Raw genomic sequence first — 113,986 nt, 5'->3', positions numbered from 1 at the left:
TTTTAACAGTTCAAATAAAACAAGTTTTACCAGAAGAATTAATGTAAGAGCTTTTATAAGATCATAAGCATCATATTTCTGCCTTTTTAAAGGTACACTCAGTCATTTTTTCCCCATTAAAAATGTTTTACTCCTAAAGAAATAAATTGTAATTTTGAAACATATGTATAAAATCATAACTATTCATATAATATGAAGACTCTGGTAATATCAGGAACCTTATAAAAGCTGTTTTATTCTACATGTGGTAGGGGCACACTCATGGGGGCTGCCGTTTTAGAATCACATGACCAGCTGAATACTACTCGCTTAATCTCAGTAAGCGTCTTGTTATTGGACACTTTCTTTCTTGGATTAAATTAATCATGGCTGATTGTGAATAGTGAATTTCTACAATGGCATCTGTAACTGAAAACTATTGATTTTGAATGAGGCTGCATCCACACCACTAGGTGGCACTGTAAGTTAAAGATGACATGAGCAAGATGACATAAAAAATTGGCCCCATTCACTTCCAGTGTAAGCGCCTCACTGTAACCTCGATTTGTGCTTTTTTTTTTTTTAAAGAAAAGTAGGGATGAGTCGAAAATTTTTGTTGTAATCAACATTATGCCACAAATGCTGTCGATTGAGCATTACTTGTATTGAACCAGGAATATTCCTTTTAATGTTCATTTGTGGTGAACTAACCCTTTAAGGTGATCCCTGTACCTCTCTCAGGTGTTGGAAAAGGTGGACGTTGAACAGAAGATGAGCATTCGCTTCCTGCATTGAAGACCAAACGAGGTCTGAACTCTGATTGGAGACCATCCGTGTCAGTATAAGCTAGACATCCCCCTGATTCTTCTCTCTTGTGTTTATCTCTTGCTCTCAGCCTTGAGTTGCTGCGACCATTAAAAGGGAGTATCCGGGTGCCTTGGTTTTATTTGTTTGTGTTTTTTTTTTTCTCAAAGTCACCGCAGTTTTTCTCTCATATGTTAAAATTGTATTTATTCCAGTTGTAAATGCAACTGCTTATGACTTTCCAGAGGGGGAAGCTATGGTTAATATTGATGGACACTTTTCCATCAATACAATTTTTCTCTTTTCACCATAATCACCATCTTAAAGGCCAAATATGATGCTTCTGTAATAAAGGAAGTGTGTCCCTGAGTATTCCCAAGAGGAATCTGTGAAACATTTTTCAAACTTACCCAATGAAGATGATTTGTATCTAAGCGGTTGTTTAAATTGCAGTCAGACATACCTCAACACTCACTGATTTGTTCCAGAAAGGCTGGAGCCTGTGCACCATTTTCTTTCTCATAATGAATATTGATTGCATGTCAAATGGTGCGAAAATGCTGAATGCCTCTTAACTCAAAGTAGTCGATTTTCAGATTTAATGTCAACAAATGGAAGAGAAAACAGGTCAGTTGAGTATTTAAGACAGTGAGCAAATATCTCAAGCCTATCTATGAAAAGTAATTTTTAAAGGAGTTCTGATTTATGTCGCTAGTAGCACAGAAACTACACTCTTCATTTTTAAGATATACCTGCATTTGGTCCAAACAATTGCTCTGTGTCGTGCGCAATCTGTTCTTTTAGTCTTTGCTCTATTTGCACAAAATCAAATCGTTGTGTGTCCATGTCCTCTGTTACTACGGATTTAAACACTGTTGATGATTTGATCATGTGATGCTATGATCTAAGTTTGATGCTAAATCCATGGTCTAAATTCACAGGTACTTGAAATATAGTTCTGCAGCGCTTGCGAATTTTTGCTTTTGTGTACAGATTTCTAAAGTTTGAAACGTGTGAGATTTTCAGCATCCTGGGCTGACGATTGAGAGAAAAATAATATAACTTCTCGACGTGATTTAATAATCATATCGTACACTTGAGATGTGAACTCTATGATGTGTATGGTTTTGATTAAAATAAAAACAAGTGCTATCATTTCTTGGACTTTTGTAGTGTAACTTTGTTTTCAGAATTAGTCCAGACTTCCTCAAGTGAACAAAATTGGTGCGAGAAAAAAGTCAAAGGACAAAAGTGTTTCTGCAGTTGCCACAAATAAGATGGATCCTGTTTCTGGTGAAATAAGATATAGTAGGACTGACAAATTGAAACGTTGCAGTACATGTTTTGTCAAACTACCTCCACCTCCAGTCCTTGCCACCCAAAAATGAAATATTAAATGAATGTATTTAAATGACATAAATACATACAATAACAATATTTTGACCAGTTAACCTCTGCACAAGCCTGAAAAAAGTTATATATATTCTAAATAAAATGGTTGCAAAGAATCATTTGTACTACAGACATAGCATTACAAACGGTTCATGAACCCTTATGAAATTAGACATTGAGTTTTTGTGCAAGACTGATAAGTAATTAGGGTCAGATGTATAAAATAGTAAGAAAAGCCAGAGTTTATTGTAAAGTGATTAGAAGTGTATCTATATAACATGTTTGCTTGTGTTTTTTTCCAATGAAATAAAGCTTACAACACTGTCTATATCAAAGTCTTGAGACATAATGGAGTGAAAGCTACATGTCTGGCCCTGTTCTAGTTCAAATTTTAGGATGATCATGCCAAAACCGATACTAGAAAGAGTATATAGGGAGATATCGTCACAAACTCCAAAGGGTGATTTTTCTAAGCAATCATTCATCTAATGTCCTATAAGACCTCCAGTCAAGTTGAATGGTCTCCACCCTGTTCACATTCACACTTCTGCCCTGTAAACGATTCAACATTATGCCCCAAATCAAGGTTCTTTTGTCTTCATTCTGCATACTTGTACACCCCCCACCTCACTCCCTACAATCTGCCTCATCAACATTGCTAAGGCTTCATTGAATCTAGATTTACATCTTTGTATCAGATGTCTCACTGTAAACTTCAAAACACCGCGGAGTGTGAAATGACGCATTTTATTGATCTTGTGTATGTTATCTTCATAGAATGAGGTAAAAATAAACTATTGATAGCACATACAGCATTTATCATCGTATAAACATGAGTTTTCGCAGCACTGGTCAGGATGGCTCAATCAGTCGTTTCTAATTACCAAATATATATAGGCCTATATATATTTTTTTTTTATTGTGTCAGATAACATGCTTTTAAACAATCTATTTTTGTCAAGTTAAATGGTTTTTATGTATTTTTTTCCTCCCAATGTGTTCTTTTTTTCCTGAAATATTAATAATATTATTAATATAACAGAATTTAGATTTTAAATTGCAAGGAGCCAGCCTAATACTTTACAACTTCTAAAAACATAAATAAATAAAAACTCTTGCTCACTCTTGAAAGTTCTTTTTAAAACTATTCAATCTTTTTTTCCTAGTTTTTTTTTCTTTTCTCTTTTTATAAGATTCTTTTGACCACTTTCTTATTCAAAGTGGAACACAGGGAGTCAAAAACATTTTAAACAGAACATTTTATATATATATATATATATATATATATATATATATATATATATATATACATACATACAGTACTGTGCAAAAGTTTTAGGCACTTGTGATAGTGAGGATGTCTTCAAAAATAATGACAAATAATTTTCAGTTATCACTTAATGTCATACAAAATCCAGTAAACATAAAAACGCTAAATCAATATTCGGTGTGACCACCTTTGCCTTTAAAACAGCACCAATTCTCCTAGGTACACCTGGACACAGTTTTGCTTGGTTGTTGTGGGGGCCATGACATGTTGCAGGACTCCTTGTTTTTCTATTTTAATCACTTCTATTTGCAAAAGTAACATTTGGGAGTCTAACATTTATATTTCCTATTGACACACTAAAGCTGAAGATATAAATAACATCTTAAGACCAATGCTTTTGTGAAACTTTTGCACAGTGCTGTGTGTGTATATATATATATATTTGAATTTTTAACTCCAAAACCACTATAAGGCATTACAAAAATAAAAATGGGCCCCCATGAAAAAAATACAAAGTAATGAATCAATATCAGGGTCTTGTGCGAATTAAATTATTCAGTTAATGTAACAAATATTCTAACATTTTTAACATATTTTAAGGATGTACAGCAACTCCAAAATATTTTTTAATATTGATAATAAAAGCTTTGTTTTAAGGAACTTATAAATGTATGAAAATAAAATGTCCAATAAAAATTACGTTAAATAAAATCTGAAAGTGACCATCTTCTATTATTATATTTGTAAAATATTTTTTAAAAATGTATTTCTGGTAAATTGAGGTAATGAATTTACTGGCATTTTTAAAGAAAAGTGTTTGGTTTGACCAATGAGTGCTGGCTCCTCCCTCTTGTTCCCGCCATTATCAGACCGGAAACCTCGCTCTCACTCTCATATCCGTCTGCACCATCTGCCATTTTCTTTGTTCCTCGAAACAGAAACGGTGCAACACACGCTTTGTCTGGCACGATTCTCCAACTCTTGTTTTGTTCTGTAAAGCTCCGTAAGCCGTGAACAACATGGATGCGAATCTTAAGAGGAAGAACGGCACCGGCGAAAATAAATATCTGCCAGAGTTACTGGCGGAAAAAGACAGTCTGGATTCCTCATTCACGCACGCCATGAAGCTCCTGACCGCAGGTCAGTATTTTTCCATTCATTTTCCAATATTTAACTTCCAACACCATCTGCACTCCTGACCGCAGGTCAGTTTGTGCTTGTAAATTACAGAACGGATGAACGAGTGTTTGCGCGTTTGTTATAGGCCGTATGGAGTGATTTGGATTGTCTTCTAAATCGTCTATATTCGGCTGTGCTGTATTGTATGTTGTTATTTATATTATTTTGTATTATAATGAGCTTTTAACGTTCGAAAAAATTGCGCAGCACGTTTTTCGTAAGCGTAATCTTTCTAGGTCAACAAAGGATGCCGACCTGCACGGCTTTGCGTTTAGGCCACCTCATGGAATTATTGTGACGATTAATTTAAAGGTAGTCTTAATTTAAATAACTTTATAAAGCAAACATTTTTCTTAACTCTTAAAGTAGATATTTTATCTAGTCCGCTTTTGTACCTGCGACAGTGCTATCATGCTAGTGGGAGACCTAGACGGTGGGGGAGGGGATTTCGATTTTATTTATTTATTTTAGATTTTGATCAACGATATCCAAATCTTATTAAGTGTATTACATTACTCACGTTCTAATTTTAATGAAATAGTTCGTTCTAAAATGAAAGCTCTGTAATCATTTTCTCACCCTCATGCTGACCCAGATGATTGACTTTCTTCTACAGATCACGCATGGAGATCTTTTGAAGAATATTTCAGCCCTGTTGGTCCATACAGTTAATTGTGACCAAACTTTGAAGCTCAAATCACAAAGGCAGCATAAAAGTAATCCATACAACTCCAGTGGTTTAATCCATGTCTTCTGAAGAATCTTATCGATTTTGCCTGAGAACAGGCCTTTTTCACTATAATTCTTTACATCAGCTGTTTAACTGATTTTCAGACCTTTCATGGCACAATTGTTTGTGCCACTTGAGAACCAATTGTTAGGCATCAATAGCTGGGTTTCCATCCATACGTTTTTGTGCATTTTGGAATATTGCATAAAAACAGCTGGATGGAAACACCAAGATGTGAATAAAATCTCAAATGCGCATTAAAAACATATATGCTCGCTTGAGGTGAATAAAGTTATTATTTTTTGATAAAGAAATGCGCATAAACTGTTGGAAACACTTAGCGAATAAACCCTTATTGAATTTATTAGGAATACAACATGCGCATCAAAGTCATGTGATCAAATATTTCGTTCATACCTGGACTTACCAGCACATCTGAAATGTTGCTGTGGTCACCCTGAAATACCAGTGTCTTAAACCCAAAGCCTGTATAGTGTTGGTTGAGAATTAAATCGAATACAAACTTGAACAGTGCCGCAAAGCATATTCATTGACGTTTTTGAAAAATATTAAATAGATCAGCACAGTAAAGTCATAAGGACTGAGAAACACACATTGCGCTCCCCAAACGGTGTGGCGTGCTGTTTCTTACTGACAAAGTTCTTTATAGTGTTTTGTTTGTGCTAGCTATAAACAAAGTATTTAAAAAAAATAAAAATTTCCCCAGATATGACTTGTTCTTTTGAACACGTGCAATGGAAACACGGCTTTATTCGCGCTCTTGTGACTTTCCGATTTTTCATGTAAATTTAAATTCGCAACTTGGATGAAAACAGTTAATGATGTCAGCCTGATGCAATGTGTCTAAAGTGCCAGTATTTAGAGAATTAATTCATGTTGGTGTGCTGAATGTAGTGTGACTGGAATCTTAGAGCAAAATTAATTTTTATTTGTATATTTTAAGGTTCTCACCGTGCTGATTTGTTTCTCTTGCAGAGGTTGAGCGGGTTCAAAAAGGTGAACCAAAGAAAGATGGCGAGACCTATCTGGATCTGTTCACCGCAAAGAATGTCCGGGTGAAAGAGAGAGTGCTCATTCCTGTGAAGCAGTACCCTCGTGTAAGTGTCTCCACATGCTTTGTTTACAGCTACAGTCTTTTGTCTGTTCAAGTATACATTATGCAATTGAATATTTGAAGGAAATAATCCTTCAGGTGATTGGCAAGAATTCAATTTTGCCCATCTATTAATGAATAATTTCTCCCTTTATCTCAGTTTAATTTTGTTGGAAAGATTCTGGGGCCGCAGGGCAGCACCATCAAACGCTTGCAAGAAGACACAGGGGCTAAAATCTCTGTGTTGGGGAAAGGATCAATGAGAGATAAGACCAAGGTAAACAGCCAGTCTATACTGCTAAACAGCCATTAGAATAACTCCATTTGAATTTGTTAAACGGCACTTTCACTGGAGATCAAATTGCACATTAAACCTGCTGTGAATGCACTTTTGCAGGAAGAGGAGCTGAGGAAGGGTGGAGATCTCAAGTATGCACATTTGGGCATGGAGCTTCACGTGTACATTGAGGTTTTTGCTCCCATTCCTGATTGTTACCTGCGTATGGCTCATGCTATGGATGAGGTCAAGAAGTTCCTTATGCCCGTAAGTATTAACACTAGCTTATGGTTTAAAGGGATCGGTCAATGACACTTTCACCATTGCACAATGTCTATATTGTCCTGCATCCTTACTATAAATGTAATGTTAAATATCAGTGTGATTAACACTTTCTCTGGTTTATCAGGTGGATAATATGGATGAGATGCTTCAGGATCCTTACATGGATCCAGGTTATCTGAACGGCTCACAGGATGTTCCTCCCCATGGCAGAGGAGCCCCTCCAGGCAGGGGACGAGGTGGCCCACCTCCACCAATGGGAGCTAGGTAAGACAACGGTCTTACCATAGAAAAATCTAGCCTATTAAAGAGGTTTTTTTTTTTTTTTTACGGCTAGTGAATCAGTATAGTTTTAGCTTAAAGGGGATTTTTATTGTGTTTTTTTTTTTAAGTGTGCAAGACCACATGAAGTCAGTTTGTGGATCTAATATATTGCAATATTGCTGCAATACTTAAATTGGTAAAAACAATAATTTAATTATCCATTAGTACGGTGGCCTGGGTATCTCAATGAGTATTGACGCTGACTACCACCCTTGTAGTCACGAGTTCGAATCCAGGGTGTGCAGAGTGACTCCAGCCAGGTCTCCTAAGCAACCAAATTGGCCCGGTTGCTAGGGAGGGTAGAGTCACATGGGGTAACCTCTTTGTGGTCGCGATTAGTGGTTCTCGCTCTCAATTGGGCACTTGGTAAGTTGTGCATGGATCACGGAGAGTAGCATGAGCCTCCACATGCTGGGAGTCTCCACAGTGTCATGCACAACGAGCCACGTGATAAGATGCGCAGATTTGACGGTCTCAGAAGTGGAGGCAACCGAGCCTTGTCCTCCACCACCCGGATTGAGGTGAGTAACCGCGCCACTGAGGACTCGCTAAGTAGTGGGAATTGGGCATTCCAAATTGGGAGAAAAGGGGATTAAAAAAAAAATCCATTACAGTAAATCTAACCTCATCACTATGCCCTTTCTATCACATTTTAATACAATACAGGAAATAAAATGTTTATGTAATCAAATCTTTATCAAAATAATTAGTTCCCTATATAAGTAAATTCTGCCAAAAATACTTTACAATAGGAAATATTAGTACAGATGAGAAACCTGCAATCATTTAGTGGGGTTTTTGCATATCACTCTAGGAAAATGGGTTGAGAACTATATTTGGAGTATAATGTAATACTTATAGGGTCATGAAACACATTTTGAGAGATGTTAACCGGTATATGTCTTGCACACAAGCAAAGAGAAAGTAATTTGTTTTTCTTTTCAAGAGGAAAAGGGTCAATTTAGGGATTGTTCTAGCTATTTTCGTCTTCAGAGTTTGAAATGAACCTAGTCAACGTCACAGGTCGTGGCGTAGAAGGGTTTAGCTGTCCATTGAATTTCATCGCCTCTACGAGCGAGTGCCGCTGGTTTGTCAATGTCGTTGCCATGCATTTGACCAGCGCTTCAAACTCTCACGTGCCTCAGTTTAGAGTTAATAGTACTGTGACGTAAGCCCCCCCCCCCAGGCTTTTAGTTAAAGGCAACACCTTTAAATGTTCGCACAGAACACATTTATTAACATGAGTGTTTTGAGATGTGTGGTGAGGAGGTCAGTCTCTAACTGGGGCTCATTTGAGACGTGGTTTACATTTACTGCCCCAGAAACAAACGCTATCCATCCTTAATGTGAGTGTGTAAACCGACCGAAGCAGTTATTTGTAAATCATTGTTTTGAAATAAGTCAAGTGTTTTTACACTTTAATAATTCACATTTTCAACACAGTACATTGCATTTATTTGTGTATTAAAGTACAACTATAAAATGACCAGTGTGATACTGTGTAATGTATTTTGAGCTTGTAAAACAGTGTATACTTAATTCCTTGTGACAGAATGCACAAATATTGGCAATCTTTGCTGTTAACTGCATTATTGAAAAAGCTGAGTGACTGGATCAGACAGTTGTTTGGTTCACTCCCCCTTTTCCCCTCCACTCGGCTGCCGATCACACCCACTTTGAGTGCATCATTTAAAAATGTGGTAAGAATTCCACTGTGCTGAAACTGGGGTTGTTTTGACCCTTTAACCATATGCATCGGTGTCCTCTCAGGGGTCGAGGTATGCCCCCTCGTGGTGGACCCCGAGGTGGTGCTCCAAGAGGAGGCCCAGGGCGGGGTGCTTCAGCAAGGGGGGCCCCTGCGGGCCGAGGTGGTCCACCATCCACACCAACCAGAGGAGGAGCTTCCTCTCGCTCAAGACCACCAGCTCCATCTCAGAGGATGGCACCAGCGTCTGCTCTTTCCCACCAACACCAGTCCCTACCGAAACCTGAAGGCTACGATGAATATGTAAGTCAGTATGCTCCATACCAACATCTGCCAGCAAATGTTTTATATATGCGCACACTGGCGGCCAAAAGTTTGGAATAATGTACAGATTTTGGTGTTTTGGAAGGAAATTGATACTTCAGTTCACCAAAGTGGCATTCAGCTGATCACAAAATATAGTCAGGACATTACTGATGAAAAAAAAAAAACAGCATCACTATTTGAAGTCATTTTTGATCAAATCTAGACAGGCCCCATTTCCAACAGCCATCACTCCAACACCGTATCCTTGAGTAATCATGCTGGTACTAGAAAATTACTTGCCGTTATATCAAACACAGTTGATAGCTATTTGGTTTTGAGGGAGCTTTTGTGGGATCAGCTAGACTGTAAGGTGCGTGAGAAGTGCCCGACAAGACAGCCACATCTATGGCAAGTGCTACAGGAAGCGTGGGGTGAAATGTCACCTGAGTATCTGGACAAACTGACAGCTAGAATGCCAAGGATCTGCAAAGCTGTCATTGCTGCATGTGGAGGATTTTTTTGATGAACTCTTTGAAGTAGTTTAAGAAGTTCTGAACATTTTATTCAAATTGTAATAGTAATTTTTCACATTATTAATGTCCTGACTATACATTGTGATCAGTTGAATGCCACTTTGGTGAATAAAAGTTCTAATTTCTTTCCATAAGAGCAAAATCTGTACATTATTCTAAACTTTTGGCTGTATGTATGTGTTATTTATATAAAACACTTGCTGGCAGATGTGTATATACATACACCTATCAGCCACAACATTAAAACCACCTGCCTAATATTGTGTAGGTGCCCCTCGTGCCACCAAAACAGCGCCAACCCGCATCTCAGAATAGCATTCTGAGATGATATTCCTCACCACAATTGTACAGAGCAGTTATCCGAGTTACCATAGACTTTGTCAGTTTGAACCAGTCTGGCCATTCTCTGACCTCACATGGTGTTTCCATCCGCAGAACTGCCCCTCACTGGATGTTCTCTCTTTGGCACCATTCTGATTAAATTCTAGAGACTGTGTGAAATCCCAGGAGATCAGCAGTTACAGAAATACTCAAACCAGCCCGTCTGGCACCAACAAACATCCATGCTATTATCTAATCAGCCAATCATGTGCCAGCAGTGCATATAATCATGCAGATATGGTCAGGAGCTTCAGTTTAAGTTCACAATCAACCACCAGAATGGGGAAAAATGTGATCTCTGTGATTTGGACTGTGGCATGATTGTTGTTGCCAGATGGGCTGGTTTGAATATTTCTGTAACCGCTGATCTCCTGGGATTTTCACACACAACAGTCTCTAGAATTTACTCCGATTGGTGCCAAAAACAAAAAAACATCCAGTGGGTGGCAGTTCTTTGGAGGGCGCCTTGTTGATAGAGGTCAACAGAGAATGGCCAGACTGGTTCGAACAGACAAAGTCTACAGTAACTCGGATAACCGTTCTGTACAATTGTGGTGGGTTGGCTCTGTTTTGGCGGCACAAGGGGGATCTACACAGTATTATGCAGGTGGTTTTTAATGTTGTGGCTGATCCGTGTGTATGTGTAATTTTTGTTGTTGCTGGTTTCTTTGTGAAAAGTGCATCTTAAACTAAAGTCATCTTACACTCAAAGACTGGCTGTTTGTGTGAACTTCTGTAACAGATTCAGCCAAACATTCGTTAGATTTACTGTATTGTCAGCATTGAATTTTAAGTCTCTGCTTTCTCAGGCCTATGAAGAACCGTATGCAGAGGCCTCCTATGAAGCGTATGAAAGCTACTACAGTCAGCCTCCTGCTCAGCCGTAAGTGCTGGTTACCTCTGCCTCAGTTTCTCTTGTTTGGGACCAATTCCTCCCTGTACAGTCAACACTTAAGCAGTGCTTCTGATGAACAGTGTAAAATGATTATATTCACTGAAGCTGGGCTATTTTATGTATAAAATTCAAGACTCCACGAATATTGCAACATTTTAATGCACTTTAATTTGGACAGCTTTCAGAAGAGTTTTTATTGGTTTACAATTCTTGCCTCTTGACGTGAACATTTGGTTAGCATCTGTCTCCGCCCCCCCGCCCCCCCATTACGAAGTTTTAAGATAAAAAAAATAAAAATTCTCTCCTGATTCCTAGTGTTTGCAGAATGGTAATCTGTAGCAGTGCTAGGACAACCTAACGAGTTCATTATAAAATGTAATGACAATCATTAAGTGTCACTTCTAAACAGGAACTCTGTTTTCCCTACAGAGACACAGAGTATTATGATTATGGTCATGGAGAGGCACAGGAGACTTATCCATCTTACAGTAAGTCATATGTTATTTATGTGTTAAGGACTAATGCGTAGCTGCCAAAGCTCAAATTCATGTAAATGCAAACTGGAACAATATTAGTGGTTTATGAAATCCAGGGCTCAACATTAATCATTGCCATGTGCTTGTCCTTAGGACAAGTAAATTGGTCATTCACTTGTCTGATTAAAACAATTCTCTCTCCGGACAAGTCATTTAAATTTTATATATATAATTTCCAACATGACAACAGTTGCCCAACCTAATAGTATTATGAACCCAAGTTATAATTTTACTTGAGTGGGGTGGGTGGAAGGTTTATGATTCTAACATTTCTATAATACCAAAAAATTGGTAGTTTTATTGCATCGCCCGCTTGCAGAGACTCTGTACAACGGCATGCGTGTGTCGAATTAACGTGTTTATCGTTCTGTAACAAGTTCAGTAAATATGAGGGAGTGCGCATCCCCACTGCTCGCACTAAATTCAACAAGCGTTCAATGAGCTGCTGCAGCAGACAGGGGGACCCGGAGCTGGCTGACTTTCACAGATTCTGGAATTACAGTTTGATACAAAGACTATATCATTGATTTGATTTGTTCATCTGTTTGGATTGGTTTACCAATTCTCAGCTAAATATTTATTTGTATAAGTGTGTAGGAGGAACTTGCAGGAATGATTAATCGCACACTACCTGCAATCTCGTGCTGAATTTTAGGATCTGTTAGATTATTTTCAACAGCAGAATATTTTAAGTGACAGGCTTAGGTTATCACACTTTTTTTTTTTTTTGTTCATTATTAACATTTTAATCGGGCTACTTGTCCCATTGGGCAAGTAAATTCTTTCTCTTGCCCCATTAAAAACCAACATGTCCCAGACAAGCGTTAATGTCAAGCCATGAGATCTCTTTTCTTTGTTCTATGATAAATTTTAGTCCCCCACAAAACTTTTTTGTTTTGCTTGGTAGTGTAGGTTGCATTTCAGTTAGGATGCTGTCTTAGAAGGCAGTAGAAAGGTAGCTCTAGTTTTTGGAATGGAGCCTTTCACAGATGTTAAAAAATTGAATTGGCTTTGCTTGAATTCTCTGTTAAGCATCTGATTTTGTTTGTTTCTAGCTGAAGATGACTGGGATGGCGGTGCTTGGGGTAGCAGTGGTGGAAAAGCCCCGCCTGCCCGCCAGAGCAAATCCTATCGGGAGCATCCATACGGCAGATACTGAGAGCTGTCCGTCACTGGTTGCTTGGGCAACCTCCTCCTCTCGTAACTCCTTATAACCACCTAAAGTAATTCTAGTTGTTTTTGTTTTTGTTTTTTTGTTTAAAGCGCTTTTTAGTATACTGAATCTACCCTTAAATGGGATGCTGAACACACGAGTTCGAGACGATGCATATTTTAGATTTGCAATCATTGATGTGCTTACAAGTTCTTTGCGTTGCTGTTTTCTAAGTTTTGTTTTTCTAGTTTTGTTTCATCCATGAAAAATTGATACCTGAAAGCCAGATAAATAGCTAATAATCGGATGTAAATTTGAACTGCTTAAAGGAAAAACTGCCTGGCAATGTTAGCTCACTTAGGTTTGTTCAAAATGCGCTTTTGTAAAGCATAACAAAGTTCTTAAAAGATGAGGGATGCACGGAAAAGTAGTTTCTTTACAAATGCGCTAAATGTTTAAGGACAATTTCCATTGAGGATAATTTTTAATTGAAATTTAGTTTTTGAAAGTCTTGTAAATATGCATTTATTTTCACTTTTACAGAAGTTATGCCACTTACGGATTAGTTTGTGACGTGAAATTAACAAACCTACTTCCCAGAGGTTGTAGTTTCAGTCGAATAAAAGTACAGTCTACTCAAATCATTGTACGTACATATCCCAAATATTAAGTTGTTCTTTTGATGTCTTTAGCTTTTGCAGTTTTCAAAATATTAGCATACTTTTGTGCATTGCTTAACTAGGGAACTAAAACTGTCCAAAACTGTGTCCCTATCACTTTGTCAATAAAGCATAGTTTTCTTTTACAGCTTTCAAAACTTTGTATTTGACTTATTTTAGTGAACCATGAATGACCGTAAGTCAGTCTCATCCCATACAAAACTGACAACTGTTGCTTCAAAATTCTGCTTGCCATTTTTAACTTTCATATTTATATACTTCACAATATTTAGAGAACTCACTTAATGCATAACTGTTCATCATGCAAAATATATTGTGTATAAACCGTTGCTAAATAGTGTGCAATTTGCATTTTACTAGATCATGAAAAATCCTACATAGATCACATGTCTTGTACAATAATAGATGTCAGAATAAAGACATTTGTCAAATGTTTCATTGGTTCGCCATAATAATAGGCTGATTCTTTTATTTTGTATGATTTACTAATATTTTAAAGGGGTCATATCATGACAATCTAATTTTCCTTTAACAGTTCAGTGTATTATGAAAATAAACTTAAGTCAAAACTTTCTGCCCAGTCAAAGACCTAACCATAGGCAACAAACTTTTTGACATCCTTTGATTTCAGCCATCAGAAACCCAAAATAAAATGGATACTTCACCATCAAAATGTTTATGGCACAGGTTTGATGTTCAGAAGAACATTTACACAGGTCTTAAAGGCACAGCTTAGACAAACAGCCTTCTAAGGGTCAGTGAGAGGGTGGAAAATGGTTATTGAAAAATGTAATTGAATTTTTAACCGAAAAACGTGATTAACGGAGTGGATTTCGGGAATAAAATGAAATGATATGACCCCTTTAACAGTTAATAGTCAAGTTAACAATGATTTATGCACAATACAAAGAAAGTGGAGTTTTAATGTGTGTATACCTGTTTTAAAAGCTACCTCACATCAGAGTCACTAAATCCCTCTGACGTTAGAGATTGAACTCTCACGCTCCATGTCTGTCTTCTATTGAAAAGGATGTTGAGGTAAGACCTGCAGAGTCACCTCTAAAAGAACCAATAGATTCCCTTTATAGAAGGTAAAGTATATGGAAATTATTACAAGAAAACAATGTAGCTGTTTGTTCTTCGGATATCTGTTCCTGGGCGTGTGAAACGTAAAAAAAAAAAAAAAGGCAAAAGAAACTGCATGATATACATTGTGCTCAACCAGAGTGTTACTCTACTTTCGCTGGTTTAATAAAGAACAAAAGTGGGGAAGGCGGCGTAAGATGTAACGCAAGCTTCAAAAAGGTAACATCAACCCTAAATTTCTCTCTTTAGCATTACTGTTTCATTCACTCATTGAGTCCAATTTCAAATGTTTCCACATTCAAAAGCCTCCAATATTCCTTAACATGGCTAATACGTATCATATAACATTAACTTTCTAAAACTACGCTTGGTAGACTTCAGTAGAATGTGTTTTTATTAAGTGCAACGCTAAAATTATAGATTTTAGTCCAATATTCTGTTCTTTAAAGACACGTTTTTACTCAATTCTGTTGTACAAAATGAGACAAAAGATCCTCTTCAATCTAACAAGCATGAGATGACGTGTAAAGAGTTGGATTGAGATTTTGGTGTTTTGTATCCTAACTAATTTTTTTGTGTTGCTCAGTGACTGACGCAAAGAAGTGGTGTCCAGACAGGGTTCACAAGGCAGCTGCTACAGGTACATTGCTACAGTTTTTTTTTTTTAATGTAGTTCTAATCATGCATTAGTTTATGGAAACTCAAATTTTGGTTTATTTTCAGCCAAAGTAACACACCAAAACAGTTTTTGTCATGCATTATAAGAGACATTTACCATGGATGGTAAGCCATGTTAAAGTTAATTAAAAATGCCATTTGGTTTGATTAGGATATGGCTATGTGTCACCAGTTTGAGGTTTTCTGGCATTTTTTTGGATTGGTTTTAGAGCTGTTGTTGATCTTGGAAATTAGTGATCAAATAAAAACCATCAGTCAGGGAAAATTTTTAAATTGCATGTTACTGCTAGGTAAAGTAATCAGGAATCACAGGATTAAACTTTGGAACTCAATGTTTCATTAAAGCGGTGTTCACTTAAATGTATTCAAATAATCTTTAGTAGCAGTGCCTGATAGGGATGTTGATTTAATCAAATTGATTTAGTCAGTTTAATCGATCAACGATTAATTTCAGGACAAATGTTCAATAATCATGACAGAAGTTGATGAGGCTGTCTATAGTCATTTCCCACTAGAGGGCACTAGCGTGCTGCATTTTATGTCTTATCCAACTCACAGAAGAGCTGCATAGCCATAGATCAGAGATGAAGCAGGCTCAATGTAAACAATGTTGGAGTGCTTCTCTATAAATTAATGTTTTCTCCACAGATTTCATATTAGCAAACTATAGTTTTGGCAGGTCGTTTAGTACATCTGTGTTGTGCATGACAAGTAATTGTTCCAACAGTTGTTTACAGACAGATTTTTTTTCACATTTAATTGACTCAATTCCAGTGGGTCAGAAGTTTACATAACCCTAAGTTAACTCTGCCTTTTAAGCAGCTTGTAAAATTCCAGAAAATTATGTCAAGCCTTGAGGCATTTTGCCAGTTAGCTTCTGATAGGCTAATTGGAGTCAATTGGAGGTGTACCTGTGGATGTATTTTAAGGCCTACCTTCAAACTCTATGCCTCTTTGCTTGAAATTATGGGAAAATCAAAAGAAAACAGCCAAGACCTCCAAGTCTGGTTCATCCTTTTGGAGCAATTTCCAAACACCTGAAGGTACCACATCCATCTGTACAAACAATAGTATGCAAGTATAAACACCATGGGACCACACAGCCATAAAACCGCTCAGGAAGGAGACTCATTCTGTCTCCTAGAGATGAATGTACACTGAACAAAAATAAACGCAACATGTAAAGTGTTGGTCCCATGTTTCATGAGCTGAAATAAAACATTCCAGAAGTTTTCCATGAGCACAAAACCGTCGTAACTGACTTCAGTGGGCAAATACTCGCCTTCGATGGCCACTGGCATGCTGAAGTGTGCTCTTCACAGATGAATCCCAGTTTCAACCGTACCGGGCAGATGGCAGACAGCATGTATGGTGTCGTGTGGGCAAGCGGTTTGCTGATGTCAGCGTTGTGAACAGTGTGCCCTGTGGTGGCGGTGGGGTTATGGTATGGGCAGGCATAAGCTACGGACAACGAACACAGTTGCATTTTATCGATGGCAATTTGAATGCACAACGATACCATGATGAGATCCTGAGGCCCGTTGTCATGCCATTCATCTGCCGCCATCAAGTTTCAGCATAATGCACAGCCCCATGTCGCAAGGATCTGTACACAATTCCAGGAAGCTGAAAATGTCCCTGTTCTTCCATGGCCTGCATACTCACCGGACATGTCACCCTTTGAGCATGTTTGGGATGCTCTAGATTGACGTGTACGACAGCGTGTTCCAGTTCCTGCCAATATCCAGCAACTTCGCCCAGCCATTGAAGAGGAGTGGGACAACATTCCCACAGGCCCTGATCAACTCTGAGATGATGTCGCGCTGCATGAGGCAAATGGTGGTCACACCAGATACTGACTGGTTTTCTGATGCACACCTCTACCCTTTTTTTTTTAAGGTATCTGTGACCAACAGATGCATATCTGTATTCCCCAGTCATGTGAAATCCATAGATTAGGGCCTAATTTATTTCAATTGACTGATTTCCTTAAATTAACTCAGTAAGATCTTAAATGTTGCATTTTTATATTTTTGTTCAGTCTAGTTTCGTGCGAAAAGTACAACTCAATCCAAGAACAGCAAAGGACCTTGTGAAGATGCTGGAGGTAACGGGTAGACAAGGATCTATATCCACATTAAAATGAGTCCTATATCGGCATAACCTGAGAGGCTGCTCGGCAAGGAAGACAATGCTCCAAAACCGCCATAAAAAATAATTCGGATTACAGTTTGCAAGTGCACATGAGGATAAAGATATTACTTTTTAGAGAAATGTCCTTTGGTCTGATGAAACTGTTTGGCCATAATGACCATCCCCAACCATGAAGCATGGTGGTGGCAGGATCATGTTGTGGGGACGCTTTACTTACAGGAGGGACTGGTGCACTTCACAAAATAGATAATTTTCCTTCATGATGCTATGTGGATATTGAAACATCTTAAGACATCAGCCAGGAAGTTAAAGCTCTGTTGCCATGGGTCTTCCAAATGGACAATGACCCCAAGCATACCTCAAGTTGTGGCAAAATGATTTAAGGACAACAAAGTCAAGGTATTGTAGTGGCCATCACAAAGCCCTGACCTCAATCCCACAAACTTTGTGGGCAGAACTGAAAAAGTATGTGCGAGCAAGGAGGCCTACAATCTTGACTCGGTTCCACCAGTTCTGTCTGGAGGAATGGGCCAAAATTCCAGCAACTTATTGTGAGAAGCTTGTGGAAGGCTACCCAGAATGTTTGACCCAATTTAAACAATTTAAAGGCAATGCTACCAAATACTAACAAAGTATGTGAACTTCTGACCCACTGGGAATGTGATGAAAGAAATAAAAGCTGAAATTATTCTCTACTTTTCTGACACTTCACATTCTTAAAGTAGTGATCCTAACTGACCTAAGACAGGGAGGGTTTTTTTTTTTTTCTACAGACATGTCAGGAATTGTGAAACACCTTAACCAAATACATTTAAACTCAGTTTATGTAAACTTCTGACTTCAACTGTGTGTTGGTGATTGCTGGGAAATCACAGACTCATTCGGCTGACATCTCACCAGCACCAGAGAAGCAGTAGCCTGTGTTATGTACTGTTTATGCAGCATGTTATGATTTGACGTAATTTCTAATTTAAAAAAAAAAGGTTCAAAGGTCTGAAAGCTCCCATAATCCACGAAAGGGTTGCTCCGATAGCTCTCTTTTGCCTTCGGTACGATACCAGCCCTGGTACCTTGGTTTCGATACTAACTCGATACTTGGGCAACAAATAAAAAAAACTCAGATTTATAAAATTACTTGTCTAAAAGAACTACATAAAGTCTTATAAATTGTGCCTTCTGTTTTAATTTTTCTGGATTCCATTTTAAATGTTTTATGATCATTGTTTAATCAAATGAAAAATAATACTTTTCAATAGTTTTTGCTAAGAAAAAACAATGCACAACAGAGCTTTACAGTATTAATGAAAACAATCTGATTACCTGAGGTGAAAGGCTGCCATGGCTGAATCACATCGTGCTGATATTCAGAACCCTTATGTGATTGTGTACAGAATACTAATAACCATTTAAAATTATATTATTGTTACTAGGAGTATTGCAGTTGCTTTATTACTTTCATACAATAGTAATATTTTTCTGTCGTAATGTCTTCAATTTCACGCAATCAGTTGAATAGAGCTCTCATTTCAGCAGGACTTTTATTTTGAAAGATCTTAGTTCCTGTTTGTGAAGAGTTTAACAAGCTTCCCAGGCTCGCGAGCTGAAATCTCCAAGCTGCAATGGTGAATGAGTTCATTATGTAGTTCACAGCCATTTATACACAACACACAAATCTGTGGCTCTGCAGATGGATACTGTTGGACACAATGCATGAAAATCAAGCAGTAGTAGTGTGTTGCATTTGTGTGTGTGGATATGACTGTAGAGAGGTGCTTCCTATTTAATGAAATAGTCACATGACTGACATCCTTCTGCTGTTTAATGATCACACTTGTCCATGTAGAGGCTTTTTATTTTCAAATGGTCTTTGATTTCATCAACTCTCACATTACATTTGCTAATGGCAGCATACTTTAATATGGTACCAAAATTAACGATGATATCGTACCGTTTTACATTTTTTGTACCGCGATATTTCGTTAGTACTGGTATAACAACCCTAATCCGTGACGTTTTGGTGAACTTAGTTTACAAGTGATTTATCTTAAGTTCTTTTTAACTAATTCGTTAACGGTAAACAATTGCCAAATTCGTACTAAGCATGGCCTGAATGCATTTAAATATATTGAACTAAGAATATTGAGGAAAATGCCAATACGTGCATTAAGTGTATTTTATATTTAAACTGTAGACTACATGCACATTTTGTGAATCAGTCGATTTTAATATGTAAAACATAATTATGAATCTAAACATATGAGGGAGAAATTCATACAGACTTTAGGGTAATGACATTTCATTGTCATTTTTATATTGTGTAATATGTAAGTCAGCATAGGATTGCATCATGTCTTGCAGGAAAACAAGTGACTGACAATAATGTAAGCTACACACTTCTAAAATCTAAATAAAACATGGTAAGAATTGAGAAAATTGGCTCCCTGTGAGATTGTTGAAAGCATTGTTTTATAAAAGTGTTATAGATTTACAAATTTCTAATCAAGTTGATTGCATAGGTATATTAAGTTGGGCATCTATCGTAATGTTGGAAAACATTGATAACAAATATTTTTTATTCTGACAAGTGAATGACCAATTTACTTGTCCGAAGGATAAGCACACAAGTGTTCAGTTGTCAAGCCATGAGTAGAAATGGGTAATTCTCTGAGGTGCTGTAATCAACGGCTAGTCTGGTGAAAGGTCCAGCACGTCTTAATTACAGCTTTAACATGTTACTGGTTTTTACAGATTATTTTATATAATGTTTAGCCCAATTTATTTTAATGCACTATAAATTGTTTGTATTCTTTCTTTCCAGGTTTTTGATGCCATTTATTGTACCAAAGAGGAAAGTGATCGAGCAAATTTTGTATGATCTTTTGTATGAATTTTTTTAAACGTGTATTTCAAAATGCTTTTTTTTTTTTTCCCAATAAAATTATGGGAAGTCACATTTTATTGAACAATGTATTTCTTTTAGAAAACAAGTTGGTTGTGAGGGAGTGTGCACAATAAAGCATGTGTTTTAAATTGATGAAGTTCATTTTATGTAATTTTTTCCTCAAGTTTTGAAAGTAGTTAAGTGTAGGCTGACTCTTGTTTACTGAAAACCACTAGTGGCTGGAGTAAAAACTTAAGCAGTAGTTCTTTGTTAGGGTTTTTTTATGGTTCTTTTGTTTTTTCATTACTCACATTGACCTTAACAGATGTTGTCTCCAGTATGGAATTTTCCTTTGTACATTCGGAAAAGCGCTCCTTTTCTTGCAAGTGCCTGACAAATAATGTCTTTTAATGGTCTAAATTGTATAAGATGTTAAAACTAGTGTATTCTATGCCTGAATGTATTTTTAAAATGAACCTAACAATTTTATATATATATATATACCACAACATTAAAACCACCTGCCTAATATTGTGTGGGTCCACCACATGCTGCCAAAACGGCACCAACCCACATCTCAGAATTGCATTCAGAGACGCTATTCTTCTCACCACAATTGTACAGAGTGGATATGAGTTACCGTAGACTCTGGCCAGACAGATTCAAACTGACATTCTCTGTTGACCTCATCAGAGGCATTTCTGTCCACAGAACTGCCGCTCACTGGATTTTTTTGTTGTTTTTGGCACCATTTGGAGTAAATTCTAAAGAATGTTATGTATGAAAATCCCAGGAGATCAGCAGTTACAGGTATACTCAAACCAGCCCATCTGGCACCAACAGTCATCTATGTGTTCATCTAATCAACTAGTCGTGTGGCAGCAGTGCATAAAATTCAGATATGGTTCTGGAGCTTCAGTTAATGTTCACATCAACCATCAGAATGGGGAAAAAATGTGATCTCAGTGATTTGGACCGTGGCATGATTGTTGGTGCGAGATGGGCTGGTTTGAGTATTTATGTAACTGCTGAGCTCCTGGGATTTACTCAATGGTGCCAAAAACAAAAAACATCCAGTGAGCGGCAGTTCTGTGGATGGAAACGCCTTGTTGATTAGAGAGGTCAACAGAGAATGGCCAGACTTGTTCGAAATGACACAGTCTACGGTAACTCGGATAACCACTCTGTACAATTGTGTTGAGAAGAATATCATCTCAGAATGCTATTTTGAGATGTGGGTTGGCGCTGTTTTGGTGGCAAGGGGGGGGACCTACACAATATTATGCAGGTGGTTTAAATGTTGTGGCTGTTTGGTGTATAGGAGAATCAGGCTGTACTGAAAATATATTTAGGTAACTCCTGTTTTATTTTGTAGCAGTTGTCGAATTATACAACTGGCCATTTCTAGCTGTGGTTTGTGTTGGTCTCAAACATCTGTTTCTAAATTTATTGTATCTATCTGCAGTTTTTTCAATTGTTTTCTATGTAAAGCAAACATTAAATGAAAGTCTTTCATCTTTGTGCCGTGTCATGAGCATCAAATTTTTAGATGCCTTGTCATGAAAAAAAGTGTTCACTGTTTCAGCCGTCTTGGTTCTGGAAGTGTTTTTTTTTTCAAACTTTTTTTTTTAATCGGGATGCTATACAATTCTTCAAAAAAAGTATTCTAAACCATTAAACAAACCAACCTGCTCTGAGGTGAATTGCTACATTAAAAACTTTGATTTGAAGTTTTGAAAATTAGACTTGAACTGTTTTCAGACTGTACTTGCCGTCTTTGAGGGGAGTGAACTACAATCCCGTGAAGCTTTGCGAATGATGTAATTGAAATAAGTTGATTGTTTATTGCTACATTTTCTGATATACAGGTGCATCTCAATAAATTAGAATGTCGTGGAAAAGTTCATTTATTTCAGTAATTCAACAAATTGTGAAACTCTTGTATTAAATAAATTCAATGCACACAGACTGAAGTAGTTTAAGTCTTTGGTTCTTTTAATTGTGATGATTTTGGCTCACATTTAACAAAAACCCACCAATTCACTATCTCAAAAAATTAGAATATGGTGACTTGCCAATCAGCTAATCAACTCAAAACACCTGCAAAGGTTTCCTGAGCCTTCAAAATGGTCTCTCAGTTTGGTTCACTAGGCTACACAATCATGGGGAAGACTGCTGATCTGACAGTTGTCCAGAAGACAATCATTGACACTTTTCACAAGCCACAAACATTCATTGCCAAAGAAGCTGGCTGTTCACAGAGTGCTGTATCCAAGCATGTTAACGGAAAGTTGTGTGAAAGGAAAAAGTGTGGAAGAAAAAGATGCACAACCAACTGAGAGAACCGCAGCCTTATGATTGTCAAGCAAAATCGATTCAAGAATTTGGGTGAACTTCACAAGGAATGGACTGAGGCTGGGGTCAAGGCATCAAGAGCCACCACACACAGACGTGTCAAGGAATTTGGCTACAGTTGTCGTATTCCTCTTGTTAAGCCACTTCTGAACCACAGACAACGTCAGAGGCGTCTTACCTGGGCTAAGGAGAAGAAGAACTGGACTGTTGCTCAGTGGTCCAAAGTCCTCTTTTCAGATGAGAGCAAGTTTTGTATTTCATTTGGAAACCAAGGTCCTAGAGTCTGGAGGAAGGGTGGAGAAGCTCATAGCCCAAGTTGCTTGAAGTCCAGTGTTAAGTATCCACAGTCTGTGATGATCTGGGGTGCAATGTCATCTGCTGGTGTTGGTCCATTGTGTTTTTTGAAAACCAAAGTCACTGCACCCGTTTACCAAGAAATTTTGGAGCACTTCATGCTTCCTTCTGCTGACCAGCTTTTTAAAGATGCTGATTTCATTTTCCAGCAGGATTTGGCACCTGCCCACACTGCCAAAAGCATCAAAAGTTGGTTAAATGACCATGGTGTTGGTGTGCTTGACTGGCCAGCAAACTCACCAGACCTGAACCCCATAGAGAATCTATGGGGTATTGTCAAAATGAGAAACAAGAGACCAAAAAATGCAGATGAGCTGAAGGCCACTGTCAAAGAAACCTGGGCTTCCATACCATCTCAGCAGTGCCACAAACTGATCACCTCCATGCCACGCCGAATTGAGGCAGTAATTAAAGCAAAAGGAGCCCCTACCAAGTATTGAGTACATATACAGTAAATGAACATACTTTCTAGAAGGCCAACAATTCACTAAAATGTTTTTTTTTTTTATTGGTCTTATGATGTATTCTAATTTTTTGAGATAGTGAATTGGTGGGTTTTTGTTAAATGTGAGCCAAAATCATCACAATTAAAAGAACCAAAGACTTAAACTACTTCAGTCTGTGTGCACTGAATTTATTTAATACACGAGTTTCACAATTTGAGTTGAATTACTGAAATAAATGAACTTTTCCACGACATTCTAATTTATTGAGATGCACCTGTATACAAAAAGTAGTTTTAAGAGTGTGGTAAGACCAACTTGATTGGGTCACCTGTATTATGGGAGTGGGTGTTTGACACTTTGTTGGCAGTGATTCTCTGATTGGTGGGTCTTTCTCTGCTGGATCATGGTTATAGTTCTTTACCAGGAATTCTGCAATTAAACATGATTTTTTTAATTTTTCTTTTTTTAAATAAACTGAAGGATTCAGCAGAAACCATCGATTAAAAAACTCAGCTCATGGCAGGTCTCTATTTTATTTTTTTTTCCTCCCCAATTTGGAATGCCTGATTCCCAGTGCGTACAAGTCCTCATGGTGGCGTAGTGACTCGCCTCAATCCGGGTGGCGGAGGATGAATCTCAGTTGCCTCTGCGTCTGAGATGTCAATCCACACATCTTATCATGTGTCTTGTGACGTTACCGCGGAGACCTAGCGCATGTGGAGGCTTCACGCTATTCTCCGCGGCATCAACACACAACTCACCACGCGCCCCACCGAGAGCGAGAACCACATTATGGCAACCATGAGGAGGTTACCCCATGTGACTCTATCCACCCTAGCAACCGGGCCAATTGGTTGCTTAGGAAGCCTGACTGGAGTCACTCGGCACACGCTGGATTCGAACTTGCGACTCCAGGTGTGGTAGTCAGCGTCATTACTTGCTACCCAGGACCCCAGGTAGTTCTGTTTTTAAATGTTATGTGTTATCATTAAAAATCAGTACCCCTATGGAGAAAATAAAAATGTTTACTTCCGGAACAAGATGCCTGTTTGTATTTGTTGCACTGCATCAAGCTTTTAGTTTTTTAGTGTAAGAATCAGGGTTCCCACGCATTCTGGAAAACTGGAATTTTGCAATGCAGTTTTCCAGTCATGGAAAAATCATAGAAAATGAGAAAAATAGCAAATTGTCCTGGAAAATAATTATTTGTCCTGGAAAATATTTTAGTATAATAAAATTGTTTGTGTCGCCAACAAAGTTTTTGATACATTGAAAACATTGAAGTTGTAAATTTGAGACAATGACAACTGTCGGACTGCTGATTTTGTTTATAAATGAATTCACACCCCGCTGTGGTAGCATGGTGATATGGCCTTTACACACCTCGGAATGTAAATATATATTTTTTAAATAATCGGAGTCCGCTTATACCACGTTGGTAAAACATGGACGAAATCAATGAATCCAGTCATAAAAATGACGAAAATTAATTTTTGAATGCAAAATTATATAAATAAAAATTGCGATAAGTCCTAGTGTGATTATTAAACCGCAAAAGGCTGCGATTCCATTAAATAAATAATCTGAATGTGCTGCGCCTTCCAAAATGTGTATACACTGAAAACACTACGTCATGATCATCACGCACGCTCTATGTATGTGTAGTAGATAACAGAGACCATAGTGCTCTGAAATGTGCAGCACATATAGTAATGTTTACTGTAATTATTTTGTATAAAAAAACAATGCAATGTTGTTGAAAAATTTAATTAATACACATGATTAATTTGAATAGACACCATTTTTGATAATGAAATGTAATTAAATTGTAGAATACGGAACTCAGAAAAAATAACAATCCAAACACCACAATATACATCATGTAATCTTGTGTGTTTTTACTTAAGTCAAAATCATGTGTAAATATTACACCCGATGGGCTCATAAAATGTCCTGGAACACAGCCTTGAAAAGAGTGAGAACCCTGAAGAATGTGTTTTGCCTGAATGGCCCAAATTTCTATTAATTCTTTCAAACTAAAATAAATTCCATTATCATTTATTTGTAATACCTTATTCAGAGCAGCGCCATCTTTGATTTTTTTTGGCGGGAATGAGGTCTTTTCAATTGGTTGTACAGTTGTTAGAAGTGTTTTTGGATCGTTCCGCAGGCGAAACATTCAGTAGACGAAAAACTCCAGACAACATGAGTTGTGAAAAATTACTTAAATGTGATCTATAGGAGCTTATAAACACTACACAATGAGTGTGTCATCGAAGAGATGGTAAGTATATCCCTTACAGCCTTGTTTTCATTCCAGTCAAAAATTAAAGATGGCGCTACTGTGAAAAATGTCTATAACTATTGGGTAAAAAAGTAAACAATAAACCACACTGTCATACATTATAGACCTTTTTCACACTCCAGGTTAGTGTTGTCAAAAGTATCGGTACTTCGGTACCAAGTCGATGTAACGATACCAGTGTTTCTGCAGTACCAGTACTACACTGCAGTCAGGCCAGCCTCCAATTGGAAAAACATGGTCAAGGTATCCCCACTCTGTTTTGCATCACGTGTATACACTATGCATTACGGTAAGAGCGTGTAAGAACTGATTTAAAAATAAAAGCGACCTTCTGGTGAACATCATTTCACATTCAATCAGTAGGTCAATAATGAATGAATGAAAAAATACATAAATGAATAAAAATACATAACTCACACAATGTCAGGGCAGTCTGCTGTTGAATTTCAAAATGAAAGCCCTATAAAATGGCATATATATGACCTGTTTTCTATAAATTCAGATAGATATTTAAAGGAAACTCCCTGTTTCCAAAGAACAATGTCACTTCAGAATGAAAGTAAACCACCTCAGAGTGACACTCACACATTGTCAGGGCAGTCTGATTTAGAATTTCAAAATTAAAGCCCTCTAAAATGTCATATATAAGATGTTTTCCATCTACATTCAGATAGATATTTAAAGGAAATGATTTCCTTATAATTTTCAGTACATAAATGCAGTCAACCACACAGTATTTCTGGTGGATCCTGTAAAAAGTTCCACAGAGGAAGCTGATTCCAACCTTACAGCAAAAAGATTCAGGCATTCATTCATTTAATCAATCAGTATTACATCCTTTAGAACTGTGGCTATTTGGTGTACCACGTGTGCAGTTGCACAGCACTGAAGAATTTTTTCCTGCCCTCCCAATTAGGAGGGCCCCACCTATGTCCATTTTACTACATGAATGTGCTGGAGTATTTGTTGGTGCTTCTAGTGCTAGTCCAATTAATAAGCCATATGTGGCATCAGGCTGGGATCCATTTGGTGGTGCTATGGACCATTCCACCAGGAGCTTGTCATCTTCTAAGGGCCTCCAGAGAGGGTTGTCAGTGGAGGATATATGCACAGCAGCATCTTGGTCTTCCTCGTTCTCATTCGTCTGCTTTTATCTGTGAGATGCTTCTCAGCCCACGATGTCCCATCTGCTCTTGGGTGCACTTGGAGAGGACTAGAGAGGGCCAGCTGCTGTTACACTGGCCCCTCCATTACTGCGTAGTGGTGTTCACTTTCTGGGAATAGTTGCCATTTTTCATGTGTTGTTTGGTTCTGTTCTGTTGTTGTGGAGCATATTCACACCCACACTGTTCTACTGACATTTACAGTTTGTAACCTTTTAAAAATACACAGTGCTGTAATAGTTTTTAAGTGATGGCCGTTGCCCATTGTGTTGTAATTTAACACTCCTAATAGAGCCAGTGGGACATATGCCTACATCCAGCTTCAGCCTTTATCCCAGTAGCGACAGCCCTAAAGGGTGGAGTCCAACATGAAATATAGTGTGACACAATTTGTGTCTGCTGATTCAATGAGTGTAGGCAGAGCCTGTTAAGGTGGGGGCCCCACCTGCTTTTTGGGGCGTTGAATTTAAGGCTTTGCTTCGGGGAGCAGAACTATTGTTGGTGGGGCCCTCCTCAGGAGGGTGGTAAACAAACGTTTTTAGAGATGAGCTTGCACACGTGGGATACACCCAATATCAACCCAATAGCTACACCTACACTCAAGGAATTGGTATCTCATGTTTTTATTTTTCACATTTCACAACAAATCAACTACCAGTAAGCTTGATTTTTGCCTTTATATATTCACACTTTATGCAGTCAATTAAAATCTTACAAAGAGTGTGTATCGTAGTGAAATACTGCATTTGTTTACATTCAGGGTTGTTCAGTAGTTGAATCTTTGTGATTGTAGTGTGGGGAAAGAGAAGGCAAACAGCTTTCTTTGGCATGGATTCATGAACGAAATTAAGAGTTTGAGAAGATTATTTGGGTGTATTTAAATGATCAAACATAATGTAATATTACTAAGAATATGTATTGGATCCGGTTATAATTTGGATCATATGTAGCAAACTTTCTCTGCTTTGTCCCAAATGTAAATAACTTCCATCATAAATACAGTGAGTATCTAAAAATTAGAAGAACGTGCCATGGGAAAACGGAGTGGGTGGACATTCAATGGAAAGGAGTTCTGACCCATCCAATTCAGCGGGATGGCAGTAGCTGTGGGGTAATTGTCATCATGGTAAGTGAAGTAATGTAATAATGGTATTCTTAAGTAGGTTAGCTCACAGTTGTCTTCTGTAATTTAAGTCCATGTCTTCATTAAACTCCTTTTTACCTGTGCAATTATATTTTGCTATATAATAATCAGATAAAAGTACACTAGTAAATGAGTAAATAAGAGTTATTATGGATAATGTACTTGTGCCTTTAGGACAGCTGTACTATGCAGGAATCAGGCACATATGATGTTTTGAATATTTGTGTTTGTTTCGATTGCAAGGGCAGTGATGAAGGCTTTTCCAGCTGTTCCACTCATCAGGTTTGGGATTTCCAAAAAGGAAAAGAACAGTGACTCTCCGGATACTGATAGCATCAGGTATGTAAAGGAAGTGTTTGTCTGTGGTGTGGAGGAATTGGATTAAACTGGGATAAAGGCTGCATATCATATTAGTTCCATTGTCTTTGAACTCTGAGATAGAAGCATTTGTAGTAGCTTATGCTGGTGTTGTGAAAGCAGAATCTGGAGATGAAAAACAGTAGAAACTGTAAACTGTGAAGCTAAGTACTTAGATACACCAGCATATTGACAGTAAGCCAATTTTATTCATTGTTAATATTCATTAAAATGTATATGAAGACCGGTAATCTAGTTACATAGTGGGCAACATTTGTTCAAAAATCCTGACAGGTATAAATTTGTGAGAGTACCCTGATATTTATACTTTGTCATTTCATAGATCCAGTGTGAGGAGGTTCCATGAACAGTGCCTGGACATGGACACCGAGGACCTGAAACAGGCCAGGGCAGACAGCTGGAATTGCAGCTTGTGCCCTTAAATCCCTTTGTGTTGAAGCATGGATATATATATATATATATTTGTTTTATCACCTACTTTTATTTGTTAACTATTTTTATACCATATTGTCATTGATATTTTTTGAGATGCTCAATTTTAATAGTTATTTATATTTATTATTTTATTTATCTCGTTTTTATTGTGTTGTGAAACTCTTTGTAACATCTCTTTTGAAAAGTGCTATGTAAATAGAAATGGATAATTTATTGTAAATATAATTTCATAAAAATGCACTCAGCACCTAGTTTACTGTGATTCAATAGTGTCTGCTGAAAACACAAAAATCAAAATTACAAGAGTGAAAGACGGCAGTACAAAATAATCACTCTTTATTGCCATTCGGACGTTGCAGGTTTCCTCATTGTTCCTTTTGGGCAAACAGCTGGCAATACAGTATCACTCTATAGATATCACTCCGATATGTGACACATGTAACGCATCATGTTGACATACTCCACCTCCTATCTATGTCCCTGTAATAAAGAATATTGTTAGAGTATAACAAACAACATGGGGCTAGGTATGAAAATAATCTAAATGTAAATGGCAATGCCATTATAAATTTTATAGGGCTTTAATTTTGCCATGATATTGTGTGAGCGTCACTCTGAGGTGGTGTACTATCATTCTGACATGAAATTGTTCTTTGGCAACAGGGAGTTTCATCTAAATATTTATATCTGAATTTATAGAAAACACAGCATGTATGACATTTTAGAGGGCTTTAATTTTGAAATTCAATATCAGACCTGCTTGACATTGTGTGAGCGTCACTCTGAGGTGGTGTACTATCATTCTGAAGTGAAACTGTTCTTTGGAAACAGGGAGTTTCCTTTAAATATCTATCTGAATTCATAGAAAACACAGCATGTATATCACATTTTATAGGGCTTTCATTTTGAAACTGACCGACTGACTGACTGAATGTGAATGATGTTCACCGGAAGGCCGCTTTTATTTTGAAATCAGTTCTTACACACTCTTACCATAATGCATAGTGTATACGCATGATGCAAAACAGCATAGGGGCTAGCCTGACCATGTTTTTCCAAGTGGAGGCTGGCCTGACTGCAGTGGTAGTAGCCTACTGAGCACCGACTCAATCCGGCACGTGCTCATTTTAAGCATGTGCTCTGTTACTCCTCACACTGAAATGGACAATTAATCAAATTAAAATCATTACATGTCCTGGTGTGATTTATTAAACCGCTGAAGGCTGCAATCTTACTGTTTTTTTGAAAATGTAAAAATGCAAAAAGGTTTCTGTGAGGGTTAGGTTTAGGGGTAGGGTTAGGGTTAGGGGATAGAAATTATCATTATATCTGTATAAAATCCAAAAAAATGCATGGAAGTCTATGGAGAGTCCCCACAATGATATAAAAACAGTGTGTGTGTGTGTGTGTGTGTGAACAGGGTGTGCAATACCTACTACTTCACCCAGTAACATTTTGAAATTCAGTTGTTACAGTATATATTAATATTATATCCCAATAATCATTTATTGTTGTCCAGATTGTCATTATAATATGATACAGTATTATTATTATTACTTTGAGGATTTGTTGTATACAATAATAATATAGTATATTATGTCTTAATAGTATGTCTTATTTACTTTCACCTGGAGCTTATATTCTAATGCTGTAGTGTATTGTTCATCATGTTGCAAAAGGCTGTATTTTATGTAGGCTAAGCATCATAGGCAACATTCGTTACAGTATTGTAACAGTAAACATACAAACCACGGCGGCCCCTCAGCACACTAGAGCATAAGATAAAACAAAACAAAAACATTGCCGTTTATCAAGGCTGAAACTTTGCTTGGTGCAGAATAATCTGGAATAATGTTAAACATTGTAACAGTCACCTCTTTGCAGCCTGAACTTGTTCAGAACGTACAATCTTTGTGACACCTGCGCTAAAAACAGTCTAGATGCAGCGCAACGCATGAAACAGAACGCAGGTGTCCCGACATGTGTTTTTGAGACCTGACGTTCTTTTTAACTTGACACAGTGTCTAAAAAATGTGCCGGTCCTCCGTGAGACACTGAAGAAACAGCAAGACGCGGTACAGCAGTCAAGGACGTTCGTCCAGCGCGTGTTTACATAGAAAAACAATGGAAAAACAGAGTAGATGCATGCAAAAACACGTTCAGTGTGAACGGCCCCTCGTCCATTTGCACGTATCTGTGTGACTGAGCGCGCGTGGGTGAAACAAGTTCGGAAATACTGAATATTTTACCGCTCTGAGACCGCAGACAACAGCGTATTCGCGTGTGTATCCACAACAACATGTCACCCCTCAAGCGGTTTTTGCAGATATTTCCTACTCGGGACGAGGGGCCTCCGACGTCCGGGGCACCACCAAATTGCATGATTTGCATGGTGGTTAAAACCGCTACGGGGTGGAGTGGCACACAAACAAACACATAAAAAAAACTTTTGCAAACCACAAACACTTTGCAATCAAATATGTTTAATGTTTAATACCCTGTGACACACAAAGACTGGGGACTGGGTGTTTTAAAAAGGAGTGAAGAACATTAGGTTACTGTCATAACAAAAGCTATATATTTTCACTATACAGCACTGTAGATTTTAGATAAAGCCTGTCATATTGCACTTATCCTCTGTAACTGAATATGGAAACACCATAATGATTTTAATACAAAACTATTGCCAATTGAATGTTAGATTTTGATGTTAAAATATTATATTATTTTATATTAATGTTCAGAGGATTATACCTGGGTATCTTGTTACTAGATAGACTAGCATATGTCATGGGATACATACAGCCATACACCATATCAATAAGTCAACAGCAAAAATACTTTTTCTAAACAAAACTACAGGGAGTACAGACGGAAATGGGGGAAAAAATCACACACCAGCCTATAAACTACAACAATTTATAAGGGTTACCGTGGTTCCTTGGCAACAGGGGTTGGTTGCCACATAGTAATTTTCTGGTAATTTGATAACTATATGTTATGTTGATTATTTGTAAACCTGCTTGAGCAATAGTAGCTGGCCAACATTTTTTTATGAAGAGTGTGTGATTGGGGTTGGTTGCCTTATTGATTTTGTGGTTGTTTGGCACATCAGTAGTTTGGCTGAATTGGCTAGCACATCAGATATAAAAATAATACATAATTCATAACCATCATGCAGTATAATATATCTAAACAGACACACACATGCCTAGTACATATACAGTATATAATGTATGTATGTATATATTTAAACCATTATTAATGTGTGTTATTTGGCATATAGCACACATGATAAAAACTGAAAAAAACTTATTTTATTTATGGTTTTAATTTTATACATTTCAGTTTATAAATAATGGTTAACACAGTATTTATTGTAGTAGATGAATTTGCATTATTTTAGTGATATGGGGCTCTATTTTAAGAGTGCTAGCGATAAGCTCAGCGCAATGCCATAAGCCATACACGCAAAGTCAGTGGGCATGGCCAGGAATTTTTGGCATTTTCATGCAAGATGCGCAAAGTCTAGGCGCAAGTGGGTTTGGCAAAATTTTACATGCAATGCGCAAATATCCTGGATGAAGGTAGCACGCTGTATGTATGCTGCATGTAGCTCGAAACATCACGTTTGCTTATGTGGTGAGCTCATTACGTTTATTTACACTATAAAAAATGTACATGCACTTCAACTTAAAAAATTAAGTTTAACTGCTGACTTAAAGTTTTAAGTTAAATCAACATAGCTTTGCAAGTTATTTGACAAATAATTTTTACAAAAAGTAATAATTTTTTTTTAAATAAATTGTATTATTTTACATTTAGTCTTAAAAACAGTCTAAATGTAAAATAATGAATTGGGAAAACTTATAATGAGTTGAAATAACTTTTAAATCTGCATTGATTTAACTTTAAACTTTAAGGCATCAGTTAAACTTAAGTTTTAAGTTAAAATAGAGGTATTTTTTACAGTGTAGGAGCAACAGTGTGCCGACGTTGTTGCGAGTTTTTATGGATATACGTTTTTGGGTCGTGCACCTGGATTCAAACCTTGTTTGGATGTGCATGCTTTCCATGATTTTTTATTCTGGATGAAGGCAGCACATTCATAAGTCACTAGTGCCAATGTACTGTTACATTATGAACAAGATAAACATGATATATATATATATGTGTGTGTGTGTGTGTATAGATAGATAGATAGATAGATAGATATGTTTTAGGTAATGTTGCACCACCGTTAGTACTAATTGGATATTGGCTACATTAAATTATTGAGAATGTAAGTAAAATTAATCATATTTTATCAACTGACACACAAATCATGGCCAGTATAACAGTGATGGTATAGGCATGCACTTCACTTCTAATGGACAATTTGGATTTTTAAAAATTAAATGACTTTTTTTGACTACATAACTTTAATCATTAATTAACAATGGTCATTAATATGTTGTGGTATTGCATTCTTTTATCTTCTATGTAAAACTTTAGATTTTATTGCACCAGTGTTATTACAGTTAACAAAAACCAAAAAGAAAACCAGCTAAAACAATTCTCATGAACTAAAATAAAAATAAAAAGTAAAATGATTGGAAAAAATAAATAAAACTAAACTAAATACATTTTTCATAACCCCAAAACTAACTAAAATAAAATAAAAATGATCTCAAATAAATGTTTGTTTTTAATACTCTAGGGTGAATATGGTCAAGTAGAAATATTTGGAAATTTTATATTTTTTGATGCATTTAATTATGATCCAAACACACATAACCTAATATTACACCTTTATAGAAAGCGTAGGATGTCTTCTACCTTCAGCAAAAGCAAAAATTTAGAAATTCTTAATACTGAGAAGTACAAATTTCAAAGAGCCCCTTTTCACAAAATCCCAGAGGAACAATGATTCTCTAGAAAATATCTACAAATATTTGAAATAAAATGTCTTATACACTGTTACATCATAAATAATTAAGTAACATTTACAAACATTCCACCTCAAAGTCCAGTCCTTTTTTTTAAAATATTGCTTTTTCCCACCAATGTTCATGAAATGAGCTCTGCCACACATCCCAGTGTAAAATTTAAAGAGATAATTTCCCCAAATATGAAAATGCGCCATACCAGATGTTTATGACCTTCTTTCCTCTGCTGAACACAAACAACGATTTTAGAAGAATATCTCAGCTATGTAGCTTCATAGAACACAAGTCAAAAGGGTCCAAATCTTTGAAGCTCCAAAAAGGCACCATAAAGTAATCCATAAGTGGCTTAATTAATATCTTTTTTTTTTAATAAGACCATCTTTTTGGGTGAGAACAGACAAAAATGTACTCCTTTTTCACAAAAAAATCTTGCAATTGTAGTATACAGGAAAGACCAGCAAGGAGACTGCTAATGTCAAGATAAAGAGTGCTGCCTTTATGGGCTTTTTGGAGCTTAAAGGTTTTGTACTGTGATAACTTGCATTCTATGGACTTACAGATCTGACAGATTCTTCTAATATCTTTGTATGTGTTCAGCAGAACAAAGAATGTCAGACATATCTGGAATGGCATTGGGGTGAGTAAATAATGAAATATTTTTATTTTTTTTGGGTGAACTTTTTTTGTTTACAAAGATTAGTTTAGTAATAATTTATAATGTGTTAAATAAATTAATATGGATACAATGGGGTCAAAGGTTTAGGTTAGGGTTAAGGTTCGACTTTTTAAATGATACCAGTAAATGGACCTCCCTTTCCAGTAGCGTAGACGCTGGATAGCGTTTTGAAAGAACTTCTCACTTAGATATGTCAATGCAAAATGCAGATCTCACCTAGATCTAGGACTGTTATAATCTGCTCTGCTTTTGGGCTCTTCGTGTAATTACTTTTGTTTTCTTTCTTCTTTATAATATAATGCCCCTCTTATTTGTTTTGTTTTTCCTTTGTTTTTGTTGTTGTTTTTTTTTGTTTTTGTTTTTAGTTGTAGTATTACTATTAGTAATATTTATGAGATGTTTTGTTCTGTATGGTTATATCACTGTATGTTCATGGTCTCAGCAATAATAATAAAATAAGAATAAGAATAAGAATATATAAATATTTATATATATATATTATTGCTGAGAACATGAACATACAAACTTTCGATTTTATGACTGGACTTTGAGGTGGAATGTTTGTAAATGTTACTTAATTATTTATGATGTAACAGTGTATAAGACATTTTGTTTCAAATATTTGTAGATATTTTCTAGAGAATCATTGTTCCTCTGGGATTTTGTGAAAAGGGGCTCTTTGAAATTTGTACTCCTCAGTATTAAGAATTTCTCCATTTTTGCTTATGTCTGAAGGTAGAAGACATCCTACGCTTTCTATAAAGGTGTAATGTTAGGTTATGTGTGTTTGGATCATAATTAAATGCATCAAAAAATATAAAATTTCCAAATATTTCTACTTGACCATATTCACACTAGAGTATTAAAAACAAAAAATTAATTCGAGATCATTTTTAATTTTATTTTAGTTAGTTTTGGGGTTATGAAAAATAATTTAGTTTTATTTTTTTCCAGTCATTTTACTTTTTATTTTTATTTTAGTTCATGAGAATTGTTTTAGCTGGTTTTTGTTTTGGATTTTGTTAACTGTAATAACACTGGTGCAATACAATCTAGTTTTTTATTTTATTTTTTTATTTTTTTATTGTACAGTAACTCCTCCTACATGAACTTTTTTTTATGTTTTTTTTTTTTTTTTTTTTTTGCTTAATTGAAACATATAACAATAATTAACATCATAACCAACAACAACAACAAAAAAGGGCAGATCAATTAAATAAAAGTTTACAATTCCAATACAGAGAATAAATTAAATCCTAAACAAATTATACATATTCTGATTGCTTTTTTGTTAACCGAAAGTGATATAAACTCAGCAAAAAAAAAAAAAAAAATGTCCCTTTTTCAGGACACTGTATTTTAAAGATAATTTTGTAAAAATCCAAATAACTTTCCAGATCTTTATTGTAAAGGGTTTAAACAATGTTTTCCATGCTTGTTCAATGAACCATAAACAATTAATGAACATGCACCTGTGAAACGGTCGTTAAGACACTAACAGCTTACAGACAGTAGGCAATTAAGGTCACAGTTATAAACACTTAGGACACTAAAGAGACCTTTCTACTGACTCTGAAAAACACCAAAAGAAAGATGCTCAGGGTCCCTGCTCATCCGCATGAACGTGCCTTAGGCATGCTGCATGGAGGCATGAGGACTGCAGATGTTTCCAGGGCAATAAATTGAAATTTTAGTTTTTTAAAACTAATTCCAGGGTAATATAACACAAAACATAATGTTATAAATTTACACTCAATATTTAAAAAAAAAAATTATTATATAAAAAATTGCGAGAGGTAGTCATATGGTTTATGATTTATTTATTTATTTTCAGTTTAATTTAAATTAATTGCAATTTATTTTGGCAATCAACAAAAATCTTGTCAAAAGTAATTAAAAATTCTATAGCTTCACGTTTTGACAACTTACCCCACATAGTGTCCAAATAGTTCAATGTAAACCTTTTTCCAGATTAATTACAGTGGAAATGATTTTTTTTTTTTTTTTGGAGCAAAGACTTTCCGGTATGTACTTATTCAGAAATTAACGTACCCTGATAAACGTTTCCTTGAGTAAAGAGTGGCATTTTCTGGAATGCAGCCCCCTCATATCAACAGTGTCCTCCTTGTGAGAGATCCCTTTAAATAAGAAAAAACTGCACAGAGTGAAACAGTCGGTTGCGGCGTGTGGTTGCATGCGTCTCTCTCGTTCTGGAGTAGTGTGTGCAGTTTGCTTTTTACATCTAATAATGTATGTGCATGTTGCTGTTTTCACGGGTGAATGGCGTAAAGACATGATTATGCTGTTGATTCAACTGTTTTGGATCGTCCCGCATTTTGCAGGTGTGTAAAAGATTTTATGAGTGTTTCTGCATGTGTATAGAAATTTAAAATCCGGGCTGAACAGTAATTCATGCCAAACTAAACAAAAATTAAGTCCTGTATGTTTTTTTTTTTTTTTTTTTTGCTCAGAGTTTGTGTCGTTTGTGCATATCTAGTTCAGTTTCACCATTTGGTTCTCAGAAACTGATATTTGGCATTAGGCGAATGTTTTTGATTTTCTTTGATGCATGTGTCCCAGTCATGTGTTTTTACTGTACTTTCTCGTCCAACATCGACAGCACACAGCCATTTTCGGACAAGTGCTGAGACGAAATCAGTGTTTCCCTGGACTGGTGTTTCAACAGTCGTTTCTGAGTAGATTATTCAGATTGATGTTCCATTCTTCACATTCGCTTTGTAAACATTTAGGCTTTATATTTCAGGGAGACACTTGTTAATTCTGTGAATATGTCTCAGGGCAGGTTCATTTTTTAAGACAGTTTCTGTATAGACACATAGGCTATGGCTCTAAAAACAGCTAAAATTCACCCTTCTTGCCCAGGAAAAAAATTAATAACAGGTTGACTTTTTATATGGCAGTGGTGTAGCCCAGGGTTGGGCCTGGGCTTACCCAAATTAGATCCAGGGCCACCCAGAACTGTTTGGATGTGGCGCGTCTCTGTTGTTAATGGTGTAGTATGTAAGATTCAGAAACCCTTGTTATTAATGACACCCGTGGCCGTTAAATGAACTGCAGCCTGTTGCTCGTGCTCGTGCACACACTCCATAGGGACACGAGCAAGTGAGCATCGACCAAAACAATGACGTAACGTACAAAGAGACTGAACGTGATTCACCGGCATCATGCTGACCGATGAGGTAGCATAATTAAAATTACACAGTTATGATTGTTTTACTACAAACTTTGAGACTGTATATTATATTTGACTCTCCAGTGCTGCAACAGGGCTAAAACAAAGTGTGGATATAGGTCTGACTATGCGAGACTGTAGATTGAAGTAATCACTTTTCTTTGCATGATACATTGACTGCATTTATACGATAGCCTATGTCGGCGTTGGCTAGCTAGTCAGCTTTATCAGTAGCTGTTAGCTTAATTTGGAGGATGATGACAGTAGATGTTTATAAAATAGACTGTACATTATAAATATGTTGACACAATTCAGTATTGATGTGATTCCATCACAACTGTCATTTTGATATATCGAAGCGCTATTGTTTTATAATAATAGATTGTATATATTTTCTGTATAACCAAGTTACGTTACACTAATGAATGGAGCTTTTTGCATTATCTTGAACATTGTCTAGCATTCATTTCATGTGTTATTGTAGTTTACCTTGCTGAATAATTACAGATTAACATTGACATTAACTTGACTTTTAGTATAAAGAGAAGATCGTTGAAATTATTTGAAAGTTACGAAGCAAGGTAGCTTGCAATTCGTCAGCATTAGCAGGCAAGATCAAGTTAGCTAAAATGACACAGATCAATCCTTATGGCACTATATTTCACATGCTTTGCAGTTATGTAAGCTTACCTGTCCAATGAGAAGAACGGCAATTCAGGGTCGGTTTTGATCCCCAAAAACCAAAGGAAGGTCCCTCCAGGAATCAAATGCCCTGCCGATGTTCAATCTAGTTTTCGCTCGACCATGATCACATTCCCGCTTAGTCAGACAGGATTCAGTAGATAAATGTTTTTTTTTGTTTGTGTAGGAGTCGGTGTTGTGCAGGGAGCCGGACGTTTGCTGGATTCCATTTCTAAGATCATGTTACCTAGTGTTGCAGACTGTTTGTTGTTGATGAATAGAGGAAGAGAAGCACTGAGGCAAGGCTCTCAGGAGTGCGCATAAACGTCACATCCTTTGGATTTTCCCGGCAAAACCGACCCATTCCCATTGCATGAAAATCAGTCTACAGGCTTTAACAGGCAACCTAGGAAGTCCGCGAAGGGCTCATTTTTTAAGTTGTGTTACAAGCTGTTCACACATTGGCAAAAAAAAAAAGAAAAGCCGAATATTACATGAAAATTGTTACATACTTTAAGGAAAATGTAGCAAAAAAATAAAATAAAAAAAATTGGCTGTAGAAGACATCCTACGCTTTCTATAAAGGTGTAATGTTAGGTTATGTGTGTTTGGATCATAATTAGATGCATCAAAAAATAGAAAATTTCCAAATGTTTCTACTTGACCATATTTACCCTAGAGTATTAAAAACAAACATTTATTTGAGATCATTTTTATTTTATTTTAGTTAGTTTTGGGGTTATGAAAAATAATTTAGTTTTATTTTTTTCCAATCATTTTACTTTTTATTTTTATTTTAGTTCATGAGAATTGTTTTAGTTGGTTTTCGTTTTGGATTTTGTTAACTGTAATAACACTGGTGCAATAAAATCTAAAGTTTTTTATTTTATTTTATTTTATTTTATTTTACAGTAGCTCCTCCTACATGAACTTTTATGTATTTTTTTTTTTTTTGCTTAATTGAAACATATAACAATAATTAACATCATAACCAACAACAACAAAAAAGGGCAGATCAATTAAATAAAAGTTTACAATTCCAATACAGAGAATAAATTAAATCCTTTTTCAGGATACTGTATTTTAAAGATAATTTTGTAAAAATCCAAATAACTTTACAGATCTTTATTGTAAAGGGTTTAAACAATGTTTTCCATGCCTGTTCAATGAACCATAAACAATTAATGAACATGCACCTGTGGAATGGTCGTTAAGACACTAACAGCTTACAGACAGTAGGCAATTAAGGTCACAGTTATAAACACTTAGGACACTAAAGAGACCTTTCTACTGACTCTGAAAAACACCAAAAGTAAGATGCTCAGGGTCCCTGCTCATCGGCGTGAACGTGCCTTAGGCATGCTGCATGGAGGCATGAGGACTGCAGATGTTTCCAGGGCAATAAATTGCAATTTCAATAAATTGAAAATTTAGTTTTTTAAAACTAATTCCAGGGTAATATAACACAAAACATAATGTTATAAATTTACACTCAATATTTAAAAAAAAAATTATTATATAAAAAATTGCGAGAGGTAGTCATATGGTTTATGATTTATTTATTTATTTTCAGTTTAATTTAAATTAATTGCAATTTATTTTGGCAATCAACAAAAATCTTGTCAAAAGTAATTAAAAATTCTATAGCTTCACGTTTTGACAACTTACCCCACATAGTGTCCAAATAGTTCAATGTAAACCTTTTTCCAGATTAATTACAGTGGAAATGATTTTTTTTTTTTTTGGAGCAAAGACTTTCCGGTATGTACTTATTCAGAAATTAACGTACCCTGATAAACGTTTCCTTGAGTAAAGAGTAGCATTTTCTGGAATGCAGCCCCCTCATATCAACAGTGTCCTCCTTGTGAGAGATCCCTTTAAATAAGAAAAAACTGCACAGAGTGAAACAGTCGGTTGCGGCGTGTGGTTGCATGCGTCTCTCTCGTTCTGGAGTAGTGTGTGCAGTTTGCTTTTTACATCTAATAATGTATGTGCATGTTGCTGTTTTCACGGGTGAATGGCGTAAAGACATGATTATGCTGTTGATTCAACTGTTTTGGATCGTCCCGCATTTTGCAGGTGTGTAAAAGATTGTATGAGTGTTTCTGCATGTGTATAGAAATGTAAAATCCGGGCTGAACAATAATTCATGCCAAACTAAACAAAAATTAAGTCCTGTATGTTTTTTTTTTTTTTTTTGCTCAGAGTTTGTGTCGTTTGTGCATATCTAGTTCAGTTTCACCATTTGGTTCTCAGAAACTGATATTTGGCATTAGGTGAATGATTTGGATTTTTCTTTGATGCATGTGTCCCAGTCATGTGTTTTTACTTTACTTTCTCGTCCAACATCGACAGCACACAGCCATTTTTGGACAAGTGCTGAGACGAAATCAGTGTTTCCCTGGACTGGTCTTTCAACAGTCGTTTCTGAGTAGATTATTCAGATTGATGTTCCATTCTTCACATTCGCTTTGTAAACATTTAGGCTTTATATTTCAGGGAGACACTTGTTACTTCTGTGAATATTTCTCAGGGCAGGTTCATTTTTTAAGACAGTTTCTGTATAGACACATAGGCTATGGCTTTAAAAACAGCTAAAATTCACCCTTCTTGCCCAGGAAAAAAATAAATAACAGGTTGACTTTTTATATGGCAGTGGTGTAGCCCAGGGTTGGGCAATAAAATAAAAAGAAAATTTGCACATCCATTTTTATTGGATGTGCAATGGCTGGGTATATAGGCATGGATGTTGGATGTATTTCAACACTGACTGTATCAGCACTTGTCTTGTGTGTGTATTCTGGGATTCTTGGAGACTTTCTTGCACACTACTGGTGAAGTTTTAGTTTTTTTCATTCTTAGTTTAGCTTCAGAATGTGTTCTACAGATTGCATGGAAATGGCATTCACATAGCTCTCCCATCAATTATCTTCTAAGGGCGGGGTGGTGCTGCTCATTCACTGAAACATCTTTGTGTGCTGGTTTTTACATGTGACAGAATGATTAGGTTTCAGTTCAGCTGGGTGATGTCAGCAGGTAGAACAGAATGCTTTGTGTGCAGACGGGTAAACAAAATATTAAGGATTCTCATGTAAGGAATCCATGAATTGTGGGTGTGGAAATTCATGGGGTGGCACCCAAGGTTCACTGCAGGGCATATCCTTGGAAATGGATCCGTGGAAATTTCTGTGGCCAATTTAATGATATTTTGCAACGTTAGAATCTGATCTGTTTAGTTACCATGGTGATTTCTGTTTGTATCTCAGACTTAAGATAGCAAGTTTCTGTAATACGGCTCCAGAATAATAATTAGACTCAAAATAGACTCTAATATTTCAAAATAGACAAAAAATAAATAAATAATAAAAACATTTCAATGTAAATGACCTCAAACACTGGACAAATGAATAGCCTAGTAACAGTACAATTTCATTAATCTTTATGATACTCTGGTCTCTAGATATGGGGTACCTCCTTCAGTATATTTCAATGGGATTTTTTCCTGGCCCATTTTATTCTTTGCCAGGAAATCATTTAAAGTCTAATTACTTAGAAAAGTAATAGTACACCTTTCCTCAATAAGCTACGTGATTTGAGGAATATTTAATGTCTGAATCTAACTGAAATAAAATAAAAATAATCTAGAATCAATTTTCATTTCGTTTTTGGGGTCTTGGTGAGTCCAGCTATATAACCCACAGTACATAAATGCCTGTTTTCCCCATTCTCCAATTATCCCTTAATATAAATACTAAAACTACAATAAAAACTAAATGTACTGAAAAACTAAAACTAACAAAGAACTGACAAAGCAAAAACTAAATTAGAGTTACAAATTGAAAATATTATAGCCTTGCTTTACACAGCTGAGTTAAGGTTGCTCTATGCCTGCTCAAAATTCTGTGTAAAGATGCAATGCAGCATAAAACGGACCGATCTCACGGTGAAATCGGAAACAATAGGTTGACTTTAGCTAAAATCGGTCTGTACTTGGCGAAATTCGAAACACTGCCCCAGTGTTAGTGTTTACCGTTTTGGACACTGGGGGCAGTGTTTCGAATATGAAAAATACATATTTTATAATCCGTACCTCCAACCAAACTTAAACATCAGTGGAGTAAAAATATAATGTTAGAGGGAAAAATGCAACCTCTGATTTGCACTCGTCACTGATTATGCAAATGCTGTTATTTCCTGACTTCAATGCGGGTTCCAAACCCGTGTCTCCCACACTGCTGATGCGACACACTTCCAGTCGCACCAAAAAGGAGGGTAAACACACTGGAGCTGATACAAAAATGTCTGAGATGGCAGATCCTACTGGAACTCTTGGAAACAACATGCTGACTTCCATTGTGATTACATTGGAGCTTAAATGAGCAGCCGTCATAAACTTCGCCATTGTCATGACAATCATAAGGCAACATTTAGTGAAAAATGTAACATTCTGGTAAGTGATACTTTGATTCTTGCGACTGATTCATGTAGGCTGCATTTAAAAGTGTGTAACAAACATTTTTGTGGTATAATATAGCACAGGCATAAGCCGGAGAAGTCTTCCCATGCCCACGGCATGATTATACAGATACATCCAACGTGGAATGATCACTGACTGCTTGTGCATCCGAATTGCTTTGTTTTAAAGCTGCCCGTAACTACTTCTCTAGGATCAGTTTGAATCCGAACTGCTCTATGTTAAAGCATTTAACATTCAACATTTGGTTGAGTGAAACGCGATGTATAAATACACGCTGCATTAAAAAAAATCAGTAAACGCTGAGTGACTCCAGCCAGGTCTTCCATGCAACCAAATTGGCCCGGTTGCTAGGGAGGGTAGTCACATGGGGTAACCTCTTCGTGGTCGCGATTAGTGGTTCTCGCTCTCAGTGGGGCGCATGGTAAGTTGTGCGTGGATCACGAGAGTAGCATGAGCCTCCACATGCTGCGAGTCTCCGCGGCGTCATGCACAGCGAGCCACATGATAAGATGCGCGGATTGACTGTCTCAGAAGCGGAGGCAACTAAGACTTGTCCACCACCACCCGGACTGAGGTGAGTAACCGTGCCACCACGAGGACCTAGTAAGTAGTGGGAATTGGGCATTCCAAAATTGAGGAGAAAAGGGGATAAAAAAAATAAAATAAAAATAACATTACCTTACACTGGTCATGAAAGAGCATACAGTATTTCATAAATTCGTTACATCTTTAAAAGTATAATTTCATATTTCCATTCATTTCATAATTCTATATTCATTCTATATTCATATTATTTAAAACATTCAGCATTTGAGCAGCATTAAACAGTCTGTGTAATAAATACACCTAAATGCCACAATAGATGCAACAGCTACTGTGCTACCTTTGCTGTGTAAAGATGGCTTTAGGCAGGCAACACTATTACTATCTATTATTACTACACTATTATATTTAGGGTTAGGAATTTTTCTAAGGATTAATGTTTGGCACATAACTCGCCCTACGTGTTAAAGACATGAGTAATACCTCAAACCATTTGGCTTCTTGAGGAGAGGTGTGGTGTTCATTTTCTAATAAAGATTTTCGTCTGGTGGATGATAAATTAGGTGATTTCATATTTTGCTAGGAAGTAGTCACCTAGCAACCACCCACAACACCCAAGCATAGTGGTGGTGAATTTTGCTTAGGCATGAACAACTTGTGTCTTCAGAAGATATAAAATGTAGTCAGTGTATGCTTTGCCTGGCATTACTATTTTTTTTTTTTGCCTATATTGATCCTGTACAGTTCATGTTAGTCCTCAGTTTTTTTTTTTTTTATATCTCAAATCATGAGCGGATTATAGAGAGGTGCACTGTTACTATTCTAAGCAATGGGACTTACAGTTTTAGTTTAATCTTTAAGTCTTTTTTTAATCTTAATCCAGGAATTTTCAGTGTTGTTTGAACTGGTGGGCTGCTTTTGCATTAAATGTTTGGAAAGACTTAGCCCATCATGAAGTTTGTTTCATTCACTTCTATCTGTGAGATTAATTTATGTGCGATATTGAGAATGTCCACTCGATAAAGTCAGAGTCCCTGATAAAAATGCTCTTTCCAGACAGTATATACAGGTGCATCTCAATAAATTAGAATGTCGTGGAAAAGTTCATTTATTTCAGTAATTCAACTCAAATTGTGAAACTCGTGTATTAAATAAATTCAATGCACACAGACTGAAGTAGTTTAAGTCTTTGGTTCTTTTAATTGTGATGGTTTTGGCTCACATTTAACAAAAACCCACCAATTCACTATCTCAAAAAATTAGAATACATCATAAGACCAATAAAAAAACATTTTTAGTGAATTGTTGGCCTTCTGGAAAGTATGTTCATTTACTGTATATGTACTCAATACTTGGTAAGGGCTCCTTTTGCTTTAATTACTGCCTCAATTTGGCGTGGCATGGAGGTGATCAGTTTGTGGCACTGCTGAGGTGGTATGGAAGCCCAGGTTTCTTTGACAGTGGCCTTCAGCTCATCTGCATTTTTTGGTCTCTTGTTTCTCATTTTCCTCTTGACAATACCCCATAGATTCTCTATGGGGTTCAGGTCAGGTGAGTTTGCTGGCCAGTCAAGCACACCAACACCATCGTCATTTAACCAACTTTTGGTGCTTTTGGCAGTGTGGGCAGGTGCCAAATCCTGCTGGAAAATGAAATCAGCATCTTTAAAAAGCTGGTCAGCAGAAGGAAGCATGAAGTGCTCCAAAATTTCTTGGTAAACGGGTGCAGTGACTTTGGTTTTCAAAAAACACAATGGACCAACACCAGCAGATGACATTGCACCCCAAATCATCACAGACTGTGGAAACTTAACACTGGACTTCAAGCAACTTGGGCTATGAGCTTCTCCACCCTTCCTCCAGACTCTAGGACCTTGGTTTCCAAATGAAATACAAAACTTGCTCTCATCTGAAAAGAGGACTTTGGACCACTGAGCAACAGTCCAGTTCTTCTTCTCCTTAGCCCAGGTAAGACGCCTCTGACGTTGTCTGTGGTTCAGGAGTGGCTTAACAAGAGGAATACGACAACTGTAGCCAAATTCCTTGACACATCTGTGTGTGGTGGCTCTTGATGCCTTGACCCCAGCCTCAGTCCATTCCTTGTGAAGTTCACCAAAATTCTTGAATCGATTTTGCTTGACAATCCTCATAAGGCTGCGGTTCTCTCGGTTGGTTGTGCATCGTTTTCTTCCACACTTTTTCCTTCCACTCAACTTTCTGTTAACATGCTTGGATACAGCACTCTGTGAACAGCCAGCTTCTTTGGCAATGAATGTTTGTGGCTTACCCTCCTTGTGAAGGGTGTCAATTATTGTCTTCTGGACAACTGTCAGATCAGCGGTCTTCCCCATGACTGTGTAGCCTAGTGAACCAAACTGAGAGACCATTTTGAAGGCTCAGGAAACCTTTGCAGGTGTTTTGAGTTGATTAGCTGATTGGCATGTCACCATATTCTAATTTTTTGAGATAGTGAATTGGTGGGTTTTTGTTAAATGTGAGCCAAAATCATCACAATTAAAAGAACCAAAGACTTAAACTACTTCAGTCTGTGTGCATTGAATTTATTTAATACACAAGTTTCACAATTTGAGTTGAATTACTTAAATAAATGAACTTTTCCACGACATTCTAATTTATTGAGATGCACCTGTAGTTTTTCATTACCACAATGCTAGGGTATTTTGGGTGGTTACTAGCCCAAGGCTTAAAAGTCCACCCCCATGTCATATATATTAATAATATATATTAATATCTTTTTATATAGATATATGATATGTAATATTTACATTTTAGAATAATAGTAAAATCATCAAAACTATGGAATAACATAAATGGAACTATGGGAATTATGTTGTGACTAAACAAAATCCAAAATAATTCAAAACTGTGTTATATTTTAGCGTCTTCAAAGTAGTCACCCTTTGCCTAGAATTTGCAGACATGTACTCTTGACATTTTCTCAACCAACTTCTTGAGGTATCACCCTGGGATGATTTTTAAACAGTATTGAAGGAGTTCCCATCTATGTTGGCTGCTTTTCTTTATTATTTGGTCCAAGTCATCAATTTCAAAAACTTTTAGTTAATTAAATTTTAGTTTTATAATGAAATAAATTAATATGGTGGCACAATTATATTTTTGTCTACAAAACTAATTTCAAACATTTAAGCATACGCCTTCAGATCAAAAGATTTTTAAGATCATGAGAAACATTTCAGTCAAGTGTTTCAAAAGTTTTGACCAGTAGTGTGTATATAAACTCAGCAAAAAAAGAAACGTCCCCTTTTCAGGACACTGTATTTTAAAGATAATTTTGTAAAAATCCAAATAACTACAGATCTTTATGTTAAAGGGTTTAAACAATGTTTTCCATGCTTGTTCAGTGAACCATAAACAATTAATGAACATGCACCTGTGGAATGGTTGTTAAGACACTATCAGCTTACAGACAGTAGGCTGTAGTTATAAAAACTTAGGACACTAAAGAGACCTTTCTACTGACTCTGAAAAACACCAAAAGAAAGATGCCATGTCCATACTGTGAGATGCCTAAGACAGCGCTACAGGGAGACAGGAAGGACAGCTGATCGTCCTCGCAGTGGCTGACCACGTGTAACAATACCTGCACTGGATCGGTACATCCGAACATCACACCTGCGGGACAGGTACAGGATGGCAACAACAACTGCCCGAGTTACACCAGGAACGCACAATCCCTCCATCAGTGCTCAGACTGTCCGCTATAGGCTGAGAGATGCTGGACTGAGGGCTTGTAGGTGCAGCTGGTGGCCATTTTTTGCTGAAGTTTGCTGAAAATAAAAGCAGTAGAAAAATGAGAGGACGTTTCTTTTTTTAAGTTAATATATATATAATATATAAGATATTCTGATCCCCAGATATGGCACATGTCCCTCCTTCAATGTAAGTCCATTAGCGGTTTTAACCACCACGCAATTGCGTGGGGTCCCGGACATTGGAGGCCCCCTGGCCCGAGTAGGAAATCTCTGCAAAAACCGCTTGAGGGGTGACATGTTGTTCTGGGTACACACGCAAATACGCTGTTGTCTGCGGTCTCAGAGCAGTTCACAAAGCCACCGGGTTCAGGTCAGTAGGACTTTGGCTTCGGATTTGTAATTTATGAAAAAAATATACAGGCCTTCCGAACTTGTTTCGCCCATGCGCACTCACTCACACAGATACGCGCAAACAGACGAAGGGCCGTTTTTGCATGCATCTGTTTTTCCATTGTTTTTCTATGTAAACGCGCTGGATGTATGTCCTTGACTGCTGTACCGTTGCTCTGTGTTTCATCCATGATTGCTAGCTCACATGTGAATTGTGCAGCTCCCAAACTGCAGTGTACTATGAGTAAAATTTATGGATGTGGCCTGAACAAAAAAAAACAAAACATTTATTTATACTTGGCCAAGATGTATCTGGTGGAGAAGAGAGACCCCTATATGAGAATGCTGTTCGTTGATTATAGCTCAGCATTCAACACCATAGTCCCCTCAAGCTGGACAGCAAGCTATGCAACCTGGGTCTGGACAACTCCATCTTGTAAAAAGGGATAATTTTCTATCCGTTCCGGAGTGGAACTTCAATAAATTGCCCTTGAAGGTCTCTGCGTTGTTCTGTCTTTTCTGAGCGCTGAAGTAAAGCAATTATTGTTTAATTCACACATTTGACTCCGTTATTCACTTTATCTGACTCCAATTTTATATTAATCTGACTCCAATTTTAAGTTGACCTCTGATTTATATTTAAGCTTTAATTAATTTCTGATCATTCTTTTAATTTAACATTTTTAGGTTATTGATTATTCTAAATCCTCTTCATTGTCCTTTCGATCTTTGGAGACTTACGCCGGCCGTTATTAAATTACGTAAACCTCCCGAAAATGGATAGCCAGTTCCATTCTTAGTCAGCGGTTGTAGGGTTAACTAATATCGTCTGGTTTGGCTTGTCTCATAACCAGACGATATTGCCGCTTAGTCACGTACATACAACTTGCTAAGACGGGCGGTGAGCAGTGACTGAGAGTCTTTAAATGGCTTTCTCCTACCTGGTTGTCCTAGGTGGTTATCCTACCTGGTTGTCCTGAGTGGTTTCTCCTATATTAAAGCTCCAGTATGGTCTACTCTGGTCTAATGAAATTCAAATCCTACCCGGTTTGTCCTAGGTGGTTGTCCTACCTGGTTGTCCTGAGTGGTTTAAGTTCAAACTGAGAGTCTTTAAATGGCTTCCTCCTATATTAAAGCTCCAGTAATGATTTTGGGGGAATTCAGAATAAATCAAATAATAACAATTTATTTGTCAGGTAGGATATAAAACATTGTTGCAGAAATTCAAATCAAAGCCAATTTCACATGATCAGAATAAACAAGCATTACTAAAAATAAAAGACAAGTCAAAGAAACATACCTGACAAAACTACATGCAGCGGTAAAGCATGGGAGATCTGCTTACAGATTCCCTGAGCTTCCTGCCAACTTTCCTTAAATATCTAGACAGAATAAACATTGTGTACCAAATGGTATTATCCTTTGAACAATGAGAATTTGGGGGTGAAGGGGTTCTTGACTTCCTGGGGTTTAACCTTGTTAACATACAGGAGATCATTTCAACTGTAGGTCAAGGAGGGGGATAGACCTCCAGAATTATGCAGTATTTGGCAAAGACCTTATAACTTTGTTACCATTAGTTTTATCAACATGGGAAAGAGACCATTATACCAGTCACATAGAGACCTCTTAAATGATATCAAACACATACAGTTGCATACTTTGTTTTCATGGTATTTGTTATATTTTACATATAAATCTTGTGTCTTTGTGTTGGTTCAGAGCTGTTGAATGGGAGAAGGGAGAGAGAGAAGGGGGCAGCAAGGTGATTTGCAATTTATCACACTGTGGTGATATTCAGGTGAAGATTTCAGCTTTTGTGAGAGAGTTCTATGACGCTGATTCTCGCAGAGTTCTTTGACTTTTACCAGAAATGGCGCCTTTTGTTTGTAGACATTGGGGCAGTGGTGGCTCAGCGGTTAAGGCTCTGGGTTACTGATCAGAAGGCTGGGGGTTCAAGCCCCAGCACTGCCAAGATGCCACTGTTGGGCCCTTGAGCAAGGCCCTTGACCCTATCTGCTCCAGGGGTGCCATATCATGGCTGACCCTGCACTCTGACTCCAGCTTAGCTGGGATATGTGAAAAAAAGGATGTGTGATAAATAGAATTATAATTATAAATTATAGACATCCTGTTGCCAGCCTTACAATCTGTAACTGGATCCTGAGCTTCCTGTCAGACCAGCACCAGATGGTTAGACTGGGCAGCACCATCTCATCATCACTCACACTCAACGATGTAGCTCCTCAGGCATGTGTGCTGAGCCCTCTCCTGTACTCCCTCTACACTCATGACTGTCTGGCCATTAACAGCACCAATATTGTTGTGAAATTTGCTGATGACACAACAGTGGTCTTATGGCAATGAGACTGCATATCGTGAGGTCAGTGCCCTGATACAATGGTGCCAGGAAATCTGCCTCTCCCTCAACAAACAAAGGATTACATGCCTCCATCACCATCAACAGTGACATTGTGGAGAGGGTCAGATCCTTCATGTTCCTGGGCATGCAGATCACTGAGTACCTGACATGAACGGAGCACACACAGAAGATGGTTTAGAAGGCACAGCAGCACCTCTTTTTCCTCAAATGACTGAAGAGGTTCAGCATAAGTTCGGCATTTACTCAGCTATCCAATCAGTAAAACACATGGTGTTAATACCCTAAAGGAAACCCTGTGTCATGCAAAATTCAATCCCCTCTGCGAATCTGATCCTCCTTGAACCACAAGGGAAAGCTGTTTGTAAAGCCTGTTGTGTTATCATCTTGTTCTAGCTAACAAAAATAATGTTCTTGTTTTGCTGTTGTAGCAGTAAGCTTGCAGTAGCAGAACTCTGTTACACTCTGTTAGCAGTACCTTCCTGCAATGTTACTGTACAAGAAGTGATGTTAAGTGACTGAAATTGATTGTTGGTAGACAGACCCAACCAACTTCTTGGCAACAAAATCTTAACAATCACAGAGCAGAACCCTTGCAATAACCCAAAAACACATAGCAACTGCTTAGCAACCATGTAGCAAGGCATGCTTTAGATATTTTCAAACCGCACAAGGCTTTTTATAGCCTTTAAACTACAAATTTCACTTCAGACCGACCACTGAGTACTGTATTCCATCTATATAAGGCCTAAATAACTTCAGATTTCAAAGTAACTTTCAAACTATTTTAAACTTTTGAACAAGGCTTTGTCAAGCCAGCATCAAAGATAGTATTGACATTTTCTTTTTCTAGGCAATCTACAGTTCCCCCCGAAATGCATGATCACTGGCTAAAATTTTGATTAATATGGGTAAACATGAATGAAGTCTTTGAGTTGAATACATATAGAACTGTGCTTCCCCAACCAAACATTCTCTATTCAAGTCTAAAATTTCTCCTCCCCAGCCTCCTTCACAGTCGAAGTACCATCCAGTCCTGTTCTTGTGGTGCGTGGAGAGACTGCTTTTCTGCCTTGTGAATTTGTTCCAGACCATAACCTTACCCACCTGGTGATCACCTGGCAACGACAGGAAGACATCCGGGTGGTTCACAGCTATTACTACCAGAGGGACCAGCTAGATCGACAAAGCTCAGATTACCTTAACCGTACAAAGTTAAATCACAAGCTAATTGCAAAAGGAATTGCGTCCCTGAGTATAACAAATTTTGGATTGAAGGATGCAGGCAAATATCAGTGCATAGTGAGCAACACCAAAGGAACTGATAGAGGAGTGGTACAGCTGGTATATGCAGGTATGCAAAGTATTTGTCACTTTACAAATTAAAGGAATGGTTCAACCACAAATGAAGATTCTGTCATTAATTACTCAGCCATTTGTGTTTTTTTCTGTGCAACATAAAAAGAGAAATTAAGAACAATCTTTACGCAGCTTGTTTCCATACAGCATCAGTTTATAATAGCTATGTCTGTCAAGCTCATAAAAGTCAATACTATAGTAACTAAGTTGTTATTCACTGATCATTTTCCACCAAGTTCTGAAATCGTATTTGCATCTGCTTTTATATTCACAAATAGATTTGATGCCATTGATGCCAAAATGGCATTGGTTCAAATATGCAGATGGAGAAAGAGATTTGAGAGGGGGATTTTCAGTAATTAATGACTTAAGGAATATTCCGGGTTCAAAACAAGTTAAGCTCAGTCAGCGGCATTTGTGGCATAATGTTTATTACCACAAAAAATACGTTTGACTTAAGAGTCCCTTATTTTTTTTTTAAATTAATGGGGGGAGGGTGCCTGGGTAGCTCAACAAGTAAAGACGCTGACGACCACACTTGGAGTTGCAAGTTCAAATCCAGGGCGTGCTGAGTGAATCCAGTCAAGCAACCAATTAGCCCAGTTGCTAGGTTGGGTAGAGTCACATTGGGTTAACCTCCTTGTGGTCGCCATAATGTGGTTCTCACTGTCGGTGGGGTGCGTGGTGGGTTGTGCGTGGATGCTGCGGAGAATAGCGTTAGCCTCCACACGTGCTAGGTCTTTTGCGCGCTAATGCCCTTTTGTTGTTTTACAACTTCGATGCCATGATTTTATGGTGTTTCATTTTTTTTTTTATTTAAACAACATTACAACTTAATACATGAGTTTTAACTGTATTATTTGATTATTGTTTGTGGTAATCGACCATTATGCCACTAATGATGTCGATTAAGCTTAACTTGTATTGAATTATATATATTTTTTGGTGTTAAAATATTCTTTCCTATCCCAGCTTAATATGCAGCGATAATTGTAAACATCTTAAAAATGTTTTTGAGCGTCTCATTTTGAACCTGAAGACAGCAGCATTGACTCAACAATGGCGTGAGTTGGAGCGGGGCTATCTGTTTGTTTGCTCAACAGCAGATGGGGGCATATTCGGAGAACAGTTTGAAACAATATTGATTTTTGCAATTCCGTTCAGTGACTAACTTACAATCTTCAGCTTCAAATTCAGTATGATCCTCACACAAAGCTATCATATGGCTTCAAAAGACATGCACTATTCCGCTTAATACATATAGACTGCTTTTATGGTGTTCTTTTTTCCTTCTGAGGTTGACAGACATTGCATGGAACAAAATCGCTTAAAGTTTCTTCAGAATTTCTCTTTTTCCTTTGCAAAAAATAACAATAATAATGAAAATAATAGTACTGTTTTCTTTTTAGGGTTAACTTGTCCTTTTCACTTTTCCACATATTAATGCCATTTATTCTGCATTTAAACTAATCCTGTTTTAATCACATTCACCAATTAAATTTAACTTCTAATAGTTCAATGTGAGAGACTGTGAATGAAATTGTAAAAATATGATCAAACAGCCTTGTGTATGTGTTGTCTATTCAGCCTTATATTCAGAGCCAAGGTTAAGCATCCATCTGAATTCCAAAGATGTCACCATCCAGTACGAGACAGAGGGCTACCCTAAGCCAGAGGTCATGTGGCTGGGGTCGGGGGGTCAGAATCTCAGTGACCATCAGGAGGTCTCTTCTACCTCAGATGAAGGACTCTACTTCTTAAGAAGCAGTTATGTGACACAGAATCCAGCATTTAATGTCACATTCACTCTAAAAAACCCTGTTGCCCATCAGGAACTCCAAAGGAATGTTATCATCAGCTATGGTACAAATTACAAGGATAACACACACACACCCACACACACATATATACAGTTGTGCTCAAAATGTTGCATACCCTTGGAGAATTGGTAATATATGTACCATTTTTAAAGAAAACATGAGTGAGCAGGCAAAACACATTTCTTTTATTTCTTATGGGATTCATATTCAACTGTAGGTTATAACAATTATATTTATTTATCACACATTATACATATACAGTGAAATCCTTTTTTTCATATATCCCAGCTAAGCTGGGGTCAGAGTGCAGGGTCAGCCATGATACGGCACCCCTGGAGCAGATAGGGTCAAGGGCCTTGCTCAAGGTCCCAACAGTGGCATCTTGGCAGTGCTGGGGCTTGAACCCCTGACCTTCTGATCAGTAACCCAGAGCCTTAACTGCTGAGCCACCACTGCCCCCTAACAGAATGGCACAACCCCTGTTCAAAAGAATGCATACCCTTATTTCTTACTACTGTGTATTGCCCCTTTAGCATCAATGACAGCGTGCAGTCTTTTGTAATAGTTGTCTATGAGGCCCCAAATTGCAGGTGGTATAGCTGCCCATTCGTCTTGGAAAAATGCCTCCAGGTCATGCAAAGTCTTTGGTCGTCTTGCATGAACCGCACGTTTGAGATCTCCCCAGAGTGGCTCAATGATATTAAGGTCAGGAGACTGTGATGGCCACTCCAGGACCTTCACCTTTTTCTGCTGTAACCACTGGAGGGTCAAATTGGCCTTGTGCTTAGGGTCATTGTCGTGCTGGAAAGTCCAAGAGCGTCCCATGCGCAGCTTTTGAAGAATGCAAATTGTCTGCCAGTATTTTCTGATAACATGCAGCATTCATCTTGCCATCAATTTTCACAAGATTCCCCGTGCCTTTAGAGCTCACACACCCCCAAAACATCAGTGAGCCACCACCATGCTTCACAGTGGGGATGGTATTCTTTTCACTATAGGCCTTGTTGACCCCTCTCCAAACATGGCGCTTATGGTTGTGACCATAAAGCTCTATTTTGGTCTCATCACTCCAAATTACCACAGTGTGCCAGAAGCTGTGAGGCGCGTCAAGGTGTTGTCGGGCATATTGTAACCGGGCTTTTTTGTGGCATTGGTGCAGTAAAAGCTTCTTTCTGGCAACTCGACCATGCATCTCACTTTTGTTCAAGTATCGTCGTATTGTGCTCCTTGAGAGAACAACACCGTCTTTTTCCAGAGCAGCCTGTATTTCTCCTGAGGTTACCTGTGGGTTTTTCTTTGTATCCTGAACAATTCTTCTGGCAGTTGTGGCTGAAATCTTTCTTGGTCTGCCTGACCTTGGCTTGGTATCAAGAGATCCCTGAATTTTCCACTTCTTAATAAGTGATTGAACAGTACTGACTGGCATTTTCAAGGCTTTCGATATCTTTTTATATCCTTTTCCATCTTTATAAAGTTCCATTGCCTTGTTACGCAGGTCTTTTGACAGTTCTTTTCTGCTCCCCATGGCTCAGTATCTAGCCTGCTCAGTGCATCCACGTGAGAGCTAACAAACTCATTTACTATTTATACACAGACACTAATTGCAATTTAAAAAGCCACAGGTGTGGGAAATTAACCTTTAATTGATATTTAAACCTGTGTGTGTCACCTTGTGTGTCTGTAACAAGGCCAAACATTCAAGGGTATGTAAACTTTTGATCAGGGACATTTGGGTGATTTCTGTTATCATTATGATTTAAAAAGGAGCCAAACAACTATGTGATAATAAATGGCTTCATATGATCACTATCCTTAAATAAAAGACCAGATGATCAGTTATATTTTCAAAATCAATGCCAAAATTTCAGAATTTCTGCCAGGGTATGCAAACTTTTGAGCACAACTGTGTGTATATATATATATATATATATATATATATATATATATATATATATATATATATATACACACAAATCAATATTGCATGTTCACATATATCTTTATTTGGGAAGGAGCTATGTAACAAGTAGGATACTTTACATCCAGCCAGTCATTGTTGCAAAACAAACCCCTATTGGATAATACAAATATAGTTACTGAAATGTGGCTTTTGAGAAATATTCCTCATGTTGCAACTTGTCCTGGTCTTGCCAACTTGATTATTTTGGATGGTTAATGAAATCCACCACAGTGACCTCTGCTGTGGTACATCATGGAGGGATTTCATAATTATTAACCTAACATTCCTGATCATTATAATTAAATCTACTAAATTATAGTTGGGTTTCAACAAGGCTAAACTTGGCAACTAGACTAAAACCACTAGACTAAACAAGCCAGCTGCATTTGATAAACAGTTCACCAAAAAAATGAAAATTGTATTTTCTCACACTCATGTTGTTTTAAACATATCTTCTATCTTCTTCTATCTTTAGCATCTCCTTTTGTGTTCCATGGAAGAAAGTTATAGAGTTTGGAACAACATAAAGTGATGAGAAATTTCATGTTTGGTTGAGCAATCCTTAAGACAATAGTGAATGTCTGCAAAAACACTTTGAGTAATAGACATTCACCTCAAAACTCTGAACTCAACTTTTGCATTGTGACATAATTTTCATGACAAGATTTAACCACACTTTGCTCAGAATGTGCTTAAATCTTGCCATGAAAATAATGTCACAATGCCAATTTTTTTTAAATGGTCCTTAAAAAAAAGCCCTATAAGGATTTTTATTCTTTTTGATTTTTGGGTGACATTTTTTTTAATAGATTCACCTTAAGACTCAAATAATAACTGCAATAATGTTAAAAAAAAAATTGTATTTGTTTTTAAACATAAATTTGGGTCTTTTTATTTGTTCATTGTCTATGTTTTATTCTAATATTCATTAGCACCCTTAGTATTGGTACAAATGAATACAAATATTTAAAAAAACATTTTAACAAAGATTTTTAACACTGCAAAAATGTTGTATTCATTAATATTAGTTAACAGGAAATAACAATAGACCATTTCAAGGGTGTAAACAGTAACAAAGGAATGTCTTGCCCTGAAGCATTTCTGGTAGCAGTATTTTTATACCCAGAACTGTCAAAGTAAAATGACTACTGCATACTTTTAAAGTCTAGCTTGAACAGAACAAATAAGATAGAGTACTGTGCAAACGTTTTAGGCACTTTTCTTCAAAAATAGGATGTCTTCAAAAATAATGAAATAAATAGTTTTCATTTATCACTTAATGTCATACAAAGTCCAGTAAACATAAAAAAAGCTAAATCAATATTCTGTGTAACCACCTTTGCCTTTAAAACAGCACCAATTCTCCTAGGTACACCTGGACACAGTTTTTCTTGGTTGTTGGCAGATAGGATGTTTCAAGGTTCTTGGAGAATTCACTACAGTTCTTTTATCTATTTAGGCTGTCTCAATTGCTTCTGTCTCTTTATGTAATCTCAGACAGACACGATGTTCAGTGGGGGGTTTTGTGGGGGTCATGACATCTGTTGCAGGGCTCCCTGTTCTTCTATTCTAATCTATTCTATTTGCAAAAGTAATGTTTGGGAGTCTAACATTTATATTTCCTACTGACACACTAAAGTAGCAGATACAGGTTTCAATACAAGTTAAGCTCAGTCGACAGCATTTGTGGCATAATATTGATTACCACAAAAAATAATTTCGACTCGTCCCTCTTTTAAAAAAAAGCAGAAATCAAAGTTACAGTGAGGCACTTACAATGGAAGTGAACGGGGCCAATTTTGGAGGGTTTAAAGGCAGAAATGTGAATCTTATAATTTTATAAAAGCACATGAATTCTTCCATTAAAACTCATATTATTTGAGCTGTAAAGTTGTTTAAATAGTCATTTTTACTGCTGTTTTGGGGTTTAAAGTGTTATATCTTCATGGCAACGAAGTTGTAAAATTGGATATAGCTTTACACAGAAAAGGTTAGTAAGCAATTTTATTATACTAAAATCATGTTAACAACACATATTGTTTATGTCTTGTCCATATCCTTGTGAAACAGTGAGTATTTTAATGTTTATGGATTGGCCCCATTACTTCCATTGTAAGTGCCTCACTGGAACCCAGATTTTTACTTTTTTAAAGAAAACGAGGGGCAAGTCAAAATTCATTTTTGTGGTAATCAGCATTATGCCATAAATGCTTTCAATTGAGCTTAACTTGAATTGAACCCGGAGTATTCCTTTAATAGATTTTACACTCAGCAGATTTACGCATTTTAATTTAATAATATAATTCCAATAAATTGATAAAGTTAAAATGTTTCGTTTTTTTTTTTTTTTTACTTTATTTTGATAAATATTTCTCTATTCTCATTAATACATTTTTCAAAAAATATTTTAGCTGATTTGCGCATTTTAATTTCATAACGGAATTTAATTTAAAAAAAAATTATATGTTAGTTTTTTTTGTTTTTTTTAAACTTTATTTTGTTAAATATTTCTCTGCACACAAAGACTATTTGTAATATTTATGCATTTCAATTTCCTAACAAAATTACATCAAATTGAATTGTGTAATGTTTAACAAAATTAAATTGATAAAACTTAAAATATTTCATATTTCATTTTATTAAAGATTACTCTATTCAATTTGAAGGAATTTTGTTATGAAATTAAAATGCGTAAATCTTACAATTATTTTGTGAACGATTAATCAGTCGTTAAGATCCTTTTCTGTCTTTTTACTGTAGATGGGAACACAAGCTCCAATACATCAGTTGTGCTTCTCTCCATACTGTGTACTATCCTTCTGTGCTCCACTGGTGTGTTATTTTGGCGGCACTGGCACGGCAAGTGTTTATCTCGTGCTTTACTGGACACATCTACAGCATTGCGCTCATGATTTATGAACACTAACTACTGCAAAAACAACTGAAATCATTCAGCGGCTCCAACATGAAGTTTTGTATTTCATTTATTTGCAGCTTTTATTGTATTTTACTTCTGCTCTAACAAGCTTTATGTAAATTAGGTGTAGAAGACAATCTCGATTACATTTAAAGTTGAAGTGTGTGATTTCAGTGCCACTAGTGGCACCAAACTGCAGACTGGGCCGGACATGACAATATTGGCTCAGCCATTGGGGCGAGTTTGGGGCAGGACCTTTTTGTTGACAAAGGTGAACGGGATAAGTGTTTGAACCTTGATTGTTTGCATGAGGTTTTTGTCAGAGACGCTAAGTATTACTTTAACTTGATACTCAACAGTATGAAATTAGATTTTAATGATGGTTCTTGTTTTTTTCACTTCATTAACTTACAAAAGTATAAACCAGATAATGTATAATTTTGACTGAAAATGTAAAGCTTGTTTTTATTTAATGTTTTATACAGCAAAACAGTTATTTTGAAATAGCAAACAATAAAAAATAATGAAAGACAACCTAAAATATACAGGTTTTCAGCTATGTAAACACATCTGCATCACAAGTTTACAAAATTACATTCCCCATATATTCATTACACATGGAGGGTACTATCTTTTAAAATCATGTCAAATAAATAGAAGACTAAGTATTTGGCTTTTTGTATTTCTTTCTTTCCTAAATATCAATAATGACGAAGATCTCTGGTTTCTCTGTGTTGTGTACCTGCATGGCAGAGTAGGTGATTGCTTTCACTTCTGTGCCCTGTGAGAAATGGAGAACACAGAAATCTTGAAATTCTTAAAGGGGTCATATCACGAGGAATCACATTTTTCTTGATCATTGAGATAAAGTTAATTTTGCTAAGTAAACATACTGTAGCTTTAAAGAAATATTCCTGGTTCAATACAAGTTAAGCTCAGTTGACAAAACTTATGGCATAATGTTGATTGCCACAAAAAATTTTCAACTCGTCTGTACTTTTCTTTAAAAAAAGCAAAAATGGCGGTAACAGTGATGCACTTTTAAATGGAAGTTGACACAGCCTACTCCCAGAAACTGCTACTGCTACACACATGGTCTTGGCAAAGAAAAACTATAAAATAATACAAGCTACTGTTCACCAGAGGTGGTTTACCTTCAACTTGAAAGTACATGATCAGTGCAAATATAACACAGATGTGATTTTATAACAAATACCTGTGGGTGTTTAGTTAGATTAAATTCCTCGCCCCACCTGCAAATAAAAGAGAACAAAGAAAACAGAAGGAAACCATTACACAATATTTTGTAACAGACAGCATAATAGTCTCCTGTCATTACAGTGCAAAATGTGTGAATAAATGATTACCACAAATTCATGGTGTTTTTATTTTGGAATTTGAGAACTGGTTCTAATTTAGAACTGGTTCCATAAAAAAAAAGAAGGCCAACAATTCACTAAAAATGTTTTTTTTATTGGTCTTATGATGTATTCTAATTTTTTGAGATAGTGAATTGGTGGGTTTTTGTTAAATGTGAGCCAAAATCATCACAATTAAAAGAACCAAAGACTTAAACTACTTCAGTCTGTGTGCATTGAATTTATTTAATACACGAGTTTCACAATTTGAGTTGAATTACTGAAATAAATGAACTTTTCCACGACATTCTAATTTATTGAGATGCACCTGTATATGGAAATGTCCCCCGTCAACAATACATTGTGTCTCCAACTTCACATCTAATAATTGTTAAAAAAAAAAAAAAAAAAAAAAACTCATCTGGTGAATCATTATACAAAAATGGACAAAATCCTTAATCTGATAAATATATCACTTCAGCTCGCACTTGATTGAGAAGAGGAAGAAGTCAGCTCACAGCACTCCAAACTTTCCGAACAGCTTCAAGTGATTTAGATCGCAAAGTATGAGGAAATTATACAAAAATACAAAATAAGTAAATACAGAAGCACTCTCGTTGTGAAATAAAGTGGAGCTGGAGCTGCCGTTCTGCTTAAACAAAACTTGCGTGTCGAGCGTCTTTAAAGGAAACACCCCGGCGTTATATCTTTAATGCATCTTTTTTATAGTTAAAATAATTAGGTAATTAAAATAATAAAATAGCAGGTCATGTAAATAAGTACAAACTCCGAAACTGGTATTTCTCTTTGCCCTCAGTGCCGCTTCTATGAGTCGCGTGAAGTGACCCGATCTAAGGGGGAGAGATTAAAACTTCATCCCGGCTGATGTACACTCTGTCGTGGGGACGCTTGCTGCACCTAGATTATAACGTGATGGCTCGTGACACATTGAATCATAATATATGCATCACTGTGTGTTTCTTATAAACTTATTTTCAAGATACATTCTCTGAAATCAATTCTTAATATCTTATATGTTGCTTCTATGTAAATGTACATAGAACATTACCATTTGAAATGGAAAACAAGACAAATACACTTAGTTTTAACAATATAATATTTTGCAGTGAATATTTCACTGAATTAAACTTAATAAAAAGTTTTGTTTCCCCCTTTCATTCAGTGAATGTCATTTAGAGGTATTTTTAAAAGATGATTTTGTCCTCTTTATTGTTAGTAAACATGTTTAATACAACCTTTTAACTCTCGGCACAAGCTGAATAGTCAGTTAAGAGCTAATGATTAATCATTGCAATAATCGCCTGAATAGTCGAATAATTGTTCTAATAATCGTTAGATTAGTCGATTATCAAATTAATCGTTAGTTGCAGCTTTACTGTGTAAACGCTTTTTCGTAACATACAGAGTATGCCACTTCTGCAATGCTTTTGGAAAGGAATCTGAATCAGAATAATTAAATTCTTATCGATTCCCATCCCTATTTTTATCAAAGTAAATCATTCCAGTACAAGCTCGGGAGAATCAAGGCCTTGTTCGATCATACACTCAAAAAAGTAATTTTAGTAATTTTCTCCCCCTTTGGAATGCCCAATTCCCAATGTGCTTTTAAGTCCTCGTGGTCACGTAGTCCGGGTGGCGGAGGACGAATCCCAGTTGCCTCCGCGTCTGAGACCGTCAACCCGCACATCTTTTCACGTGGCTTGTTGAGCGCATTGCCACGGAGACATAGGCTTCATGGAGGCTTCACGCCATCCACCGCGGCAACCATGCTCAACTCACCATGCGCTCCACCGAGAACGAACCACATTATAGCGATCACGAGGAGGTTATCCCATATGACTCTACCATCCCTAGCAACCGGGCCAATTTCGTTGCTTAGGAGACCTGGCTGGAGTCAATCAGCACACCCTGGGATTCAAACTAGCGAACCAGGGGTAGTAGCCAGCGTCTTTTACCACTGAGCTACCCAGGCCCCCTAAAATATATTTTTGAGTGTACTGAACTCTGCTCTCAAAATAGTTTCATTTTCTAGACAGTTTCCTGTCTGGCCAAAATTCCAATGTTTCACATTATTGTTAAGTAAAAGTCAACAAACACCAGCTAACATAAGCACCTGTGGTTCAAAGATTTCCTCTGTAAATCCCTAAAGAATGAATGAGAATATTGCACACTATAAAAACATTTGCTGGAAAAGTGGTGCCTCTTTCAGGGTGGTTGAAACCAGTGAACCAGTGAAATTCCTTCATCCTTTTCCCAAATATTTGTTTAAGCTGATGCTGGCAGTCCAGCTTCATATTCCTAAAGTTAACTCATATAATGTTCCAATCACAAGTGTACAAGGTGTAAACAGTGTCCAATGTTTTTGTGATAAGATCTCTCAAACAACATTTGGAGGTAGTCAGAAATGCATGGGAACACATCGCATCTGTAGTGTAAACGCAGTGACTACGCATTTTGTTAAAACTGCATTTGAGATGCATATTAATAACAAGTGTAAACGGTGATCTATCTCAGCTCCCATTTGTGATGGGTTCACCCGAGACAGATGTTAATACAAGGTATAAACAGGGCCAGTGATGTGTAGCACATTAGCTGTTGTACTGTCAACACAAGTGACGTCAAAAATGAAAGAGAAAACGTGATCTTTGGCACTGCACACAGGGCCGTAGCTGGGGCCCCTGGCTGTGTATTGCTTTGGGCCCCCTTCCTATTAAAAAATACAGTTTAGAATTGGTTGTGGGGCCCCCTTAGACCTGTGGGCCCCTAGAATCATTACCACCTTTCACTCCTGTAGCTACGGCCTTGACTGCACACAAACATGTCATCATGATTATATGACTTGCCCGCCCACTGATGAAATGTTTTTTCACTTATTAATCAGAGATCAGATTTTAGCCAGGATCAAGATTATGATCATGCAAGAATTTCCAGTGAAATTGATCCAGCCCATTTTAGCAATAATTTAGATCTAATCTCCAAAGTATGTGAATTATCACCTGCAAGGAATTGTTTCTTCCTGCTTGCTGTCTGGCTAGGCAGACAATAGAGAAACACTCTCTGACAGAGTGTGAGATACTTGTTTGTTTGTTTCTTTCATTTTTTTATGCCATGCCAGCTTCTATGGCTATATTCAAGGCGAGAACCAGGTTTAGTTATTTAAAATAAGTTAAATGAGGTGTTTAAGATGAATTTTTCCTAAAAACCTTAAAACTAAATTTGGATTCACTTGGATTAAAAACCTTTTCAAAAGAATCAGCTGAATAATACAGGTTCCTCAGATGTGTAGAGGTATGACAGTCCAGTAAAATATGTTTAATGGATTGTGGGTTCTGACAAGATGAGCACTTCGGTGAATTTTCTCCTGATAGTAAAAATTGGTGTGTGAGTCTTGTATGTCCTATCCGGCATCATGTATAAATGACTTGATCCCAGCGATTATTAAAAGGGAACACATATCTTGTTCTAACAACAAGATTTATTTCTCGTAATTTGTTGTTTAAACATTGATCCCACTCCTACTGCCATTTGTTTATGATATTTACATTCAGAGTTGGTTTCAGATCTGTGGAAGGTATAGGGCATTTTACTGGTTCAGCAGACAGTGCTTCTCTGGCAGCTCTGTCTGCTTCATTATCGGAGATTCCTGAGTGTCCAGGTACCCAGCAAAAAATAATATTAAAACTCTTTGTTCAAGAGATGACAGTTTGATTAAAATCTTCAAGATTGTTGGGTGATCAGTTTTAGTAGCTTCCAATGTGCCAAGACATGATTTTGAATCAGTTATTATTAAAAAAAAAAAAATGTTGTGGAGCAGTCTCAATAAACTTCAGTGCCAGTACTAGAGCGTTTGCCTCTGCAGTGAAAACTGAGCTTTGGTCAGGGATGCGTATACCCTGACACAGTTGGTTTGTTGCAAAAGCTGCTGCTACTTTATTTCCAGATTTAGATCCATCTGTGTATATTGGGATATGTTGTGGGTATACTGCTCTTATGTCCAGAAATTGTTGAAGGAAATCATTCGGATGCGTTTTGGATTTTTGGTTCCTTGTTAAATCCAGATTGATTTTAGGCTTTTTGAGAACCCATGGAGGAATTTTGCAGAAATGTGTCTGTTCCACACTGTTTAGATCCACTTTCAAATTCTCCAGATGGGTTTTTATATGTGGGCCAAATGGACGAATTAAACTTGTTTTTTTTTCATATATTGTTGAATGTTGAAGTGGGAAAACTGCTGAATAGGCTGGGTTTTCTTTATTTGTTTTAAGTTTGGTTGCATATTGTAAGTCCAACTTTAGGCATCTGATTTCCAAGGAAGGTTCATTGGCTTCCGCATAGAGAGTTTGGATTGGTGATGTTCTGTAGGCTCCCAAAGCTAGTCGTATACCTTGGTGGTGTACAGTGTCCAATAGTCATATGTATGACTTCCTAGCTGATCCATAAATGATACTTCCATAGTCCAGCTTTGAGCGTACCATGGTTCTGTACAAGTTCATGAGAGTTGAGCTGTCTGCTCCCCATTTGGTTTTGGATAAAACCTTTAAAACATTCATAGCTATAAAACATTTATTTTTTAGTGATTTAATATGAGGAATAAAAGACAGTTTGTTGTCAAAAGTGATACCAAGAAACCTGTTCTCTTTAACAACTTTAATGGGGACTCCATCCATAAACAGCTCTGGTTCATTGTGTAGCGAACGAAGCAGACAGAAATGTAGACGGATGGTTTTTGTTTGTGAGAACTTGAAACCGTTCTGTGTTGACCAGGAGTGCATTTTGTTTATCTTCAATTGGATCTTTCGCTCGATAGTATTCATGTACTTGCTCTTGTGGCAAATGCAGATATCTTCTACATATAAATTACAGAGGACATCAAAGCCAATGACTTTTGGAATGCTATTTATTTTAATACTGAAGAGGGTTACTGATAGGATACTTCCTTGAGGTACTCCAAGCCCTTGTTTATGTAGGTTAGACAAGGTGTTTGCTATTTTAACTCTAAAAAGTCTGTTCGATAAAAAACTTTCAATGAAGATTGGCAGTCGACCTCTAAAATTAATTTGGTACAAATCCTTTAAAATTCCATGTTTCCATGTCATGTCATAGGCTTTCTCCAAATCAAAGAAGACAGCTACAACAGGTTCTTTTCTGGTAAAGGAGTCACGAATATAGCTTTCAAGACAAATAAGGTGATCTGTAGTGCTTCGAACTTTCCTGAAACCACATTGGGCGTTACGATTCCAGTATCCTGACCAGGCAATCATTAAACATCCTCTCCATTGTTTTGCATAAACAAATGGTTAAAGCTCTAGGGTGGTAGTTTATGGGGTCATTATGGTCTTTTCCTGGCTTTGAAATAGGTATTATTTCTGCTTCATGTCAGGCAGATGGGATTTTTCCCGATAACCAGATAGAGTTAAAAATTCTAAGGAGCATTTTCAGGGAAAGGTGGGGTAGATTCTTTAAAAATTGATAGTGGATTTAATCCGGTCCAACAGCTGTGTCGTGGGATTTTATAAGGGCTCTGTGTTACTGGAGCCGAAGCTAATCTTTTCTTTTTCTTGTTGTGCAAGAAAAGTTCAATAAGCAGGAAGACAGTTCTCAATAGATGAATTATTTCCTAAAGTTTTTGCTAGAATGTTTGCAATTTCTTGTTTTGAAGTCAAGTTTAGGAGTGTGCCATGCTCTTTGATGAGGACCGTTGTTTTTTCCCTTCATTTTCCATACCAGGTTCCATATTTTGTATGATGGAGTACTTGTTGTCATGTTGGAAACGAATCTTCTCCAGCTTTCCTTTTTAACTTCATTTATAATTCGTCTCGCTCGTGCTCTACTCATCTTGAGTTTGATAAGATTTTCAGTTGATGGATGTCTGAAGAACAGTCTTTCAGTTTTTTCCTCTCTTTTATAGCTTCCTTACATGTATCATCAAACCATGGAAGTCGTCTATGTTTTATGTTTAAAGATGTTCTTGGGACTGTTATCATTAGCTATAGATACGAGCGTTTCAGTGAACTTTTGTGTAGCATCTGGCCTGTCATCTGGAAACCGTGTCAGTATCTCATGACAGAGGGTTTGAAATTGATACCAATTTGCCTTTTTAATTTGCCATCTTTGTACATTTGTTTCTTCCTCTCTGCCTTTGATGGTTACATTGATTGGGAAATGATCACTTCCACAGAGGTCATGCCAAACTTTCCATGAGAGGTCTAAAAATAATTCAGGCTGACAAATTTTAGGTCGATTGCAGAGTACGTTCCATGTCCTGGATGTAAATAGGTATTCAATCCATTATTTAAAAGACTTAAGGTGTGGTTATCTAGAAAATCTTCAATCTGCTTTCCTTTTGTGTTACAGTGATTACTACCCCACAAAGTGTTATGACTATTAAAATCTCCCATGAGAATAAAAGGAGATGGGAGTTGAGCGATAAGGTGATCTAGGTCCATGTGTGTCAAGTTAAAATTTGGAGGAATGTAGATAGAGACGACTGTAATGGTTTTCTGCAAAGTCAGGCGTACTGCTGTTGCCTGTAGGTTGCTATAAATATTGATATGAATATGGATCACATCTTTTCTTATTAAAATGGTTGTACCACCGGAAGCCCGCTTATCACTGGGACCGAAAGTGTTAAAACTTGTAAAATTTTTAAAAGAGAGAGAACCGTCTGGTGGTAATTGTGTTTCTTGAAGACATATGGCTAGAGGGTTAATAATTGCTGTTAGACGCTGCAGCTCCGTAAAATTTGCCCTGATACCACGACAGTTCCATTGGATGATATAATTTTCCATTATCTATTAGGGAGAATAGGGACAGTTTTCTTGGTTCTGCCTTTAGGGGATGGACTTCTACTATGGTATTCATTCTCTTTCATTTCCACATCTTTTGTTTGTTTTATCTTCGAGGCTTCATCTTGGGATACTTTTGATTGTGAAGAACTTGCCTTACCATTGTTTTTATTTGCCTTTTGGTTTCCTGTTATTGAGCTCTGACTGGAGTGAATGTCATTTAGAAGAGTTTCGCTCTGGGTTTCTGTGTTCTTCAACTTTGGGGGAATATTACTATGGTTAATGGTTTGGGGTTTGTCTTTATGCATCCAGGTGATACCTGTCTGGCAGTCTATTGTTCTCACAGCTTTTTTCTGCAACAGAGGCGAAGGTTTTATTCAGTGTAAAAACAGGGACGACATCCACCATTTTCTTTTCTTCGAGGTAACTGATTCTCTTAGTACACCTGATCTTCTGTATTTCCTTTTCTTTGATTCACATGGGACACTGTTTTGATGCAGCTGAATGGTCACCTGAGCAATTACAAAATTTTGATGGTTTTTCACAGCTCCCTTTGTCGTGGCCTACCTCCCCAAAGTTACAACAGTTTTGTTTGTTGTTGCAGCCATTAGATCCATGGCTGTATTTTTGACAGCTGAAACACCGCAGAGGGTTGGGTACAAATAAGTCCACTAGAACACTTAAGTATCCAATTCGAAGTTTATCTGGGATAAGTGGTTTATTAAAGGCGAGTATGTACATACCAGTTTTAATCGTTCGCTCTTCTCTCTTGATTATTATTCTTGTGATGTTCATTATTCCTTGGGTCTTGAGCTCATGTGTTATTTCTTCTTCATCCACATCATCCAACTCTCTAGTTTGGATTACTTCTTTACTGTAGTTTAAAGTTGGATGAGGAGATGTCTTTATTTGAACTCCAGCTAACATGCTGGCATGTAGTAGATTTTGAGCAATGGCCTTTTTACTGCATTCCACGAGAATCTGTCCAGATCGTAGTTTTTTCACTTCCTTTACTGTTCCCACTATTCCTGCAATACCTTTTTGTATAGTGAAAGGGGAAAGCTTGATGATTGGAGAATCTGCAGCAGCAGCTTCAATGATGAATTTTGGCCAGTCATCATTACTCGGCACAAGAGCACGTCTATTTTCTGAGGTATTGTTGGTATCCAGGTCCAAGAAACTTTTTTTTGAGGTGTGTTTTGTAGCCATGTTTTGGGTTTTTAGTTTCATCATCTCTGCTCCCCACCCACCTTGGAGCCCAAAAGTAAGGGATGCACAGTGCCGTGGATCTCCAGCAGATTATGCATCAGGGATACAAGGATGATATACTCAAGCAAATGAGCAACAAGTTGCTCAGTTTACTTCATTGAACCTTAGCCAACGCCTACTGGGAATCTGAGAGATATTTGATGTTCAGCTATCACAGAGTATTCCCAGGGCATGTCTTGACCAGCTGACCGATTGGATCGAGCCATTCCAACCTCCCGCATAGGTGAAGTAGGAGCCAAAGTACCGTGTTGAAATAGTGGAAGCCGCAGCAAACCACATTTCTCAGGGACCAGGATCTCTTCCTCCACCAACACGGGTCGCAACTCATGGCAAACGAGTTGTCCTTTTCCTTATTTCTTATAACAGAAATGGGATAATATAGATCTATTTTACTCCAGGTCTTTACAAGAGTGATGGAAAAAACTTTCTGCTGTAACCCTAGCAGGGGGGGCTTGAGGGTTGTTCTCTTTTGCCTAAGGAGACAACCCTAGCACTACGGAGGGAAGGAGCGTGCCACTGTTCCTTTCACGGGCTACCATCATAAAGATGGGTCCCGAGCCGTACCTGGGAGTGTGAGATACTAAACACATGACCCGAATGAAAACAGCCAAAGAGACCTGCCCTATATCTGTACATGAGCTCATTAGGGGCCAAGCACTTTTGGGCCAGAAACATACTTTAAGCAAGTACGCACACGCAGATGCGAGTGCTTGGCAAATGTACTGCCAACGAATGGTCCAGTTGAACATACTAATGTGTGTTCTTGCGTTACTGTAGTGGTAACAAACCTAGGCATGGGGGTGATAGAGTTACCTCCAAAAGTCTCTGCCATTTAACTGGATGTGTTATTATTCAGGTAAATTGCTATAAATATATTGACTTTAACATACTTGCTCAACAATACTCTCTTCAAACTGTTGCTCCGACATTATCGTAGTTGGGTTAAAAGAGAAAACTCACAACAGAAGCTACAGTGCCCCTTGTGGCAACGTTGAGAATGCGACGCATACTTGCATTGTATTATGAATTGCGGTCTGACACATTCTGGAAATGCAACATAGCACGATATCGAGCTTGCGCCACTAGAGGGGTTTGTGTTCATATACTTGTGTAGAGTATGCTTTAGCCTTTAGTGTTCTGCTTATTAGCATTATTCCGCCCCTAGAACCACATGGTAAAAACTTGTGAAATTTGGCACACTGATTGGGGAGGTTCTCATTACAAATGTTCGGCAAAATGCTTCTCATTACAAAACTTGGCCTAAATGCTTCTTTGCTCCATCTATTTCTAGGGGCCTGCAGAACACCATGTTTAACAATTTTTCAAGGTTCTCAAATTCAACAACAGGGGTGCTATGAACAAAAACATCTGCACATCCTTATGTAAGGATGAGTATTATCATAATTGCTGCTTGTAGTGACATTTTATCATTTGAATGGCATTAGAACTCACCCTATAGAGCGAATTCTGAACTGCATTCTGTCAATGTGCACAACCTTCACCTCCTGTAGGACAGAGAATGAGTTTATTAGAAACATTACTGAGTTCTCTGGAAGAGGAGTGTGTGTGTGTGTGTACCTACTCTGGGAATAAAGAATAGGTCAGCACTGAACTTGAAGAGCCAATCATCCAAAAAATGAAAGAGGAGTGACTCCATGTCCTCGCCTGAGAAGAGAGAGAAAAAAAAAAAAAAACTTTTGGAGTTCACCAAAACAAACATTCAACTTCATTTTAAAAAAAATATATAATAGCTGAATTCCTGATGAAGAACTACACATCCCATGATCCTGAAGATAAAACATCCACCGATCAGAGAATCGCGGCAAACAAACTGCAGCAAAAGAGCTCTGCAGTGACAGTCCACTCCCATAACAGCCAGTGAATGATGCAGTTGATTCAGTCTCCCTACACTCTCAAACTACTTATATATTTGTTTGTATTTTAATATTTTGTAATAATACTGAAATATATTGTTTTTATATTTATAATCAATAACTTGACATCAAAGTTTTAAATCTTCTCCATCATTTGCTATGCTTCATGGGATTGCAGTTAATTCCCTTTTGAAAGACAGTAAGTACACAGTCTTATTCCTTTTTCAAATAAAAGTTTGTAATGCTGTGGCTTACCTTGGAGCTGGTTGGTTTCATTCATGGCTTAAAATAGAATTTGTTTAAAACCCTAAGGAAAATGTAATTGGAAAATCCTTGCAAAACCAAGACTGTTGCACTCTATTGGTTTTCTTTCTCACAGCCACTTAAAGTATGCATGTCCTCCCTAACCTTGCAGCCCTGTTTGTCCTCTGTGGCTCATTTGGTCTGTGATAACATGCTGATATAGCAAATTAAACATTGCAGCTGTCTCTCTCTATGCACCTGCGAAATCATCTTCAGATTATGCACAAGAAGTGTCTTATAATGGCTATGTGTATTAGAGAAGTTCTGCTTTGTTATTCATTTCTTCCCAATGTTTTTACTCTTACAAATGTACAGTATCTGTCACCAAAGGTTCCACTTCGTGTTCTGCTCCCTCCCACACAGAAGTTATTTTTTTTCTTAGGTTAAGCTCAACAGGAGGTTACGAAGATTGACTTTGACTTGGACTTGTACATACTGAGAACGTGGATGGTGATTTAAACTGCCAAGCTCCAAAAAGAACCAAAAAAAAAAAAAAAAACACCATAGAAAAAGCTTATTAGCCTTTTGGGCTAGAGGTCTGAGCAGAACTGCTTTTCCCATCCCACACCTGCCTGCTCCCGCTAAATTTTACTCCATGTTAACCCGTTCTCTGCCCAGAATGATTTTCTTCCCATCCGCAAATACACAAATTTACACAAAGAATGTATTATTTATTGCTATTATCAGATGATGTGTGAAAATTATGCCACTCTGACTTGTCTGAGGTTGGTATTTTAACACTAAATTGACCATTTCCAGTCCCAGCTTAACATTTAAGTGAAAACACAGAATGTAATGCTCAATGTAAAGTTGTGCTCAAAAGTTTGCATACCCTGGCAGAAACTGTGACATTTTGGCATTGATTTTGAAAATATGACTGATCATGCAAAAAACCTGTCTTTTATTTAAGGATAGTGATCATATGAAGCCATTTATCATCACATAGTTGTTTGGCTCCTTTTTAAATCATAATGATAACAGAAATCACCCAAATGGCTCTGATCTGGTGTCCAGATGATATAAAAAAAGCATGGGGAAAAATTCAACGGATGAAAGATAGAGATTCAAGAAACACGTCATGGATTATGGTTGTTTTATCACACTGTAGAAAATGGGAAAATAAAACAACTAAAGACAATTATTAAAGAGATAAACAGTGTTGGGAAAGTAAGTTAAAAGGGATTCAAACCCAGTGTGATGAATTAAAATATCAGCTGAAATCTCCTGACATAACTAAAAAGTCACGAGAATTTGAATCCGATTCTGACAGTGATAGTTTCAGTGACAGTGACGCTGATGATACAGTAATCCTTCATCCACTTCATATCAAATTTCGAAGGGGCAGGAAAAAGAAGCATCCTCTGATGGTAAAGAGTGATGATGGAAAGGAGCAAGTTAAACAACACGAAGTTCAAGTTCCTAGTTCAAATGAATACAGATATGAACCTCCTACTCCAAAAGAAATACATGATTGGTCTAAGAAAGTAGGACATTTTAAGAAAGATCTCACTCTGCACTGGTATGCGGAAATAACGGCTACTCATGGCTACCTATAAACTGGGCATGTTGTTGTTATTTAGGGTCGCTTGTAACTCCACTAACTGTAATCACTATTAATAGTACAGGACATTTCCTGGAGACCCACTTACAACGCAGCGTCTCCTGATTCTCTTAGAACAAAATGTGCAGTAAGCCAAACAAGGTCAAGTGGGACTCAACATTTTTGGATGGACCTAGCTCCGTGGTATGGTGCCGTATACAATGCTCATGCGATCGACAATTTTAGTTTGGAATTAGAACAGTTTGCTAATATAACAATTAACAATTTTTCATTTATGACACAAGAAATGCTAAACATCAGACTAGTAGCTCTTCAAAATAGGGCAGCTTTAGACTACCTCTTAGGTGGTGGTGTTTGTGCATTGTTAGGTGATCTACGATGACTGAGTCATTAAAGGCACGTTCTGGGAAAGGATGAATGGTGTTTGTGCATTGATAGGTGATCTACCACGGCTGAGTCATTAAAGGCACATTCCGGGAAAGCATGAATACAGTCTGAATTTCTTTCCCACCTTCTGATTCTACTTCTAGAGTGTCAATGGGTTCAACTGTTTCCGTATCAGTCATGTAGCCAAACATTCCCATAGCACACTGCTCAAAAGCCTCTTCCAGTGAATCTCCCCAAGAATGAATCCTGAAGTGAAAACAAGAACTATGTCATTGTTGCCTTGAGGATACATAGCAATGTCATATATTTAGAATTGAAATGTGTAATTTCTGCGTCACTAGTGGCATCACTCAAACAAACTTTACACAATGCACCTTTAAAATAGTTTTTCCCCTTTCCCTCCCCTCTTTACACGTTTTGCTAATAACATTACCATTCATTAGTGTGGATTTACTTTATTTAAAGAAACAGTACACAGATAAATACTCACTGGACATCTGCAGTGTGGTCAAGATCTGAAACAAGTCAAATCAAACACTGCTTAGAAACTGATAGTGACATGATGTTGATTCATACTAAAATAAAAACTTGATAAATAACAATAAGTAATAAAATACAAAACAGCAAACATTGGGCAATAACAGAACAGAGTTGTTACTTTTAACAGTTCTGTAAAAGAGGCCAAAAACATCTAGTTTTCATTTTATAAAGGATTAAGATTAAGAAGAGTTTAAATTCAGAAAAGAGCAACCCAGAACTATTGGAATTCTTATTAAAAAGTTAATTATACAAGATGATGAGATTCTTGATATTGTGTTTTGAGTTATATTAACATGCTTTGTTATGCTTTAGCATTTTTATTATTATTATTTTCCCTTTAAGAATAATACTGATATTAATAATGGAAGGGACATGAAGTAATTTGAATTGAATTAATCTGAATTAATGTAAGTACTTTTATAAAATTATAAATCTCACATTTCTGCCTTTGAACTCTCCAAAACAAAAATTGCCCCATTCACATCCATTGTAAGTGTCTCACCTCCTTTTATGCTTTTTTTTTTTTTTTTTAAACAAAAGGAGGGATGAGAGGAAATTAATTTTTGTGGTAATCAACATTATGCCACAAATGCTGACGACTGAGCTTAATTTATATTCAACCCAGAATATTCCTTTAAAAAAAATGAATCCCTGTTTAAAAAAAGATGTTAACATTTTACTTGTGATTAAGAGCATATTATCAAAAGATACAAAACAAATTATATGTTGGTCCTATCACTGGTTTAATTCACACTAACCACGGCATATAGTTCATTAATATTAATTAGTTTGTGCCGACGTAAACTCCATGGAGCGTTCTGTCATGTGACCTAATTAATATTCATGAGACACTGGCTAAACATTCGTTTTTAGCACTTTCCCCGTAAAGTAGTACTTTAAAATCACTGTCATGTCTATGACAGACTTTTCAGTACGTTAAGGTTTACTACGTTTACGTATGTTCTGTTTTTGTTTCTCAGTAGTGGCTTTACACGACGCATGCAAAGTAGTGAATTTGTTCACACTTACACTCATACTTCTTGTTGATTGGAGGATATTTTGATTTTGTTGTTTTTTGCGCTTCCGTAAGGTCAAGTTCGCGGTCATTCATTGTGATTTTACAGCTGAAAATGTATTTCCGTGTAAACAACATGCAATAATTGACTATGAAAGTTGATACTATGAACCTCCCAGTTCAAAGGGTAGCTTCTTCTTCTTCTTCCTCTTGTTTTACGGCGGATCACAAACACATAAGTGCATTACCGCCACCTATCACTCAAATGGACCATTGACACTCTACATACAATCTCTTGATTTACCTTACTCCACCAACCTACATACAATCACCCTTAATTCTTATACCCGCATAGAGGCTGAGGTTTCGTCCGGCGCTGCGTGTTCAGCTCCTCCGTTCCCACACTCAGCCCCCATGGAGGGGTTAAAAAAAAACAAAAAAAAAAAACAGGTGTGCAAACCTGTACTTCCCAAATATTGTAAAAATAATGGTGTTATGTTTCTACCTGGATTTAGTACATTTTTAATTGTAAACTGCTCACCCTTATGTACTAGTTCATCCTTCCACTCATTCCTTTCAACAGTATATTTCCTACAGTGCATTATAATATGCTCAACTGTTTCATTAACACCACATACCTCACATAGACCCATTGGATGTTTGCCTACTAAATGCATTGTACTGTTCAACTTTGTATACCCCAGTCTTGATCTTGTAATTATGTTCTCCTCAAATCTGCTCCCACCTGATACTCTTCCCTTACCCACTACTGACTGTATGAGATACAAATGTCTACCTTTCTGTGTCAGTGTCCCAATACTGTTGCCATCATTTCAGACTATATTTTTTGATTATTGACTTTATTTCTGACCTACTAGAAGGAATCCGGATATCAACTATCTCTTGCTCTATGGCCTTTTTTGCTAAAACATCTGCCTCTTCATTACCACTCAACCCAATATGAGCCGGAACCCACAAAAACTGTACCTTTATACTATTTTGCTTAAGTGAATATAATTCTTGAATAATCTCTATTATCATATCTTGTCTTGTTTCTGACTTCTGCTCATTCAGACTTATTAGAGCTGAACTAGAATCTGAGCATATTATTGCCTTAGATATTTTAACTTCACTAATCCACCTTATTGCCATAATTATTGCAAACATCTCTCCAGTATACACTGATAGGTAATCTGAAATCCTGTTATTCTTATACACTTTAACTTTGGAATTATGAATGCAGCACCCACATGACCTGTTTTTGCATGCAAAGGGCAGCTGGCTCACGTATTTCGAAATAAAAGTCTCACTCGCATAACAGCTGAAAACATGCACTACAGTCAAAAGATTAGACATCTTTTATGCTTTTATGATTTTAAGAAACATTTCTCCATCAAACTTATGTCTGGTACCGTGTGTAAATGCAGAATTGTGTATTTATTCTTGTGTGAGCAATTACAAAAAAAAAAAAAAAAATGTTATTGATCAGTCATATGCAGGCTTACTAGGAATTAATTCACTTGAGCTGTAAATGCAACAGCATTTCGTCATCTTAACGTCTGTACCTGGCTGTAAAAAGTGATTCTTTTTTCATTCACTCACAGTGGAACCACTTACAATCGAGAGCGTGAAACAGATATATATAGAGATGATGATGATTATTATTCATCATCATTTCCACATAGATGATGAGGTTAGTTACATAACAGTCCAGTAGATGGCGGTATGCACATAAGAAATTAATCTGCATCAAGTAAATCTGCTGTTCCTCATATTACCACAGCGGGGCAGTGTCGTCTATCTCCGCTCCGCTGCCAACCGTGAAATAATACAGTGGAAGGAATCATGAAAACTTTCTAAACGAGAAAATGCATGAAATCCTTTTTTTTCCAAAGATGATAATCTTACTGCTGGTTATAACTTGTTCTTTTGAACAAGAGTAAATATGACCAACTTGTAAGTAAGTGCTTTAAGATTAAGTTGTTTACCACAAAGTTTCTGATTGACTTTGTAGCTTTTCCCCCAACTATGAGTAAGTGAATTTATAGTTGAGAGAAATAACTTGGAAATGATCATGAATGTTTGTTGGTTAAAATATATACATTTATAAGAGAAAGGGTACATTTTTAGCTCTTTTTCAGTAAATGTAAATTATTTATTGTGTGACAAATGACTTTAAAGTATGCACTCCATGTAGTTCTATTAAAGCAATAAGAGTGCTATGTTTAGAAAATCTCAGGTTCCTTAGCAGATGGTGTTGCATCCTGTCTGCATCAATATGAAGCCTGTGATTGAAGAAGAGATGCCAGATTGTGAACAGGAGCATTCATCAGAACTGACGCTTGAGGAGTCTTTTGTGGGAGTTCTGGGGTCAGAGGTGACCACAAAGGCCCCAGGTCCCACCAAGGAGGATGAAGAGATTCTGGTGCTGAGCCAAGTGATGGAATCAGTTGGGTACTTTTGCCGTAGACTGAATTATACAAAGAAGTATATTCAGGTGTCTGATGAAAGTCCTTCAGATACGGACACAAACACAGAACTAACTGTCTCTAACTCCTCGAACAGATATGAGACTCCTGGTAAAAAATTCAGCTGTAAACTATGTGGTGTGGAGTACCGCCGCAAAGCAAACCTGGTGTCTCACATGCGAATGCACACCGGAGACACTCCGTACTGCTGTGAACTGTGTGGGAAGGCGTTTCGACGTTCAGACTGGCTTAAATTGCACTTGAAAGTCCACATGGGTGAAAAACGACAGAGAGCTAAGCACTTTGTTTGCAATCAGTGTGGGATGAAGTTTGATTGCTCTGCCGCACTCCAAAGTCATATATGGAAACACAATGGTGAGAGACCACTATCCTGCCCGCTCTGTGAGAAGACATTCTACAGTATTGTAAATCTCAGAAGCCACCAAAATGATTGTCACTCTGGAGAGAAACAGTTTTATTGCTCCTTGTGTGGACACAGCTTTGCGCGCCTTCATACACTGCAGAAACACACACGGATTCACACTGGAGAGAAACCGTTCTCCTGTTCAGAGTGTGGAAAAAGTCATCGTTATAAATATTCATTATTGCATAATAAACTGCACTCAGACGAAGGCTGAACTGATGGGAGTAATATCTATTGTCAGGCTATTCCTTTTCAAAATTGTCGTACATTGCATTCTTTCAGTCTGGAAGAAAAATAAATTAAACAGGGTCAGAAATTTAGGGAGGCTTGGGGCAAAAATGCCCCCAAAACTCAAAATGTGGAGTCACTAAATGCAATTGTAATGAAGTCTTTTGTTTTTTTCATCAGTAACATCTAAATTATTTTTAATATTCTAGTACAGTTCTAACATACTGTACATATTGTGGCATAAATAATGAATTAATGTTCATTTTTAGTTTAAGTCTTGAGAATTTGTATTAAGGAATCAATTAAAGTATTTGATATAAATGACACTGTTTATGCTGTAAATGGTTAGAAAAAAATATGTTCTCATAAGGGTTACAAATGCCCTGAAAAACAAATCAAGGGGGTAAATATTTCACTTTAATATAAAAGTTAATTTCTGACTGAAATTAACCCAAAGAAATTAAATAACCCTATTACCCCGTATGTATCAGATATGATATACAACGTTTGACGGCTCCTGTTTCACTCTCTGTTCAATTTGACGAATGCCCAAGCAAGTGAAAAAAGTGGTTTCATCAAAAGTGTTTATATCGATTTATTTAAAATGGTGGTGGACTTAGTTTATTGAAGTAGAAGTGACAGTAATGATTAAATTGCTACTGATATTTTAGAATTAGTATTTGCTGAATATAAGCAACTTGTGCTTGGTTAAACATTTTTATATAATTTTATTGAAAAAGCCAGTTGAAATCCATATGTATCAAATATGAAACAACAGGCTTTTGTGGTATATTTCTCAATCACCATTACATTCCAACTCTCAAACATTTGGTATCTCTGAAAAGCCCAGGGAGTCCTCTGATAATACCCCAAGATTTACCATTGTAGCATTTATGGGCTAAGAAAACTTAAATAACAAATGTCCTACACAAAAATGAATTGCTGGGCCTCAGGAAAACAATGACCTTAAAAGCCTAATGTATAAAATATGGTACGTAAAAAAACTTTTAAAAAAAACTTGCTTTGTGTCTATGGTTTTAGAGTTTAGAGTTTTCTGATGTCTTTCATATGTCAAGTCAATATATGTTAATAATATAACTTGGGAACTGTTGCTGAGTTATAGGACACATTTGTATTTTGTTAATTCATACTCTGTTGGATAAATCCAACTTGTTCTCATTTTCTCCTGCTGAAATTTGTGTAAACCTGCTTGACAGTAAAGAGCTTGACTTGATGTTTCCTAATTAGTACAGTTTTCTCTCAATGTGTTACATCCTAAAATACAATCTAATAGCACAACACACCATATCATTACAATTCTAAAAGAAAAAATAGGCGAAAGATCAACTCCTAGGACTCTTCTCAAAATAAGAACAAGAAATATGTATTATCAATTGGCAATTAATCACTCTGTCTATTGAATGAGTAGAAGCATCCAGGCTTTTGAGAAAAGAAACCAAAAATCACAGGACTTAATGACTACAGACCTGTCGCCCTGATGTCTGGAAATCATTTGAGAGACTGGTGTTGGCCCACCTGAAGAACATCACTGGACCCTTTCTAGATCCCCTTCAATTTGCTTATTGAGCAAACAGGTCTGTTGATGATGCAGTCAACATGGGATTGCATCATATCCTGCAACATCTGGACAGACCAGGGACATATGCAAGGATCCTTTTTGTGGATTTCAGTTTGGCTTTCAACACCATCATCCCAGCTATACTCCAGAATAAATTACACCAACTCTCTGTTCCAATGTCTATCTGTCAGTGGATTACCAGCTTTCTGACGGACAGGCAGCAGCTTGCGAGACGGGAAACTCACTTCCAGCACCTGTACAATCAGCACTGCATCGCCAAGGACCCCTCTGTCAAGCTCCTGAAATTTGCAGATGACACCACTATCATCGGCCTCATCCGAGATGACGATGAGTCTGCATACAGAAAGGAGGTTGAACAGCTGGCTGTCTGGTGTAGTCAAAACAACCTTGAGCTGAACACGCTCAAAATGGTGGAGATCATTGTGGACTTTAGGAGAAACACCCCAACACTGATCCCCCTCACCATTCTAAACAGCAATGTGGCAGCAGTGGAGTTATTTAGTTTCCTGGGCACTACCATCTCACAGGACCTGAAGTGGGAGACACACGTTGACTCCATTGTCAAAAAGGCCCAGCAGAGGTTGTACTTCCTTCACCAGCTGAGGAAGTTCAACCTGCCACAGGCACTGCTGATACAGTTCTACTCGGCACTCATTGAGTCTGTCCTCTGCACTTCAATAACTGTCTGGTTTGGTTCAGCTACGAAATCAGACATCAGAAGACTACAAAGGACAGTTCGGACTGCTGAGAGGATTATTGGTTGCCCCCTGCCCCCCACTTCAAGAACTATACACTTCCAGAGTGAGGGAAAAGGCTGGAAAAATCACTCTGGACCCACTCACCCTGCCCATTACCTTTTTGAACTGTTGCTTTCTGACCGATGCTTCAGAGCTCTGAGCACAAGAACCGTCAGGTACAGGAAAAGTTTTTTCCCTCAGGCTATCCGTCTCATGAACAGATAAAACTGCCCCATTGAGCAAAAACTATGTGCAATACACAGTTTAGTCTTTTTTATATTTATCCAACACATCCAACCTCTTCTGCCATTTCATTCCTCTTGGGAAACCCCCCCCAAAAAAACATTTGCACTGTACATAACAGATTTGTATTAGATTGCACTACGTCTGTGATGATGCAGTCAACATGGGATTGCATCATATCCTGCAACATCTGGACAGACCAGGGACATATGCAAGGATCCTTTTTGTGGATTTCAGTTTGACGAGTGCATCTGGAAAGTATTCACAGCGCTTCACTTTTTCCACATTTTGTTATGTTACAGCCTTATTCCAAAATGGATTAAATTCATTATTTTCCTCAATTCTACAAACAATACCCCATAATGACATATGTACACAAGTATTCACAGGCTGTGCTCAATACTTTGCTGAAGCTCTTTTGGCACCAATTACAGCCTCAAGTCTTTTTGAGTATGATGCTACAAGCTTGGCACACCTATTTTTGGGCAGTTTCTCCCATTCTTCTTTGCAGGACCTCTCAAGCTCCATCAGGTTGGATGGGAAGCTTCAGTGCACAGCCATTTTCAGATCTCTCCAGAGATGTTCAATCGGGTTCAAGTCTGGGCTCTGGCTGGGCCACTCAAGGACATTCACAGAGTTGTCCCGGAGCCACTCCTTTGTTATCTTGGCTGTGTGCTTAGGGTCATTGTCCTGTTGGAAGACGAACCTTTGCCCCAGTCTGAGGTCCAGAGCACTCTGGAACAGGTTTTCATCAAGGATGTCTCTGTACATTGCTGCATTCATCTTTCCCTCGATCCTGACTAGTCTCCCAGTTCCTGCCGCTGAAAAACATCCCCACAGCATGATGCTGCCACCACCATGCTTCACTGTAGGGATGTTATTGGACAGGTGATGAGCGGTGCTTGGTTTCCTCCAGACATGACGTTTGCCATTCAGGCCAAAGAGTTCAATCTTTGTTTCTTATGGTCTGAGAGTCCTTCAGGTGCCTTTTGGCAAACTCCAGGTGGGCTGTCATGTGCCTTTTACTGAGGAGTGGCTTCCATCTGACCACTCTACCATACAGGCCTGATTGGTGGAGTGCTGCAGAGATGGTTGTTTTTCTGGAAGGTTCTCCTCTTTCCACAGAGAAACGCTGGAGCTCTGTCAGAGTGACCATCGGGTTCTTGGTCACCTCCCTGACTAAGGCCCTTCTTCCCCGATCGCTCAGTTTGGCCAGGCGGCCAGCTCTAGGAAGACTCCTGGTGGTTCCAAACTTCTTCCATTTACGGATGATGGAGGCCACTGTGCTCATTGGGACCTTCAATGCTGAAGACATTTTTCTGTACCCTTCCACAGATCTGTGCCTCGATACAATCCTGTCTCGGAGGTCTACAGACAATTCCTTGGACTTCATGGCTTGATTTGTGCTCTGACATGCACTGTTAACTGTGGGACCTTATATAGACAGGTGTGTGCCTTTCCAAATCATGTCCAATCAACTGAATTTACCAAAGGTGGACTCCAGTCAAGTTGTAGAAACGTCTCAAGGATGATCAGTGGAAACAGGATGCACCTGAGCTCAATTTTGAGTGTCATGGCAAAGGCTGTGAATACTTATGTACATAAATTTGCAAAGATTTCAAACAAACTTCTTTCACATTGTCATTATGGGGTATTGTTTGTAGAATTTTGAGGAAAATAATGAATTTAATCCATTTTGGAATAAGGCTGTAACATAACAAAATGTGGAAAAAGTGAAGCGCTGTGAATACTTTCCAAATGTATGTATGTGTGTTTCTGTGTGTGTATGTACGTATGTGTATAACTATATTTTATTATTATCTATGTCTTGCTGCTATTGTTTTTGTATTGTTGTACACTGGAAGCTCCTGTCACGAAGACACATTCCTTGTATGTGTAAGCATACTTGGCAATAAAGCTGATTCTGATTCTGAAAAGATCGTGGAATAAAACAGAGCCAATTTGGCGGCCTCTGCAGGAAGAAAAGTAAAATTACACAAGCGTAGATATTTTTGGCCCCTCCCATTTAGCGTCACGCATCTGACGTGGTGCGCAATACCACGCCCCCTACGCAGTGTCTTTCCGTCTGTCACCTGTTTCAGCGATCACCTGGCCGAAATACACCTAAAATGACCGACCAAGGGCTGACCAACGAAGCAGCTGCCGCTGCGTGTAAAGAGGGAGACCCCATCACTAAAGTAAGATTCTGCATTTCAGTCCAATCCTGCAGACAGGGCCGAGGCCAGTAAATCATCCCGTCCGTCGTTTCCCCTTTCTCCTTACTAATTCATGAGAAACAGTTCTCGGATATAGCTGTTATGTTACAGTGATTACCCTGCTGCTTTGTTAATAACTCGGCTGAAGTTGAAGATTGTGTGTAAACTAAAGCGATGTTTTGCTGAGTCATACTGAGCAAAAATAATTCCAGAAGTTATTCTGCGTGTAATGCTATTGACAGTGGAAATGTTGAACAAATATCACCGGTAGACATGCATGAACTTTTGCCTCATTAGTCACATACTTTATAACAACCCTGTTGAATAAAATGGCTAAAACCAACCTAATGGTTGGCTGGTCATCAGCCTGGGCTCACTGGTCAGTTGACTGTTTACAGAGGGGTTTTGGGCACTTTTTTGAGATGGATATAGCGGCAGGCCGGGCCCCAAAAAGGGGCAGGAGGTCCAAACCACCAGTAAAGATTTACAGAGTCCCTGCCTTACCACCCCTTTCCCTAATCCTAACCCAGGGGCGGGTTTACGTTTTCTTAGGCCCCAAGCAACCGACCAACCCTGGGCCCCATTTAGAATATATTTGCCTAAAAAAATAACATAAAATTGATTTTAAATTCACCCTATCAGCCATTGTAGTCAAGTACATTCAGAATGTTTACTGAAACATAAAAATCTAGTTAAAGATAATTAATGCATGTTTTCCACAATACAGTGATTTAAAAAAAACTATATTTAGCTACACATATTCTCTCTTTTTTTAATGAACAGGGTGTGCAAAACCTACTACACTCATTAACATTTTGGAATTCAGTTTTTATTTATTTATTATTATTATTATAATCCAACTTTATTTACTGATGTCCAGTTTGTCATTGTAATATGATACAGTATTATTATTATTACTTTAATGACTTGTTGTATACAATAGTAATGTATTTCTGTCTTATTTACTTCAACCTGGAATTTATATTCTAATGCTGCAGTGTATTTATTGTTCATCATGTTGCAAAAGGCTGTATTTTTTGTAAGCATCGTAGGCAACGTTTGTAACCGCAAACATACAAGGCACGGCGGACCCTCAGCACACTAGAGCATAAGAAAAAATAAACATTACCGTTTATCAAGTGCTGAAACTTTACTTGGTGCAGAACAATCTGGAATAACGTTAAACATTGTAACAGTCACCTCTTTGCAACCTGAACTTGTTCAGAACGTACAATCTTTGTGACACCTGCGCTAAAAACTGTCTAGATGCAGTGCAACGACTGAAACAGAACGCAGGTGTCTCGACATGTGTTTTTGAGACCTGACGTTCTTTTTAACTTGACACTGTGTCTAAAAATGTGCCGGTCCTCGGTGAGACACTGAAGAAACAGCAAGACACGTGCAGCAGTCAAGGACGTTCGTCCAGCGCAAGTTTACATAGAAAAACGATGAAAAAACAGAACAGATGCGGGCAAAAAACACGTTTGGTATGAACGGCCCTAACTCATCCATTTGCGCATATCTTTAAGTGAGAGCGTGGGCAAAACAAGTTCGGAAGGCCTGTATATTTTTTTCATAAATACATACCCAAACTAAAAGTCCTACTTGGAAAAACTGACTCGAACCCGGCGGACCTCTAACATGAACCGCTCTAAGAGTGTTGACAGCGTATTCGCGCATGTACACAGAACAACATGCCACCCCTCAAGCGTTTTTTCCAGAGCTTTCTTACCAGGGCGTGGGGCCCCCCCAACGTCCGGGGCCCCACGCAGTTGCATGGTTTGCGTGGTGGTTAAAACCGCTACTGCCCTAACCATTCAAGTAGGTATAGCTGAAGCCCGGAGATCTCCAAATGGTGGGGTTGAATCTCCAAAAGAAGGTGGGGTTACTCCAGAAGGGGTTGGGCCAGCACAAAAAGGGGGCGACACTTCCACATGGTTAGGGTTAGGTAAAGGGTTTGGTTCGTAGCGCTGTATGTCTTTGCTTGCATTTTGGAGCTTCCATCCCATTTTGGAGCTCGGCCTGCAGCTACATCCTTTTCTAACCGTTCATGGACATGCTGCCCCCTTTTGGAGTTTCTGCCCCCATTTGGAGATCTCTCCGGGCTGCAGGTAGCACTTTCTAGCTGGTCAGGCTTGCAGACCCATTTTAAACCAGCAAGGTCAGGCTGGGAAACCCATCTTTTACCAGGTAATATGAGGGAAGACTAGTGATAGGTCAATATATCAGATTAATTGTTTGATATTTGGCCATTTTGAGATTATCAAAATATGGGAAAAAAAGCTATTGGTTGATCACTACATCAGAGACTGGCACATGTGTGTTAAACTTTAAGAAATCTTTGTTCATATATTGTAGAGGTCCTATATGAAAAAACCTAAAGTTAAAAAATAACTGCAAGTGCCTGTTTTGGTGTGGCTGTGGTTTTCAGATTACACTTGAAGTCTGAAGATACCCAATGTTGCTTGAGATTATCAGTAGCATTCCAGCACACCAACAGACCAAACATTTGGGAAAGATAACTTGTTTCATGTTTGACACATTCTCAAAGACATTAAACTAAATTATACACATGTATCATTAAGCTTTTCATCAATAAGACTTTATGGGAAGTGTAGACATGTTGTATTAATGATTTAAGTACCTGGTAATCTATTACGTGAGGCTCTATGACATTAATAATTTTGTTTTATTTGTATAATCTCACCTCTCATTTCTTTTACATTGCATTTTGACTTAAAGTTGTTCCTCTTATTGCTGTAGGATTTCATGATGCAGCAGACAATGTTGCGGGTGAAGGATCCTGTGAAATCCCTGGACTTCTATACACGCATCCTGGGAATGACGTGAGTCCTCTTGTTCCAAAGAATGTCATTGTTAGCACATTTGTCATAGATTTTAATTGTCAACAACTTTAGTTCACGACAAGTGTTTCACATTATCGAAGTATTAGGTTTATTTATTTCTTATATATTAAATTGTAATATCGAAATATGTGACAAAGACATTTTTAGACCGAAATGCAATTTCAGTTCCATTTCGGTCAAAGAAAAAATAAGCCCCTTTCCCACATACAGTCCCGGTACTTTCCCTGTAGGAACTTTCTTGGTGAGAACTCCTAAGAGGAACAGCACACCTGAGGAGACTTTTCCGTCTTGCATTCGCACACACAAAAGGAACCCCCATAATGACGTCATCTAGTGTCAACCAATTTTCTTCTGACATTGTTTGCAAGCGCGATTCAGTAGCAACAACAAAATCTACAATACTGATGGAGGATGCAGGATTGGAGCCACACTTTTGTTAGGGCTGTTTTACACAAACTGTGTATTCAGGTTACGGTCTTTACACTGGGCGCGGTGCTGTGTCCCTGACGCCGCAGTGAGATGAGAGATGAAGTGCCCAGCCTATTTGAACCAACAAGGCACATGCTGAACTCAGCAGACAACATGTTGAAAATGCTCTTCATCAGCACAGTCTTTTACAATAAAGGCTTTTATGACTCAACATAAAATACTGTACTGAACTACTCACTTAAAAAGATGCCTTAATGCACTAAACACACAGTAACAGGCATGCCGCACTGTGGTGAGTAGGGCGTGGCCTAGCGATAAGGATGAATGGCTGGGGGAGAATTATCGCAATCAGCCGGGAGAGAGATAAAGAGGAGCCAGAGCCGCAGTTCGAGAGAGAGAGAGTGATGCACAAAGCTGTCTCTGTGTGTGTGTGTGTGTGTGTGTGTGTGTGTGTGTGTGTGTCAGTATATTTAAGTGACTGCTGAAAAGCATTGGATGTATTTTATGTGATGCTGAAAAGTGTCATTAAAAGTCTTATGTGGATTGTTCACCCCGGCTCCCTCTTCTTCCTTCGTAAAAAAGGCAGAGGTCTGCCACATGCACTTTCCTCACAAGGTTTAGATTTCATGACGGGTAAGTTTATATAATAGATTTAATTTACCCATTTTAAATAAACATCTTATTATTTATGTCCGTATACATTTTAGACTCCCAAACATTACTTTTGCAAATAGAAAAGATTAGAATAGAAGAACAGGGAGCCCTGCAACAGATGTCATGGCCCCCACATATTACCCCACTGAACATCGAGTCTGTCTGAGATTACATAAAGAGACAGAAGCAATTGAGACAGCCTAAACAGATATAAGAACTGTGGTGAATTCTCCAAGAAGCTTGGAACATCCAATCTGCCAACAACCAAGAAAAACTGTGTCCAGGTGTACCTAGGAGAATTGGCGCTGTTTTAAAGGAAAATGTGGCCACACTGAATATTGATTTAGCTTTTATATGTTTACTGGATTTTGTATGATATTAATTGAAAAAATGAAAACTATTTATGTCATTATTTTTTAAGACATCCTTACTATGCAACATTTTTCACAAGTGCCTTTTGCACAGTACTGTATGTGAAACAGGCAATATTCTTTGGATACTTTGTTGGTTTTATGTTATTTCTGTAAAGGGAATTGAAAATTTAGCGTAATCCTCTTAGTAGCAGACTAGCAGCTACAAGTTTGCTGCAAAAAGTATTGAGTACCCCGGAGTAGGACCTTAAAAAGTCCCTCAAAATGGCTAAGAGGAACTATAGTTCAAAACAACGAAAAGTAGTAGTTCATAGTAAAAGTACCTAAAATGGGCTTTAGTTCCTGCAGTAGGAAAGGGCCTATAGATGGAAAACCATAAACAGATCTAGACCTGTCAGTCTTGTATATCAGTTTACTGATCTTTACTATGATGTGTGTATTGCAACTGTTTCATTGCAGGCTGTTGCAGAAGTTTGATTTTCCCTCCATGCGATTCTCCCTGTACTTCCTGGGTTATGAAGATAAGAAAGAGATCCCGGCAGATGTGAAAGAGAGGACCGCCTGGACGTTCTCCCGTCGAGCCACTATAGAGCTCACCCAGTAAGTTGATGCACGAGCAACTCTAATGATCATGTTGGGATGGACGGCAGATGATTTCATTTTCTGTACAATTTGAATATTTTGAGTTGAGGTAGACCTCATATAATCGGTGCCGATAGTTATTTTTATTCCTCATTGTTTCTCTGTCGCTGAGAGCATGCAAATAATTGTCATTATATGGAAACTTGCCCTGTCAGCACATTCGTTGCATCTCCAACTTCATATCTTTTGAATAATAATTAACCTTATTTCTCATTAAACCTCATCTGGTGAAATATATTCATAAAACCCTTCATCTGGTGAATATATTGGCTATTAAAAGCCTAATTTGGTAAATACTTGAAGATAGAGGATTGTAACTGAGCCAAGTCTTCGTCATTTCAAAATAAGGGTCCCTGGTCGGGTTCCTTTATATTTAAAAGTCCTGCTTTATGCACCAAATCTTTTTTTTCCTGGTTATTATCGGGATTCTGGATGCACAACAAACTGCATTTGGGATTTTATTCATTTTGTGCTCTTGCAGCCTGTGCACGTCATAGCAAGGAGAGACTGAGACATTTTTAAACAATATAAATCACTTTAAAAAAACTATTGTCCAATTAATTGGTTATCTGCCTTTTCTACCACCTTAATTATCAGTATCGACAAAATCAGCTATCGGTCAACCTCTAATTTTGAGTATTGAGGTTACTGGGCAAACAAATAATAAAAAGAAAATGAACAAATACCACTCACACACCTGGTGGTCATGGGCAGGTACATAGGATCCAGTCAATATGAAATTTTTTTAAAGCAAATTTGTGGCCATCTTGCAGTCATTTTTATTTTTAAACTACCTGTACTTTGCCATTAAATTGATCGGCCACCCTGATCTTTAGATATTGGTATAAACGTTGGCCATTGCAAAAAATTGACTGACCATTAAATTTGGCAAAAAATTATTTGCTTACCCTCATGTCGTTCCAGATCTGTATAACTTTCTTTCTTCTGTGGAACCCAAAAATAAATAATTTTTATAATGTTGATGCTGCTCATTTTTTCCCATAAAATGAAAGTGAATAGTGACCGAGCCTATCAGTCATGAATGTTCTGCATAACATCTTTTATATATCTCTCATTTGTCTTTTCTTTATCCATCAGTAACTGGGGCTCAGAGGCGGACGATAGCCAATCTTACCACAATGGCAACTCGGACCCAAGAGGCTTTGGTAAATAAAGGATGAGAATACAGGATACAATTCTTCTCTGTCATTGTATTTTCTGTGATACAATATGACACTATTAGCTTAAAAAAAATAAAGATATGCATTACATTAATAACATGTAATTTTATCTTAGGCCATATTGGAATCGCTGTGCCAGATGTATACGCTGCCTGCAAGATATTTGAAGAGCAAGGAGTGACCTTTGTAAAGAAGCCCGATGATGGTAATTTCTTTTAATTATTACATGGTTCTCTGGAATACTTGATTCTTATTGGCCAATTGCAGCATTCTGCGGTCAAATATTTTTGTATAATGACTGCCAAACTTGTTTAATTGACCGTTGTCCCAGGTAACAGTAATCAAAAGTACAACAGGAAATCAAAAGGAACCTAAATCAATGTATTTATTATTTGGCAAGTAGCCGATAATAAGCAGGATAATGTACAGTCAGATGGACATACTTTTACTGAACATACTAATTTGGGATATTTGTATTTGTATCCTTACTGGATGTCACTGAATAATTTATAGTTACCACATTGCTGTTGTACAGTATTTAATTCATTTTTAATAGTCCTGTGATATACTTGCTGTTTATTTTAATTCATTTCAGGCCTTGATCTCTGTCCCTGTTTCTATCCTGCAGGTAAAATGAAGGGCCTGGCCTTTATTCAGGATCCGGATGGTTATTGGATTGAGATCCTCAGCCCCAACAACATGGTGCCCATCACTTCTTAAAGACTTCTTTAATGCTGTGATCTGAACAGAAGTTAGTTATGAAAACCAAGGACTGTTGGGTGATCAAACAGAGTGATTGTTCTGTGGATGGCAAAGAAAATTAGTGCACAATGAAGACAGACAATCTTTATGAATGACAGTGACAGTGCGCTAGAAATCTGGTGGGCTCAAAAATAAAAGTGTTCAATACAAATAGGTATTTGTGAATTTAACAGATATTTTTGAATGCAGTCTTCCATATAGTTTAAACACAAAAATTTGTTAAAATACTTTTTTGAAATCGTACGGTCTTCTATAGAGTCTAACCTTAAAATCCTGCCTATATTTTGTTAAATAAAACAAAGAAGTGTTTTTGTTGAATGACTCTTCTGTTGAATATTTGAAAGAAGCAGATGTTTTTTTTAAAGTCAGTACTTTCCAAATAGCCTAAAACATACTTTGCATGTTTGAATGTGCCAGGAAAATGGTTTACACATTAATAGGGTTTAAGAAGAATAAAGACTCTGATATGGCTGACCAGTGTTAAAATGTGACTTCAAGCAGAACTGGCTGCCAACAAAAGGTTTTTTTGAAAAAACAGAAGCACTCATGCATGACTGCAAAGCAGGATGGGCCAAAATGAGGAATCTTGCTGAGGAAGAAATCAGCCCTTTGTTTTTTTTTGTGTCAGCGTTGTGTAAGAATACCTGAGGCATTTGGTAAGTTCTGCTTTTGTCCACTAGATGTGCTGTAATTATAAGAGAGAAAGTATTTTCTGTCCACTAGAGGTGCTATCATAAAAAATTAAATGATAAATTAGACAAATTCTCAATTAAGACTGTTTAGCCCAAGGTGGAGCACTTGTATTAAAATGACTGGGAGAAATTGGAACGCCCAATAGGGCGGGTGTAGAAGTGGAAATCCCGCCTTACAGGTTAAAGAGCCAATCAGCTCTTAGATAAAGACATCACCTGTCAAGTCAATTTGAGAATGTGCATTCCTGTTAGCTAGCCTGAAAAATGGCGTTTTAGCATGATCTGAGCTAGGAGCACAATTTTTCGTACCATTGTTGTCAGATTTAACTGCTGATTTGAAATATGTTTTTTGATTGTAGACTTGACCAACCGTTGTGGAGATGTCGGTCTTTGCTGTACTTTCATACCGCTTGTTTACAGAAAAAAATAGCTGCCAGGGAGTGTTCCCAAGATGAGTGGACTAACTTGCCTTAAAAGGGACTCTAGAGGCGCTATAATAATAAAGGTTTCGTTTAATCTGCCTGGATCAGAAATTAACCAGCAGGGCATGGGGCATAAATGTCACCAAAAGTGACCTAAATGCTTAAAGAGTTAGTTCACCTAAAAATGAATATTCTCTCATCATTTACTCACCCTCATGCCATCCCAGATGTGTATGACTTACTTTCTTCTGCAGAACACAAATGAAGATTTTTAGCAGAATATCTCAGCTTTATCACTCCATACAATGCAAGTGAATGGGTGCCAAAGTTCTGACGCATCATAAAAGTAATCCATACGACTCCAGTGTTTTAGTCCATATCTTTAGAAGAGATATGATAGTTGTGGGTGAGAAACAGATCAAAAGGTGTTTTTTTTGTTTTGTTGTTTTACTATCATTCTCATCTTTCACTTTCAGAATGTGAAAATGGAGATTTATGAGGTATGAGGGTGAGTAAATGATGACAGATTTTTTTTTGGTGAACTATCCCTTTAACATAAAAAAAAAAATACTGTAATTTACTTTTTTAATCGAATATTTTATATATTACATAATATTTCATTCTAAGCCCATCTAATAGAAGTGAAGTATTCTTTAGTAGTAGACTAATCCCCTTAAAGGTTATAATGTCCACACGCCATCTTTAATAAGTCAGTTACGATGGATCTTAAACCGAGACTGTTTTGCTGAGATTGACCACTTGTATTAAAATGAACAGGAGAAACGGGAGCGGCCAATATGGAGATTAGATGCTGTACTTGTATGTCGCTTGTATCCATAGTAAATAGCTGCACAGGAGCGTTCCCAAGATGCCGGCCGAATGGACTGACTTGCTTAAATAAAAATTCTACTATTTTATCATTCCACTGTGTATTTTCAATGCAACGGCTATTCTGTTTTCTAAGTGTCATGAGATGAGAATATATCCTGACATGGGAGAAGTGCATTTAAGGATTCGGCTTTCTGAACCGCCAAGCGCCCTCTGGAGGAAGACAGTGTTGTGTCACAGCAAAGAGTATTTAGCAGAGACGGGTCACTTCTATTTTGGAACGCCCAACCATGTAGAAATGAAGCATTACAGGTAAAAGAGCCAATCGCCTTTTAGATAAAGACATCGCCTGTAAATCATCTCGAGAACGCGCATGCGCATTAGCGACGCAAGCCGGGAAAATTGCGTTTTCAAAAAGATTGGAGCTGCACTGGCATGACTGGAAATAGCCTCTCGGGAGCGTTCCAAAAATGGCCGATAGTGAACGGACTTGTTAGAAAGACTTTGGTCGGAGTTACTAGCTAGTAATATGAATAGTATCCACTAGAGGCGCTATAACATAAACGCACCACCTGTGGGCGCTTTTAAAAACATCCGGTAGGCGTTCTGGACTGGAAAAAGTGGATTTATAGCTCGTAAATGTGTATCATGTATTTTATTATATACAGCTATTCACTGGAGTCAAAGAGCTTTGTGGTCCGCTCATCCTACTGTAGAGGGAAACGAATTTAATATGTATTAGTGTTGGTAATGTTAGCTGAAGAGATTCTCATATTTTGATCTTAATTTCACACGTAAGAGTTTGCAGTGTTCTTCTGCTAAAACATCTTGTAATCTTTGATTATTGTTGATCTTAATGCTTTTTTCTGACAGTCAGGGAATGATATGAATGACTTGAGAAATATGTATGTTACTGCTGAGAAAGTGCGCAATATTGAGACCCTTTCAAACATTTGTTACTGTAGGGGCCTATAGTGACATTTAAACTACATATTTCTATATTATATCACTTAACTATGTAATGATCAAACCATTTTAACTTTATCACTGGTAACCAAGTGCCTGCATCCCTTCATCTCACAGAAAAAGCTTGAGTTTTAACAAAAACCTGATAATATCTATATTAGAATTAATTAAGATGTATCTAAAAGTATTAGAGTTTAGTTTTTCGATTTATGAGCCAAAATAAAGTCTTATAAGGTGGTTAACATTGCTTGAAGAGATGGGGACATGGAATGTACTGCAGAGTAGGATGATCCAGCTCATTGTAATGTTCTTCATTTGCCAGAATGAAATACTGGGTTCATCTGTTTCGTGTTTCAGATGTAAAGGTGTTGTCCAGCGGTGGTCATGAGTGACAGTCATCCTCTGCGGCCGGTGAGCTCTACGGCTGAGATTGATCACCTCCACCTTCTCTCAGAGCAGCTCGGTGCTTTAGTTCCTGGTGAAGAATACAGTGACGTCACCTTCCTGGTGGAGAAGAAGCGCTTTCCCGCACACAGAGTCATTCTAGCGGCCCGCTGCCAGTATTTCAGGTGACTATAGCTGTGAGATGTTGCAAATCTATAGGGTGCAACAGAAGGGTTCTGGAAGTAGAAGCCAGTGCACTCTCCTTAAAGGGATAGTTTCAGTCTAAAAAAATGAAAATTCTCTCATCATTTACTCATCCTTATGCCATCCCATATGTGTATGACTGATTTTCTTCTGCTGAACACAAACATTTTTAGAAGAATATCTCAGCTCTGTAGGTCCATTCAATGCAAGTGAATGGTAATCAGAACGTTGAAGCTCAAAGAGCACATATAGGCATCATAAAAGTAATCCATATGACTCCAGTGGTTAAATCCATGCCTTCAGAAGCGATATGATAGGTGTGGGTGAGAAACAGATCAATATATAAGTGCTTTTTTACTATAAATTCTCCTCCCTGCCCAGTAGGTGGCGATATGTACAAAGAATGTACATTTCCAAAAGCAAAAGAACAACTCTTAGGAGAGAAGAGTGCTTAGGAGGGCTGTTTGAAAGTGGAGATTTATAGTAATCAGAGAGGCATTGTGTTTTAGAAATGTGAATCGCTGCTAAAGACCTCAGCAGGGACTGCTCATGCCCATGAAGCATTGAGAACGATGTAATTGAGTCAATCTCCATAAACCCTTAAACTTATTTATTTGGACATTTTGCAATAAACTTGAAAATGATTGATGACTTATAGTCAATAGTTTTATATTGTTTGGTCGTTTCTGATTCCATTACATCATTTTCAAACGGGATGAGTAGTTTATTGACTTACCTAACAGTCTTGTACCTTTGTATTTTGTACCTTTTTGTTATTCAAATACATTTTTGCTGCTTATCAAATTTTCTACTCTTATGATTTATCTCAGAGCTGGGCTGCATTTCCCAAAAGCATTGCAAGGTTAAGTTGATCTTAGAGACCATTGGCACCAATGGCTTCTACGATGAACTTAGGCTTACAATGCTTTTGGGAAATGCAGCCCTGGTTGGTTTGGTTTGAAGCTAAGAACTCTTTACTGAGTTATTTATTTTTAATTTATTTTAATGCCTATAGAAAACTGAATGGAAGAAAAATATTTCTAGAACCAAGGCCACTGAAAAAATGGGGTGTCAGTGTTGCGCTCTATTGGGGCTTTTCTCAATTGAGAAACTTTAAGGAACAAAAAAATATTTTTTTTGCCTTAGTAAAACTTTTGATTCTAACTAACAAAATAGCCTTTGTAAACAAATCTTGATGAATCTCCGCTTTCAACCCAACCTGTTTTTTCTGTCTCTCTTTCCAACTTCCCCTCTTCAGGGCTTTGCTATATGGAGGACTGAGAGAGTCGCTGGCCCAGGCTGAAGTCCGTTTGGAGGAAACGCATGCCGAGGCTTTTTCCATGTTGTTGCGATACCTGTACACGGGCCGAGCCACCCTGAGTGAAGCCAGAGAGGACACTCTGCTGGATTTCCTGGGGCTGGCGCATCGCTATGGCCTCCAGCCACTAGAGTGCTCTATTTGCGAATTCCTCCGCACTTTATTTAGCACACGGAACGTGTGTCTGGTGTTTGATGTGGCTAGTCTGTACTGTCTGAGTGGGCTTGCCGAGGCGTGCTGTGCCTACATGGACCGGAACGCCCCCGAAGTGTTGAAGTCAGATGGGTTTCTCGCCCTTTCAAAGGTGAGTCTAAGCATCCTGTGTTACCATCTTAATTATTATTAGGGCTGCCAATCGATATAATTTAAGCGAATTAATTACATGATATGCAGGTTAATTAATCGCATGAGAAAGGCCCTCAAATAACAATAATCCAGTATATAATGATTCAATAATTATAAATAGTTATATTTAAATAATTGTAAATATTATGCTCCGTCCAGCTGTTTTTTCCGCTTACTGCCACCTGCTGAAAACAGGTGGTACTTCAAGTTTGAATTGCTCTGATGGTAGGAATTTTCCTTATGGTCTAGGGGCATTATTAATTGCTTGTATTTTTTTAACGCAATATTTTTTAAAACACATATATATATATATATATATATATATAAAATTGCACTGAATTAACCCTAATTCTAACACAATAAAAAAAAAAATCTTCCAAGTAATATAGTTAGCCTAACTGTAGGTTGTATACTGTTGCAAAACAACACAGCATCTTGGCACATTAATATAGCATGTCCTTTCGCTGGTGTGTTTATATTAGCTATTTTACAGCAGCTTTGAATATAGCTCATCCAATCAGATTTTAAAGGCCGAACTATCAGTTTTATAATGGTTTACTGTCTAATTAATTTTTTTCTTCCTCTCTGCAGTCTGCCCTGTTGACAGTTGTGAGGAGAGATTCATTTGCTGCCAGTGAGAGAGAGATCTTTCAGGCTCTCTGTCGCTGGTGTCACCACAATGGTGAGGGTCCGGACGCAAAGGAAGTGATGTCAGCAGTGCGCCTGCCCCTGATGACTCTCTCTGAAATACTGAACGTGGTTCGTCCCTCGGGCCTTCTCAGTCCAGACGACTTGCTGGATGCCATACAGACCCGCTCGGAGAGCAGAGACATGGACCTCAACTACCGTGGCATGCTCAGTCAGTTAACCCTCTCTCTGTTTATTAGTCTGGAGACAAACACTGCTTAAACTGTACCCACTAATAAGAGAAAGCACTTTTTAAATGGGTCATATCATGACAAATGTAATTTTCTTAGACCCGTTAGGGTTAGGCAAATCTGCCATCTGTGTGTGAGCATAGCAAAGCGCTAATATTCACTGGATAAAAAAATTAAATAAAAAACCTTGGCAAGGCTATTGATTTTGGAACTGAAATGAGGGAGAAATAGTGCTTCTGTTTATCAATCAAGCGAGTTTGTTTATAAATTTTCTGTGTTTTTTGGTCATTTATGTTGTACCCAATGATCTTTTGTGTGTCTTATAGTCCCAGAGGAGAACATTGCCACTATGAAACACGGCACTGTGGTGGTGAAGGGTGAACTGAAGTCTGCTCTCCTAGATGGAGACACACAGAATTATGATCTGGACCACGGCTTCTCCAGACACCCTATAGAAGAGGAGGGTCGAGCCACAGGCATCCAGGTGCGCTTGGGTCAACCATATATCATCAACCACATACGTCTACTGCTGTGGGACAAGGACAGCAGGTAACACCACATTTAAGGAACACATAATAAAACTAAATGCAATTTACTCAGGTTGTTCCAAACCCTTTCTTTCTTCTGTGGAACACAAAAGCAAATGTTATGCAGAATGTTCACAATGCTCTTTCCCATACAGCGAAATTGAAAAAATGACAAAAAGCGCCAAAGTAGTCCATACAACATTTGCGCTATGTTCTAAGAGTTTTGATGCCCAATGACATCTTTGTGTGACGAACAGACCAAAATTGAAGAGATTCAAATTCATGAACAAATTTGACCGTAAATTGTCAGTTAGACCATTCTTTGAATTCAGCGGGACAGTTTATGCAAGAGTGAGTTCATAAAAGATTTACACACTTTGCTTTGCTCGTGTTCCATGAATAAGGCCAGGGCCGGAGTTGCTAATCAGGAGGACTGGGAGAATTCCCGGTGGGCCGCTCAAATATTGGTCAGGCAGGTCTGTGTGTTGATTAATAAACTTTCATTCATGTGTCTTGCATAACAGTTGCCAACCGCCTGTATCATCTGGTATATAAGGGATCAGAATTTTGTTCAGTATTATAGTGGATGCAGTCTCTACCGTATTTTATTCTCTCGCACCCAAACAAATAAAAGAGTGGGCTGTGAGAGACAAAACAATCAAAAGGATGCTTCACTTGACAGCGGGGAAAGAATCACGGAAGATCCACCGAGAACAGATACTATTAGCTGAATGGATGAATGTACTTCAGGTAGCAGATCATCACAAGATTAATACTGACTGTACTGTAGTCTCACAATCTCAATCAGTTAATCTCTGAAATCCTCATTCCTTGCAATGCAGAATGATAAAAAACAATGTTTTTGTTGTCACAAAAAAATAGGGATTCACCTGAATTTGTTTTGGCTCAGATACTGACGTTTTTAGAAGGCTCATGTATTGGTACGACGAGCCCGATCCAAATCCGATAGCATGTGTTAGTCATGTTTGTTACTGTCAATCTCCAAAAATGACATAAAAGAACTACAGAAGCACCATTAAAGTAGTCCATATGACTTGTGCATTTTATTCAATGTCTCTAGAAGAATCGCTAGAGACAATATATTTAGAAGTAAATATAGAGTATGAATGTGCAGCACGTTCCAGTGAAAGGCGCAGCTCTGTTGACACACACTTACAAGACTTCCTGGAGTGTTCTGACTGTCAAAATAAAAGCCAGAGGGTTTTAAAGTTAAATGTGGACGACTAAAATAGACTACTATTGTATTATAAAATTCTAAAAGTCAATAATAATTATAATAATAATACTTTATTATTATCACTATTATTTGTTTACAAATGACAGAAATATTTAAAGGAATGTTCCGGGTTCAATACAAGTTAAGCTCAATCGACAGCATTTGTGGCATAATATTGATTACCACAAAAAATCATTTCAACTCGTCCCTCCTTTTCTTTAAAAAAAGCTAAAATCAAAGTTACAGTGAGGCACTTACAATGGAAGTGAATGGGGGCCAATTTTTGGAGGGTTTAAAGGCAGAAATGTGAAGCTTATAATTAAAATTATATTAAAAGCACTTACATTAATTCTTCTGTTAAAACTCATGTGTTATTTGAGCTGTAAAGTTGTTTAAATTGTAATTTTTACAGTCGTTTTATGGTTTGTTGACATTACATCGATGTATTTGTAAAACTGGCTTTAACTTTACACAGAAAAGGTTAGTAAGTGATTTTATCACACTAAAATCAAGTTTACACGCATACTGTTTATGTCTTGTGGTTATACTTTTGAAACAGTGAGTATTTTAAAGTTCAAAAATTGGCCCCCATTCACTTCCATTGTAAGTGTCTCACTGTAAACCAGATTTTTGCTTTTTTTTTAAAGAAAAGGAGGGACGAATCGAAATTAATTTTTGTGGTAATCAATATTATATCACAAATGCTGTCAATTGAGCTTAACTTGTATTGAACCCGGAATATTCCTTTAAGTTGACTGGGTTCCAAAAAATAACTGTGTGAATGAAAAGTAGACTGACATTTTACAACTATATAGAGAGCTCTGAATCCTTTAAAGACTGCTTTTCTGCTAAGGCTCTAACTGGAATTACTGTTAATTTTGCTGCTACACTATGCAGTAAACTAGTTAACAACAGAGGTTTTCTTAAAAGGCTATACATTTATATTGAAATAATGTGTAGTTAGAGGTTTGTGTTTCTTGACATATAAAAGAGTACCCCAAATTAGTTCCACACAGTAATGTAAAGATATTCTAAACTGATTAAGTAAAAAAACTTTGGTGTCAGATCGGGATCGATATCGGGTCTATGCTCCAACTTGCTCTCTGCGGTCTATGAATGAGTGACGCCTGGTGGTCCCATCACAAAGAGGCTCAAAGTCTATTTCACTATCGTTCACTTTCTCTGCTCCTCTATGGTGGAATGAGCTTTCAACCTCCATACGATCTGCTGTTACCTTCTCAACATTCAAGAACCTGCTGAAAACACATCTGTTCCACGAGCACTTAACCAACACACACTAAGTGCACTTACTACTGCACATAACCTGCACTTATTGTACAAAAAAAAAAAAAAAAAAGTATGTCTTTCTTCTGTGCTATCATCTTTACTACTCCAGCTACTGTGAGAACCTGGCAGTCCTATACTGCAGATGTTGTTAAACTTTTTATGACAAATTGCTTGCCATGTGTCTCATTTGTGAAAGTGTCTTCTAAATGAGAAAATGTAAATGTATCGGCCAATACTGAGATTTCAGGTATCAGAATCGGATCAGGAGAGATAAAGTGGTATCTGTGCATCTGGGGCAGTGGTGGCTCAGCGGTTAAGGCTCTGGGTTACTGATCAGAAGGTCAGGGGTTCAAGCCCCCAGTACTGCCTAGATGCCACTGTGGGGCCCTTGAGCAAGGCCCTTGACCTTGCACCTGCACTCTGACCCCAGCTTAGCTGGGATATGTGAAAAAAAGAATTTCACTGTATATGTGCAAATGTATTATGTGTGAGAAATAAATACAATTATTATTATTATTATAATTCTCGAGTAATTGCATATATTGTGTAATTTTGCCTTGTTCTCGTTTTAATGTTATCATGTTCACCCCCCTCCCTCTCCCCCCTCAAAAAAAAAGGGAGACTGACTCAGACATGAAATTCCCAGGCTGAATATGAATCCAACTCCGGCCCTGAATAAGGCCCATTGAAACATATTGGATTCATTGTCATAATTGACGTCAAACCTGTCGCAATGTTTTTTCGTGCTCCTGATTCGAACATATGCAAACTTGAATAAGATTTGAGAGATACCATCACAAAAACATGTACAAAAGTTGAACATGTAGCATCAACTGTAGTGTTTCTCTCTCATTTCTGCAGGTCATACTCTTACTATATCGAGGTGTCCATGGATGAGCTAGACTGGGTACGTGTGGTGGATCACTCAAAGTTTCTGTGCCGCTCCTGGCAGAACCTTTATTTCCCAGCACGAGTCTGCAGGTATACTTATGACAACACTAACTCAACTCTTTTCAAATTAAACCTTGATTTATCCACCTTGGGCCCAGTAAAACATGACATAATATATAGTGTAGAGCTTAAGGAACATATGATTCTCTTTTATTTATTTGTTTATTTTATTGCATGTTCTCTGTGGAGGCCATCAGGGCTCATTCATTAATGGGTGACATTCACTACAAGCAAATAGCGTCAACAGAGCATAAAATAAATTTGCAGAAATTGCTGGGTTTTTTTTAGTTAAAATGCTGTGCTAGTTGAAGTCTGGTTTACATGTGAACACTTTTTGTTGTTTTTGTTTTGTCTGGACACAGGTTTATTCGTGTCGTGGGGACACATAACACTGTGAACAAAGTTTTTCACTTGGTGGCTCTAGAATGCATGTTCACACAGCAAACTTTCACCCTGGAGAAAGGCCTACTAGGTAATGTCGTTTTTCTAGTCATTGTTTGTTTTTGTTTGTATATCAAGCCTCTAAATTAAAGCATTATTCTGGAAGTTATTAAAAAAATTTACAAATATTTCAGCCTTGCTACTCAGGGTTCCCACAATCATGTAAAACTGAAAATATCAGGGGATTTAAAGGTGCACTCAGTATTTTTTTGTTTTGTTTATGTTGTCTTGAACTTACGCTGACACCTAGTGGTGTGGATGCAGCATCATTCAAAATCAGTAGTTTTTAGTTACAAATGCCATTGCAGAAATGTATTATCACTGCCAGCCATTATTAATTTAATCCATGAGTGAAAGTGTCCAATAAAAGGGCGGTTACTGAGATTAAGTGAGTGATTCTAACATGGCAGCCCCCATGAGGGGACCCTCTCCATGTAAAATAAAACAGCTTTTATAAGGTTACTGATATGACTGGAGCCTTCATTTTATGTGAGTGCTCATAATTTTATAAATATGTTTCAAATGTAATATTCATTTTTAGAAGTAAAACTTTTTTAATGAGGAAAAAATGACTGAGTGCACCTTTAAGTGGTGGCTCAGCAGTTAAGGCTCTGGGTTACTGATCAGAAGGTCGGGGGTTCAAGCCCCAGCACTGCCAAGATGCCACTGTTAGGCCCTTGAGCAAGGCCCTTGACCCTATCTGCTCCAGGGGCACTGTATCATGGCTGACCCTGCACTCTGACCCCAGTTTAGCTGGGATATGTGAAAAAAAGAATTTCACTGTATATGTGCAAATGTATAATGTGTGATAAATAAAATTATTAATTAATTAATTTGTGATTTCCAGGCCTGGAGATTGTCACGTAAATGTCTCTAGTGAATTTAAATTTTTCTACTTGTACTTAGTTCTGATATATTTCATTGGCTAGAAATTGCTCTTTGCAAATACAGTCTTCATACAGTTTTTTTGTTTTTTATTCTTAGTCCAGTAGAAAGTCATGTAAATATATCGGTCAAAATGTGTGGGAACCCTGGCTACTGTAATACCTCCTCCGTGTCTCCCCGCAGTTCCCACAGAGAATGTGGCGACCGTGCAGGCGTGTGCTAGTGTAATAGAGGGGGTAAGTCGCAGCAGGAATGCCCTGCTGAACGGGGACACCAGCCACTATGACTGGGACTCTGGATACACCTGCCATCAGCTGGGATCTGGAGCCATCGTTGTCCAGCTCGCTCAACCATACATGCTGGGCTCAATGCGGTACGAAAGCTAAAAGTATTGTTTGGCACAAGTCCATACAAATTAAAGGAATCGTTTACCCAAAAATGAAAATTCAGTCACTATATACTTACCCTCATGTTGTTCCAACCCCTTTTTTCTGTGGAACACAAACGGAGTGTAGCAGAGTGTTCACACAATGTTTTTCCATGCAGTGAATGTGAAGGAGGACAGATGCTGTCAAGCTCCAAAAGCAACATAATCGTATCATAGTAAAATCACACTTGTCGCTTTGACAGCCCTAGGCTCAGTAAACAGTAAAAAGAGTCACATCCCGTGTTTTTGACCGAATTGGAAAACTTTACTGCCTTTAATGTTTAGATTTGTTAACATTGGTTTGGCTGACATGTCTTAGGAGGGTGGGGTTTTGGTGAGAGGAATGGGAGTGGTCTAATTAAAGGAATATTCCGGGTTCAATACAAGTTGAGCTCAATCCACAGCATTGGTGATGTTGATTACCACAAAAATATTTTCAACTCATCCCTTATTTTCCCTTATCGTTAATATCTTCTTTAATAAAAAAAGCAAAAATCAAGGATACAGTGAGGCACTTTCAATGGAAGTGAATTGGGTCCATTTTTGGAGGGTTACAGGTAAAAATGTGAAGCTTATAATTTAATAAAAGCATTTACATGAATTCTTCTGTTAAAGCTAGTGTATTATTTAAGCTGTGAAGTTGTTTAAATCGTCGTTTTTACTGCTGTTTTAGGGTTTACAATGTTATATCGTCATGGCAACGAAGTTGTAAAATTGGATATAGCTTTGCACAGAAATGGTTAGTAAGCAATTTTATCACACTAAAATCATGTTAACACATATATTATTTATGTCTTGTCCATATCCTTTTGAAACAGTGAGTATTTTAACATTTACGGATTGGCCCCATTCACTTCCATTGTAAGTGCCTCACTGGAACCTAGTTTTTTTTTTTTTTTTTTAAATAAAAGGAGGGACGAGACTAAATTAATTTTTGTGGTAATCAACATCACCAATGCTGTGGATTGAGCTTAACTTGTATTGAACATGAAATATTCCTTTAAGGGATGGTAGTGTAATGTTGGTGTCCAGGAGTGGAAGAGGAAGAGAGGAGATGCAGGAGTAGATACTTTAAATCCTTTAATTATACACGCTGGAGTGGAACAAATGCTGGAGTGGAACAAACGAAAGGCTCAGCAATAGTAATTGCTGGAGTGAAACAAACGCTGGAACAAACACTAAATCTTAACATCAAAACTAAGCACAAAGTAACACTTCAAGGACTGACAAAGGATGAACAGAACTAGAGGGTATTTATACAAACAATGACTAATGATGAAATGGAGGGCAGGTGACGAGAATTGGTGAGAGTGATGAGGGAAGTGAACTATGGGAAATGCAGTGCAGAGGAAAACTTCAAAATAAGAGTCCTTGAAGAATATGGAGAAAATGAGGGAGACAGACTGTGACAGGTAGTGGTCTAATCCAGTGGCTCTTTAACACATAAACATTAACACGAGACGTGCACTAGCCTCGTATTAGCAATTAAATCCTTGTAGTCAATGTGTTTATTTTTATTTTTTAATAATAATATTAATTCCTTACATTTATATAGCACTTTTCTAGGCACTCAAAGCGCTTTACATAGTGTAGGGGGATTCTCCTCACCCACCACCATCATGCAGCATCCACCTGGATGATACGACGGCATCCATAGTGCGCCAGTATGCTCACCACACACAAGCTATTGGTGGAGAGGAGAGAGTAGAGTAATGTAGCCAGCTCTGGGATGGGGATTATTAAGAGGCCATGATAGATAAGGGCCAATGGGTGGGAATTTGGCCTGGACACCGAGGTACACCCCTACTCTTTACGAGAAGTGCCATAGGATTTTTAATGACCACAGAGAGTCTGGACCTCGGTATAATGTCTCATCCAAAGGACAGTGCCTTTTTACAGTATAGTTCCCCCGTCACTATACTGTGGCATCTCTCTCTCTCTCTCTCTCTCTCTCTCTCTCTCTCTCTCTCTCTCTCTCTCTCTCTCTCTCTCTCTCTCTCTCTCTCTCTCTCTCTCTCTCTCTCTCTCTCTCTCTCTCTAGGTTGCTGTTGTGGGACTGTGATGAGAGAAGCTATAGCTATTATGTGGAGCTGTCCACAAATCAGCAACACTGGGTGAGGGTCGTTGACCATACTAAAGTGGCATGCAGGTCAGTGCATACTGTTTTGTTTGTTTTTCTTTTTTGCACATACTGTATTTCCTCATTATTTTTATCCTAGTGTTTATATAATACTGAAATAGTTATGATGTGTAGTTGGTTCTTACATAATTCTGACAGATCCTGGCAGACTCTGGTGTTTGATAGACAGCCTGCATCCTTCATACGTATCGTGGGAACTCATAACACTGCAAACGAGGTAAGACAGTGATATCATATCAGAATCAGCATCAGCTTTATTTCCAAGTATGCTTACACATACAAGGAATTTGTCTTGGTGACAGGAGCTTCCAGTGCACAACAATACAAACATCAACAAGACAGAGATAATAATAATAATAATAATAAATTGAATTCAACTGAATTGAAAATAAAGTATATATAGAATACACAATAAGACTAATATATATATATATATATATATATATATATACACACACACACAGTTGTGCTCAAAAGTTTAAATACCCTTGGAGAATTGGTAACATATGTACCATTTTTAAAGAAAACATGAGTGAGCAGGCAAAACACATTTCTTTTATTTCTTATGGGATTCATATTCAGCTGTAGGTTATAACAGAATGGCACAATCATTAAACAAAACATGGCAAAAAAAAAAAAAAATGAAATGAAATGACCCCTGTTCAAAATTCTGCATACCCTTAGTTCTTAATACTGTGTATTGCCCCCTTTAGCATCAATGACAGCGTGCAGTCTTTTGTAATAGTTGTCTATGAGGCCCCAAATTCTGGCAGGTGGTATAGCTGCCCATTCATCTTGGCAAAATGCCTCCAGGTCATGCAAAGTCTTTGGTTGTCTTGCATGAAACGCACGTTTGAGATCTCCCCAGAATGGCTCGATGATATTAAGGTCAGGAAACTGTGATGGCCACTCCAGAACCTTCAACTTTTTCTGCTGTAACCACTGGAGGGTCAACTTGGCCTTGTGCTTAGGGTCATTGTCATGCTGGAAAGTCCAAGAGCGTCCCATGCGCAGCTTTCGTGCAGAAGAATGCAAATTGTCTGCCAATATTTTCTGATAACATGCTGCATTCATCTTACCATCAGTTTTCACAAGATTCCCCGTGCCTTTAGAGCTCACACACCCCCAAAACATCAGTGAGCCACCACCATGCTTCACAGTGGGGATGGTATTCTTTTCACTATAGGCCTTGTTGACCCCTCTCCAAACAAGTACAAGTATCGTTGTATTGTGCTCCTTGAAACATCCACATCATCTTTTTCCAGAGCAGCCTGTGTTTCTCCTGAGGTTACCTGTGGGTTTTTCTTTGTATCCCAAACAATTCTTCTGGCAGTTGTGGCTGAAATCTTTCTTGGTCTACCTGACCTTGCTTGGCTTGGTATCAAGAGATCCCCGAATTTTCCACCTCCTTTTTTTTTTGCTTTATCACAATAAACTGTAACAGAATTTTTCAATACAACCGTGGAAGATGTAGCCAAGAAAAAACACAGATAGCACATACAGTCTTGACATGCCATCAGTATGAGATGTTAAATGTTTATCATATTGCAGGTAAAATTGCAATTACAGTATTTCCAAAGTAAACACACAACATGATTTTTTAACAAAATTGTGAAGCGCTAATACACAACATTTCTCACCATGTTTCCACTAGGTGTTCCATTGTGTTCACTTTGAATGTCCAGCACAGGTTGACACTGTTGTCAAAGAAGGAAGTCCTGGTCCAGATCAGCCCAAACCAGACTGCAGTTCCCAGAACTCCCTTTCTCAATGCCTGATGTCCCAGAAACCCTCCACATCATCCTCCTTGCACACATAGACTGTGGATGTATTCTGTATGCTGCTCACTTGCATAAGTATGACAAACCACACTTGAGACAATCTTCTCACTGGCTTGTGTTTGTTCTTAAGGTTACGTGCTGCTAAAGAAATAACTCTTTATATTTATAATGAAATACTTGAGCTGATGGATATAACATAATGCTGAGGATAGCAATGGCTCTTTTCAAAAAAACCAAGTGAGCTGCCTATGTATGCAGCTTTTTAAACCATCATGGATGCGCTGTCAAAGCAAAAGCTGTTCCAACAATAAAATTGACCATTTTACCTAACATTTGTATTTTCTATTAGTTTTTTTATTCGTATTAGAGTAATGTACGATGTTCCTTATATAGGCAGCTAGACAGCAAGGCAGTTCACTGGGTTTTGGAACAGAGCTGTTGACTGTCGGTCACACGCACTTATTTTATTAAGTTTGGAGAACTGCAAAACCATAAAAATAAAATGAAGTATCACAGACCGATTTTTGCAATATATTTGCAATGTTCTACAATTCTTTGTCTTATATTTTCAGGGTGCCCACAAATATTAATGAATAACAAGTTGAGCTGCATTTGTAACAAGCTTTACAGCCAGAATCAGGGCTGAATTATTTGCAGGTGATGGTGAGAAAGATGGAGCCAATTAAACAGATGGAGAGCGCCAGAGAGCCTCTTGAATCAGAGCACACATTAACATGTCTCCATCTCTAAGGGGATATAATGCATTTTTAGTTTCAGTCAGGCACAGATGGGTAAGTGATACCATAATACTGCCTTCATTAAGCAAGCAGGAACAGATGCACCTTAACAAACTTCCTCACCGCAATCAAGAGACTTCCCCAAGGGCTGGAGAGTGATGGAGACAGATGGAGAGTGTTTGAGTGGGAACTAACATTAGGGAGCTACCCTGCTGAAAAGACCAGTGTAAGCCAGAATAAATTTCTAAGCTGGTTTTATGCTGGTCTACCTTGGACCGGGTGCCAAGGAAAGCTTTTGGAATTTTTATTATCAAAGGTGCAACTAAAGGATCTTTTATATAATTGATTTACTGTACTGGATTGAATAGTCTCCATTTTTCTATGTACTGTTTTTGCAAGGTGTGTTGTATTTATGAATCATTTGATTGCCACCTGAATTTGCCATGAAATAGCCATTGTAGCTGATATGGCAATAAACACCAAACAAACCTAGGACCGGCATGGTCATTCTGGAGAAGTAATCTTGCTGGTTAGCCTGGTGAGACTAAATCCTGGAGACCAGCATCCAAAACACAACATATTCTGGTTACCGGATATGCTTACATTTGCTGCAGGGTATGCCGAAAAAAGTTGTGTTCGAAATAAAATACTGTGTTGAGTTGTCTTAACGTTATGAGAACTTTAGTAAACTAAATTGCTAGACCAGATTAAGACGACTACTAATATTTTTAAATGAAACAATGAATTTGGCTACAATACATATTTTGAAACAATTTGTTCCGTACACTTCATTATTACGTCACAGCCAGAGGAAAGGTATATGGAGTTTTCCAAAGATGGCTTAATGTTATTCTCAACGAAAATATTGCGTGTTGTTATTTGTAATAATGAAAGTGCTTAAGTATTATAAATGTTTTTTTTTTTTTTTTTAACCACAAACATATATTTCATAGGTATTACAAGACATTATATGAAGTTTCCGTAGTGTAGTGGTTATCACGTTCGCCTAACACGCGAAAGGTCCCCGGTTCGAAACCGGGCGGAAACAATCTTTCTTTTATTGATGTGTTATTCTAGTTTTCCCACATTTATTATTTATTAATTGAATAAAACGTAAGTTGACGAATGTGAAGCTAAAATAAAATATGAAGTTTAAGAGGATCAGGGCACATTTTAAGTTTTGCGTGTTATTGTTTTTGAAAAAGACATTTCTTCTGTATTTTCTGTCTCTCACTGTCGTGGAAAGTGCTAACTGTTGTTTTCACAGAACTGAGACAAATATAATCGCATACATGTTGCATGTTTCTTTTTTATTTGCAAAGAGTGAAAGTGCTATATATTGTTGTTTAAAACTAGACAAATAAGTATACCATATTTCCAATATCCAAAATGTTAAATGAAGTTCAACTCAAGCTGACGAATGTAAAACAATAACCTAAAAAATGTATGTCTTCTCTAGTTTTTGTTTCTCACACAAAGATGGCTAAATGTTATTTTCAAAGAAACGGTTAACTACATAAATATGCTAAATGTTGTTTTCACAGAACTGAGACATATATAACACATGCTTAATATATTGAGTTAAACTCGAACTGAGTATTATAAAAATTACCACAAACATATATTTCATAGGATACACACTGATAATTACTGCGTTGCTACATAGAGGTTTCCGTAGTGTAGTGGTTATCACGTTCGCCTCACACGCGAAAGGTCCCCGGTTCGAAACCGGGCGGAAACAATTTTTTCTTTTTCATAATTCTTTTCCCTCACATTTATTATTTATTAAATAAATTAAACTTACTCTGTCGAATGTGAAGCTAAGTTTGGCGTTTAAGAAGACCAGGGCACATTTTAAGTTTTGCATTAAAAGTTTCTTATTCCAATAGCCTAAATGTGTGTTAGTGTCTTTTGAAAAAGACATTTATTCAGTATTTTCTCTCACTCTCGTGGAAAGTGCTAAATGTTGTTTTCACAGAACTGAGACATATATATCACATGCTTAATTTATTGAGTTAAACTCGAACTGTGTATTATATCCCCCCCAAAAAAATAAAAAAACTGAGAAGGTGAACTATATTAATATTGCATGTTGTTATCTGTAATAATGAAAATGTTTAAAAATTATTCGGTTCAGACTTGAAATTGGCCATATTATTACCCGATAATTCGTGTATTAATACATAGAGGTTTCCGTAGTGTAGTGGTTATCACGTTCGCCTAACACGCGAAAGGTCCCCGGTTCGAAACCGGGCGGAAACAGTTTTTTTCAACTTCCTTGAAGCTCCTGGAGTACTCAAGAAAAGACAGTAGGCTGTCCTTTCTGTGGCCGACTGGGTTGAACTGTCCAGCATTCTCCTCCTGTTCAACCTTACCGGTGAGGTACAAGGTGTAGTCAACATCATTCTCCAGCAGCCAACGAAAGGACTTGCCTATGTATTTGCCAAACTGGAGGATGTAGTCTCCTAACACCTCCTGCCTGTCAGATACATCACCTCCTCTCAGGAGCACCTCAGAACGGGCATTGGCCTTGACAACCTCCTCCCGTTGAGGTGCAGATTTGTCTTGCAGGGAGGGGTTGTTTTTTTATTGTCATTGCCTCAGCGGAGGGGTCCTGTCTTAAATGCCCCGATGGGCCTCTTCTAAACTGAACTGTCCTCCTCCCGGGAAAGAACTCTATCTTCTTCATTCTGTAGATTAAAGCACATTTAAAAAAATATGTAATAAAGGCTAATTTAGTAATTGTACAGTTAAAGTGTTGATAGAGATAGATAAAACAAATATTAATGAAAGTAATACACAATAACATGTAATATGTCATTATTAATAACACATACTACATAGTAATACTACTATTAATACTGATAAGAGATTTAACATCACTTGTAGATCTTACTGTCCTAGAATTATGTTTCAGCTCGAATGTTATAATATATTTGTATTACCTATATTGAAAGGTGCAATATAGATAAATGAATTAGTAAACATACAAAATTGAAAAGTGGTACCAGTACCAGAATAGTGATATAATTGCTGTCATTGCAGACCAAGAAAACAGAAACTATCTATATGAGCTAATGTCCTTAACAGTAACTTAGCTTACAGTAGCAAAGCCCATTCACAATTATGGAAATGACAAAGGTAAGCTAATAACTCACTGGTAAATATGTAACGTTATGGTACTACACTTTATCATTCAGGTTTCTTTATTTGATTTAGGCCCTACTATAGCATAATCTAAATACTCGGATGACAGACTATGTTGTGTAAAAGAACTTTGTAATTTTTTCGCAGTTCACGTTCGTTAGTTTAATTGTATTCACGTCACCAAAAATAACTTCAATCAAATCTTGAATACCTAACCTTCCATTTAAATGATCATAAAATATTGAGACACTGAGAGTGTTAAAAACAACAAAAACTATGGAATAAAAGATTAAATGGAACTTTATTTACTTTGATTCTAGCGGTTGAGATGCGATTGAGACGTTGTGATGAACTTTACCTGCGCCTGTCGGTCTCCCTTACCATACAAAAATGCGGAACAGCGCCACTTATTTCGACGTGTGGCCAAACATATATTACATCCGTACTGTAAGACACTACCATAGAGAATGCATTGGAAAAGTTAAGGAAAGTTAAAGCTAATGATTATCATTGTTTTTTTTTGATAATACCACGTTATAACCACGTTATTATATACAGGTTTCCGTAGTGTAGTGGTTATCACGTTCGCCTAACACGCGAAAGGTCCCCGGTTCGAAACCGGGCGGAAACAATCTTTCTTTTATTGATGTGTTATTCTAGTTTTCCCACATTTATTATTTATTAATTGAATAAAACGTAAGTTGACGAATGTGAAGCTAAAATAAAATATGAAGTTTAAGAGGATCAGGGCACATTTTAAGTTTTGCGTGTTATTGTTTTTGAAAAAGACATTTCTTCTGTATTTTCTGTCTCTCACTGTCGTGGAAAGTGCTAACTGTTGTTTTCACAGAACTGAGACAAATATAATCGCATACATGTTGCATGTTTCTTTTTTATTTGCAAAGAGTGAAAGTGCTATATATTGTTGTTTAAAACTAGACAAATAAGTATACCATATTTCCAATATCCAAAATGTTAAATGAAGTTCAACTCAAGCTGACGAATGTAAAACAATAACCTAAAAAAATGTATGTCTTCTCTAGTTTTCTGTTTCTCACACAAAGATGGCTAAATGTTATTTTCAAAGAAACGGTTAACTACATAAATATGCTAAATGTTGTTTTCACAGAACTGAGACATATATAACACATGCTTAATCCCCCCCCTGTTTAGCATGTTGTTATCTGTAATATGTTAATAATACTAAAAACAATTTTAAGCGGGTTCGCATTCATATTATTACATGCTAATTACGTCTTTATTGCATGGGTGTTTCCGTAGTGTAGTGGTTATCACGTTCGCCTCACACGCGAAAGGTCCCCGGTTCGAAACCGGGCGGAAACAATATTTTGCAACTAGCAGTTTGCTTGAACCCTAAATCTATATTATCATCTTGGGGGAAAACATTTTTATAATGGCATGCCTGCATACTGATATAAGCGACGTTGTAAACGATTTATGGGATGATTATAAAACTAAAGTAATTCTCCACAAGATGTCGCACTAGAACTAGCAGTTGTGGATAGTCTTCCACTGTGTCTGTAATATATAATAGTTACTTTTGAGTACATAGTTAACTTGACCCTCCACTGCTATTATCCACTATTATCAATGAGATGTTTCAACATCTCTCCCATTTTTTCCCATTACATTTGCCAAAGGTTTTGTTTAGTATTCCCTTTGATCTTCTCTCTTTGCTGTCCTGTTCATGTTCTCATGCCCAGTGGTATTGACCCTTTAGAAGCTGTAACAAGACTCCTGGCACTGGATGACCCCATTAACCGCAGTCATATTCACATGACTAGACGTGAACATATTCTGTCCATCTAGATTTGTTCTTTTGTCAGGCACACAGGAGTTCACTGAAAGAAACCGTCCCTGCCGCTACTGCTACAGCAGTCGTCTTTGCCTTCTTTAGTTTCTGGCAGTTTAGAGGTCTTTGATCAGCAGATTGAGGGATGGTAGAGCAGCCCGCCCTGACGGTAGCAGCCAAAGTAAGCTGTATAGCCTGTTTATTTTAACCAGTGGAACAGAGGAGCTTAGAGTACCAGCAAAACATATCAAGTCACACCCAACCCAATGTACACTATCTCGTTTGCTTTATTAGTGCAAGTGATATGTACTTCATCCGTGAGAATATAGTAAACACTAGAGAAATATGAAATAAGAAAATCTATGCATTGGTTTCAAACTAATTGCATGCATAAAACAATACAGAAATCTTAACGCAAGTCAGCTTAAAGGGATAGTTCCCCTGAAAATGAAAGTTCTGTCATCATTTACTCAACCTCATGTGGTTCCAATAATTTTGCTGGCAATAAAACATTTAGGAATATCCATGTAATGTGTGTCCATAGACGAGATTCACGCAATCCGTTTGTCATTGAATACTGTTTTTTAATACCCTTTCTGTTCTTTACAGTCAATTGTTGATCAAAAACAATAACAACAACAACAACAACAACATTTAATTCTAATCACGCATAGCACGGATGAGGCAAAGCCATTAGAGATGAGGCAAAGCCATTAGAGTCCTCTCTCATTAATAATTACTAATTTACAGACCTTCTTTACAAAACCGGTTTCCTTAAAGAGACAGGACTGTTTTTCAGCACGTGTTCAACAAATCAAAGTAAATACTTGTAAATATTACAAATTATGCAAGTAATCAAAAAAATATAACTAAATACAATATATGCAATAAAATACCATATTTACTAATGCAATACATGGGTTTGTATATTTAAAAAATGGAAAATGTGACCAAAATGATAAAATAAAAGAATAAAAATAAAAAATAAAATTAATATTTTCGTTATGTGTCTAGTGAGTACATTTGAGTACCCTATATAATTAGCAGCATTAGCTGAGAGAGAATTGTTTTCAGATGTAAGCAAAATGGACATTATAATTTAAATATACCGTTATAAATTGATGTCGAATCGAATCAAATCGAGTGCTTGTGAATCGGAATCGAATCAGATCGGGAAATCTGTATCAAGACCCAGCCCTATCAGAATCGCGATATGAAAGGCTGCAATGTAATTAAGTTATGGTTGTGTGCACTTCAGAGTGAACAGTAATAAAAGATAATTAGTCAAATTTATATTTTTGTAATGTACCTAGTTAGAAGGTCCCCTATATAATAGATGTATAATATAACAGCATTAGCTGGGAGAGAACTGTTTTCATATGTAAGCAAAATGGACATTATAAATTAAACATATGAACTGATATTGAATTGGATAGGACTAAGTCGAACTGAGAGCTTGTGAATCAAAATCGAATAGAACTGGGAAATCTGTATCAATACCCATCCCTATCAGAATCTCGATATGGTCATATCGAAAAAGGCTGTGATGTAATAAAATTGATACATGGTTGTGTGCGCTTCAGTGTGAACAGGTGTTGAGTGTGCACACGCAGGGATCATGATCAGTTCGCTTGCTGTGCACAAAAGCAAAGTGCTGCAGGTTCACACATGCGCGCAATTATAAACATCTGTAACCGCTACAAGTTATTATACAAATTTAAAAACTCGACACAGTATCACAGTCAATGATGAGATGACAGCGTTTCACCAGATTTGTAATGAAAAACAACCTGTCAAATACACACTGCACTTTCAGTGCTCTGCCAAAATAAACATTGCTAAACACCACACACCACATCCAATTGCACATTTCTGTAGATCTTCCATTATTCTCCATAGCTGATGACTACAAGAGTCCAATCCAGTTATAACAAGATTAATGTTTCTTATAAGAGGGATGCTTTCTGTTATCCTATCCACAACCCTATGAACACTAGAGCATTGCTGGCCCACACTGTCAATAAAGCCCTTGCTCTTTCTTGGGAATGAATGAATAGATAAGAGAAGCACTAGTTTATGGAGAGGCATGCACACATAAAGATTTACCATGAAATCCATGGCTGTTTGTCTCAAACATCTTTCCTCTAAAACTGTCTCTCATGAATTAAGGAGGTGATTGACATGCTTTGTGTCTAGCAGCTAAACCGAATACTCACATGCAACAATTTTTTTTTATCCTTACAGTATAATAGCACCAAGAAAGAGTTCTATGAGGCACAGATATACAATAGACCATTACACCATTTGAATTATAGACGAGTTGAGAAAAATCTACTACAGAAGGTCGCCTGCAGGATTTCATTGGCTGTGAAGTAGGCCTATTTCTAAAAGAAAGACACAGTACTAGTTGATGTTTCTCATATATATATATATATATATATATATATATATATATATATATATATATATATACACAGTGTATCCGGAAAGTATTCACAGCGCTTCACTTTTTCCACATTTTGTTATGTTACAGCCTTATTCCAAAATGGATTAAATTCATTATTTTCCTCAAAATTCTACAAACAATACCCCATAATGACAACGTGAAAGAAGTTTGTTTGAAATCTATGCAAATGTATAAAAAAAAAAAAAAAAAATGACAAAAATCACATGTACATAAGTATTCACAGCCTTTGCCATGACACTCAAAATTGAGCTCAGGTGCATCCTGTTTCCACTGATCATCCTTGAGATGTTTCTACAACTTGATTGGAGTCCACCTGTAGTAAATTCAGTTGATTGGACATGATTTGGAAAGGCACACACCTGTCTATATAAGGTCCCACAGTTAACAGTGCATGTCAGAGCACAAACCAAGCCATGAAGTCCAAGGAATTGTCTGTAGACCTCCGAGACAGGATTGTATCGAGGCACAGATATGGGGAAGGGTACAGAAAAATTTCTGAAGCATTGAAGGTCCCAATGAGCACAGTGGCCTCCATCATCCGTAAATGGAAGAAGTTTGGAACCACCAGGACTCTTCCTAGAGCTGGCCGCTCGGCCAAACTGAGCGATCGGGGAAGAAGGGCCTTAGTCAGGGAGGTGACCAAGAACCCGATGGTCACTCTGACAGAGCTCCAGTGTTTCTCTGTGGAGAGAGGAGAACCTTCCACAAGAACAACCATCTCTGCAGCACTCCACCAATCAGGCCTGTATGGTAGAGTGGCCAGACGGAAGCCACGCCTTAGTAAAAGGCACATGACAGCCGTTTGGAGTTTGCCAAAAGGCACCTGAAGGACTCTCAGACCATGAAAAACAAAGATTGAACTCTTTGGCCTGAATGGCAAGTGTCACGTCTGGAGGAAACCAGGCACCGCTCATCACCTGGCCAATACCATCCCTACAGTGAAACATGGTGGTGGCAGCATCATGCTGTGGGGATGTTTTTCAGCGGCAGGAACTGGGAGACTAGTTAGGATCGAGGGAAAGATGAATGCAGCAATGTACAGAGACATCCTTGATGAAAACTTGCTCCGGAGCACTCTGGACCTCAGACTGGGGTGAAGGTTCATCTTCCAACAGGACAACGACCCTAAGCACACAGCCAAGATAACAAAGGAGTGGCTCCGGGACAATTCTGTGAATGTCCTTTAGTGGCCCAGCCAGAGCCCAGACTTTAACCCGATTGAACATCTCTGGAGAGATCTGAAAATTGCTGTGCACCAACGCTTCCCATCCAACCTGATGGAGCTTGAGAGGTCCTGCAAAGAAGAATGGGAGAAACTGCCCAAAAATAGGTGTGCCAAGCTTGTAGCATCATACTCAAAAAGACTTGAGGCTGTAATTGGTGCCAAAGGTGCTTCAACAAAGTATTGAGCAGAGGCTGTGAATACTTATGTACATGTGATTTTCTTTTTTTTTTTTTTTTTTTAATAAATTTGCAAAGATTTCAAACAAACTTCTTTCACGTTGTCATTATGGGGTATTGTTTGTAGAATTTTGAGGAAAATAATGAATTTAATCCATTTTGGAATAAGGCTGTAACATAACAAAATGTGGAAAAAGTGAAGCGCTGTGAATACTTTCCGGATGCACTGTATATATATTATTTATAGAACAGAGGCGGACAGGAAAGCAGGGGTGCGAGATGGGTCAAAATATCGGGAACATGACTAAAGTCGGATTCAAACCCTGATCCCCATAGGAGAAACGTTTTTTTTTAATATGTCAGGGGTGTGCTACCTTCTGCAGCACAGCTGAAAAATGAACGTTTTGTCATTATTTACTCACCCTTCTGTTGTTTCTATGGATGCACCGATATATCAGCCGCTGATATATTTATCGGCCAATTATAGACCAAATTAAAACCAACGATAAATCGGTTTTAAACACTAAAACACTATGTACACTACAATATGAAAAGCCAATGGTTAATTTATAATTATCATCATACTTTGTTAGCACCCTGTGAATTCACAGGTTTTTAACAATCTAGAAATAATAATAACCACAAAATATAGAAGGGTTGGCACACCTAAGAACATGTAATATTTAATTTATAATCATTCTCATTCTTACATGAAGATTTTGGGGCCCCTAACAATGACAACATTGCACTCTGGGCCCCCTATCTTATCGCAACCCATACAGCATTTTTTTTTTAAA

The 113,986-nt window shown here is 37.5% G+C and overlaps 7 protein-coding genes and 5 non-coding genes across 22 annotated transcripts in view; 11 read left to right on the top strand and 1 right to left on the bottom strand.

The window, feature by feature from the left end:
- LOC127413561 (calcineurin B homologous protein 1-like) overlaps positions 1-1,941 on the top strand; it is a 25,959-nt gene extending 24,018 nt beyond the window's left edge. Inside the window, exon 7 of the mRNA XM_051650803.1 lies at positions 721-1,941. Coding sequence (XP_051506763.1) covers positions 721-774 — 54 coding nt within the window. The 3' untranslated portion in view covers positions 775-1,941. The remainder of the gene's footprint in view (positions 1-720) is intronic.
- Positions 1,942-4,336: 2,395 nt separating this feature from the next.
- Positions 4,337-21,854, top strand: LOC127413547 (KH domain-containing, RNA-binding, signal transduction-associated protein 1-like). 3 transcript variants are annotated; one of them, XR_007892607.1, is made up of 11 exons: positions 4,337-4,585; positions 6,351-6,472; positions 6,629-6,745; positions 6,866-7,012; positions 7,155-7,294; positions 9,122-9,359; positions 11,086-11,159; positions 11,601-11,659; positions 12,763-12,930; positions 15,213-15,266; positions 20,277-21,854. XR_007892607.1 is itself a non-coding variant. In XM_051650785.1 (9 exons), the coding sequence occupies exons 1-9, from the start codon at positions 4,465-4,467 to the stop codon at positions 12,864-12,866; spliced, it is 1,122 nt and encodes a 373-aa protein (XP_051506745.1). In that variant the 5' UTR covers positions 4,337-4,464; the 3' UTR covers positions 12,867-13,667. The 3 variants fall into 3 exon arrangements, 1 of the variants encoding a protein (XP_051506745.1); XR_007892606.1 differs by having other exon boundaries at positions 14,489-15,266; XM_051650785.1 differs by lacking the exons at positions 15,213-15,266; positions 20,277-21,854 and having other exon boundaries at positions 12,763-13,667.
- Positions 21,855-36,681: 14,827 nt separating this feature from the next.
- LOC127413549 (CD276 antigen-like) lies at positions 36,682-58,638 on the top strand. Of its 2 annotated transcripts, none has more exons than XM_051650789.1 (4): positions 36,682-36,865; positions 50,927-51,274; positions 52,867-53,142; positions 57,820-58,638. In XM_051650789.1, the coding sequence occupies exons 1-4, from the start codon at positions 36,718-36,720 to the stop codon at positions 57,969-57,971; spliced, it is 924 nt and encodes a 307-aa protein (XP_051506749.1). In that variant the 5' UTR covers positions 36,682-36,717; the 3' UTR covers positions 57,972-58,638. The 2 variants fall into 2 exon arrangements, with proteins under 2 accessions (XP_051506749.1, XP_051506748.1); XM_051650788.1 differs by lacking the exon at positions 36,682-36,865 and adding an exon at positions 40,294-40,476.
- Positions 58,412-73,298, bottom strand: zbtb8os (zinc finger and BTB domain containing 8 opposite strand). Its single transcript, XM_051650808.1, has 7 exons — positions 73,104-73,298; positions 72,025-72,049; positions 71,659-71,780; positions 68,992-69,074; positions 68,862-68,914; positions 59,193-59,229; positions 58,412-58,757 (listed from the first exon to the last, which is right to left on the bottom strand). The coding sequence occupies exons 1-7, from the start codon at positions 73,225-73,227 to the stop codon at positions 58,671-58,673; spliced, it is 531 nt and encodes a 176-aa protein (XP_051506768.1). The 5' UTR covers positions 73,228-73,298; the 3' UTR covers positions 58,412-58,670.
- A 1,620-nt stretch (positions 73,299-74,918) lies between these two features.
- On the top strand, positions 74,919-77,428 carry LOC127413552 (gastrula zinc finger protein XlCGF7.1-like). 4 transcript variants are annotated; one of them, XM_051650792.1, is made up of 2 exons: positions 74,919-75,121; positions 75,319-77,428. In XM_051650792.1, the coding sequence occupies exon 2, from the start codon at positions 75,341-75,343 to the stop codon at positions 76,193-76,195; it is 855 nt and encodes a 284-aa protein (XP_051506752.1). In that variant the 5' UTR covers positions 74,919-75,121; positions 75,319-75,340; the 3' UTR covers positions 76,196-77,428. The 4 variants fall into 4 exon arrangements, with proteins under 4 accessions (XP_051506752.1, XP_051506755.1, XP_051506754.1 ...); XM_051650795.1 differs by having other exon boundaries at positions 74,933-75,045; positions 75,374-77,428; XM_051650794.1 differs by having other exon boundaries at positions 74,971-75,049; positions 75,338-77,428.
- A 3,400-nt stretch (positions 77,429-80,828) lies between these two features.
- LOC127413564 (lactoylglutathione lyase-like) lies at positions 80,829-88,229 on the top strand. The gene is made up of 6 exons (XM_051650807.1): positions 80,829-80,987; positions 83,769-83,851; positions 85,786-85,926; positions 87,067-87,134; positions 87,265-87,354; positions 87,778-88,229. The coding sequence occupies exons 1-6, from the start codon at positions 80,919-80,921 to the stop codon at positions 87,867-87,869; spliced, it is 543 nt and encodes a 180-aa protein (XP_051506767.1). The 5' UTR covers positions 80,829-80,918; the 3' UTR covers positions 87,870-88,229.
- Positions 88,230-88,367: 138 nt separating this feature from the next.
- On the top strand, positions 88,368-104,142 carry LOC127413533 (BTB/POZ domain-containing protein 9-like). 5 transcript variants are annotated; one of them, XM_051650761.1, is made up of 11 exons: positions 88,368-88,567; positions 91,177-91,388; positions 92,666-93,029; positions 93,662-93,929; positions 94,275-94,497; positions 97,861-97,980; positions 98,313-98,422; positions 99,460-99,649; positions 101,745-101,852; positions 101,958-102,060; positions 103,498-104,142. In XM_051650761.1, exons 2-11 carry the CDS (start codon positions 91,204-91,206, stop codon positions 103,660-103,662), a joined length of 1,836 nt encoding a protein of 611 aa, XP_051506721.1. In that variant the 5' UTR covers positions 88,368-88,567; positions 91,177-91,203; the 3' UTR covers positions 103,663-104,142. The 5 variants fall into 5 exon arrangements, with proteins under 5 accessions (XP_051506721.1, XP_051506720.1, XP_051506719.1 ...); XM_051650760.1 differs by lacking the exon at positions 88,368-88,567 and adding an exon at positions 90,145-90,165; XM_051650759.1 differs by lacking the exon at positions 88,368-88,567 and adding an exon at positions 90,227-90,450.
- Positions 104,143-105,336: 1,194 nt separating this feature from the next.
- Positions 105,337-105,409, top strand: trnav-aac (transfer RNA valine (anticodon AAC)). Its single transcript has one exon. It is a non-coding gene; the product is annotated as a tRNA-Val (tRNA).
- A 620-nt stretch (positions 105,410-106,029) lies between these two features.
- Positions 106,030-106,102, top strand: trnav-cac (transfer RNA valine (anticodon CAC)). Its single transcript has one exon. It is a non-coding gene; the product is annotated as a tRNA-Val (tRNA).
- Positions 106,103-106,550: 448 nt separating this feature from the next.
- trnav-aac (transfer RNA valine (anticodon AAC)) lies at positions 106,551-106,623 on the top strand. The gene has a single exon. It is a non-coding gene; the product is annotated as a tRNA-Val (tRNA).
- Positions 106,624-108,066: 1,443 nt separating this feature from the next.
- trnav-aac (transfer RNA valine (anticodon AAC)) lies at positions 108,067-108,139 on the top strand. The gene has a single exon. It is a non-coding gene; the product is annotated as a tRNA-Val (tRNA).
- A 640-nt stretch (positions 108,140-108,779) lies between these two features.
- Positions 108,780-108,852, top strand: trnav-cac (transfer RNA valine (anticodon CAC)). Its single transcript has one exon. It is a non-coding gene; the product is annotated as a tRNA-Val (tRNA).
- Positions 108,853-113,986: the final 5,134 nt, after the last annotated feature.

This window comes from Myxocyprinus asiaticus, chromosome 23 (assembly GCF_019703515.2).
Source record: "Myxocyprinus asiaticus isolate MX2 ecotype Aquarium Trade chromosome 23, UBuf_Myxa_2, whole genome shotgun sequence".
NCBI classification, from domain to species: domain Eukaryota; kingdom Metazoa; phylum Chordata; class Actinopteri; order Cypriniformes; family Catostomidae; genus Myxocyprinus; species Myxocyprinus asiaticus.
The sequence above is the reverse complement of the archived record's forward strand: the minus strand, read 5'-3'. Positions and strand labels throughout refer to the sequence as shown.

Excerpts from the sequence above, each read along its gene's own strand:
- LOC127413547 (XM_051650785.1), top strand. The coding sequence starts at position 4,465 with ATGGATGCGAATCTTAAGAGGAAGAACGGCACCGGCGAAAATAAATAT. Across the intron at positions 4,586-6,350 it reads CATGAAGCTCCTGACCGCAG|AGGTTGAGCGGGTTCAAAAA; the intron begins GTCAGTATTTTT and ends TTTCTCTTGCAG. Across the intron at positions 6,746-6,865 it reads CAATGAGAGATAAGACCAAG|GAAGAGGAGCTGAGGAAGGG; the intron begins GTAAACAGCCAG and ends GCACTTTTGCAG.
- zbtb8os (XM_051650808.1), bottom strand. The coding sequence starts at position 73,227 with ATGTTGTTTACACGGAAATACATTTTCAGCTGTAAAATCACAATGAAT. Across the intron at positions 69,075-71,658 it reads TCTAGAAGTAGAATCAGAAG|GCGAGGACATGGAGTCACTC; the intron begins GTGGGAAAGAAA and ends CTCTCTTCTCAG. Across the intron at positions 58,758-59,192 it reads ATCTAACTAAACACCCACAG|GGCACAGAAGTGAAAGCAAT; the intron begins GTATTTGTTATA and ends CATTTCTCACAG.
- LOC127413552 (XM_051650792.1), top strand. The coding sequence starts at position 75,341 with ATGGTGTTGCATCCTGTCTGCATCAATATGAAGCCTGTGATTGAAGAA.
- LOC127413564 (XM_051650807.1), top strand. The coding sequence starts at position 80,919 with ATGACCGACCAAGGGCTGACCAACGAAGCAGCTGCCGCTGCGTGTAAA. Across the intron at positions 87,135-87,264 it reads CTCGGACCCAAGAGGCTTTG|GCCATATTGGAATCGCTGTG; the intron begins GTAAATAAAGGA and ends ATTTTATCTTAG. Across the intron at positions 87,355-87,777 it reads TGTAAAGAAGCCCGATGATG|GTAAAATGAAGGGCCTGGCC; the intron begins GTAATTTCTTTT and ends TCTATCCTGCAG.
- LOC127413549 (XM_051650789.1), top strand. The coding sequence starts at position 36,718 with ATGCGTCTCTCTCGTTCTGGAGTAGTGTGTGCAGTTTGCTTTTTACAT. Across the intron at positions 36,866-50,926 it reads GATCGTCCCGCATTTTGCAG|CCTCCTTCACAGTCGAAGTA; the intron begins GTGTGTAAAAGA and ends TCTCCTCCCCAG. Across the intron at positions 53,143-57,819 it reads GAATGTTATCATCAGCTATG|ATGGGAACACAAGCTCCAAT; the intron begins GTACAAATTACA and ends TTTTTACTGTAG.
- LOC127413533 (XM_051650761.1), top strand. The coding sequence starts at position 91,204 with ATGAGTGACAGTCATCCTCTGCGGCCGGTGAGCTCTACGGCTGAGATT. Across the intron at positions 93,930-94,274 it reads CAACTACCGTGGCATGCTCA|TCCCAGAGGAGAACATTGCC; the intron begins GTCAGTTAACCC and ends TGTGTCTTATAG. Across the intron at positions 98,423-99,459 it reads CCTGGAGAAAGGCCTACTAG|TTCCCACAGAGAATGTGGCG; the intron begins GTAATGTCGTTT and ends GTCTCCCCGCAG.